This window comes from Cololabis saira, chromosome 24 (assembly GCF_033807715.1).
Source record: "Cololabis saira isolate AMF1-May2022 chromosome 24, fColSai1.1, whole genome shotgun sequence".
NCBI classification, from domain to species: domain Eukaryota; kingdom Metazoa; phylum Chordata; class Actinopteri; order Beloniformes; family Belonidae; genus Cololabis; species Cololabis saira.
Window position 1 is genome coordinate 22007315 of NC_084610.1, and position 144179 is coordinate 22151493.

Genomic DNA, 144179 nt, shown 5'->3' on the forward strand with positions numbered 1-144179 from the left:
AAACAAACACAGACAGAGACACAAAAAGCACAAGAGTGAGAGGAAGAGGAGGAACCACGAGAGGGAGAGCAGCTCAGACTCTGGACCAGAACTGCAGCCGGAAAGGAAACATCAGTCGGGGTAAAACTTTTCATTAAACAAAGAATAAGAAATAAAGATACAGATACCAGGGTAATTTCCCTTCAGGGGTGTAATTTGATGGAACAATCATTGCTGTCCATAGTCGACTCCTATTGTTTTCATTTGAAATGCATGTTCACATTTATTGATGAACGGCATAAAGGACTCAGACTACTCTTCCTGCATCAGATAAAATGTGCATACTAGAAATGGGTGATATTTTACCGTTCATGATATACTGTCAAAAAAATTCCCCAAGATAAGAATTTGTATCTCGTGGTAAAAACGATAAATTCCTGTTGATGATGTTTTTGTGTAAAGATGATTCATAGTTCTGCGTTAAATCCACACACAACGTACGGGAAGGAAGGAAGGAAGGAAGGAAGGAAGGAAGGAAGGAAGGAAGGAAGGAAGGAAGGAAGGAAGGAAGGAAGGAAGATAGGAAGGAAGGAAGGAAGGAAGGAAGGAAGGAAGGAAGGATATGAGCCATAAAGAAAGAAAGAAAGAAAGAAAAAAAGAAAGAAATGAGCCAGAAAGAAAGAAAGAAAGAAAGAAAGAAAGAAATGAGCCAGAAAGAAAGAAAGAAAGAAAGAAATGAGCCAGAAAGAAAGAAAGAAAGAAAGAAAGAAAGAAATGAGCTTGAAAGAAAGAAAGAAAGAAAGAAATGAGCCAGAAAGAAAGAAAGAAAGAAATGAGCCAGAAAGAAAGAAAGAAAGAAAGAAATGAGCTTGAAAGAAAGAAAGAAAGAAAGAAAGAAATGAGCCTGAAAGAAAGAAAGAAATGAGCCTGAAAGAAAGAAAGAAAGAAAGAAAGAAAGAAAGAAAGAAAGAAAGAAAGAAAGAAAGAAAGAAAGAAAGAAAGAAAGAAAGAAAGAAATGAGCTTGCAAGAAAGAAAGAAAGAAATGAGCCAGAAAAAAAGAAAGAAAGAAAGAAAGAAAGAAAGAAAGAAATGAGCCAGAAAGAAAGAAAGAAAGAAAGAAATGAGCCAGAAAGAAAGAAAGAAAGGCGTATCTGAGAGTGAGGAGCTTGAGTCATTCCAGTTTTGCAGAACAGGTGGACTCATTTAATTGGTTTTTATCAATTTAATTGGTGTAGTTTAGTATTTAGTATCTTTTAGAGCAGTGATTTGGCTCCAAAGACTGAATGTGGTGACAGATTTATAGTTACAAAGGTGGAGTTGAATTGGTATTTTTTTTATCGTCATTTTTATCGTTATCTGGATAAATGCCAGAAATTATCGTGATAAATGTTTTAGTCCATACCGCCCATCCCTAGTTTATACCGTAAATGAGCCTTTTTTGGGGGGGCAGGGGGGTGAGCAGTCACTGGCATGTGGAGAGTCTGCAGTTTGACTGTAGACCGACACAATCAGCCAAAGTGATTATAGACTCATCCACCTGATCAGTGTTTATTTGGAAAAGATGAGCCTTCATGTGATATACAGGACTGTCTCAGAAAATTATAATATTGAGATTTTCTGTAATGCAATTACAAAAACAAAAATGTCATACATTCTGGATTCATTACAAATCAACTGAAATATTGCAAGCCTTTTATTATTTTAATATTGCTGATCATGGCTTACAGCTTAAGAAAACTCAAATATCCTATCTCAAAAAATTAGAATATTCTGGGAATCTTAATCTTAAACTGTAAGCCATAATCAGCAATATTAAAATAATAAAAGGCTTGCAATATTTCAGTTGATTTGTAATGAATCCAGAATGTATGACATTTTTGTTTTTTTAATTGCATTACAGAAAATAAAGAACTTTATCACAATATTCTAATTTTCTGAGACAGTCCTGTAATGAATCTAATGAATTGATCATTTATGTCAGAATGTTGTTTTCATTTTCTTGGAGTTTTCTTCTTTTAATTGACCAGAAAGTCCTTCCCTAACAAATGTTTTGTGCTTCCCTTGTAGAAGAACTCCGACGTCAGATAAAAGGGAGCAAGGTAGGCCTTTTTAATGATCTCATGCAGCACCTACGAGTCTCTACTATTAACCGATGGACGCGTCCTAACTCCAGTGTAGGAAGTCACACAACTCTCACGTGTCCATTTGTGTGCAGGTGCCAGTTAACGTTGGTGTGAAAAATCAGCAAATGTCTGTGTGAACAGTCTTAAATTCCATTTTCCTAAAATAAGCCCTCTAAATGTCTTAATTTGTCTCAAATCTCAATTCAAAGCTCTTAATTTTAGAGGGAATGTATCCATTCATCATTAAAAAGTTTATTTCATTGTTTTGAGGAGAATCTCCTGCGGAGGTTCTAACTCTGCGTTGCCAGGTTGAGCAGGTTTCAGCCTAATTGGGCTGAAAAATATAGGACTGGCTGGTTGATAAAATCTGGGCTGCTTTTCCTGGTTTTTACTAAATATTTAGGAGAAATTATTAACAAAAAAGTTTCCATTATGGCAGAGAAAAGTAGAAACTTACACAATAAACTCACTGATATTTTATTTGCTTTAATCTGCTCAATTTAATTGTAGTCTTTGTTTGGAGCATGAACTTATTTTAATGCTATTTAGTGGTGTTGTGAAGCTGGAAATTTGACCTCAGCGCTGGATTTCTTAGTCGGCGTAGTTTCGAGACAAGGCAAGCAAACGCGGGTAAATGTAAATTTGGGTTCAGATTGTGTGACTGTCTTTTTGGCCTTAAATTCTGTTGAAAATGGTTTTTAAAAGTCTTAAATTTAACTTGGTCAAACCTGTAGACACCCGGCACCATTGTAATCATGCATCACCTGCAGCCGGGACCTGTAGTGCAGGAGATAACCAAAACAATCGTTCAGTTTGTGATACAAACATGAAATTTGGTACACACATTAGCCAAAGGCATTCCAAAAATAATTGGACGTGGAGCCATTGTGAATTTTCAACATGGCGCCCATGGCTCTTTTTTTTCTCTTTTTTCCTCTTTTTTCCATATTTTTTTCCTATTTTTTTCTCTTTTTTCTCCTTTTTCATCTTTTTTCATCTTTTTTTCCCTCTTTTTTTCCTCTTCTTCCTTGGCTCCACATCCATATCTTTTGGAGATAGAGAAAAAAAGATGAAAAAAAAGAGAGAAAGAGGAGAAAAAGATGAAAAAAATATGGAAAAATAGGAAAAAAGAGAAAGAAAAAGATGAAAAAAACAGTAAAAAAAGATGAAAAAAATGAAAAAAATATGGCAAAAGGAGAAAAAGATGAAAAAAATATGGGAAAATAGGAAAAAAGAGAAAGAAAAAGATGAAAAAAGGGAAGATGAAAAAAACAGTAAAAAAAGATGAAAAAATAGGAAAAAAATATTGCAAAAAGAGGAAAAAAAGGAGAAAAAGATGAAAAAAAGAGAAGATGAAAAAAATAAAAAAAGAGGAGTGTAGACTCATTAGAAAACAGTTGTGTCCATGTTGAAAATTCACGATGGCTCCACGTCCATATCTTTTGGGGAAACCTTTGGCTATTTGTACCAAATTTCATGCTTGTATCACAAACTGAACGATTCCTATACATTTTATAGCTAAACAGCTGGACTACTGTAGCATCCCAGCTTTCAAAGCCTGCTAATGTCCGGAGGTGTTTTCTTTCACTCTCCAAATACTGGTGGACCTGTCTGAATGCAGCATTTCTCGTTTGACCAACGTGCACTGATGTGAAACTGTCACAAAGCTGAGCTCTTTTTCCAGGTGAAGATTGTGTGTCCATGTGCCACGAGCAGCACTCGACGGGGAAGAGGAAGAAGAAGAAGAAAAAGAAGAAGAAGAAGAAGAGAAAGAAAAGTGGAGATAGCACCTCGGATTCCAACTCAGAATTTGTGGCAAGCCAAAGGGATGCGGGATATGATCAAACGCTGTTACCAAGGAGACAGGAGGAGCTTCCTGATATAATCCCTAAACAGGTGAGGAGGAGGAGAAGCAGCCAGACGTGGGCTGTATTCGATTTCCTACGAATAACTTTGGAGAATTTTTACCTCTGCAACTGTAATGAAACAAAAAACAGAAAGAATATGATCTACTTAAAATATATATATAAAAAACTACTTAAAATATTAAAAGAAAACAAAAAAAACTACTTAAAATATTTAAAAAAAACTACTTAAAATATAAAAAAACTAAAAAAAAACTACTTCAAATATAAAAAGATAAAACTAAAAAAAACTACTTAAAATATAAAAAAACTACTTAAAATATATTAAAAGAAAAATAATTAAAAAAAACGACTTAAAATATATATAAAAAACTTTAAAAAAAACTACTTAAAATATTTAAAAAAAACTACTTAAAATATAAAAAAACTACTTAAAATATATTAAAAGAAAAATAATTAAAAAAAACGACTTAAAATATATATAAAAAACTTAAAAAAAACTACTTAAAATATTTAAAAAAACTACTTAAAATATAAAAAAACTACTTAAAATATATAAAAAAAAAAACTACTTAAAATATTTAAAAAAAACTACTAAAAATATTTAAAAAAAAACTACTTAAAATATTTAAAAAAAACTACTAAAAATATTAAAAAAAAAAACTACTTAAAATATATATAAAAAATACTTAAAATATTAAACAAAACCTACTTAAAATATAAAAAAAACTACTTAAAATATATTTAAAAAACTTTAAAAAAAAACGACTTAAAATATATTTAAAAAAACTACTTAAAATATATATATATATATATATATATATATATATATATATATATATATATATATATATATATAAAAACAGGTAAAACAGGTAACGCTGCCCAAACCGTTTTGATGCTAGAAGTTATAAAATAGTGCAGTCACCTCAAGTAAAACATTTACTCCGAAGCCCACTGAAGTATGTAGATGTGGCTTATGAAGGCTAAAACTCCTAACAGGACACTGTTCCTGACATTAGTCGCTTAGTTTTCTTCTCTTAAATGTAGAGGTGGCAGCTCGGCCTTTTAGCGGGCCGCTGCACTAGCTGCACTAGCTCTCTTTTCTAGCTTTTTGTACAACAAATTTACAAACGTCACGCAAATTATATTTTGACTCATGTATTGAGAAAATCGTTGTACACAGACAGGGAGTAACTTTAATTTAGCTTTATACATTATTTGCATTATTTTATAATAAACCAAATCATGAAATTTCATAACATGGGATTTTATAAACAATGGATTTGTATGTTCATAATATCCCACCCTATTAATAACACGTATGGCTGGTTTTTGTAAGAGGACTAAATCATTTACTTTTGTCTTATACGTTGAGCCCCAAACTCCAACACAATACCATATATAAGGTATTAGTGAAAAATAAATTAAATGTAGTGCTTTATGATTTAATATATTTCTGGACTTATACAGGATTGCTATTGACTTTGCAATCTTTCCTTTTATGTATCTAATATGTTGTTTCCATGGTAATTTACAATCAATAACAACCCCTAAGAATTTTATTTCAGATACTCTTTCAATTTCAGAATCACATATTTTTAATGTACAGTAATATCTCCATAAATTTCTTTTCGGTTTCCAAAAACCATAAATTTAGTTTTTTTAATGTTAAGTGACAACCTATTGACGTCAAACCAAGTTTTAAGAATTTTTAATTCCCTTTCTTTTTTTTCTTTTTTTTTATATCTTTTTATTGGTATTTTTGGGCAATAACAAAATGGTAAAAACACAGATATCAAAACCAACTCTATCAAGTATGCCATTTTTTTAAAACCCCAACCCACCCACAATTGCATGGCTGTACAAAATAATATATAGATGTGCAGAGAGGAAAAAAAAAAAACTTTAATTCCCTTTCAATTGAGGACAGAAGTTCCTTTAAATTTTTCCCAGAACAGTACATATTTGTATCATCTGCAAAAATGTTCATTTTCATCAGACAATAGTGCATGATTTCCTTCCTCCGATTCATATCCACACAGATATCCAGCGGGGATTTTTTCCTCTTATAAAGTATAAAAGAACGGTGGATATTCTGTTTATCACGGTTATTACGATCTATTTCCAACCCTCAGTCCAGCTCGGCCGGGCCCCGGTGGGACCTAAGGGTGGTTAGAATAACGAAAAGAGGTTTTTATTTCCTTCCTACTCGCAGGACAACTACAATAAAGGGAAAGGAGCTGAGGCGAGACCTGGCGGGAGAAAGAGCTGTTCCCCGCTGCATTCCCAGTCCCATCCCTGCTCAGGGAAGACCAGCTCCCACTCCCGGTCCAGAGACCGGTGCCGGAGATCAAGGACTCGCTCCTCATCCCCAACACGGGGCCGCAGGACCCGCTCCCGGTGCGTATAAGAGCTGCCTCCTCCTGCCTTTCTTGTGTTGATCTGTTAACGGCGCCCCAGTTATTAATGTTTCATTAATAGCTTAGTATTTTCTTGCCGGATCCTGCGTATTCTCTGTCGTGGGAAAACAGATCCTCCAGACTAACTAGGGAGTAAGGACTCGACCCAGGATCACATTTAATCAGGTTTTTTTCAGGAAAAAAACAACGATACGTGCTCTTAAGTCTTAAAGGTTCGACGTTCCTATTTCTGAAAAAGACAGCAAGGATGTAGCAATAAGTGAATGATGCACAACCTGACCTCTGCTCCTCTCTCAGTCCTATTCTTGGTGACTTAGATGCACCCAGTTTCAGTCCTGATATTCACCTGGTGGGAAAAACATACTAAAGACTGTTTAACAGGTTTTTCCACAACAGCAACTGCAACATAGTCGAATCGGCTGTGAATTCAACGGCCAGATGGAGACGGAGTGGTGAGCGTCTGTTAAACGTGCAGCAGCCTGCAGGCGTGAGAGGAAACCCGTTCTCAGCAAGAGGACATGTCATGTACAACAGTGGTCTCCAACCCCTGGGCCGCGGCCCGCTACCGGGCCGTGGGTCATTTGGTACCGGGCCGCACAGAAAGAAAAAATAATTTCTGTAGAATCCGCGACTGATGATGGTTGACTCTCAAACTGATGGTTCACAATGTTTTTATTCCTTGGATGTAAATACACTGCAAACACACCGTAAGAGCTGTAAAGGAATAAAATAAAATAAACTAGAGTTAGTCTTTCTACATTCATATAAGTTTCATTTAACTTAAACAGACCAACGCAGCTGCTGCTCGGTCGGTCGGTAATAAAGCTCCCGTTAACCACAATACATGAGTAACCATGGCAACCAAACTCAAGATGGACATAAATACGGCATAACATTTGCAAAGAAAACAAATCCTTAACAGCAGGTGCTTTTTGTGTCAGTTAGGCTCCACTTTAGCATTCCTGACACTAGTTTAGTCTTTCCACTTTCTACTGCCGTTAAACTTTTACCTCGAAAGTCCGAAGCGCTGGATGTTTACAAGGTCTCGGCGAGACGCCTTCAAAATAAAAGCACTAAATATCGGTCTCCTTAATATATAACAAATAAAATAAAAGCCTGGCTTTAAATAACGTTAATGAGACATAAAAAAACATTTATAGAAATACTCATATTAAAAGTAATTTACAATTTCCATTATTAAATTTTTTCGAAAATTATGTTTTATTATTATTATTATTATTTTTACTAATTATTATTATTATTATTATTATTATTATTATTACTATAGAGAGAATACCACAGTTTTTAATGCCGATCTTGTCATTTTATTTAGTTTTTATCAACTATACCTTTAGATTGGGCCGTGAAAATATTGTCAGACATTAAACCGGTTCGTGGTTCAGAAAAGGTTGGGGACAACTGATGTACGAGACATTTCAAAGTGCTGCACATTAAAACATTTTAAAGAGTTAAAGACAGGCATAATTTAAAAAGAATTAAAAAAATGAGATGCAACAAATAAAAGGTAGCAGATTATTGTGGGAGATTACTGAAATGCTGCATAAATAAAAAGGTTTTCAACCTTGACTTAAAGGAGCATGAGGCTCCTTTTAAGAAATGAGACTCTCTAGCGCCACCCTTCGCCACGACGGCCGTTGGGGGTACTGCAGCCAACAGTGAAGCCGGCACGGGAGAACGGGGAAAACGTGCATGCAGCGTCATGTGACGTCACATCTGCAGGACAGGGCGGGAAATTTGGGCCCGAATTGCAGCAGATTTTGCAGCACACAGCCTGTTCAAGTCAACGGAGAGATACACTAGAGGGCTCATTCTTTTGGGTTTGGAACGCTTCATCTGACATTATTACTAGAAAACTTAAAACGTATACAAATTTTTTTCATAAATCCTGCCTCATGCTCCTTTAAAGCAGCTGAGAGTTTCACCAGCCCTGATGCATTCTGGGAGTTTGTTCCACAGGTGAGGAGCATAAAAGCTGAACGCCGCCTCACCGTGTACAGGAAGTAGTCGTGGCCCTGACGACCCGAGGGTTCTGGTCCAACGATCTGGGCATGACTCTTCAGGCGACTCGGACAGATGTTGTTGAAATGAAGTGAAGTTTATGAACCTCTGCTGTTTTTGACGATGTGTTATTCTCTGTTGTGGTTGCGGTGGCTGCCGTTAGCTCGACTGACAAGAGGGAAGAATTGGATGCACCCATAAAGTGCACTCAATGTCACTCAAAATGTCTTCAGCTCCCCCTGCACACCTCCGTTCAGGCGGAAGAGAGTTCCGGGACGGCGGGCCCGAACGCCCCCGTCGCCTCCGGAGGGCCAGCGGCGCCGAAGGGAGAGAACCCGGACAAACAAGGTGACCCGTTTGCAGAGGTGTCTTCAGTATTCACATTCATTACTCGGGTAGAAGTATAGATACTAGAGTTTAAAAATACTCCTGTAGAAGTTGAAGTTTCAACTCAAGTTTTTTACTCAAGTAAAAGTATAAAAGTACTGGTTTCAAAACTACTTAAAGTATAAAAGTAAAAGTAATGTAAGGGGGAAAAAAGCCATTAAGGACAAAAGCCATTGAAAATGAATGCATGTTAGTATAATGCAAATATATTAAAGAAGCATATATGTGTACTATTGAGCATTAACATGTGTTTCAGAGAGCAGCAGATATGATGACTAGTTGCCTATAAGTATTGTAATGGTGCAAAAAGTCAAACTTCAGAGGCATGTTATCATTTATCCTAACCTTTATTGGAATGTACGTCCAAGTTTAGTTGCAGGAATCTGAGGGAACGGATGTAAGAACAAAACTGGACAAGAACATCTGAAACAACCACAACCAAATTCACTCTATCCGGATGGAGCAATTTAACTGGATAGTTTTTATTAAAAGCTGAAATGAAATAGAGTAACGAGGCTGTTTTTAAAATGTAAGGAGTAAAAAGTACAGATAATTGTGTGAAAATGTAAGGAGTAAAAGTAAAAAGTCGTCTGAAAAATAATTACTCCAGTGAAGTATAGATAACCAAAATTTCTACTTAAAGGAAGGAAGGAAGGAAGGAAGGAAGGAAGGAAGGAAGGAAGGAAGGAAGGAAGGAAGGAAGGAAGGAAGGAAGGAAGGAAGGAAGGAAGGAAGGAAGGAAGGAAGGAAGGAAGGAAGGAAGGAAGGAAGGGAAAAAAGAGGAAGGAAAGGAAGGAAGGAAGGGAGAAAAGAGGAAGGGAAGAAGGAAGGAAGGAAGGAAGGAAGGAAGGAAGGAAGGAAGGAAGGAAGGGAAAAAAGAAGAAGGAAGGAAGGAAGGAAGGAAGGAAGGAAGGGAAAAAAGAAGAAGGAAGGAAGGAAGGAAGGAAGGAAGGAGTAAAAAGTACAGATAATTGCTGAAAATGTAAGGAGTAAAAGTAAAAAGTCGTCTGAAAAATAATTACTCCAGTGAAGTATAGATAACCAAAATTTCTACTTAAGTAAGGTAACAAAGTATTTGTACTTTGTTACTTGACACCTCTGGCCGTTTGTGGGAAAAGGTTCCACTTTTCAATAACATGCATCTGCTGCTCGCCTCGCAGGCTGTTTTCACCTCATTCCTGTTTAATTTAGTTTTGCACTGTTTTAAAGGTATACAAGAAAATATCAAAGATAAATACTATATGGTGCAGGAAGAGGCAAAAAAGCCAATGGGCTTATTTGAAGCCTCCACCGAAGTTATTAAAATTTCACATGTTATAAAGAACACAAGATTAACATACGAAAACAAAAAGTATAGCTACACAAAAGTGATGGCAAACTAATAATGCAATATATGAATAATAATAATAAAGACAAAAATAAGTGTGTGTGTGTGTGAGTGTGCATGGGATATTGTTTTTACGACTTGTATTGACTCCTGAGCAAATAAGACTAATGGTAGAAATGATCATGTCAATATGAGTGAACCACAAAAAAAACTAATCATGGAACATGTACTACAATACATTGGGAAAACAGTTACAAAACAGCAGTCAAGTTCCTTCAAACGTCTTTTATAACATTTCAAAGAGGAAGAGTCTTTGCCAGGTGGGAAAAATCATTCCACAATTTAGTCCCTAAATGGCATCGAAAATTGACCCTGTGAATTTGATTTAAAGTAAGTATTTAACTGTCCAGGAAAAATATTGATATCATAAATAGTAAGAATCTGGAGTTTCTGAAATAAAGGAGTAGATGAAGTGTGTGACTCTGATTGAGTTGCTAATCCTGACAAAACGTTTCTGTAGGACCAGAATTTTGTGAAGAGTTGTAGGAAAAGTATTTGCCCAAACTATATTACAATATGAGAGATAAGGATAAATTAAACTATAATAAATTGTAAGGAGACAACTCGTTGTGTCAAGATGACGAACACGCCTTATAATGCCATTTGTTCTCTCCAACTCAAACTCTCATCAATAATTCCCAGGAATCTTGTACTTGACACCTGAGGCAGATTAACAGACTCAATAGTAACTTTACATGAATCCTTAGGGTATTATTTTTTTTGCCACTAAAAATTATGAAATTAGATTTCTTTATATTCTTTTTTTTTTTTTTTTTTTTTTTTTTTTTACCTTGTCTGCACACATATTATTGATTGATACCATGACGGTAGAAACCAAAAGTGTATATATGTGCATTATTACTATATGTAATATATACATATATATACGCACACATATGCGTACACATACATAAATATACACATACAAACCCAGTGTTTTTTTTTTTTTTTTTTTTTTTTTTTTTGGGGGGGGGGGGAGGGGGTGGGGGGGGGTGGTGACGACATCCACTGCCAATCCAGGAAGCAGGAACACACGGAGACACACGTCAAGCACTGGAAATCTGCAACAAAAAAACCACAAACAAAGCACGAAACCGGCACGGAGCCATCCAAAACACGAACAGCAATCGACCTAAATCTTGAGATCTGATCGCAGTCTGAGCTAAGCTATCGCTACCGCTACCTAAACCCAAAAACTAAAGAGCCAGCATGCAGGTGAACAAGCCAGTGTGTATGTCTATGTGTGTGTGTGTGTGTGTGTATGTATATGATCATGCATGTGTGTGTGTGTGTGTGTGTGTGTGTGTGTGTGTTGTGTGTGTGTGTATGCGTGTGACTAAATTACTATATGTGTGTGTGTGTGTGTGTGTGTGTGTGTGTGTGTGTGTGTGTGTGTGTGTGTGTGTGTGTGTGTGTGTGTGTGTGTGTGTGTGTGTGTGTGTGTAATAAACCAAACAAAGCTCCACCTGAAGTGTATCTATAGTGGGGGAGGGGGGGGAGCAACCCCGCCACCCGTGAGACCAGAGGCCGACAAGGAAGAGCCCGGAACCCAGGCCACCGGCATCCCCACAGAGGGGAGAAGTAGGAGGGAGGCAACCCACCGCCTGCGAGGCCCCCCCCCCCACCCGGCGGCGGCCGAGGGGGCCCGCGGGCAGGGCCCCCACGGCGCGGAAAGAAGCAGCCAGGGACCCCGCGGCGGCGGACCGCGACCCAGGCAATCCCCGGCCACCCGGTCCGGGCCGGACACGCGGCCAGGAGGCCCTCACCCTTCAGGCCAGCGACCCCCACCCGGCAGGGGGCCAGCCCGCCCGGAGAGACAGAGCCGCCCCGGCCGCCGACGCGGGCAGGCGCACCCGTCCCCCACGAAAGTGGCCCTCCAAGACCAGAGGGGCGCCCCGCCGTAGAGGCAGCGGGGGGGACCGGAGACGGGCCCGGAGAGAGGGAACCCCCCAACAAGGCGACACCCGCGCAGGCCCGACAACGGAGGGCCCCAGACCCAGGCATCCCATTCATTCATCCATTCACCTATCCGATACCTATACTAATAATAATATAATATACTATACATAATAATAATAATAATACTAATAATAATACTAATAATAATACTAATAATAATAATAATAGATTTCTTTATATTCAAGGATAGTAAAATCATAAAGAAACGTTAGATGACGTATGAAACTATCTTTATTTTAAAGGTTTTTGTTGCTGTCTTTGTTCACTAAAGCTGCAGATGGCGGTGGTTCCGGCGGACCCCACCCCAGCCCGAGACCCGAAAAGCCGGCGAAGCCCAGCCGTCTTCAGGGCGACGCCCCGGACAAGCCCCGGTCCTCCTCTAACGCGGAGTCGCCGGACCGGAAGAAGAAGAAACGGTCCACGTCTCCAAAGAGGGACAGAGAACGAAAGTCCTCCAAAAAACGGAAGAAATCCAAGTCGCCGAGCCGGAGGAGCAGGAGGAGGTCCAGATCCAGGAGCCCCGCGGGGAAGAAAAGAGCGTGGTCAAGGTGGAGTTGCCGACTTTTAACGTTGGTCCAAGTGCTTAAGAAGCTGCTGCTACATGCTGCCCTAAAGTATATGGTTGTGACATTGTCAGGTTCAAACAACCTAGATCAGGGGTTGGCAACCCAAAATGTTGAAAAAGTCGAGAAAACTATTATTCTCGAATTGGACCAAAAACCCAAAAAACAAATATGTCTGGAGCCGCAAAAAATTAAAAGTCTTGTATAAGCCTTAGAATGAAGGAACACATGCTGCATGTATCTATATTAGTTATAACTGGGGGAAGATTTTTTTTTTCATTATGCACTTCGAGAAAAAAGTCGAAATGTCGACATTAATGTTGAAGTACAGTTTATAGAAAAAAAGTCGAAATGTTGAGAAAAAAGTCGAAATATTGAGAAAAAAGTCGAAATGTTGAGAAAAAAGTTGAAATGTCAAGAAAAAAGTCGAAATGTCGAAAAAAAAGTCGAAATGTCAAGAAAAAAGTAAAAATGGCGAGAAAAAAGTTGAAATGTTGAGGAAAAAAAAGATATACAAGCCGCACCTGCATACAAACTGCATCCGGTCTATTTAAAAAAAAAAAGAAGATATGCAAGCCGCAGATATTTCTGTTGTTAGATTAGATATTTACTACATGTACAGAAGGATTTTGAACTGTAAATGATGTACATGTTTGTACCTAAATAGATCTTTCCTAACAGTGTCTTTTAACACGGCAGCAACTTTGCTGATTAAAACGGGACAGAACCAAGAGAAAATAACCAGTATTTATTTATCTATTTATCTGTTTGAAATCTGCTTCTACTTCTATCTGCTAAAGAAGAAGTAGTGTATTCTTCTTTGCATTTATTTTGTCTTAGTTTTGATTCTAATTCCGGTTAGAGCGCCCCGAGCGGTGGAAGAAAAATCCACAGAATAGCTGCACCTTTGTATAAGCCGCATGGAAAAAAGTAGCGGCTTATAGTCCAGAAAATACGGTATACGACGGTCCAGACGGGTGTACAGCTGCATGGCTCCATCAGCGGTAACTGACTCTAGCTGTCTTCTGTCCAGGTCCTCGGACCGCAGGTCCCGGAGGTCACGCTCCAGCAGCCGGAGGAGGGCCGTGTACAGCCAGAGGGACCGCTGGAAACGGGAGCCCAGCCACTCCCCCGTTCTCATCCTCCGCAAGAACAGATCTCCCTCACGGAAGGAGAGAAGCGCCAGCCCGCAGCGCATCAGCGAGCTAGGTCAGGCTGGCTGCTGCGGCGCCTCTTCTGCTCTCAGTCGCTCGTGTCGAAGTCGGCTTTATTGCCATGAAGTCCCTAAGGCCCAATCCCAATACACCCCCTACTTTTCTTCACTAGCCCTACTTTCTTTCACTCGCCCTTCTTTTCTTCACTACCCCTAAAAAAGAAGGGACAGATTTTAGGGGCACTTGAAATCTTCCCAGGGTTCTGTCCCAATACTCCCACTACCCCTCGTTTTCATCCCTACTCATAATCAGGAAGCTGAGAGTCAAAAGCTGTTTTAATTTCAGCTGTAGCACTGTTAATATGCCACTTTATTAAGTTTTAATATTTTTTCAGGTGTAAAAGTAACCGTTAAGATCCCCAACCTGGGCTCAGTTTATCCAAATAACGCCTGTTAAGAAATTTGCTCCGAAAATTTCAGGATTCCTGCCTGCCTGCCGGCTCCGGAGCTGATTTATGGTTCCGCGTTAAATCGACGCGTAACCTACGCCGTAGGGTCTGCGTTGGTGTAACACGGAACCATAAATCAGCCTTTATTCTGGCGAGGTTTGAAAAAGACTTTGCAACAACGGGCAAACGAGTGATTATGTACATTCACTGAGTGAATATTATGATAGTAAAATATATATTTCTCGCTAGAAATGTGATCAAAACGCATTTTTATGCAGAAACTAACTCAAAATATTGATTTTATTCACTAAAAAATAAGAAATATCCGCCATGTTTTTTTTTTTTTGATTCAGTCTGCAAATAAAGCATTCTGGGAAATTTTTCTAGCCCTCGGTCAGCTAGGGTGCATCTGAAAACCCTCGCTCTGAAGGGCCAGATTCATAAGCACTACCCCTAAATAAGCCCACTCCCCCTAGGTGAAAAGAGAAATTGGAAAAAAAAAAAAGAGGAATTGGGACACCACTACCCTCACGGGAACACGGAAAATTTAGGGGTAGGGCTGAAAAGTAGGGGTAGTGGGGGGATTGGGACAGGGCCCTAACCCTAGACACGCTTTCAGGAGGTCTTCGCTTCAAATCAGATGATTTACACCGGATTTATGCATTTCTTTTTCATTTTCTCAATACAACCACTTAAAAATGGTGATAATAACGTTGCTAGGGGTTGCTAGGCCAGTCGTTGCCCACTTTGTTGATTATTCTTTCTCGTTTCCCCAGATAAGTTCCAGTTGTTGGAGATTGCGAAGGCCAATGCGGCTGCGATGTGTGTGAAGGCCGGTATGCCGGTCCCCGACAGCCTCAGGTCCACCATGCTCCCCCTGGTTCTGCCCAACATGGCCATGAACGCCGCCATGGCCAGCATGACTGCTGGTAAGAGTCTGACGCACGTCAACCCTGCACGACACTCCGCCGCCGTTACTGACTTTGTGACATCCGTTAAAGCAGTTTAACCACCCGCTTTGGAGCGGCGGGCGCCACATGTCCACCTAGACTTGTAGTTCTGCAGACCAGTCTTTGATTTGATTTGATTTTTATTTCGTACGTGTAAAAGAAAACAATTAAAGAGAAGATAAGAAAACAAAACAAAGCAAACAAAAAAAAACAACAAAACAAATAATTTAATACTTTAATATCTTAATTACAGTAGTAGGAAGTAGGAAGAAGTGTAAACTTATTTAATCCTCCCCCCATTCACTGATCATTTATTAACACGTATTTATAATAACTAACTATACTATAATTACACTCACACACTTACCTATACATATATAAACATAGATGAGTATTTCTATATATTTGTACACACATGTCCATATAAATATTTATATAAATATACTTATTTACACCGTACTATCTCTATATTAACTCCATCTGCTCTATATCTATATACAGGACTGTTTCAGAAAATTACAATATTGTGATAAAGTTCTTTATTTTCTGTAATGCAATTAAAAAAACAAAAATGTCATACATTCTGGATTCATTACAAATCAACTGAAATATTACAAGCCTTTTATTATTTTAATATTGCTGATTATGGCTTACAGTTTAAGATTAAGATTCCCTGAATTTTCTAATTTTTTGAGATAGGATATTTGAGTTTTCTTAAGCTGTAAGCCATGATCAGCAATATTAAAATAATAAAAGGCTTGCAATATTTCAGTTGATTTGTAACGAATCCAGAATGTATGACATTTTTGCATTACAGAAAATAAAAGACTTTATCACAATATTCTAATTTTCTGAGACAGTCCTGTATATGTACACATGCATACATACACATAATTCTTCAGTTCTACGGTTCTTCCTCTTGTTAATGTAAAGTTTTGTAAACTGTTTGTATTTTGCATCTGATTTAAAGTTTTGGTGCATCTGCATGTGTCTGTATTTAATTACAGTTTTGTGTTTATCAGAATCAGCTTTATTGGCCAAGTATGAACATGCCAGACAGGGATTTCACTCTGGTTGTTTCGCTCTCTGTAGCCAGATTTAAATAGTCGCAAACAGTAAATAGACAAATGGCTCTTATTAAAATATATACAATTTAAAAAAGTGAAAGGTGCAGCAGTATGAGGTAGTCATGGTTATTGAAAGGTGCATTGTCACAGCATATGATTGTGGTTATTATTATTATTATTATTATTATTATTATTATTGTTGCACAGTGATTGATTACTTTTATTATATTCATACTTACTATGAGAGTTCATCAGAGCAACAGTTTGGGGGAAGAAACTGTCTCCGAGTTTGGATGTTTTGGCGTACAGTGCCAAAACCTCCAAACCGACATGTTTAAATAAATATATGAATAATATTTGCATATCGTTGTGATTGATTAAGCATCAGGTCCATTTCAGTGATGCTGATATACGGTGTAATCTGATTACTATAATGGTAAATAATGTAATTTCAATCTTTAATATCTAAAATTCAGGTTTCATCTCCAAATTCAGTCCAATTTAAATCAGTAACATTTCCTATTCCTGACTTTTCTGAGGTGGAGGGTGTTGGAGCTGGTTATTCTGCTAGAGGACTTTGGGACTAGTTAGTAGTCGTGTCAATCCTTAAAAGCACTGGAGTCAATCCTCCAATAGTGTAGAAATAGCGGTAGTGCAGTCGCCACACATATCTGATCTCAGCTGATGGATGGAAACATTTATAGTGAGTTCAACATCATCATCCACTTCTCTGTGTTATTGAGCTGCAGTTGAATACAAGCTCATATGGAAACTAGCTGAACCAGAATGATGTTCTACAATCACGCAGGATCAGGAAATAACCCGGTTTCTCCGTCTCTTGTAGCCACGGTGACGGCGGCCTTGTCCAGCATGGGCACCGTTTCCTCACTGCTCCCGTCGTCCTCCAAGCCCACGTCTCTCCTCGGCCAGTCCAACGCCGTTCTGGAGGAGGCCAAGAAGAAAGTGTTGAAGCAGGCGAACAGCATCAGCATCAAGGAGTTCACCGATGTAAGAGTCCAGACGGGGCATATTCTTTATAAATTAATTAAATCAAAGCGTGAATAAGTAACACTGACCTGAATTATACAGAAGAGAAAAATAGAAATAATATTTTAGAGGAAGATTTTTTTTTTATTGTGCACTTCGAGAAAAAAGTCAAAATGTTGAGAAAAAAGTCTAAATGTCGAGAAAAAAGTCGAAAAGTCGAAATGTCGAGATTAATGTTGAAGTACAATTTCGAGAAAAAAGTCAAAATGTTGAGAAAAAAGTCGAAATGTCGAGTTTAATGTTGAAGAACAATTTCGAGAAAAAAGTCAAAATGTTGAGAAAAAAGTCGAAATGTTGAGAAAAAAGTCGAAAGGTTGAGAAAAAAGTCGAAATGTGGAGATTAATGTTGAAGTACAATGTTGAGAAAAAAGTCGAAATGTTGAGAAAAAAGTCGAAATGTCGAGAAAAAAGGCGAAATGTCGAGATTAATGTTGAAGAACAATTTCGAGAAAAAAGTCAAAATGTTGAGAAAAAAGTCGAAATGTTGAGAAAAAAGTCGAAATGTCGAGATTAATGTTGAAGTACAATGTTGAGAAAAAAGTCGAAATGTCAAGAAAAAAGGCGAAATGTCGGGATCAATGTTGAAGTACAATTTCGAGAAAAAAGTCGCAATGTCGAGAAAAAAGTTGAAATGTCGAGATTAATGTTGAAATACAATTTTGAGAAAAAAGTCAAAATGTTGAGAAAAAAGTCGAAATGTCGAGATTAATGTTGAAGTACAATTTCGAGAAAAAAGTCGAAATGTCGAGATTAATGTTGAAGTACAATGTCGAGAAAAAAGTCGAAGTGTTGAGAAAAAAGTCGAAATGTTGAGAAAAAAGTCGAAATGTTGAGAAAAAAGTCGAAATGTCGAGAAAAAAGTCGAAATGACGAGAATAATGTTGAAGTACAATTTCGAGAAAAAAGTCGAAATGTTGAGAAAAAAGTCAAAATTTTGTACGATATTGATTTGAAATATATATATATATATATACGATATTGATTATCACACATATGCAGTTGCATAACTTTAGAAATGTCCCCTTAACGTTACACTCCAAGGATGTAAGTTAGTTAGTTAGTTACGGCTGCTGCTGCATAGCTGTCAGTCGCTCTCTTAACTGGATTTGATGGGCCAGGAGACATTTCCACTTTATTCACGAAATTGTATTTCAACATTATTCTCGACATTTCGACTTTTTTCTCGAAGTGCACAATAAAAAAAAAAATCTTCCCCTCTCAAATATTCTTTCTCCTTCCTAGCCCTAATACTCTTCCGTAGAATTATAATTCAAAGAGGCCTTGGAAGAAAGTGCATCTTTTGATTCTTGATTCTTTGATTTAAAATGATTATTATTTGTGTAAAAAGTACTTTGTTAGGTGATGATGAGGTCTCTGACTGCGTTTGCAGAAGTGCAAGATGATCGTGGCCAGCACCACGGAGCTGCAGGTGGCCGTGCCTCATGTTTCCGACGACGAAGACGACGACGGCAAACCCTTCGGAGGAGGCGGGCCGGCCGTGCGGGAGCAGAAAGTCATCAACTTCAACATCGCTGTAAGAACTCAGATACACGAGTGTAGGGCTGGGGATCGATTCAAATGTCAAGAATCAATTCCGATTCTTAAGATTCAGAATCGATTATCAAGATTTGATTCGATCCGATTCGATTCTGATATTGATTTGGGTTAGTGTTATTAAAACTGTTTTTTGAGCTGTTGCATGAATTATATGACTGTAGTTATGCAAAATATTAATACTAGTATTATATTGAGATTCAACAGCAAGTATTGGCAGCTAATGATGCTGTAAGGACCAATCAGCTCCCAGAATGCTGATAGAACTGCTTTCAGAAACATCATGTGGGTCAGAATTACCAAACAGATCCAGGGAGGAAACAGAGACGGATGAAATCGGTTTCATTTTTTCCCACATTCCGTTTTTATTTGTTCCATTTTCGGTCTATTTTGGTTTTTAATTTTTGAGAATTTGGTTTTTAGCATTTTTTGCATTAAATGTAACCCCAAGAGAGTTTATAAAGTAATGAAATATAGACAATTTATGCAATTATAACTGAACACTTTAATGTTTTCATACCTTTTAAACATATTAAAAGGCAAAAACATGGCACCAGTTATTCTCGTGTCCAACAAAACATTACTTTTTTGGGGATAAACAAAAAAATAACCAAAAATTGTAATGTAATAATGAAAAAAATAATAATATATAAATAAATAAAATTTAAAAAAAATAAATAAATAAAAAAAAAATCGATCTTTAGACATATGAATCGATTTTTAGGAATTAATATGAGAATCGATTTAGAATTGGGAAATTGATTTTTTCAACACAGGCCTATCACTAACGAACGCCGTCCTCTCTGCTCCTTCAGAACACGAGCGTTCGTCCGGGGGGACGCAGCGACGTCAGCATGGCCAAGGAGTTCCCCGTGTCGTCGGGATGTCAGCACCGGAAGAAGGTCAGCAGAGATTACGGTGGAGATGGACCCGTGTCTGTGGTTCCTGGTGACGACGTTTGTCCTTGTGTTGTGTCCTGCAGGAGGGGGAGGGGCAGGCCGCGTACGGCGAGTGGGTTCCCGTCGACAGAACCGCGGACAAAGCTGCTGCTGCCGCGGCTGCTGCAGCCGCCGCCGCCCTCAGCAAGTCCCAGGCGGGTGTTTCCACCGTGAAGCCTGCGGCGCCGCCGGCTGAAACGGCAGCAGGCCCGGCCTCCCCGTGTGCTGAGCCGCCGGCGCCGGTGGCAGAGAGTGACAACGTGTTCCCCGAACCGCCACGCCAGGTGAGGAGACGCTGGGGGCACCGTCCGGGTCGCACGCGACAAACATGTCGTACCCCGTACCGGTTCCACCTCGTATGGCGCTTTTCCACTAGCAACTAGCACCCTCAGCGCGACTCGACTTGCCTCGCCCTGGTTTTGCGCTTCTCCACTGCAGGTCAAGGCGGGTGGAGCCGTGCCGAGTAGGTACTTTTTCTGTATCTATTCTGCCGAGGTTCTGAGTCGGCTGTATTTGATGTCATCTCATTACACGTCACCGATTGGTCGGGGGGTTCGAATCAGAATCGGGGGGGGGGGGGGTGAAAAGAGGGGGGGGCGAGGAAGGCGAGGAAGGCGTTTGAACTGAGGGAATTGTGTGTGCTTATCAGTAAGAGTCTCTGTGAAGCGATGAGTCCGTCCGTGAACCTCCGCACAGATCTGCTCTCAGCCAATGTCCTTGATGTTATCAGGCGGCTCGGTACAGTTCTGAGACAGGGATCCGCTGGTGTTCGTGGGGGAGGGGGAGGGTTAGTGGGAGGCAGAGTCATCTTGTTTACATTCCACCAGGAAGATTGTGACCAGGTCAGTCGGCCCAAGACTGCTCTGTCAAGGGCAGATTATAGAATCAGCAATTATTTTGAAAACAGGCAGCCCCAGTAATTTTCCGTCTGCCTTTCAGTCTCTGGTTCATCAGCAGCGACTCCAATCAGGCGAAGTCTGACGTCTGAGTCAGGAAGCGGGAATCAGCGCGAGAGGCTTTTCATTTTATTCAACAGGCAACGGCAGCGCAAAAGTCTGTTTCATGATCCAACTCTGAGGTGCAGATGTTCATAAACCTGGTGCTGAGGGGAGAATTAAAAAGGGATCTAGACGGCCGATAAGGAACGACCAGATCTACCAGGAGCTCTGTCTCTTCATAGCTGCTCGCGGCTCCAGCTGACTTTTCAGCAGCGCCGAGACAAACTAAAAGAAATTAAAAAGCGTTGCCGCTTGAAGCTTCTCTCTCTCATTTTTTAACTTGATATGGAACACAAGCCACAGATCCAGCAGCACATCTATCATCTCCTCCAGGTTCTACATCTTTAGTGTTGTTGTCTTCTTCCTTTAGATACACAATCAAATACGTCACAGCAGCTTCGGTCCAACCTCCTACTTCTGATCTGGGTGTCTAAAAACAAACGGGGGCGAGTCGAGTCACGCTGAGTAGGTTCTAGTGTAAAAGCGTCAATACTGATACCACCCCATACCGGTACCACCCAGGTACTAGAGCCCTGCTATAGCGGGTAGGGCTGGGGATCGATTCAAATATCAAGAATCGATTTTATTCCGATTCTTAAGATTCAGAATCGATTATCACACTTTGATTCGATCCGATTCGATTCCGATATTGATTGGTTTAGTGTTATTAAAACTGTTTTTTGAGCTGTTGCATGAATTATATGACTGTAGTTCTGCAACATATTAATACTAGTATTATATTGAGATTCAACAGCAAGTATTGCAGCTAATGATGCTGTAAGGACCAATCACCTCCCAGAATGCTGATAGAACTGAAACAGAAACATCGTGGGGCAGAATTATCAATTTATCCCATTTCCCATTGATGAGAATTTGGTTTTTAGCATTTTATACAAATGTAACCCCAAGACAGTATATAAAGCAAAGAAATATAGACAATTTATGCAATTATAACTGAAACTTTAATGTTTTCATACTTTTCTACATATCTAAAAGACAAAAACATGGCACTAGTTATTCGCGTGTCCAACAAAACAATCCTTTTTTCGGCATAAACAAAAAAATACCAAAAGTTGTAATGATGGGAAAAAAATCTAAAATTAAAAAAAAAAAAAAAAAAGTTGTAGAATTGGAAAATCGATCTTTTAAACACAGGCCTAATAGCGGGACTGTTTTCTTCATCCCGCTCCCGCTGAATTTCTGACCATTACCACCCGCAACCGCAGTGTTTATCTCCCCTCTCGCAAAACTCTGAGAATTCATGCCGCACAATAATAGAGATGCTTTGATTTGTCTTCTCCCGTCCCAGACAAATCTATCTGATTTAATGTTAACATGATCATTGTGGAGCTTGATGGATGATTGACAGTTCATAGGTCACCTGACCAAAGTTAGATGCAAATCCATCATTGTCATCATCACACAAGCTATTTCACCTTTCGCACACGCATCAATTATGTGATTGATCTCTTTTCTAAGAGAGACCTGAATAAGAAACATGATAATATTAACACAGATAAACAACACAATACATTTAAATATGACTTAGTTTTATCAAAAACATTGCACCATCACACGGCACATACAAATAGAATAGAAGTGCTTTACATTGACATTAAAAGCAGCAAGACATAATTAGACAGTAAGTAACAAATAAGATTGAATAAAATTATGAATAAGATGATAAGAAAAGAAGTAAAATAATAAAAAGCACAAGCTGTTAAAAATAGGGGCAGTAGAGTACAGCAGGTAAGTATTTAATTTAAGAGTACGCTTGAGTAAACAGTAATGGTTTTAGGCCTGATTTAAAGGATCTACAGTTGGAGCAGACCTCAGGTCTACAGGACATTTGTTCCACCGGTGAGGAGCAGAATAACTGAACGCTGCCTCACCTTGCTTGCTTTAAAATTATTAGCCAGATGTTGCAGGTATTCTGTTTGGAAAAATAAAAATAATAATGAAAACATTCAATAACACCCGCAACCGCAAGGCGTCATCACGCTTCTTTAGGACATAATTAACAAATAGCAACGAGATAAGGCTGTGAGTGGCTCAAATAATACTACCGTAATAAATATAAAATTATTAATTAATTTAACAAATGAATCACTTCGCCATTACCGGTACATTGCTGTGGAGGAAGAGAATGCTGCTGACCGACTGAGGTCCCAATCCCTCGTCTCTCTTCCAAGATGCTCCACAGACACTAAACGCAGTTTCTCCAAATATCTGACCTGCATTGCTTCGTCTTTGTTTTGTAAAGACCTTGTTTCAGGTTGTTTTCCACCTCATTGATGTCCATCTTGTCGCTAGGCTACATCCAGAGCCTGCAGGGGTACTTGACCGTTCTAACCCCCTCCTCTCTCTCTCCCCCCCACGCCTCCTCCAGCCAGTAGACATCACCCAAGCCGTGACGGAGAGGATCAACGCTCAGAAGCGATTGGCCGAGAACCCCAACGACATCACCGCCCTCTGCATGCTCACCCGGGCTCAAGAGCAGGTAACGTGTGTTTGGTGGAAGGGTCAAAGGTCAGCACCAGAGGGCCTGGGGTAAATTAACAACGGGGTGAACTCTGATCCGGAGTTTCACTCCAAGGTCTCAGTTTGAATGCTTGAGCCGAGGGGTGAAACAATACACTAATGTCACGATACGCTACGATACACGATATTGAGATACGATATTATAGCCAGTACTGGAGTTGAGGGGGGATGAGGGGGGATGGTATCCACCCCTGAAATAAAAACAGTCAAAATCATCCCCCCCTGTAAAACTGCCATCCCCCCTTTCCATCCCTTATGTCATTTCATCAATGAATGTGGTTTTACTGCTATTTCAACATTTAGAGTCATCACCAGAAAAATAACTTATTTGACAATTTTCACCAGTTGCAATAAGTTGGCAATTTGCTCATCCTTGAAATTTGGATTATTGTGATAAAGTCCTTTATTTTCTGTAATGCAAAAATGTCATACATTCTGGATTCATTACAAATCAACTGAAATATTGCAAGCCTTTTATTATTTTAATATTACTGATCATGGCTTACAGCTTAAGAAAACTCAAATATCCTATCTAAAAAAAATTAGAATATTCTGGGAATCTTAATCTTAAACTGTAAACCATAATCAGCAATATTAAAATAATAAAAGGCTTGCAATATTTCAGTTGATTTGTAATGAATCCATAATACATGATACCCCCACAGGTGCATCAGGCGGTTCTGATGATTGCAGCCACATCTCACTCAGACCAGTAAAGGTACGACTTCCTGCCCGGGGCCTCATTTATCAACCGTGCGTACGCACAGATGTGTGTGTAAGAACATTCCCACGCAAAGTGTGGAATTTATCAACTTGTACTTGTGCGTAGGAACTAGGGATGGGTGGTATGGACTAAAAAATGTATCACGATATTTTTTTTTTTTTTTTTCCAATATCTTTTTATTTCACAAAAGAAAGGCAATCACAAACATCCTAAATAACAGTAGGTCTTACAATTTTCTTTTGTGCACACAAGCCAAATCTCGCCTACAACCCACCCCTCCCACCACCCCCCCCCCAAAAAAAACACAAAAACATACACACGAAATAAATAAAAAATAAATAAACTGTAAAAAAAAAAAAAAAAAGTAACAGTAGGGGCATCAAAACTCAAATACCTACAGATACATAGGTTACATAAAGTAAATGACAACAATAAAACAGCAATCAGCGTACGATGAAGTTTACAATGAATGAAGCTCTAAGCCAGAAAATAATGGGAACCAAGATTCTTGAAAAAGTTGGCCACGGTTATATTTTTCTAATGTTAGCTTTTCTAATGGTAGAAATGCTGTGATTTGGTCTATGCAAGTCTTAAAAGATGGAGGGGAATCGTTCTTCCAAAATAAAAGTATAAATTTTTTTGCAAAGTAAGTTATCAAAATTAATATCCTGCATTTTTTGTTATGTAGTTGTAAATTATATGTGTCATTTAATAAATATAAACTGCTGCTTAAATCAAATGTTTTGTCCAGGATTAGTTGTGTTAAGGAGTGAATTGATTTCCAATAATTTTGTAAGCGGTCACATTCCCAGAACATATGCAGGAATCACGATATTTTCTATCATTTATCCCGATAACGATAAAAAAAATACCAATACAAAAACGTCATCAACGGGAATCTCAAATTCAAATTTTTTTTTTCAAATTCAAATTGGCTTTATTGGCATGAATGATAGTAATCATTGTTGCCGAAAGCATACATACAATAAATCACGAGACAATCAACATACGAAACACCAATAGAATTACAACAAATACCTAACACCTGCATACAATATATTTACATACACACACACATATGTATACATATATATACATAACACATATATAGAGAACTATTTTACATTAATAGGCAGGGAGACTAAGGATAAGGAGACTGAGTTGTCTGGTTGTGTTTCTCTCCATCTATGACATGCGCTCAATCTCTCAATCTCTTCGTACGTTGTGCGTGGATTTAACGCAGAACCATAAATCATTCGCCAACCCCACCCAGGGTGTGGGCACTGAAGTCATGGACACGCACTTCAGCGCCCACAGCGTCCCCGGCGGGAATCGAACCCAGGACCTTCTTGCTGTGAGACGCCTGCACTACCTGCTGCGCCACCGTGCCCCTCTGAATTTAGTTCTTAGAATTTAGTACCTTTTCTACGCACGGTTGATAAGTGAGGCCCCTAGGGATGGGTATCGTTTGCATTTTCATCGAGTCCGATTCCTATTTCGAATCCTCATTTCGATTCCGATTCTTGTCGAATACCGATTCCGATACCAATATTAATTAGAAAGTAAATAAATAGAATATATCAAGAATAGAAATGTTTTTATTGTTGACATTTTAACACTAACACTTCATTATTTTCCTTGACACATACATATCACTCTCTCATCACTCAAACTGTGTTCAGAACAATAATAATTTAAGGAGGACTTCCTTTTTTTAACTTCAACAATTCCTGCAGTAAATAACAGAAACAAATAACAAAAACATAAAAAAAAACTAAATAAAAAGAGAGAGGTCTGATCATAGTGCTATATGAAGTCAGCAGTTTTTGAAAAGGAAAATCAACATGTCCAGGGCCTGGACTTTGGGATTTAACACAGATGTGTTCCGGCAGGTTGATGCGTGGGCTCAGTCCAGCAACGTTCCCGGTCTCTTCACCGGTTCCACCGGGGCTCAGGTCCTGAGCTCCGAGGAGCTGTCCACCAGCGGCCCTCAGGCCTGGCTCAAGAAGGTAGGAACCCCAGAACGCATGTACCTTTCCTTTGGTTTCATTGCAAAAGCACCATTTCCTCTAAAAGAAGAGATGATATTATCAGCAGGTAATATTATAGAAAACCTGAAATAATTAAAGCTGCAAGCAGCGACGAACGGGCCCTCGCGCGTTAGTTAATAGGTTAATAAATGATTAGTGAATGTGGGTAGGATTAAAGAAGTTTTTTCATTTAATTTCATTTATTCCATTCATGGTATATATTCTTAATAATGTTGTACAAAATTCCATGAAGTACACATTATCACCATGAAAGAAAAGGAGCAGGAAGAAGAAAACTTATGATACCTGCCCCTCTCTGTTAATACAATTACATTGACTTACTGAACACCAATCTATCTATACACATATTTATAACAAGAAAACAAACAAAAATACCACTCTTTTATCTATTTTTTTCTCTTTCTCCTTCTTCTTTTTTGTAGGCACTTATCTTTTCTTTTTTAAACATTTTCTTAAGCTGATACAAACTTGTGCAACTTTTCAGTTCCTTGCTTTGTCCATGCCATAATTTTACACCTGTAACAGAAATACACATTTGTTTTATGTTTTGGCCTTGCAAAAGTATGTTTGAAATCAAGTTTAAGTCTGTTGTCCTCATCCTCCAATCTGAACAAATTTTGTAACTGTTCTAGTAACGATCTATTTTTTGCTTTAAACATTATTTTTGAAGTTCAACTATATCCGCCATTTTCAACAAACCTGCCGAAATAAGTAATTAAAGTTTAAACTTCTTCCTACTCCTTTTTGCACATGCAAATCAAGATATTAAGTGTTAAAGTATGAAATTCTTTGTTTTGTTGTTTTTGTTTGATTTTGAAAATAAAAATCAAATCATGTTTGAGTCTAACTTGCACCAGGAACCAGTTTGATCGTTTCCCCCTTTGTGTGTTTGTGTTTGTGTTTGTCAGGACCAGTTCCTGCGAGCGGCGCCGGTGTCGGGGGGCGTCGGGGAGTTCCTGATGAGGAAGATGGGCTGGAGGACGGGCGAGGGCCTGGGCAGGAACCGCGAGGGCACGGTGGAGCCCATCATCATAGACTTCAAGGTCGACCGGAAAGGTCAGAGGCCGCGGCCACACAGACGTCTGAGAGACGTTCACACCTTTAAAAGCATGAAACAAACCTGCTGATGTCTTCTCTCAGGTTTAGTGGCTGAAGGAGAAAAGCACCAGAAGCAGACGGGAGGACTGGTCGTAACCAAGGACCTGATGGGTAACAGACCTGTTTTCAGATCAGACTCTTTCTAAAAGTGTCTGTTGATTCTTTACCCCTTGTGCTGTGTTCGGGTCAAGGAACGAGGAAGGGAAGAAGGGATGAAAGAAGGAAGGGAGAAAAGAAAGGAAGAAAGAAAAGAAGGAAGGAAGGAAGGAAGGGAGAAAGAAGGAAGGAAGGAAGGGAGATAGATAGAAAAGAAGGAAGGAAGGGAGAAAGAAAAGAAGGAAGGAAGGGAGAAAGAAAAGAAGGAAGGAAGGGAGAAAAGAAGGAAGGAAGGGAGAAAGGAAATAAGGAAGGGAGGAAAGAAGGAAGGAAATAAGGAAGGGAAAAAAGAAGGAAGGAAGGGGAAAAAAGAAGGAAGGGAGGAAAGAAGGAAGGAAGGGAGAAAAGAAGGAAGGAAATAAGGGAGGAAGGGAGAAAAGAAGGAAGGAAGGGGAAAAAAGAAGGAAGGGAGGAAAGAAGGAAGGAAGGGAGAAAAGAAGGAAGGAAGAGAAAAAAGAAGGAAGGAAGGGAGGAAATAAGGAAGGGAAAAAAGAAGGAAGGAAGGAAGGGAGAAAGGAAGGAAGGAAGGAAGGGAGAAAAGAAGGGAGGAGGGAAAAAAGAAGGAAGGAAGGGAGGAAAGAAGGGAAAAAAGGAAGAAAGGGAAGAAAGAAGGAAGGAAAGGAGAAAAGAAGGAAGGGAGAAAATAAGGAAGGAAGGAAGGGAGGAAAGAAGGAAGGAAGGGAAAAAAGAAGGAAGGGAGGAAGGAAGGGAGGAAGGAAGGAAGGAAGGAAGGGAAAAAAGAAGGAAGGAAAGGAGGAAAGAAGGAAGGAAAGGAGAAAGGAAGGAAGGAAGGAAGGAAGGAAGGAAGGAAGGAAGGAAGGAAGGGAAAAAAGAATGGAGGAAGGGAGGAAGGAAGGGAGAAAAGAAGGAAGGAAATAAGGAAGGAAGGGAAAAGGGAAGGAAGGAAGGAAGGAAGGAAGGAAGGAAGGAAGGAAGGAAGGAAGGAAGGGAGGAAAGAAGGAAGGATGGGGGAAAAAGAACGAAGGAAGGAAGGGGAGAAAAGGAGGAAGGGAGGAAGGAAGGAAGGAAGGAAGGAAAGAAGGAAGGAAGGAAGGAAGGAAAGGAGAAAACAAAGAAAGAATGTACAAGGGGAGAAAAGAAGGGGGGAAGGGAGGAAAGAAGGAAGGAAGGGAGGAAGGAAGGAAGGAGCGAGCCTGAAAGAAAGAAAGAAATGTCATTTTGACCCAAAGACAGTACTGGTTAATTGAGAACGTTTCTGGTTCCACAGGGAAACACCCGGTCTCTGCTCTCATCGAGTTGTGTAACAAGAGGCGGATAATGCAGCCAGACTTCGTCATGGTTCATCACAGCGGCCCGGACCACCGCAAGAACTTCCTCTTCAAGGTGGGTGCTGCTGGTTTCCCCGCTGCGGCGGCACGGAGGCGTTGCAGGGGGGGTGTCTGTGCTCCGGGGGGGCTGAAGGCGTTCAACATCTCCCTGATGTCGTCCTCAGGTGACGGTGGACGGAGTGGACTACCAGCCGCAGACGGCGAGCCCCAACAAGAAACACGCCAAGGCGATGGCGGCGACGGTCGCCCTGCAGGCTCTGGGGGAGGTAACACCGGCTTTATTTAAAATAAACACTCAAATCCAAGTGAATATACCTCATTGGCCACGGTTACTAGGGATGGGCGGTATGGACTAAAAAATGTATCACGATCATTTCTGGCATTTATCCCAATAACGATAAAAATGACGATAAAGAAATGAGCCAGAAAGAAAGAAAGAAAGAAAGAAAGAAAGATATGAGCCTGAAAGAAAAAGAAAGAAAGAAAGAAAGATAGAAAGATATGAGCCTGAAAGAAAGAAAGAAAGATATGAGCCAGAAAGAAAGAAAGAAAGAAAGAAAGAAAGAAAGAAAGAAAGAAAGAAAGAAAGAAAGAAAGAAAGAAAGAAAGAAAGAAAGAAAGAAAGAAAGAAAGAAAGAAAGAAAGAAAGAAAGAAAGAAAGAAAGAAAGAAAGAAAGAAAGAAAGAAAGAAAGATTCCCATTGATGATGTTTAGTAGTATTTAGTATCTTTTAGAGCAGTGATTTGGCTCCAAAGACTGAATGTGGTGATAGATTTATAGTTACAAAGGTGGAGTTGAATTGGTATTTTTTTTATTGTCATTTTTATCGTTATCGGGATAAATAATAGAAATTATCGTGATACATTTTTTAGTCCATACGGCCCATCCCTACTGACCACTAGGGGGCTCACGGCTCTGCAGCGATGCCTGCTGGTACCGAGGTTCAGAAATAAACTCTAAATAAAGACTTAATTACTGTGTACTGGTATAAATGAATAGCAGCAGAAAAACACATATCTGTAAATAAAAGATGCATTTATACACACATTAACAGTTTCTCTTCCTCACACTCCAAACAAACTAAAAACTAAGCCCACAAAACCCGAACGTCAGCTTAAACAAGGCTAATTCACAGTTGTGCCTAAAAACCGACATTTTCACCGAGAAGTTAAAGTAAACCTCGAAAGAGGAAAAGGAGCCACATAAAACCCCTTTCAAAATAAAATGTATTTAAAAATAAGTGCATCATGGACACTTGTCATTTTCATTGGAAGCATTCGTAACAATAAGTGAAAAAAAAACAACTTTAACAAGGTAGACCAGGGGTGTCAAACTCATTTTGCTTGCAGGGCCGGATTTGACCAATTATTTTCTCGCGGGCCGCACGCTCAAAATAACAAAAACGGTGTGGAAATGTTTTTTTCTAATTCTTTTTTTTTTACTTTTGTTATCTAATCCAATATCATTTTAGTTAATTTTAAAGGAAATATGCACTTTGTTTACACTCTAATCATGTAAAATATATTTCTTCAGGATCTTTTCTTGACATTTCTCGTTTTTTTTTTCAAATTATGTAAGATACTTTTAATATCATTTTACAAAGATAAACAGAAACAAGTATGTTTTTTTTTTTATATTTCGCTTTTTAATAGGAAATTTAATTAAAAGCAAAATCTTTCTTATTACATCCGAGAGTGTTTCTTTGTGATTTAGAGATTTTTCCAGTACAATTAAGTGTATTTATTTTTAAAAATTGGCGCGGATATTTACGCCATATTTACGTATTTACGTGTGCCGAAAAAGTCAGCACTTCTTTTTAAACTGTTTTACTTTGTCACTATCCTTGTATTCAAAACTGAAATTCTCCGAATAAATATCTTCTATCATCTTTTTTAACAGTGATATTTTTCCTGCGAAAATATATAATAGTAGTCAGTTAATAAAAATAAACGACCGTCTACAAAGAAATAAAATCGGCAAATGCATTCTAGAAAACAAAAAAAAAATGTCAAACTGCTCTCTTTGTGGAATAACGATTGATTTGTAGAAGAAATATATTATCGGATATGCTGCGATTCATGGCAATTATTAATGTCTTCCTTTTTAGTAAATTAACATTTCGATTTTTTGCGTTGGAAACTTCTCGCGGGCCGCATGAAAATCTCTTTCGGGCCGCATGAGGTAGACAATGGTGTTGATGATCCAAACACAGTGTTGAAAGTTGTATTGAAATGTTTTGTGGTCCAAAGGTTCCTGCAGACGGACCCGGACTCTACATGGGGCCCGTCTTCACCGCTGCGTCGACTGGCCCTCTCTTCTCAACATGAGCAATACATACTGTATCATACTGGGACTTTCAAATCCACCTTTTTTTACTGCAGACAACTTTATTCAAACTCCACCACGAGCATGATCCCTTCTGTTTCACCAGAACTGAGCCATTGTTAAATTCTACCTGTTTTTTTTTTTTTTATTTTAATTGAGGGAGGAGGTGGGCATGAACAACAGACTAGTCAAAATGTACCCTAGCATTAGAACTATTTTATTACCAATTTTAAACCAATATGTTTGATGGTCATGATTGTTAAAGCGTCTAATAACCCTTGGTGAAGTATGCAAGTAGTCTATGTTCACACGTTATGTATATATGTATAATGTATTTACTAGTTGGACTAATAGATAACGGAGTCTTAATCCAGATAGACTCTTTTTTTTTCTGTGTAATTGTTGGTCAGAACTGAGTGAAGAGCGATAGTTGTAAATGATTGTGCTTATTTTGATTCACTTCTCTATTGTTCTTGGAAGTACCGTTGTGGTTTAATTTCTAACAATGTTTCTTCTTGAAAGGCTGTAAAATTCTCAGTAGAGCCTTATGCAAAGGAAAATAAAGATTATTTTGCCCTGAAAGGCTAAATAAATTTAATGTATTATTCTTGTTATTGTCTTCATTATTATTATTAGTAGTAGTAGTAGTAGTATTAGTATTATTATTAGTAGAAGTAGTAGTATTAATATTATTATTATTAGTAGTATTATCATAATTATTAGTATTCGTATTAGTATTATTAGTATCATTGTTAGTATTAGTTTAGTATTATTAGTATTATTATTAGCATTATTATTATAAGTATTATTATTAGTATTATTATCATCATTATTATCATTATTATTAGATCTTCACTGTTCCTCCCCGACTAACCTGAAGCCGTAGAAGATTATCATTAGTATTATTGGTATTATCATTATTAGTATTATTAGTAGAAGTAGTAGTATTAATATTATCATTGTTAGTATTATTATTATTAGTAGTATTGTATTATTATCATTATTATTGTCATAATTATTATAAGTATTATCATCGTCATTATTAGTATTATTATCATTTTTAGTATTATCATTATCATTATTATTATTATTATTATTAGATCATCACTGTTCCTCCCCGACTAACCTGAGTTTGTCCGCGCGGTGGCAGCAGTGAGACGCTGCAGTAAAACCCAGAATAACCTGATCCGTAGAAGAAGAACCTTCGTCCTGAAACCGTAGAAGAAGAACCTTCGTCCTGAAACCGTAGAAGAAGAACCTTCGTCACCATAACATAAGCGTAGACATCTGTACATATACGTGTACATGTTTACACGTTTACATGTGTATTTGTTTCTGATCAGCAGTTAAACAGTCGCCATGCTTGCAGGCTGGTTCCTGCTGGCTGCTGTCGTCCTCGTCCTGGTTCTGGTTCTGGTTCTGCAGATCCAGCGGAGAACCAGCCATGGTACGTATGTAACATCAGCCCAGGTGTATGATATAGATACAGCATACAGAAAATGGTGTAAAAGATCATTTATTTCAATAATTCAACTAGAATATTGTGTAAAAGTTAATTTATTTCAATAATTCAACTAGAATATGGTGTAAAAGTTAATTTATTTCAATAATTCAACTAGAATATGGTGTAAAAGTTAATTTATTTCAATAATTCAACTAGAATGTGGTGTAAAAGTTCATTTATTTCAATAATTCAACTAGAAAATGGTGTAAAAGTTCATTTATTTCAATAATTCAACTAGAATATGGTGTAAAAGTTAATTTATTTCAATAATTCAACTAGAATATGGTGTGAACGTTAATTTATTTCAATAATTCAACTTAAAAGGTGAAACTAATATTACCTAGTCTTATTACATGCAAAGCAAGATTTGTTAAACCTTTTATTTGTTATAATTTTGATGATGGAATTGTTTATTGATTTCATAAAATATTCTCTAATTTATTTTTTATTTGGGGTTTTCATAAACTGAGCCATAATCACCAAAATCATTACAAATAAAGGCTTGAAATATCTCACTTTGAATGTAGTGGGGAAATAATATATTTGTTTCTCCTTTAGTTAAATTTACTACGAATGACGTTTTGCAATGTATTCAAATTTTCCGACCTTCACCTGTATATTATTACATAAATAAATAAGAGCTAAATATATGTCCGTATTAGTTCAATACGGGACGCAAATATTTTTTCTCAAATAAAGGACAATTCCGTATTTTACGGGACGGGTGGCGACCCTAGTGCCATAAAGTAAAGTTCCAACCATCACTAAAGCAGCTCCCCTGCAGGGAGATGGCAGGTTGTTAGTGAAAACATCTGTTTTAAATGTACTGGCTGATCCAGAAACATGGCAGTGTTTTTCAGGGTTCTACGGGTGCTTGAAATCCTTGAAAGTGCTTGAATTTCAATGTTGTGTTTTCAAGGCCTGAAAAGTGCTTGAATTTTAGTTTACGTGCTTGAAATTATAACTGAGTCTTTCACAAAATTGGGATCAGACTGTATAGTTTAGTTATTACAAGGAGAAATAAAATCAGTAAGATTAAACATAACTAGATGTTTACAGCATGATACAATGTACATAATTGTGATAAAAAGCAGAAAAAATAATTATGAGTGTATATATATTCCTGTAGATATTTTTTATGCCAGCGATAAGGTGCTTGAAGATTTTGAAAATGACCCTTGAAAGTGCTTGAATTTGACCTTGAAATATGTGTAGGAACCCTCGTTTTTACTTTATGGCCCCTGGATTGATTGGTTGTTGTTGTGGGGCTGGTGTTGATACTCGTGTGTTGTTCCTCCAGCTGACCAGGAGCCCCGCAGGGACGCCGCCCCCCTCCGGCTCGCCGAGCCGGCCCCCCGGGCCGCCGGCGCCCCCCGCCGGAGACGGAACCTGGCGGCCGTGATGGCGACTCGCCGGAGAGAAGAGCCCGGTACCTGCAGCCCAAACTCCCCCACAAATATGACCCGCTGTTAGACACCAAACTACCAAGTCTAACAATTACAAACTACCAAAACAAATAATTACAAACACCAAACTACCAAAACAAACAATTACAAACACCAAACACATTAATTTTTAGTCAAAAAATTTCATTACACTTAAAACAAGAGTCATTACCAGAAAAAATAACCTATTTGACAATTTTTTCAGATTCAGTAAATTTTCACTTGAAATAAGTAGAAAAATCTGCCAGATTTATCTTCTCATTACAAGCATAAAAAATCTTGTCCCACTGGCAGATTTTTCTACTTATTTCAAGTGAAAATCTACTTGAAACAGGTGAAAATTGTCAAATAACAAGTTATTTTTCCAGTGATGAGTCTTGTTTTAAGTGTAATGACATTTTTTTTGACTAAAAATGAGACATTTTAACTAGAAATAAGACAAATATTGTTAAGATTCTGAGTTTTTGCAGTGTGAATTTTCCATCTCACAACACGACATATAGAAGGATTTGTGTTGCTGAATGAACGCCGGTTAGGACCCTCAGGATTTAATACGTGTTTTACTACGAGGTGGCCGCAGGAACAAATCTGCCCTCCGTCACATGCAGACATTTAAGTGTTTTTCAGGGTTAAAATCTTTTATCCCCTCAGAACATGAAGCCCTGAGAGTTTGAGCACTAGAAACAACTAATGACCAGATGTAGCAGAGCCAGCTTGTAATTACTGCTAACTTCCTGCACAAACACCATCAGAAGTGAATGAAGAAGTATTTTATTTTGATTTCAGAAGACGAGCTCGAGGAGGAAGAGGAGGAAGAGCAGCAGAACTTCCAGCCAACGGCGAAGATCGGAGCCAAGAAGCAGAAGAAGTTGGAGGAGAAACAGGCCAAGAAAGCCCAGCGTGAGGTGAGACTCGCAGCACATCCAGGCTCAATGTTGCCTGTGTTGAAAAAAAATAAATTTTCCGATTCTAAATTGATTCTCATATTAATTCCTAAAAATCGATTTGTATGTCTAATGATGGTTTTTTTTTTTTTTTTTTTTTATTTATTTATTTATTTTTTTCTCCCAATCATTACATTACCACTTTTGGTATTTTATTGTTTATTCCCAAAAAAGGAATGTTTTGTTGGACACAAACATAACTAGTACCATGTTTTTGCCTTTTAATCTGATTAAAAGGTATGAAAACGTTAAAGTTTTCAGTTATAATTGCATAAACTGTCTATATTTCTTTGCTTTATATACAGTACTGTCTCAGAAAATTAGAATATTGTGATAAAGTCCTTTATTTTCTGTAATGCAAAAATGTCATACATTCTGGATTCTCTACAAATCAACTGAAATATTGCAAGCCTTTTATTATTTTAATATTGCTGATTATGGCTTACAGCTAAAGAAAACTCAAATATCCTATGAAATTTTTGTTTTTTTAATTGCAATACAGAAAATAAAGAACTTTATCACAATATTCTAATTTTCTGAGACAGTCCTGTGCTGTCTTGGGGTCACATTTGCATAAAATGCTAAAAACCATATTCTCAAAAATGGGAAAATTCAAACCGATTTCATCCGTCTCTGTTTGCTGCTGGATCTGTTTTGATAATTCTGACACATGATGTTTCTGAAAGCAGTTCTATCAGCATTCTGGGAGGTGATTGGTCATTACAGCATCATTAGCTGCCAATACTTGCTGTTTAATCTCAATATAATACTAGTAGTAATATGTTACAGAACTATAGTCATATCATTCATGCAACAGCTGAAAAAACTGTTTTAATAACACTAACCCAAATCGATATCGGAATCGAATCGAATCAAAGAGTGATAATCGATTCTGAATCTTAAGAATCGGAATCGAGTCGATTCTTGATATTTGAATGGATCCCCAGCTGGTCCTGAGCTCCACGTGTCCTTGTACTTCCAGGCAGAGATGGAGGAGAGAGAGGAGAGGAAGAGGATGCAGGAGCTCCGGGAGCAGGAGAGGCGGCAGGAGGACGAGAAGGAGCGGCTGCTGGAGCAGAGACAGGTGTTGTACTCGGCCGCCGCCCCCGGCGTCTCCTTCCCCCTGGCGTCGGAGCGAGGAGACGCTGACATTCTGCTGATGTTCTACTGCTGTGTCATCAGGAGGAGGCGGAGCTCCGAGCCAAGGAGGAGCAGGAGCGGCGGGAGGAGGAGGAGTATCTCCGGCTCAAAGCCTCTTTCGTGGTAGAGGAGCAGGGAGAGGAGGAGCAGCTCTCCGAGGATCAGGTCAGCAGCTTCACCACTAGGGTGTAACCATACACTAATCTCACGATAACGATACGATATTATAGCAGTATTTTTTTAACAACCTTGAATGAGGAACATATGACTGGAAAAATTGTCTTTTATTTGAAAGACACAAAATACAAAACAATGCTGTGCGTTTGGCCTATTTTTACAGTTTGTAATGCTTTATAACTGTTTAAGTCAGGGATCAGCAAACCGCAGCTCTAGCGCCGCCCTAGTGGCTCCTGGAGCTTTTTCAAAAATGTTTGACCTTTTTTTTTCTTTTTTCCTTTTTTTTCTTTTTTTCCTTTTTTCCTTCTTTTTTCCTTCTTTTTCCTTCTTTTTTCCTTCTTTTTTCCTTTTTTTTTCTTCCTTTTTCCTTTCCTTTTTAATCTCGACATTTCGACTTTTTTCTCAACATTTTAACTTTTTCACGAAATTTCGACTATTTCCTCGATATTTCGACTTTTTTCTCGAAATTTTGACTTTTTTCCCGAAATTTCGACTTTTTTCTCGGCATTTCGACTTTTTTCTCGGCATTTCGACCTTTTTCTCAACATTTCGACTTTTTTCCCGACATTTCGACTTTTTTCTTTTCCAGAAATTGAACAACTAAAATTAAATAAATAAATAAAAGTAAATAAATAAACTATGAAAAGTCCTTTCAATAAGGTTTTGGTCTGCGGGTCGAGGTCGTCACGTGATCCCGCCGCACCAATAGGATGTTACTAGTAAACACAATATATTCATATTAATAACCCTCAATGACACGTATCGTGATGTTTTTGTATTTTGTAATTTCATGGCCCGATATATTGTTCCACCCCTAATCACCACCTTCTCCTGCAGCTTCTCCAGCTTGTTATTAACGTTTAAACATGTTCTGCTCTCAGTCCCGCAACTTGCTGCAGGATTTCATCGACTACATCGAGGTGAGTCACTAGTGGTCCAGCTTGAGTGTCGGCTCTGAGCCGGTTTTAACAGGTTTTAACGGGTTTTAACGCCCCTCCCCCCTCGTCTGCAGAGCTCCAAGGTCGTCCTCCTGGAGGACCTGGCCTCTCAGTTCGGGATGAGGACCCAGGACGCCATCAGCCGGCTGCAGGACCTGCTGGCTGACGGCTCGCTGACGGGTGAGTGGCTGGTGAGCTGGAAGACGGGACGGGATCTAGAACATGATCCAGTCCAGAAATAAAATGATACGCTGACGAGATAAAAGAAGATTTAGTCCCAATACTCCCACTACCCCCACTTTTCAGCCCTACCCCTAAATTTTGCGCGTTCCCGCGAGGGTAGTGGTGTCCCAATTCCTCATTGCATGTAGGGCTAGTGTGGATATCGAGGGCTAGTGGATATGAATCTAGCCCTTCACAGCGAGGCATTTCAGATGCTGACTTCACGACCGAGAGCCTGAGAAAATTTCCCAGAATGCTTTACGTCATCATTTTCTGAATTTTAAAAAAAACATGGCGGACATTTCTTATTTTTTAGTGAATAAAATCAATATTTTGAGTTAGTTTCTGCATAAAAACGAGTCTTGATTACATTTCTAGCGAGAAATATATATTTTACTTTCATAATATTCACTCAGTGAATGAACATAATCACTCGCTTGCCTGTTGTTGCGTTGTATCTTCAGATTTCGCCAGAATAAAGGCGGATTTATGGTTCCGCGTTACACCAACGCAGAGCCTACGCCGTAGGTTACGCGGCGACGCGCGCCATATGGTGCGCGTCGGCGCGTAACATACGCCGTAGGCTCTGCGTCTATTTAACGCGGGATCGCCGCAACTCTTCTCATCCCCGAAAACATCAGATCAAATTTCTTAACAGGCGTTATTTGGATAAACTGAGCCCAGGTTGGGGATCTTAACGGTTACTTTTATGCCTGAAAAAATATTAAAACTTAATAAAGTGGCATATTAACAGCGCTACAGCGGAAATTAAAACAGCTTGTAGCTCTGGACTTCCTGATATGGTGTGACGTATGTGCAAACGTAACTACGCAGTCGCTTACGTACCCGAACGTAAACCACGCAGTGACGTAGCAAGTGGTGTCTCAATCCCTAGGGAACATTAAAAGGGCCTACTCATTTTTAGGGCTAGTGGTAGAAAGTAGGGGGGGATTGGGATTGGCCCTTACCAGAGGTGTCTTCAGTATTCACATTCATTACTCAGGTAGAAGTATAGATACTAGAGTTTAAAAATACTCCTGTAGAAGTTGAAGTATCAACTCAAGTTTTTTACTCACGTAAAAGTATAAAAGTACTGGTTTCAAAACTACTTAAAGTATAAAAGTAAAAGTAATGTAAGGGGAAAAAAGCCATTAAGGACAAAAGCCATTGAAAATGAATGTATCTTAGTATAATGGAAATATATTAAAGAAGCATATATGTGTACTATTGAGCATTAACATGTGTTTCAGAGAGCAGCAGATATGATGACTAGTTGCCTATAAGTATTGTAATGGTGCAAAAAGTCAAACTTCAGAGGCATGTTATCATTTATCCTAACCTTTATTGGAATGTACATCCAAGTTTAGTTGCAGGAATCTGAGGGAACGGATGTAAGAACAAAACTGGACAAGAACATCTGAAACAACCACAACCAAATTCACTCTATCCGGATGGAGCAATTTAACTGGATAGTTTTTATTTAAATAACGAAATGAAATGGAGTAACGAGGCTGTTTTTAAAATGTAAGGAGTAAAAAGTACAGATAATTGCGTGAAAATGTAAGGAGTAAAAGTAAAAAGTCGTCTGAAAAATAATTACTCCAGTGAAGTATAGATAACCAAAATTTCTACTTAAGTAAGGTAACAAAGTATTTGTACTTCGTTACTTGACACCTCTGGCCCTTACTCATTTGCTCCGAGTTACTCCAGAGCAGCATGAAATGCTGCTTAGTCTGACCACTAGATGGAGCCAGATACAAGACGGACCAGCTTCATTCCACTGATTGATTGATTGGACTAGGCCTGTGTTGAAAAAATCAATTTTCCAATTCTAAATCGATTCTCATATTAATTCCTAAAAATTCCTTTTTTTTTTTCTTCATCATCACATTACTTTTGGTATTTCTTTGTTTATGCCCAAAAAAGGAAAGTTTTGTTGGACACAAGAATAACTGGTGCCATGTTTTTGCCTTTAAATATGTTTAAAGGTGTGAAAACATTAAAGTTTTCAGTTATAATTGACGTGTCTGCTCTGCTGCAGGTGTGATTGACGACAGAGGGAAGTTCATCTCCATCACCCCCCAAGAGCTGGACTCTGTGGCTCAGTTCATCAGACAGAGAGGCCGAGTCTCCATCACAGAACTGGCTCAGGCCAGCAACTCCCTCATCAACCTGACCCCGGAGAGCCGGGGGGCCTGACGGAGGCCCCGCCTGACGGAGGCCCCGCCTGACGGAGGCCCCGCCTGACGGAGGCCCCGCCTGACGGAGGCCCCGCCTGACGGAGGCCCCGCCTGACGGGGGGGGGAGCCTGACGGAGGCACCGCCCCGTCCAGCCTCGAACATGAACTGAAACCAGGTCTTATGTAAAGGAACAACTGGACCGTCATCTGAAAGTTTCTATCAAGATTTATTTAAAAAGAGTTTGAGAAAAATAAAAAACTATGAACTTGCATTATTGTGTCTGAGGAACATTTATTTAGATTAGATTAGATTATTTATTTATTGTACCCTTGGGTAAATTTGGTTTACAGTGAGTGATTCATCTCGTATTAAAACCAGACACTCAACAACACAGGACAAGATAAAGTGACGAGAGCTTTGGCTAAAAGAACAAAAAGGACGGCCCCAAGATAAGAATCAAGATAAGTTAAAACATCAGTAGATAAAAAAAAAAAAAAACACTAAAATATTCAAACCAAGCCAAAGGATAAAAAATGTGCCTTTTCATAAAAACAAGATAAAGGAAACGATACCAAACATAAATACAAGGTTATGTTGCAGTTTCTCTCACTTGTTAATAGCATTGATGGCTGCTGGTACAAAGCTGTTTTTGTAACGTTTGGTTTTGCAACCAGGTACCATGAATAAATATCAGCAGAAAAACACATATCTGTAAATAAAAGATGCATTTATACACACATTAACAGTTTATCTTGTATCTTCATCACACTCCATACTAAAAACCGACATTTTAAAGAGTGTAAATGCATCATTATCATCATTTATTTAACACACGACCATGATCACATGGTACGGAGCACAAGTTTACAAACGATTGTAGATTTATAGCAAGTGGCCGGCTGTACATGTTCAATTAAAATACTCTTATTTGGCAAAATAAACATCATTTGAACAGAGGAACGACATTCTTCAAAAAGGCGCCTAATTTATAAATAACATTTAACTTAGATTGTAGTAACAAAATCAATTTAAACATACATGGTTGGTTTGTATAATACTTTGGTAAGTATTTTTGTCTGAGATTCGTTATATTTACATTTTTACATTTGAACAAAATATGAAACTCATCTCCAATATAGTTGACATTATAGAATCTCTGCTTCTATCTAGACCTTTATAATAATGATAATAATAATAACCTTTATACCTTCCAGTGACTTTTGGGATTCTGGTGTTATTCATCCTAAAATTACAAATGGCCTGACTATATTTTTGATTTTGACACAATAAGTTCTGTTCTAGCTTAAACTCTACATAAATATCACATGATGTCATCCTATAGAGTTCACTTTGCCATTTTTGCAGAAATTGATCTTTCAACCTTTTTGCTCAACAGTTAGTTTAAAGCATTACATGTTATTCCATGTTTGAGAGCCAGAGGTGAAATAAACCACAGTCTTCCAGTATCAGCTTTACTGGCAGAATCCATGGTGACTGAAATACATCTGCTTTGTACAGTCTAATTAAACAATCATACTTTATTCTGCTTAATTTACTTTCTTTACCTTCTACCAACCTCCCCCAAAAGCAGAGCAGACAGTATTGTCACTCATGATGAGGCTGACGTCTCCCTCATCTCATACATGTTGGATGCAGCCAGGCGTGGAGCCAAAACTGTCCGCATTCTCAGCGATGACACTGATGTGTTTGTGCTCATGGTCTATTGGTGTTGGAAGGTGGGTATCACATGTCACCTGCAGATGGAGAGATGGGATGGCACTGTTCTCAATATCAATTCGACAGTAGAGAATCTGGGTGAACAGTGTCGCTCCATCCTGGCTATACATGCTCTCTCCGGGTGTGACACCACCTCCTATCCCACCGGGAAAGGGAAGGTGTCTGCGCTCAAGGCCATGAGACCTGGTGACCTGCTTCACTTTATTGGAGAGGAGGGAGCTACTGATTTGCAGATCACAGAGGCAGTGAGGGGTTTCTTCCTGGCTCTGTACAACCAGAGGAAGTCGGCATCTCTGAACGTCGCCAGATATGACATCTACCGAAAGCGTAAAAACCCCCCAGCACTGAAGACACTGCCTCTTACAGAGCGAAATGCGCACCTTCATGGACGACGTGCCCATCTACAGGTGCTGCTTTGGAAAGCAGGTGACCGCCCTGATCCACCAGCTGTGGACATCACAAAGTTTGGATGGGACAAGAAAGAAGGTGAGAAGGAAGGAGAGGAAGTCATCATGCCCGTCCTGGATGCAAGCCCCATTGCTCCTCCTGCCCTGTTGGACATTATCAGCTGTAGCTGCAAAACTGGGTTAAAGCCATGTACAACAGCAAAGTGCAGCTGCAGGCCTGGCCTGTACAAGCTACTGCTTCTGCAAAGGCTATGATGGTAGATGTTGCAACACGTACACACACTCACAGCAAGAAGAGCAAGACAACAAGAATGTAGAGTCTGGAGAAGAAGATGATGACAGAGCAGACGACGAGGATGAGGTTGAGATTGATTATGAGGATATGATTTATAACAGTGCAGAGTAGTAGAAGTGCAAGGCGCTCTTGCTTGATGAAAGTTTTCCAGTTGTAATGCATTGTGTAACTAGTTCACATAGAGTTTTCTGCTTTGATAATTTTGGGTATATTTGTGTTTTAAAACCTGTGTGTAAACTCATGTATTCTACCTGTTGAACATTTTTTACTTGTATTATAGTCCCTTCTCTATTTTTTGAGGATATTATTCAGCCATAGTCATATTATTAGGGCCTGAGCACTGTAGGAATTATTCTTTCTTTATTCTTTCTTCTGACGAAATGAGGGCCTTTTTCCCCCCTAAACATCCCCCAAAAGTCACCAAATTTTACACGCAAGCCAGGCCTGGCGAAAAATGTGATATTTAATGGTTTGCATTAATGGGCGTGGCAAAATGGCTCAACAGCGCCCCCTAGAAAACTTTGTGCCTCAAGCCCCACAATACGGTTTGACGTACATGCATGAAAATCGGTACACACCTGTATCATGTCGCAACTTAAAGAAAAGTCTCTTGGCGCAATGGCCGAAACCGAACAGGAAGTCGGCCATTTTGAATTAATCGTGTAATTTTGGCGAAATTTATGCCATTTCTTCAGCAGTTAATATGGCCCGAACCGTAACGTGCACCCAGGTGTGTTATACATAAAAATGTGCGTCTCCATCCTGCCACTAAGTGCATTACTTTTCTCAGTCTGGACATGTTAATCTTGTGGCACATAGTTGGTTTGATGGGTTGCTGTAAAGCTCAGGAGGTAGAGAATGTGTTTGAGATGTTGCAGGACTGAGTTCAATTCTATGCAAAACTATCAGAAAATGACGCCAAGGAATGCTCTGTCAAATATTAAATGTGAGAACTAGTCAGTTTTTTTTTATTTAAATAGGAGTACCTGCTTGTGTTGAGGTTCAGTGCCCTCTTCAACATGTTCTTTAACATGTAGAACATTTTGAAAGCTTGAAACAAAGGACAAAAGATAAACAGTTTTCAGTGCAGTTAAACTTGTGTCCTGGTGTAGCTCATCTTGGAACAAAGAGGCTTTTAATGCAGAGGTTATTGGACCAAACCTTTTACCTGAACCACTTTTAAAATTACGTCCTTCTACTGACGATTGAAAACTGGATACTGGTGGTGTGGAGGGTTTGCTCAGGGCTTTAAGGTGCCCATGAAATGGTGGTCCATGCTGGTTCAAACCCGCAGTATCTGGAGAGGTAGAGGCATCAGACCTTATACCTGGACCACTTTTAAAATGACGTCCTTCTACTGACGATTGAAAACTGGCCAGGAAGCCTGTGAAAGAGGTGAGTACTGTATGTGGCGCATCATGGTAGAGAGCTGCACATTGTTAAAGAGACTGAGAGTTCAATTCCCGCCAGAGGTCTTCAGCCCATTGACTTTAAGTAGCACAAATCCACTTTTAGAGTTCAATGCTAAAAATGAAAAGATAAATGCACTAAGAGAGATGTCTTCCCCCAAGGATACTGGTGGTGTGGATGGTTTGCTCATGGCTATAAGGCGCCAATGAAATGGTGGTCCATGCTGGTTCAAACCCGCACTATCTGGAGAGGTAGAGGCATCAGACCTTATACCTGAACCACTTTTAAAATGACGTCCTTCTACTGACGATTGAAAACTGGCCAGGAAGCCTGGGAAAGAGGCAATAATGTGGCGCCTCATGGTAAAGAGCTGTACATTGTTAAAGAGACTGAGAGTTCAATTCCCACCAGAGGTCTTCAGCCCGTTGACTTTAAGTAGCACAAAATCCACTTTTAGAGTTCAACGCTAAAAATGAAAAGATAAATGCACTAAGAGAGATGTCTTCCCCCCAAGGATACTGGTGGTGTGGAGGGTTTGCTCATGGCTTTAAGGCGCCAATGAAAGGTTGGTGCATGCTGGTTCAAACCCTCCCCATCCTCACAATCTGGTGAGGTAGAGGCATCAGACCTTATACCTGGACCACTTTTAAAATGACGTCCTTCTACTGATGATTGAAAACTGGCCAGGAAGCCTGGGAAAGAGGCAAGAATGTGGTGCATCATGGTAAAGAGCTGTACATTGTTAAAGAGACTGTGAGTTCAATTCCCGCCAGAGTTCTTCAGCCCGTTGACTTTAAGTAGCACCAATCCACTTTTAGAGTTCAACGCTAAAAATGAAAAGATAAATGCACTATGAGAGATGTCTTCCCCCCAAGGATACTGGTGGTGTGGAGGGTTTGCTCATGGCTATAAGGTGCCAATGAAAGGGTGGTGCATGCTTGTTCAAACCCTCCCCATCCTCAGTATCTGGAGGGGTAGAGGGATCAGGGAGGATGAGGAGGGCTAAGGGGGTCAGGTAGGATGAGGAGGGCTTGGAGGGGTCAGGTAGGATGAGGAGGGGTCAGGGAGGATGAGGAGGGCTAGGGGGGTCAGGTAGGATGAGGAGGGGTCAGGTAGGATGAGGAGGGCAGGAGATGAGAAAGGCAAGAGGGGATCAGGGTGTAAGAGCTTGGGGGGGTCAGGAAAGTTGAGGTAGGAGGTAGGAGATGTCTTCCCCCAAGGATACTGGTGGTGTGGAGGGTTTGCTCATGGCTATAAGGTGCCAATGAAAGTGTGGTGCATGCTGGTTCAAACCCTCCCCATCATCAGTATCTGAAGGGGTAGAGGGAGGATGAGAGGTTAGGAGCGCTAAGGGGGTCGGGTAGGATGAGGAGGGGGGTCGGGTAGGATGAGGAGGGGGGTCGGGTAGGATGAGGAGGGCAGGAGGACTAGACTAGAAAGGCAAGGGGGATCAGGGTGTAAGAGCTGGTGGGGTCAGGAAAGTTGAGGCAGGAGACTTCAGGTTAGAAAGTAACTACCCTTTTCAAAGCTTTGATTTGTAAAAGGCCCTATCACCTGATCCACCTAGCCCTCCCCCCATTTCCTCTTACCTGATCCTCCGAGCACTCCTACCTAGCCTCCCTTCTTGCCTCATGCCCCCTCTTACACCTCATCCTTCCTGACACCACCAAGCCCTCCTCTTCCTACCTCATACCCCTCAGCTGTCCTCTTACCCCCTACCCCCAGATACTGATGATGGGGAGGGTTTGAACCAGCATGCACCACCCTTTCATTGGCACCTTAAAGCCATGAGCAAACCCTCCACACCACCAGTATCCTTGGGGGGAAGACATCCCCTGGGCACTCCTACCTCAACCTTCCTGACCCCTCCAAGCTGTCTTTCCTCGTGTCCCTAGCCCACCTCTTACACCCTGCCTTTCTCCTCTAGTCCTCCTGCCTTCCTCATCCTACCTGAACCCCCTACCCCCCCTCATCCTACCTGACCCCCCTAGCCCTCCTCATCCTACCTGACCCCCCTAGCCCTCCTAACCTCTCATCCTCCCTGATCCCTCTACCCCTCCAGATACTGAGGATGGAGAGGGTTTGAACCAGCATGCACCACACTTTCGTTGGCACCTTAAAGCCATGAGCAAACCCTCCACACCACCAGTATCCTGGGGGGAAGATATCTCTCTTAGTGCATTTATCTTTTCATTTTACCGTTGAACTCTAAAAGTGGATTTTGTGCTACTTAAAGTCAACAGGCTGAAGACCTCTGGTGGGAATTGAACTCTCAGTCTCTTTAACAATGTACAGCTCTTTACCATGAGGCGCCACATTCTTGCCTATTTCCCAGGATTCCTGGTCAGTTTTCAATCGTCAGTAGAAGGACGTATTTTAAAAGTGGTCCAGGTATAAGGTCTGATGCCTCTACCTCACCAGATTGTGAGGATGGGGAGGGTTTGAACCAGCATTCACCACTCTTTCATTGGCGCCTTAGAGCCCTGAGCAATCCCTCCACACCACCAGTATCCTTGGGGGAAGACATCTCTCATAGTGCATTTATCTTTTCATTTTGAGCGTTGAACTCTAAAAGTGGATTTTGTGCTGCTGAAAGTCAACGGGCTGAAGACCTCTGGCGGGAATTGAACTCTCAGTCTCTTTAACAATGTTCAGCTCTTTACCATGAGGCGCCACATTCTTGCCTATTTCCCAGGCTTCCTGGCCAGTTTTCAATCGTCAATAGAAGGACGTCATTTTAAAAGTGGTTCAGGTATAAGGTCTGATGCCTCTACCTCACCAGAGGTGAGGATGGGGAGGGTTTGAACCAGCATGCACCACCATTTCATTGGCACCTTAGAGCCCTGAGCAAACCCTCCACACCACCAGTATCCTTGGGGGAAGACATCTCTCATAGTGCATTTATCTTTTCATTTTGAGTGTTGAACTCTAAAGGTGGACTTTGATCTACTTAAAGACAACTGGATGAAGAACTTTGGCGGGAATTGAACTCACAGTCTGTTTAACAATGTGCAGCACTCTTCCATGATGCGCCACATACAATACTCACCTCTTTCACAGGCTTCCTGGCCAGTTTTCAATCCTCAGTAGGACATTATTTTAAAAGTGGTTCAGGTATAAGGTTTGCTCCAATAACCTCTGCATTTGAAACCCTCTTTGTTCCAAGATGAGCTACACCAGGACACAAGTTCAGCTGCACTGAAAATTGCAATCCCTCCAAACCACCTCTTCAGTCATGTCTCATAGCGCATTTAACTTTTCATTTTGAATGTTGAACTTTAAAATTGACAGGTTTGTCTTCTTTAGACCATGCACCTCCATAACATCTGAGTTTTTAGTCCTCAGTAGAAGGAAATGGCTTTAAAAGTGGTCCCAGGATAAGGTTTGAACACCAGCTCTGCAGTGGAAAGCCTCTTTTCATTCAGTTGAGCTACTGAAGAGTACTTTGATATGAGGTTTCAAAATAGTCTATCACAGGGCTCTTCAAGTCCGGTCCTCGAGGGATCAGGTAGGATGAGAGGGCAGGAGGGGTAGAGGGATCAGAAGGGTCCTGCATGGTTTAGGTGTTATCTTGCATCAAAACACCTGATTCTAATCAATGGTCATCACCAGAAGTGTCAAGTAACGAAGTACAAATACAAATGGTGCGCGTCGCCGCGTACCCTACACCGTACGCTCTGCGTTGGTGTGACGCGGAACCATAAATCAGCCCTGAGCAGCTCTGAGGGGAGGAGGGGGAGCGGGGCTCCGCTCCCGTCTTCGCATCGCTTTCGCACAGACAGTCTTGAGGATTTGCAATCACAGGCTGAGCCTACCGTTAGTTTTTAAACTGTAAAGTGGGGGGGACAAATACATGATTTTGAAAAGTGTGTGTGTGTGTGTGGGGAAGGGGGGGCATGTCCCCCCTGTCCCCAATGGTAATTGTGTTGTGGCACTAACGGGCAGCAACGGCGTGCTGCCACTCAATCGCTTTATTTTATTGTATACTATTTATATACTTATTCTAACTTTTACTGTGACCACCAAATAATGTGGTTTTCCTGTCCTCCACATCATCTACAACATCTAGATCTAAGTCTCCGTGAAAGTCAGTCTCACGGTGGCTGGTCACCCTCTCATTCATTCTGACGCCAAACAGGCTGCAGGAAGCCACTGCGCATGCTCAGTCGGCTCATTCATATGCATTTATGGTAAAAAGTGGGCGTGTAGAGGGCGGGATATGAGGCGGATTCAGCTGCGCAGCCTTCCAGCTGGACTGTGATTCATAAAGCAAACATTGCGTGCAGGTGTGCGTGCACACGGTTTTATTGATCCGGATTTTTTTTTGCGCCCGGCATTTTCGCCTTTTGGGTGTATATGCACTTTTAGTATGAATCCTACACAGTCCATTTTAAATGAGGCCCCAGGTCTGAAGAATCTACATGCAAGTCATACAAGCTTCCACTGCAGCCTGAACGTGCACAAGGGTGTGAGGGCCCGTTCATCGTTGCTTGCAGCTTTAATTCTAGTTTGGTATGCTACCTGCCTTTGTTACCTCCAATACCCAATTGTGAGTCACCTCAGAGTGTAATGTGAATTAAAATGTACATGTTCTGCACTGTTTGGATAATTGTGTTCATAAATATCCTACAATTTATAACCGAGTTGTTTCAATTATTTCAAATACATAAGTTATCTGTCCAATCCAATCGATTCAGCATCTTCTAAAACTTCTAAACTGACTGAAACTTCATCAAAATCGGCCCACCAGGAGTTGAAATATGGCCACTTCTGGTTGAAACGGGCATTTTGAATTCTGAAAATGTCAGAAATGGATTCAGCATCCTCAAACCCCCAAAACCACTCCAATATTGTCCAAATTGGCCAAACAATTGCTGAAATATTGTCCATAGATGTGAGTATGCTAATTTATGCTAATTATGCTAATTATGCTAATTGCCCAACATATGTAAGTTAGCATGCAGCAGTTTCTAAATGCTGGGGACCTATACTGTACATTTCTAACATAAAACTTTGGGATACCCAACATTTCCGGGTTCACATTGCTGGCAAGTAGACTATACCGGAGTTGAGGGGGGATGAGGGGGGATGGCATCCCCCTGAAATAAAAACGGTCCAAATCATCCCCCCTGTAAAACTGCCATCCCCCCTTTCCATCCCTTATGTCATTTCATCAATGAATGTGGTTTTACTGCTATTTCAACATTTAGAGTCATCACCAGAAAAATAACACCAGAAAAATAACTTATTTGACAATTTTCACCTGTTTCAAGTAAATTTTCACTTGAAAGAAGTAGAAAAATCTGCCAGTGGGACAAGATTTATCTTCTCATTACGAGCAAAAAAATCTTGTTCCACTGGCAGATTTTTCTACTTATTTTAAGTGAAAATCTACTTGAAACAGGTGAAAATTGTTGTTTTTTCAAGTGTAATGAGATTTTTTTTACTAAAATGAGACATTTTAACTAGAAATAAGACAAATATTCTTGTTAAGATTTTGAGTTTTTGCAGTGATCCATTTTACTTATCCTGTGAAGGACAGAGTCATATTGATAAGTTCAGAAAACTGTTTTTTATTGTTGTGTTTTGATGTATTTGATGTTAGCCCAGTGGATATTTAAAGCTTACAGAAGGCTGCATTTAACTGCTGCTATGTCATTCCTGCAGTATTTCTGCAGGTGTTTTGGTCACTGCTATTATTTGTAATATATTATATTATTTGTAATCAGCACAAATTATCTGTCCCCATATGATAAAATCCACCATCCCCCCTGATTTTTTTTTACAACTCAAGTACATACTGTATCATACTGGGACTTTCAAATCCACATTTTTTTTTTACTGCAGACAATTTTATTCAAACTCCACCACGAGCATGATCCATTCTGTTTCACCAGAACTGAGCCATTGTTAACCTGTCGACGGTGGGACACAAAAGACCAGGGATAATTAGTTCACTTTTGTCCACCCTGTTATGCCAACACCCTCATCCTCAGGTTTTACTAAATAAACCAATTATTGTCACAAGTTAGACAAATCTTGTGTGTTTTGTTTTTAATACTCAAATAAGGACCAAATATTTTTGGTTGAAAGGTTGTCTGAATATATTTGCAGTCAGGTTTTAATACCAAAAAGGGTGCAACAATCACGTGTTTCTAAGGGAAACAAATATTTCGAGGTAATTTTATCATCATTGAAAGACTGTTCCCATTAAATGTACAGTCGACGTACAGTGTACGATGTACAGTTGACGAGGAGAGGTCAAGGATGGGGAGCAGGAGAAAAATGTCAAGCTAATCAAATAAATAGTGTTTTTCACCTTTTTTTTATTGACAGATATGTACAGAAAAGGTACAAAACTTCAGGATTAAATGCAGTTACAAATTAAGGACAGTAAATTATATATCAAAATAAAATAGAAGGCTTGAGGTTTAAGGAGGAAAAAATACATTTAAAAAAATCAGGAAATATCATACTTTTCACATAGGCTTCTCTTTTTAACCGCTTTGGGGTTTATGCTCTGTTTACGACTGTCTGAATACGATATTAATTTACCTTTGAGAACAATTATATTTGGACGTTGCAAATTTAGTACAGTGAATATGATATTTGGCAATAATTAAGAGAAGGTTGATTAAATATACTTTGTCTGGGCTTGTCATATAATTTTTTTTATACACCAAATAGTACATGTTGAGTGCTCAATTTAAAGGAAGAATCAACTTTATTAAGTTCAATCCAGAGAATATGAGTATAATGTGCAATTCAAGAATAAGTGAGATATTGTTTCATCCACATTATCACAAAAAGAACAGAGTGTTTCCATGTTTATCTTATATTTAATGAGGTTGGTCTTGACTAAATAGCATCTATGAGCCTTTTTCCTGTTTTTCCAATCTATCTCATTATACAAGTTATTCCAATAGAAAACTGCTGCAGGTTTAGAAACGATGTCTCTCTGTATGACATATCTAATACAATGATTCGTAGCTTTATCACTTAGTAAAGGGCAAACATTACCAACATACCGTATTGGCCTGAATATAAGACGGTGTTTTTTGCATTGAAATAAGACAAGACAAGAAAAAGTGGGGGTCGTCTTACATTCGGGGTTTAGACGTTATACCCATTCACAACGCTAGATGGCGCCAGATATCTTTAAAGTGAATGCTGAACTTAACTCCCCAGGCCAAAGCGAACCCCTGTCACGAAGAAGAAAAATAAAAAATAGCGCTAAGAAAGAAAAGAGAAGAAAATAAGAGAAGAGATAACAGAAAGTGGAGAAACGAGAAAAGTGGGTGGAAGATCGGCAGGTTAACCTGCAGCTGAGGAGAAGTTATGATGCAAACTTCAAGATGATGATTTGAATGAGGCTAAATAACATGCTTTTTCTCTCGAATATATTGTTATAATCATTTGTTTCAGATGTACTGTAATTATTTTCTGTATGAAAATCGAATTTGGTGTTCAAAAAGTTTTTTTCTCAGCTTTTTTCAAACTTGAGTCATGAAAAAGAGGGGGTCGTCTTATAATCAGGGTCGTCTTATATTTGGGCCAATACGGTATATGTCATCAGGATTCAACCTTGGAATATTACAATTTTTACCTTTAGGAGCAAAACACAGTAACTTTCTAGCACCATCTGGTTTTGCATCAAACACAGTTGAATATTCTCTAGCAGTAACAGGAAAACCCTAGATTGAAAGAAATTCTTCATAAGTGAATAATTGACCATTGTCATTCAATAGTTGACTAACCAGTAAAATATTATTATCATCTCTTAATATATAAAGATTTGTTTTTGAATCTAATATCTTGATTGTTCCAAATGAAATATTTGTGGGGAGAGAAATTGTGTGTGTACATCATGGACCAGGATAATAGAAGTTGGCTGAGAAAGTTAGATAGTTTCAGAGGTAATCTGGAAATATTGTAGTTACATCTGAGCAGAAAATTTAGTCCTCCTAATAAATTAAACACATGGGCAGTAATAAAGTTCCAAATTGAGTTGGAATTTTTCAAGAAAAGTTTGATCCATTTGACCTTGAAGGAAGCATTTAAGGAAGTGAAATCTAAGACATTAAGGCCGCCAGAGTATAACTTTTTTATCATCACATCTTTCTTAATGTAATTGTTGAGTTAATCTGTCTTACCTGCCGATGCTGAACGTGACGTCAGCATCACGGCCAACGCGTCACAGTGACACCTCGCACTTCCTCACATCATGTTTCACTTCAATTATATTATAAATTAAATTATAAATTACTCTGGGGTGATTTAAATCTAACTGCTATGATTCACAAGAGAATAATCTTTATTGATATACAATATGAATAATAGTTTAATAAAAAAATCAAGGATCCAGTGTTTCATTATTAACAATCTATCTCTGTTCATGCGTGTGTTTGTGTGACGTCATATGAAGTGCATAAAAATGATAAATTTAATGATAAATTTTAAAATGTTTTTAGAAATCTGGGCTGCTTTTCCTGGTTTTTACAAAATTAGGAGAAATTATGAACAAAAAGGTTTTCATTATGATAGAGAAAAGTAGAAACTTACAAAATGAACTCTGATATTTTATTTGCTTTAATCTATTCAATTAAATTGTAGTCTTTGTTTGGATCCTGAACTTATTTTAATGCTGTTAAATGGTGTTGTGAAGCTTGAAATTTATTATGCATTTAATAATTGACTGTTTTAACAAAGAGAATGTATGATTTCAGCGGGTTTTTCATTATTTCGGTGGGTTTTACATCATGTTTGGGCTGGAATCTGTCAGATCTGGCAACCTCGACCTCAGCCTGGATTTCTTAGTATTAAAAAGTCTTAAATTTACCTGTTTAAACCTGTTGACGCCCTGTTTGCAGATTGGCAGCCGATTTTCTGAAGACTTAAAGGTTGGTTGTGTCCCTTTAAATTTTGTATCTCTAATAAGATCAGAGAAATTCATTTAAAAATTTTACACAATATCTATCCTTGTAACAAGTTAATATCCAAATTTGTTGATGTTGATGTTGATTGGACCTTTTCTAAGATTGAGCCTGAAACTCCTATACATTTGTTTTATCACGGCTCACTCTCATCTGCGTTTTGGACTGATTTTGAGAATTTTATACATAATAAAACTAACTTTTCTATAACAATTATGGCTAAAAATGTTATCACTCAGTTTGAATCTGACAATAAACCATTAAGTTACATAGTAAATCTTATGATAGCAATTGGTACATTTCATATACAAAGGGCAAAATTATCAAAATCACTCCCAAATTTCAATGCTTTCCTTGGAGATTTTGATTGATTGATTGATTGATTGATTGATTGATTGATTGAATTGTTTATTTCGAACACAAAAGGGAAAAGTATAACATTTTAAACAAATTCAAAACATACAGAAAAAAACAGCAACAACAAAAACGTAATACAAACAGGGAAAAAAAACAGTGTGTGAAAAGGAGCTTTGTTACCTCTATTATAAATTAAACATAAATATTAATAATAAATAGCGTATAGCATATTTTAATTTATATATAGACTCCCTTAAACTTATGTCAAACCAAAAGATCGAACACACATTATTGTCATATTATAAACCTTTTTTCTGTCTTGCTTGATTAAGCTAAATTAATGATATTTTTATATTTTATAGATATTTTTATTTTATTCATTTATACATAATATATAATTTTATATTGTATACTGTATTACACAAGTGTTTGTGTATTGCTTAAGTTTTTCGTATAATTGTTTGGCTCAATGTCTGTATGTTCTAAATCTCTAAAATGCTCAATAAAAAAAAACCCATCATGTTTCACTTAAATTATATCATAAATGAAATGATAAGTTATAAGTATACTCTGGGGATTCATAAAAAACTTCATCCATTAGATTTAAATCTAACTGCTTTGATTCACAAGAGAGAATAATATTTATTGATATACAATATGACTAATAGTTTAATAAAAAATCAATCAATTATTTACAATCTATCTCTGTTCATGCGTGTGTTTGTGTGACGTCATATGAAGTGTATAAAATGATAAATGTAATGATAAAATATAATAAAATCTATGTTGGTGTACTTTAAAAACACACTCAATTTAGAAATCAGAGGATTGGCTGAAGAAAGAAGAAAAATTACATCATCTCTCTTTCTCTCCCCATCCTTTCTGTGTGTGTGTGTGTGTGTGTGTGCGTGCGTGTGTGTGTGTGTGTGTGTGCGTGCGTGCGTGCGTGTGTGTGTGAGTGTGTGTGTGCGTGTGTGTGTGTGTGTGTGTGTGTGTGTGTGTGTGTGTGTGTGTGTGTGTGTGTGTGTGTGTGTGTGTGTGTGTGTGTGCGCGTGCGTGTGCGTGCGTGTCTCTCATCCCTCTGGTTCTCGCTCTTGTTAGAGACGCGTTGATTCCGCGCGGTGCGCCACAACCTTTTTGGGCACAATTTCATTTTTTAGAAAGAAAAATCGATGCGCTAAAAGCACAAGCGGCTGTTATTTTGTTTTTTGTTTCCCTTAACGCGTATTATTTCCATCATTCTCACGCATGAACATGACCAACTGTGTGACTGAAGCCTCCTCTTCTGCCGGGGAAACACACACGCGTCTCAGCGTCGGTTAGTCTCGCAGCGCAGCCGGAGCGGGAGGACCTGAAAAAATCCCTGAAATCCCTGAAACCCCCCGCGCATCCAGAAGGAAGTACAGCAGAGAATAAAAGCTCAGATCCAGCTCGAAACGGAGCCACAGTCCGCGGAAAAACTTCGGATTCCCTATTGCCACAAACATGAGTGATGACAGTAACGGAATTGGGGGGTTCCAACCTCTCTGGAACTTCAGCGGTGAGTGGAAACATCACATACACGCACCTGCTGTCATTTCAACGCCAATTATGGCCTGGGATAAGTTTAAAAAAGAAGTCAGATTCCGTCAGACACTTGACAGGGCTCATGTCTTCCTAGAAATAGATGTTGAGGAGGATTTTGCTCCGTCCCTGCTGCGCTCATTAGGATGAAACCTGCGTAAAAGCCAACAGGTCACTCAGATTCAGACAGATGTGGAGATTAAAGTCAACCCACTTACACAGATACACGAAAACAACAAGAAGACATGAACATTTGATCCTGGAAGCTTGTAAATTGAAAAAGTCTGAAGTGTTACTTCATGAAATAACAAGTGACCATTCTTTGGAATTAGGGTTTATTTAGGATTTATTTTGCTTAAGAAAAAATACCTCATACCTTAGTCTGTAATCATACATATATGTATAAATATATGACACTCTTGCTTTAGCAGAGATAATTTGAGGATTATAACCAAAAGAATCGTTTTCGTGAGCATATGTACATTTATGTGGGTGGGAAATGTGAGGGTTCGGAAAAATATGCGCATTCAGATTTTCCCCTGGGTAGGAGAGATAAATGTGATGCGTTAGGGCAACAAGAAGTAGATAAAACAGAGAAAAAGAAGGGTTAAGATTCATTAATGTAAAAGAGATACAGTATATGGTTCTTTACACCCTGATTTTTCAGTTATTTCTCATTTTTCTAATGTTTTTCCTTCTCCCTTAAGAATGCTCAACATCAGAAAGGAGTTTGAAACATGAGAGACGATGGTCTTAACTGTAGAAATTGACCTTCCAACACATCTTTATGTATGAAATCCTGTCCATCCCAGAACCTACAGTTCAATAAGAAATGATATGGGCAGGTACTGTATATACACAGTTCTCAAATCTCATCTCTCCATCATTAAAACAAGATATGGGTGAAAACAATGAAAGATAAAGGAATAAAATCAAACGAATGCAGCTGTTGGCACCAATTAACATTGAGAGATTGCATAAGCGTGTTGGACGGTTCTGCAGTGAACGGCTGCCGTAATCACTGCTAAAAAATGACCTCACCGAATCACACTTCCTGAGATTCTTACTGGCCGTTATTCTTTTCTGCAAACACACACTCAGAGATGTTGACCCTTGGCTATGGAGAGACTTATCCCCTTTCAGTGGAGGGACGACCTACTCCCGTCACTGAGCTCCGGCTGCAGAGCAGAGCTGGGGAAGAGCTGCTTGTCTGTCTGGCGGCTCGGTGTGAACGACACCGTAGCCTGGTTTCACTTCAACTTAAGAGTGTACTGCATCTGAAATGTTGTAGCTGCACTCTTGAGATTAAAACATCAGAGCGTTTCTCAGTTGCAGTGAGCTTGTCGTCTCCATGACACCCAGGTGACGGGTGTCCCATCACTCCGGCTCTAAGTTTGGTCCTAAAAGGTCTCTGCAGTTTCAATGCCAGTTTTCCCTCACCATTAATCGTAAGTGCGTTTTTGTCCAGTGTCCTGCTTCCGGGTTGGGGCTCACGCCAAAATAGAGGGAATGCACATGACGTCACAGATGAGACTTCACAGCGGGTTTCCCCCACTGAGTGTCAGAAAGACTGAGTGTCAGAAAGACTGAGTGTCAGAAAGACTTTGTGTCAGAAAGACTGAGTGGCAGCGTAAACTTTCAGTTTGAGCAACTGGAAAACATCTAAAATGGGAAAGCGCTGTTGTGCGATCGACTGTACTCATAGATTTAGCAAGAAATCGGAGTTATCGTTTTACAGACTGCCGAAAAATAAGCTTAAGAGAGACAAATGGATCGCTGCAATTTGCAGAAACAACTGGATTCCAGGCACCAAAACGTGGATTTGTGGTTCCCATTTTGTATCAGGTATTGTTGGATTTTTGGGTAGCTAACGTTAAACGGTTCAAATCATAAAGTTCGGTGTCCTCATTACTTTAATTTCTCCAACAAATCCTGCCTTGAAGTCGGACCAAGCGTCAAGACTTTTGTCTACCTTCAAGCTTTGCTTCGTGTATTTCCCCGGCGTAGAAATTAAGTACATATAAATATCAGGAAACTGGATTTGTGGACAAACATTAATGTCCATGGACCACTGGTTCTTGGTAACTGTACCAAATATTAATGTCCATGGACCACTGGTTCTTGGTAACTGTACCAAATATTAATGTCCATGGACCACTGGTTCTTGGTAACTGTACCAAATATTAATGTCCATGGACCACTGGTTCTTGGGGTAACTGTACCAAATATTAATGTCCATGGACCACTGGTTCTTGGTAACTGTACCAAATATTAATGTCCATGGACCACTGGTTCTTGGTAACTGTACTGGTACCGATAATCGGCTGTTATCCCGTCTTCTCCACTAGTTGCAGCCATTTTTGCTACTCAGTGTGAGTAATGGGGCTGGTCCAGTGGGGAAGTGAAATCAATGCAGACCCTCTATAAGAGCCGTTGCAGTTCCTCGACTGGCCACTAGAGGGCTCCTTTGAGTCCTAGCTAAAATGTCCAACTTTGTAGTTGTAGTAATAAAATATGTTTATAGCCTGGTTCAAAAAACAATGTTGGTCTCAATTGGGATTAATATTTTTGTACTATGCCAGGAAGATTTATATAAAAGCAATATATGTATTTCCTGTAAAAAATAAAATCTGCCAGCATATGTTTATTTGTTTATTTATTAGGATCCCCATTAGCCATCACTTGGAGTAATGGCTATTCTTCCTGGGGTCCTCACACAGGACACAATTATATACATAATAAAAACATACAGAATGACAATAAAGTATAGATTTATACATGGTAGTAACACGGAAAAAACTACAACACTAAAATAATTTACCACAGTGTCGGCTACTAATTGCAATTGGAAAAGGATGTTAAAACCTGTTTTCACACCAACTCAATACCTAGGCTTATGAAACAAAAATACAACAAAAACAAAAGATTACCGAGAAACCAAGAAGTCAGATATTAGTCAGATATTATACACACACCTTTCTAAAATCATCTTTTTCAGTTTGTTTTTAAAACTACTTGTGTATTAGTGGTTAGAACCATGATTTGGTAAAAACCTTTATCCATAACATGTATATATGCACTTCAATCTTGCAGCAGATGTGAGTTTTCTGAAAGTGCGTGAATGCGTGTGAGTGTCCTTCACCGTTCCCTTCGACAGTCTCGTCCGACATATTTTATTAACGTTTGGATCCCGTATTCTGACAGAGAGGACTGAAATCACCAAAGTGAAACAAGACTGCTGGAAAGACAAGACAGTGATGGGTGCAGTGGGTGAAGTGCGGTGACTGCTGGGATGTCTGTGTGATGTGTCTTGGTGGGGAAGTGTGTCGCAGTAAAAAAACACAACAAAAAAAGACAGACAGACATAAAAGAAAAGGATGAATAGAAAAGTGTGTGTGATAGAGAGATGGATGCAGGTCTATAAAAGGTCTGTAAGTAGGTTTGCATGTCTGTTACATACATGCAAATTTAAACATGCAAGCATGCACTTATACATGTAAGAACACACACACACACACACGGCAGGCAGTAGGTGTATTCCCGTTGGCTTCTCGAGCAGCTTAGCTGCACCCTGTAGGAAGAAAAAACAAACCAGGGGTCTTGTGACCTGATGCTTTGGCCATTGCGGTATAAAGGGCCAATCCCAATACACCCCCTACTTTCTACCACTACCCCTAAAAAAGAAGGGACAGATTTTATGGCACTTGAAATCTTCCCAGGGTCCTGTCCCAATACTCCCCCTACTCCTACTTTCAGCACCATCCCTAAAATCAGGAAGCTGAGAGCCAAAAGCTGTTTTAATTTCAGCTGTAGCGCTGTTAATATGCCACTTTATTAAGTTTTAATATTTTTTCAGGCGTAAAAGTAACCGTTAAGATCCCCAACCTGGGCTTAGTTTATCCAAATAACGCCTGTTAAGAAATTTGATCTGATGTTTTCGGAGATAAGAGCCGCCGGCTCAGAGCAGCAGCATCTCACGTGATCGCCAGGTCAACCTGTACCGTCGTCCCGGGGAGAAACCTGCAGCTCTGTGGAGAATTACCTCTGGCTGAAATAAATCATTTAGGAAGATACATTTTGGTTTAATAGATCTAACAGTTGTAGCTACGCCTGTTAAGAAATTTGCTCCGAAAATTTCGGGATTTCTACGGCGTACGATGCGCGTCGCCGCGTAACCTACGCCGTAGGCTCTGCGTTGGTGTAACGCGGAACCATAAATCAGCCTTTATTCTGGCGAGGTTTGAAAAAGACTTCGCAACAACGGGCAAACGAGTGATTATGTACATTCACTGAGTGAATATTATGAAAGTAAAATATATATTTCTCGCTAGAAATGTAATCAAAACGCATTTTTATGCAGAAACTAACTCAAAATATTGATTTTATTCACTAAAAAATAAGAAATGTCCGCCATGTTTTATTTTTTGATTCAGTCCGCAGATGATGACGAAAAGCATTCTGGGAAATTTTTCTGGCCCTAGATCAACTAGTGAGCATCGGAAATCCCTCGATCCGTAGGGACAGATTCATAGCCACTACACTAGTTTTCTTCACTACCCTTAGGTGGAAAGAGGAATTGGGACACCACTACCCTCACGGGAACGCGCAAAATTTAGTGGTAGGGCTGAAAAGTAGGGGTAGGGGGAGTATTGGGACAGGGCCAAAGTCTATGTTTCCGTTAGCGGGAGTTCGGAGAAGATTTTTTTTCAGGTCTTGTTGACATATTTTGCCAGTGTAGATGTCTATCAGGGGGTTTTCTTTTAATCTCAATCTGAATCCCCGCTAATAACCAGCCAGAGGGAAACCTCCAACAGGAATCAATTCCTTCAACTCCTCCGTAAAAGAGCCGTGGACTGAACAAATGACACAGCTGACCACAAGGTGGCGGTAATGCTCACTTCCTGCTGTTCACAAACAGCCAGGGCCATAAAAAGAGATGAAAAAGATACCGAATACTGAAAATCGATGCTTCTGTATGCTCTAAAATTGATTCTGAAATGAATAAAATATATATACTTTTGATACTTCAATCATTTGTGGTAATGTAAATAATTAACAGGAATACGGTGGAAAGTTACTAAACTATTCAGGTCCTGTCTAAATGACACGCTGCTTTTATAGTAGTTAATCTCTTATTTATTTTAATGGTTTTATTATTTTACTTAGGATCTTTTTGTAGTGATGGAAACCCCTTTTTCAAAAAACTTTTTTCCGTTGTTGTAATACCTTGATTATATGGTGAATGAGGCCGCTACCTCACTATAATAAAAATAATCAATTTTATTTATAAAGCGCTTTTAAAAGATCTCAGACACTTTACAGATATAAAAGATAAAACATCGAGATAAAAAAAAAACAAGATAAAAAGATAGGATAAAGGAAATCACACATTAAAAGCTGTTCTGAAGAGGTTTTGAGATGACATTTGTATGTACTTGAGGGGATATTTGCCTCATTCGCTCAACTGGTTGATAAATTTGGTTTACCACGGATGCATCTCTTCCGTTTTTTTCAGATCTGGGACTTTGTACCAAAAGGTTACCATCCCTTTCCCGAATTACCCCTAGAGACACCCCCCAGATACTCTTCTGGCCACAAGGTTCAATCGTAGAGGCGTCATCTCAAGTATACTACTGACTTTAAAATAAATAGATAAATAAATAAGTGACTCTGATATCTTGTATTCTTAAAGTATCTAAAATACACCAATTTTTTTAGATTTATCGGGCACATTAGGTGTATTTGCACAATGTATTGGCCTGAATTTTACTCAATATCGGATCGGAAAGGAAATTGATGGTATCCAACATCACTATAATGCAGCAAAAGAAAGAAGAAGCAAGTAAATAATTAAAAATACCGTATTTTCTGGACTATAAGCCGCACCTGTATATAAGCCGCATCCGCTCTATTTAAAAAAAAAAAGATATGCAAGCCGCAGATATTTATGTTGTTAGATTAGATATTTACTACATGTACAGAAGGATTTTGAACTGTAAATGATGTACATGTTTGTACCTAAATAGATCCTTTCCTAACAGTGTCTTTTAACACGGCAGCAACTTTGCTGATTAAAACGGGACAGAACCAAGAGAAAATAACCGGTATTTATTTATCTATTTATCTGTTTGAAATCTGCTTCTACCTACTTCTATCTGCTAAAGAAGAAGTAGCGTATTTTTCTTTGCATTTATTTTGTCTTAGTTTTGATTCTAATTCCGGTTAGAGCGCCCCCTAGCGGTGGAAGAAAAATCCACAGAATAGCCGCACCTTTGTATAAGCTGCACGGTTGAAAACCTATGAAAAAAGTAGCGGCTTATAGTCCAGAAAATACGGTACATGTGTTTTTGTTTGCTTTTTTAAAACATGCTCCGTGCAGATCATCACAAGTTTAGTTGTTGTTAGTCTCTTGTAGGTCACATCCTTTACCAACTGAAGCCTGTGAATGAGGTGCTTCCTATCAGGTCACATGACTCGAGGGATAGGTGGTATTGGAGCCTGGGTGAACACCGAGGTATCTGATATATTCAGCTTGTCCTGACTGTTTTTCCCTTGTTATTTTTTTTGGTTTGTTTTGCAGAGCCCCTTCCCCCCCTGCTGGGGGAGGCTGTTCCTGCAAAGCTGTGATTAGACTGCTGTGTTTGGCTGTGTTTGGTCTGCAGCTGCAGCAGTAACAACCACGTGAACCACAGGATGCAGACTGTTACAGTATGATGAAATGAGCAGTGTTACTGTCTCTAACCGACCCGTGCTCAGATCATTACGGCCAGTACTGGAGTTGAGGGGGATGAGGGGGGGGTGGCATCCCCCCCTGAAATAAAAACGGTCCAAATCATCCCCCCTGTAAAACTGCCATCCCTCCTTTCCATCCCTTATTTCATTTCATCAATGAATGTGGTTTTACTGCTATTTCAACATTTAGAGTCATCACCAGAAAAATAACACCAGAAAAATAACTTATTTGACAATTTTCACCTGTTTTAAGTACCATATTTTCTGGACTATAAGCCACTACTTTTTTCATAGGTTTTGAACCATGCAGCTTATACAAAGGTGCAGCTATTCTGTGGATTTTTCTTCCACCGCTCGGGGCGCTCTAACCGGAATTAGAATCAAAACTAAGACAAAATAAATGCAAAGATAGAAGTAGGTAGAAGCAGATTTCAAACAGATAAACAGATAAATAAATACTGGTTATTTTCTCTTGGTTCTGTCCCGTTTTAATCAGCAAAGTTGCTGCCGTGTTACAAGACACTGTTAGGAAAGGATGTGTTTAGGTACAAACATGTACATCATTTACAGTTCAAAATCCTTCTGTACATGTAGTAAATATCTAATCTAACAACATAAATATCTGCGGCTTAAATATCTTTTTTTTTTTTAAATAGAGCGGGTGCGGCTTGTATATCTTTTTTTAATAATTTTTTTTAAATAGAACGGATGCGACTTATATGCAGGTGCGGTTTATAGTCCAGAAAATACGGTAAATTTTCACTTGAAATAAGTAGAAAAATCTGCCAGATGATGTATCTTCTCATTACAAGCAAAAAAATCTTGTTCCACTGGCAGATTTTTCTACTTATTTCAAGTGAAAATCTACTTGAAACAGGTGAAAATTGTTGTTTTTTCCAGTGATGAGTCTTGTTTTAAGTGTAATGAGATTCTTTTTACTAAAATGAGACATTTTAACTAGAAATAAGACAAATATTCTTGTTAAGATTGTGAGTTTTTGCAGTGATCCATATTACTTATCCTGTGAAGGACAGAGTCATATTGATAAGTTCAGAAAAGTGTTTTTTATTGTTGTGTTTTGATGTATTTGATGTAAGCCCAGTGGATATTTAAAGCTTACAGAAGGCTGCATTTAACTGCTGCTATGTCATTCCTGCAGTATTTCTGCAGCTGTTTTGGTCACTGCTATTATTTGTAATATATTATATTATTTGTAATCAGCACAAATTATCTGTCCCCATATGATACAATCCACCATCCCCCCTGATTATTTTTTACAACTCGAGTACTGATTACGGCTGATTGGTGTATGTGATGGATCTGTCAGCTTCTTGAAGAGGTTGCTCCAGGAAAAGACCTCAGCAGAGTCCGTTCAGAGTGTTTCCTTGTCAAAAACCTTCTCTGATACGGCTACTGCGATCGTCTTTGCTGCCGTATCTGCTCCATCTGTTTCCTAATGGTCTCTTTTTCCTTCTCTATTATTAGTCACGCCAGACGTTCTGAGAGGCAATAGGACATACAAGCCAGTAAACTGACGTGAATGCCAGTCTCCTCTTGTTTATAGTTTAGATGTAATTACTTCCCAACAGCTTGTTGTCAGAAATACACATCGTGTTTTTGAGCACAACCTGAACTATGTTTACAGTTGATTTACTTTCTGCATTTGACACGAGGGAAAACAAAGTGTGTATGTGGAAATACAACAAGAGTAAAGTGAATATTTGGAATCATTTAGCTCAGGGGTCGGCAACCCGCGGCTCCAGAGCCACATGCAGCTCTTTAGCGTCGCCCTAGTGGCTCCTGGAGCTTTTTCAAAAACATTTTTTTTTCCTTTTTCTCTTTTTTTCCTTTTTTTCTCTTATTTTTTATTTTTAATTTTTTCCTTTTTTTCTATTTTTTTCTTCCTTTTTGCTTTCCTTTTTAATCTCGACATTTCAACTTTTTTCTTGACATTTCGACTTTTTTCTCAACATTTGGACTTTTTTCTCGAAATTTCGACTTTTTTCTCGACATTTCGACTTTTTTCTTTTTTCCCCAGTTCTAACTAATATAGATTTCATTATGCACTTCGAGAAAAAAGTCAAAATGTCGAGAAAATAGTCGAAATGTCGAGATTAATGTTGAAATACAATTTCAAGAATAAAGTCGAAACTGTGCCTTTTTTCTCGACATTTAGACTCTTTTCTTGAGATTTAGACTTTTTTCTTGACATTTTGACTTTTTTCTCAACATTTCAACTTTCTCCTCGACATTTCGACTTTTTTCAAAAAATTGACTTGTTTCTTGACATTTTGACTTTTTTCTCGAAGTGCATAATGAAAAAAAAAAATCTTCCTCCGCTGAAATATTATTTTGATTTTTCTCCTGCCGTGGAAAGACATTAACATGCTACATTTGCAGCCGAGTAGCAAGTTCTAACTAATATAGAAACATACAGCATGTGTTGTCTTCATTCTAAGGCTTATACATACAAGACTTTTCATTGTTTCGGCTCCAGACATATTTGTTTTTTGTGTTTTTGGTCCAATATGGCTCTAAAACATTTTGGGTTGCCGACCCCTGATTTAGACTTTGGTCATATTAATATACCTCTGATTATTTTAAGTTAAACTAACAGAGAGATGAATTAGCTATTTGCCTGGATGAGATATTTGCTTTTTATTGAATTAGAAAGGACATTGAGGGATTTATTTCCTCATATCCTGGAGACGTGTGCCAAGCATGCTGCCGAGGTGTAAAAGGATGGAAAATATTTCTCTGCATGTTTTATTGCTGCATTACTTGTGAAGGTTCATTTGCTCCGATGTAATGTTTCTTTATGTACTTGATGTTTTATTTAGTTTCAAGACATCATTTCCACCGTCACAACCACTTACAGCTCAGTGAATCTTGATATACGGATAATTTGTTGTTGTGCAACAAAACAATTATACAAAATGATTTCAAATCTAATTTTACTTCAGTTTATAGAGCCTTAACTGATGTATCTGAGGCCACCGCAGACAATTGTCTCTGGTGTTTAGGCAAGGCAAGTTTGTTTGTATATAAACTTTGTATATTAAAAGCTGCAAGACACAATTAAAACATAAATAACAAATAAAATTAAATAAAATGAGAAGAGGTAAAATAATAAAAAGCACAAGTTGTTAAAGAGTAAGGGCAGTAGATACAGCAGGTACATCTATTCTTACAATGGCAAGAATTACGTTTCTATACGGTCAAAACGTACAAAGACCGGGTCAAATACAGTATTACAAAAGTAATCTGTAACAATTCGTACGGTGAATTAAACCAATTTGACAATTCTATGGCACAATGCCTGTTTCCAGGTCTTATTTCACACAAGTGACGAGAATTACGTTTCTATACGGTCAAAACGTACAAAGACCGGGTCAAATACAGTTTTACAAAAGTAATCTGTGCCGATTCGTGCAGGTGAATCAAACCAATTTGACAGTTCTATGTCACAATACCTGCATTCAGGCTTTATCCATAACTTTGCGTGGTATTCAAAAAGTATTTAATTTAAGAGTACGCTTAAATAACAAATAAAATTAAAAATAAAGTGATAAAAAAAGAGGTAAAATAATAAAAAGCACATGTTGTTAAAAAATAAGGGCAGTAGAGTACAGGAAAGAAGGAAGGAAGGAAGGAAGGAAGGAAGGAAGGAAGGAAGGAAGGAAGGAAGGAAGGAAGGAAGGAAGGAAGGAAGAAAACAAGGAAAGAAGGAAGGAAGGAAGGAAGGAAGAGAGAAAACAAGGAAAGAAGGAAGGAAGGAAGGGAGAAAACAAGGAAAGAAGGAAGGAAGGAAGGAAGGAAGGGAGAAAACAAGGAAAGAAGGAAGGAAGGAAGGGAGAAAACAAGGAAAGAAGGAAGGAAGGAAGGAAGGAAAGGGGAGAAGGAAGGGAGAAAACAAGGAAGGGAGAAAAGAGGAAGGGAAGAAGGAAGGAGAGCAGGAGGAAGGAAGGAAGGAAGGAAGGAAGGAAGGAAGGAAGGAAGGAAGGAAGAAAGAAAGAAAGAAAGAAAGAAAGAAAGAAAGAAAGAAAGAAAGAAAGAAAGAAAGAAAGAAAGAAAGAAAGAAAGAAAGAAAGAAAGAAAGAAAGAAAGAAAGAAAGAAAGAAAGAAAGAAAGAAATGAGCCAGAAAGAAAGAAAGAAAAAAGGAAATTCCCGTTGATGAGGTTTTTGTGTAACAAACATGGTGGATCTGAGAGTGAGATAGATTTATAGTTACAAAGGTGGAGTTGAATTGGTATTTTTTTTGTCGCCATTTTTATCGTTATCGCAATAAATGCCAGAAATTATCGTGATACATTTTTTAGTCCACACCGCCCATCCCTAGTAAACAGTAATGTTTTTAGCCCTGATTTACAGGAGCTGACAAGTTTTGTTCTCTCCATTGATCCCTGAGTTTTCCTGAAGTAGGAGTGTTGGTGCAGGGAAACGTCTAAAACATGTAGGACAGTCGACTGCGTTAAGAACCCTGCTCTAGAGAGCCTTCAGGTTGGGTCTAGCCTGGCTCTGTAGTCCATGTTGGATCTCCAGTTGCCTTCTGGAGCTCCTGACGTATCGTCCACATCACCAGCCCTGTACATATATGTCTACTCTAAGTTATATGTCTAAGTTGTTTCTGTTGAGAGTCTTACTGAGAGACAGACTCCCGGTCCGTGGACTCCAGACAGTCCAGCAGGATTGTACCTTTTAACTGTGGTCCTGATTAGCTTGTTAAGGTTGTCTGTGTCGGTGATCTGAGAGACTGAGGTCACGTTTACACGTAGCCGGGTATTTACAAAAACGGACATTTCCCCCTCTACGTTTGAAAAATACCATCATTTACACGAACCCGCATAAATACGCTGTTAAGGGGCTATGAGCAGCCAAACCTACAGGGGGCAGTGTAACGAGAAGATAAAGTCATGCTAGCCAATCAGAATCCTGGAAAAAAATTGATTTTATTATTTTATTTTATTCTTTATTTCATTCAAAAAATAAAACAAACAATTCAATACAAATACAAATACAAATGTTCATAAATTGTGAATGAAAGGGAGCAGAAAGAAGAAGAATCTTATCTAATCTGCCCATTTTTCCAAAAGTAAATTCACAAATAACATAAATTAAAAATTTTAAAAACAACAACTAAGTAAATAAAAAACTAAAATAAAATAAAATTACCGCCGTCTATGGGTATGTCAAACTTAACTAAAATATGTCATTATATTTACTTAACATACAGGCTTTAATTGTACTTTTGAATGTAATGTTTGATTTGGATTCTTTGTTTTCTTTATTCAGATTGTTCCATAAACCGATTCCTTTCACAGAAACACAACGTTCCATCAATTTAGTCCTGAATCTTGTTTTTTTTTTTAAATCTCTGTTCCTTTTAAGTTATACTTGCTTTCTCTTTTTTCAAATCTTTTCTGAATGTTGATTGGTAAAAACATCAGTTACTTCCAAGATGAACGAGAGTCTTTCGTTTGGAGTGACAGAGAAGTGGAGTTACTTTTAAGTGTGACGTTAGAATATAAAACAAGTAAAATACAAGAAAATATTGACGGTGGCTTAACAAATTGTAAACACAGGTCGCACACATGACTCTGGTGACGTTTCTGTCTTATAATGTGACGTTCTGAAGCCTAAATGTCCGTTTCTCTCCGTTTACAAGCAAACGTGAAGACGGAGTTTTTGCAAATCTCCACTTTGGCCGGAGTTTTCAGAAATGATCGTTTTTGGTGATTTTGAGCTTCGTTTTCGTGTAAACGAACGGCCAAAACGCATGAAAACACCACCGTTTTTGCTCCGTGTAAAACGAGGCCTGAGGCATGCAAAAGGGACGGGGAGGTATGCAGGTTCAAATAGTGGAAGATGAAGATGAAGCGGCTGTTTCAGATTTGAAGGGTTTCTTCACCAGACTGCAAGTTTCAGCTCTCCCCACAGATTTAGATCAAATCTCACAGGTCAATTCAGAATAGTTCAGTATTTTGTTTCTTGACCATTCTTGGGTGTTTTTAGCCGTCTGTTTTGGCTCATTATCCTGTTGGAGAACTGTTGTTTCACAGAGTGTACAGTGTTTTCTTTGAATGTTTCATTTTGACATCTGTTTTGCTAAAAAGCTCCAGGTTTGGCTCATCTGTCAAAAAGGACATACTCCCAGAAGGTTTTTTTGCCCATCAATATGCATTTCGACCAAGTCAAGTCTGTTTTTTTATGATTTACTTTGACTGCGTAGTCTTCCTCGGCTGTCGACTGATGGATGGTGCCAAAAGGCAGTGACGTATCATGATCCTGGAGATCATCTTTAATCTCTTTGGAAGTTGCTTTGGGCTTACCATTTACAGCACTGTCTCAGAAAATGAGAATATTGTGATTTTCTGTAATGCAATTAAAAAAACTAAAATGTCAGACATTCTAGATTCATTACAAATCAACTGAAATATTGCAAGCCTTTTATTATTTTAATATTGCTGATCATGGCTTACAGCTTAAGAAAACTCAAATATCATATCTAAAAAAATTAGAATATTCTGGGAATCTTAATCTTAAACTGTAAGCCATAATAAGCAATATTAAAATAATAAAAGGCTTGCAATATTTCAGTTGATTTGTAATGAATCCAGAATGTATGACATTTTTGTTTTTTTAATGGCATTACAGAAAATAAAGAACTTTATCACAATATTCTAATTTTCTGAGACAGTCCTGTATATCTCTTCACCAATTTTCCTCTCTGTCAAAAAGGTTGAGGATAATTTTTTAATAGCACATTTAAAAACAAATTTGGCCAAAGTTCTTACAGTCAAACCAAAATTTGAATTAAAAAAAAAAAGGCCGGAAGATATATTAAGAAGCATTTAAGGAAAAATAAAATCTACTCAGAACTGAAAGCCAAAGAGAAGAAATATGTTTTTAACATTGACTTGAACATAAATAAAGTCTAAGCAGTGGAAATATGAAAAGGGAAGCCATTCCACAACTTTGGGGCCAGCACTGCAAAAGCTTCATCACCTTTTTGCTTTAAACTTAATCAAGGAACATCTAAAAGCAACTGGTTCATTGACCGCAGACCCCTGGTGGTGAATGGATGTCCTGGAGTTCTGACAATCCATTTAAAACTTTAAAGGTCAACAATAAAATATTAAAATCAATTTGGAATCAGACGGGGAGCCGATGGAGGGATGATAAGACCGGAGTGATATGATCACACTTCTTGGTGCCAGTTAAAAGTGGAGCTGCTGCGTTCTGGTTCAGCTGCAGACGTCACAGAAAAGATTGATCTAAACCAACATGCAGCTCGCTGCACTAAACGTGAGGTAATAAAAGCATGAATGACTTTTACTAGGTCTTTGCAGGGATATAGGGCTTCGCCCTAGCAACGACTCGTAGGTGGCATAAATCCGTTTGTCCAACTTAAGAGGGCTGTCAAAGATCACACCCAGATTTGTGACAGCAGACCGACTACATGACGCCAAAGGGCCAAGAACAACAGTCAAACTGCTGAGCACATCTGATTTTACAAACCAGATGACCTCTGTCTTGTTTTATTGAAGGTTCGGAAAGTTTTAAGACATATACAATGGAAAACGGCCTGGGGCACAAAATAGAGCCTTGAGGAACCCCTTAAGTCAAGAGAGCTTAAGAAGAAAAGCATTCACCTACACTAGATCAGGGGTCGGCAACCCAAAATGTTGAAAGAGCCGTATTGGAACAAAAACACAAAAAACAAATATGTCTGGAGCCACAAAAAATGAAACGTCTTGTATCAGCCTTAGAATGAAGACAACACATGCTGCATGTTTCTATATTAGTTATAACTGGGGGAAGATTTTTTTTTTCATTTGCACTCGGAGAAAAAAGTCGAAATGTCGAGAAAAAAGTCGAAATGTCGAGAAAAAAGTCGAAATGTCGAGAAAAAAGTCGAGATGTTGAAAAAAAAGTAGAGAAAAAAGTCGAAATGTTGAGAAAAAAGTCGAAATGTCGAGATTAATGTTGAAGTACAATCTCGAGAAAAAAGTCGAAATGTTGAGAAAAAATCGAGAAAAAAATCAAGATTTCGAGAAAAAAGTTGAAATGTCGAGATTAAAAAGGAAAGGAAAAAGAAGAAAAAAAGAGGAAATAGGAAAAAAACAAGAAAAAGGAAAAAAAAGAAGAAAAAAGATTAAAAAAAGGAAAAAGAGGAAAAAAAGAAGAAAAAAAGGAAAAAAGAAAAAAAAGGGAAAAAAAGGAAAAAAAAGGTCAAACATTTTTGAAAAAGTTTCAGGGAGCCACTAAGGCAGCGCTAAAGAGCCGCATGCGGCTCTAAAGCCGCGGGTTGCCGACCCCCGACCTAGGTGAAGTGGAAAGTTCCTCTCTGACAGGACCAAATCCACTTTAAAACTGTACCTTTGATACAAACCCATTGTTTGGAGTCTTGATCTCAAAATATTCTGATTGAATGTTTCAAACACTGCTAACAGGTTAAAAAGAAGGTTGTCAACAACTGTTAAGAGCAGTTTTTTGTGCTATGATGTGATCTGAAACCAGAATTAAACTCTTCAGTTGGGTCAAGATTTGGCTCTGTTCTGAGCGGCTGCACGACAGCACGTTTGAAACGTCAGCTGGAACACACCCTCATCTTCAGGGCTTAATAATAAAAATGAGAATACATGAACTCAGTGTCTGAAAAACCTCTCCAAGGAGACATGAAGGGAGGTTGTCTAAAGGAGAAGTGCAGGGCCGTAACTGATGTACCTCAGGCTCAACCTATTTGAGGACATCGTTTTGGACAGATGTAACAGCTTCTTGGTACTTGGACAGACAATAGTGAAGAGTGTCCAGGAAGATGTGGAGCTTGCCTTTCTTCCACTTTCTCTCAGCACTCCTGTCTGAGTACACAGCTACCGTCATTTAACCCGGGCTTAGAAGAAGACCTGGGGTCCGTTTCACAAAGCAGGTTCAACAAACTCTGAGACTAATCCTGAACTCTTAGTTGATCTACTCTGAGATCAGAAACTCTTGAGTTTTCGGTTCCAGAACAGCGGTTTAGAGTTAATTTACTCAACTCTAAGTAGTTTCATCTGGAGTTAAGTGCGTGCGCCACAACTATAAAAAGCCAGTATCAATTGAGCCCCGATTCGACGAGTCACCATGGCAACCTGCGATGACAAAAGATCCACATACATTTTTTTAAACTTTATTTAACATTTCAATTTACAAAATCCCTTTGAGGAAACATTAGTTTGCATCTGAAGATCCACATACTTCACGCCACTGGCATTTGTCAGATACGCTTTTTCCGCTCTCTAACTCTGCCGCTTACTGTCCGTGGTGCAGAAAACGGATGCGTATTGCGTAAAGGCCCATTGGCTGAATTGACGCCACTGAGGGAGGAGACAGAGAGAAACTCAGGGTTTATTGAAGAAAACCTGGTCCCGACCAGGTTAGGTTCAGAGCGTCTGTTACTACGGTAACTGACCGAGAGCTTAAGTTACCTCTCTTTGTGAATTCGTCTAGAGTTACCTCTCTTTCTCTGGTTTGAGTTACCTCCCTTTGTGAAACTGAAAACTCAGAGTTTCCCTCATTTCAGGGTTAACAGACTCAGAGTTTTCACTAAACCTGCTTTGTGAAACGGACCCCTGGTCCATTTTGTCTTTGATGGCGCCAGAGAAACCAGAATGTCATTGCAGGTGGAGCTAAACTAGTTGATGAGCTCGTAAACGTTTATTTTGGTGCAGAACTACAGATCAGCAGTGGAAAACTGTGTTGCAGTTGGATTATTCACGTGCATATTCCTCTCTCGCACTGGGTACCATAGTGGTGAATAAATCTGGGAAATGACCCGGTAGACGTGTATCACAGATTTGAACCTCACTCACGTTCAGGCCATAGGACAGCGCAAGGTCAACCAAGGCCTTTTATCATCTGTGCAGCATTTGACAAGCTGTGTGAAATTAAAGGAATCAATAAGACTTAGTGGTCCTCTTTCACAACACAGGTAAATATTAAAAATCACCAACAATCGCATAAGCCCTGCCAGCAGATCAGAGAAGTAATTGATAAAATCCTTGGTGCACTTAGGCGGTGTACCGCGGCACAGAGTGAAGGAGGGGAACGGTCTATCTCCATTAACTGCAGCTCAAAGCTGCAGTTAAAATCTGATTCAATCTGCCAACAGTTCAATTAAGATTTAAAAGCCGACACCAGACCTCCACCTCTGCCAGTGGTCCAGGGAGAATTGAAATATTTGCAGCCTGGAGGAAGAAGCTCAGAAAATGAGAGTCACCGGGGCAGAGCCAGGTCTCAGTCAACATCATAAATAAGGATGCACGTTGCAAGAGGCGAAGATGATAAATGCAGCGGTATTAGATCGGAAGTGAAGGCTTGGAAACTGTAAAATTCACCATGTGGAAAGTCATGACGCGACAAGCGTGATGACTTCAGGTAAGTCCTTAACCGCACCAGTACACCAGCACGCCTTCCCAGTCTTCATTAGCGGTTCCTTTGCTGAAAAGTGTAGGGCCAGCGCAGCAGGGAGCCGGTTGTTTAATTAATACTGACGTTGTTTGTTGGTTTAATAAATCGAAGGCTGAGGAGTGTTTGATTAATGAGTCGGGGTTCCCATCTCTGAACATATGAACTGCAATCGAGGGGGGGAGAAAGTCAAAATGAGTCACGGAACAGAAAGCTGTACGGTGCAGGATTTTGCTTATTATCCTAGAGCCCAAAAGTGTCTAAAGAGGAAACCTGATATCATTAAGGCTGAACTCTAGTTAGAGTAGAGGGAATGTGCATGGCGTCACAGATGCGACTTCACTGCGGGTTTCGCCCACTGAGTGGCAGAAAGACTGAGTGGCAGAAAGACTGAGTGGCAGAAAGACTGAGTGGCAGAAAGACTGAGTGTCAGAAAGACTGAGTGGCAGAAAGACTGAGTGGCAGCGTGAACTTTCAGTTTGAGCAACTGGAAAACATCTAAAATGGGAAAGAGCTGTTGTGCGATCGACTGTACTCATAGATTTAGCAAGAAATCTGAGTTATCGTTTTACAGACTGCCGAAAAATAAGCTTAAGAGAGACAAATGGATCGCTGCAATTCACAGAAACAACTGGATTCCAGGCACCGAAACGTGGATTTGTGGTTCTCATTTTGTATCAGGTAATGTTGGATTTTTGGGCAGCTAAAGTTAAACGGTCAAATCATAAAGTTCAGTGTCCTCATCACTTTAATTTCGCCCAAAAAACCTGCCTTGAAGTCGGACCAAGCGTCAAGACTTTTGTAAACCTTCAAGCTTTGCTTCGTGTATTTCCCCGGTGTAGAAATTAAGTACATATAAATATCAGGAAACTGGATTCGTGGCCAAATATTAATGTCCATGGACCACTGGTTCTTGGTAACTGTACCAAATATTAATGTCCATGGACCACTGGTTCTTGGTAACTGTACCAAATATTAATGTCCATGGACCACTGGTTCTTGGTAACTGTACCAAATATTAATGTCCATGGACCACTGGTTCTTGGTAACTGTACCAAATATTAATGTCCATGGACCACTGGTTCTTGGGGTACTGTAACTGTACGGATCACTGTCAAGTCCAACTGCCTTTAATTTAAGCCCATAATCGACTCTTATACCGTCTTCGCCACTATTTGCAGCCATTTTTGCTGATGTTTTACCACTCAGTGTGAGTAAGGGGGCTGGTCCTGTAGGGAAATGACGTCAATGCATACCCTCTATAGGTACACTTCAGCCAGGGAATACTGGGGTATACCAAAGTATACCATCAAAAGTTTAAGAAAAGGCTCAAGATAAGGGATCTGCTCATAAATGTACAGATGTTATTACCATCATACCCAGCTGCTGTCTACCATGTGCCTGATACAGGGTGCCCACATTCCTTGTTGAGCCAAACTGAACGGTCCAAGTTGGGTCATGAGGGTGAGCAGGTGAAGCCAGACTTTTATCTTTGCAGATGGGAAGACTTGATGTGTTTTTGGGAAGGTGCTTGTGCTTTACAGCTGTTAAAGTCGATAAACACCTGGCATTCCCCATTTTATTAGGTTTAGATTTATTTTTGAGCAACACTTCCACCATTTTTTAACTTGGTAAAATAAGCCAAGAAGGCTTTCTCTTTACGTGGCTGTAAAGCTGGGGCTATAAAACCATAGTTTTGCATTTTGCTCAGGTAAACTGGAAGATAGTCAAATGTTTTACACAGATGAGGTGTCTGTTCATTGGAAGGGATACCACATTTCATCATACAAATGACAGATTAAAGCTAAGCACATGGCACAGAGGCTCAGGGTTGGTATTATTGAGGCATTGCCTCGATAATACCATATGGTCTTACTAGGCATCATGCTAATCCTCTGCCACTCATACATGATCTACTGGAGTCCATGCACCTCAGTAATCACACCACTGGGCTGAAATCAATTCGAGTGCATGCCACTTGGGTTGAAACGGGCTGTAGCTAAGTTCTCCTCGATGGGAGGGCTAAGGGTGCAATCTGTAGTTTTTATATCGACAATATCGTTGAACAGTACTAGGCTGGTACCCCAAAGTTATTCCTTATTTCGCAGACATGGCTGCCCTGCTGAATTGCTTGAGAAGGAATGACCTGGACTGGACCTGGTCAAATAAATGCCACAAGAGTTTTGATCATCTGAAGCTTGTCTGGGTTAATGCTTCCATTATGGTACAGTCTCAACCCATTAACTTTCTTCTGAATTACACAGAGATGCCCACAATGTTGGGATGGGTGCAGCACTTGCTCATCAGACAGACAACCATCCTAGACCTGGCTGCTGTGGGTTATACTCGTCCATACAGGTCACATTAGCATTTATTATTTTTTAAAGTACAGTGAGTGGTACAACCCAGCTCTGCCAGGGTCGGGGAGCGGCAACAAGTCGTCAAATGTGAATCACAGGAGTTTATTGTAAAACCAGAGAAAAAGGCTCATATTGGATTATGTATTTAAACAGAGTTGGGGGGTAGAGAAGCCAGTTACTCATTGACTACGTTTCCATGCAGTCAAAATTCAGGTTAAGGTCAATATTCCGGTTACTGAAGCATTCGGAATCATCTGTTTCCATGCGTGAGCAAACAGGGTTATCCCTGTTTACATGGTAATTAATCATTTGGGATCTCGATCAAACCAGAGACGCACGGAGAACGCCATGACGCAATTTCCGTCATTTCTGCTTCTTCTTCCTGTATCCAAATCCAAAACAATAACAACAGCAGCACGGCGGATAATCGGACCCGCTGGTGCCGTTTTGTTTCTCGGCCCTGTAGTTCACCTCTTCCAGCGGAGCTTGATCTGGTCTGGCGTTCGCACAAACCCTGCTTCGCGCAACTTTTCGCTCACCTTTTTGTAAATCTCACTATCCCGGTACTTTGACAAAATGTTCATATCTTTCATTACATTTATGAAGTGATTAGTCTCGTCCTGGTCTTGCGTTTCTCCATGTTTATAAGAACTTCCTGGACTCAAAAGACCAAGATTCCTTGCGAAAAGAACATGCGCCAAAAAAAAATTCCTGTTCCTTTTGATGGGGATATTCTGTTAGGCGTTTACGTGACCAAATATTCAGGTTAGAAAAGGAGTAACCCAGGGGTCATATTCAGGTTTTTAAAAACCAGAATATGAGCAAATTCGGTTATTCAAAGGGGTTATTGGTGTTTACATGGCCGTGCGCAACCGGGTTATTGCTAATATTCCTGTTAGAAAAGGGTTATTGACTGCATGGACACATAGTCAATGATCCTGAAGTGACAGAACATTTGTCTTGGAATACAAAAAAATAAATACAAGGGAACATCCAAAAGGGGTTCACCATTTACCCAAAACAAACTATCCCAACTCCAGGCTAAGAGCTATCAAACTAGCTTAACAAAAGGCAAAGCCAAAGGGGGCTGTTAACCAAAAAAAAACCCAAAGTACTATTATCACAAATAAAACAGAAGTTAAAGCTATAGACAAAGTTATATCTAATACATCTATCTACTAATGCAAATACCACACAGTCAAAAGTCTTATCAGGTCACAAGATTGAGGCAGGCTGTAGCTGAGCAAGCAGTCACCTCCCAAATGAGGGTTGACGGGAGCGTTTTATGACCCTGGTCTATGATTCTGGAGCCGTGATTGGATGGGCTGCAACCAATGGGGAGGGCAGAGATGAAGGTGTGGAGACCTGGGCCAATCCGCTCCAAGCAGCGGCAATGAGGGCGTCATCGAGGGAAACAAGAGACAGCTGGTGTTAATAGAGGCAGAGTAATAGGAAAAAGGGCGGCAACCTTTTAATGATCCACTTTCCTTAAAACACATGAAAGATTTTGAGTTTTAATTTAAAAACATTTTTAGGTAATAAATGTCTGACATTGAACCGAAAAAGTATTTGTCATTAAGTCCTCCAAAAACATACTTTGACTGCTGCGTAACATGAGCCACGCCTCCATTTACACTCTCAGCTCGTGTCTTTTTAAGCGTCTCCCAATACAAAAGCAGCAACTCCTGGATGGATTGTTGATAAAGTTGACAAAATTGTGGATGTCAGCATCTCTGTTGGACGTTAGCTTGTCCCTCATGGACTTTTTTAATCAGCCACTCGGTCATGTGGTACGACCCTTGTCTTCAGGTCAACTGGTCAACTAGTCCTGTCTTCATGGCCTCTGAAAGCTTGTAGAGGAGTCCCACCTCAGACGCCATGCCGGTGCTATGGTGGCCCACTGTGCTCGTTAAAGTGTCTTCAAACTAAAAAGTTGTGAACAATGCTGTGATGAAGGTTGTCTGCCATGCTTTGGTGGCCTCAAGTGTAAATAAAAACAGAATGCATGATTCAAAAGTCTCATAAATTCATTATTTTATTTGCAACAGAATATAAACAACATATAAAATGTTGAGGAATCTGGGAAGTGAGGAGAACAGCTGCTAGAGTTTTAGGAGAGGAGGGTTTTCCAATTCCTGTCTTACGCAAGATTCTAGCTGCCTAACAGTCCTGGCCCTTCGTGGCCGGATTCTTTATTTCATGATGCACCAAACCTTTTCTTTCGGTTAAAAAGGTCAGGACTGCAGACAGGCCAGATCAAGACTCTTGCAAGGATGCAATATGTGCTGTATCCTGGTCTTGCTGAAATATATAAGGCCTGCCCTGAAGAGACATTGTTTGGATGGGAGCAAATGTTGCTCAAAATGTATTCTTCAGCATGGATGGTGCCTTGCAGATATGCAAGCTACCCACGCCAAAGGCACATACGCAACCCCATACCGTCAGAGCTAAGTGCCAATAACAACCTGGAAGGTGACTCTTCTGCTCTCTGCAGGATATGGCCTCCGTGGTTTCTAAAAATCCGACCACAGAACAGTTTCTATTTTACCTAAGACCAATTTAACTGGGCTTTTGCCCGGAGGGAACAGTGATATGTCTGCATCGTGTTCACATCCGGCTTCTTAGTTGCATTTGTGGATTGCACCTAAAACTGTTTACAGAGTGTCACTGGAAGCGTTCCTGAGTCCATGCAATGATTTTCAATGGAGAATCTTGCCTGTTTTTAATCGCACGAGGGCACAAAGATCACAAGCACCCAGTTTTGACCTTTGGCCTTGTCTCCTGAGTCTTTTGATGATGTTATACACTGTAGATGGTAGGATCTCCTAAGTCTTCGAATGTTGCGTTGAGGAACATTTTCCTGAAATTGCAGTGGTGAAACGTTGCCCATCATCATGGATGCTCTGCCTTTCTGAATTGCTCCTTTTATACCCATGTTTATACTGATATATTATACTGATGTTATATTCCAAGATAGCGCCTCCTATGGTCGCCACGGTGTTTCACTATCTGATTTTTTTCAGCTTTATGTTTATTTTTCCTGTTTTCTGCGGCCCTCCACGGGTCACCTTCAGCAGAGAGCAATTGCTTAACATTGGGAAGTCTTCTCCCGGTACTTTTTACCCAGTTTTCACCGATCCGGACAGTTTTAAAGAGATTCTGGTCGGAGCAGCAGCAGCTGTCTACCGGCTCTTCAGGAGACGCAGACAGGGGGAAGCGCGCAGGAGCTCTCGTGCGGCTGAGAGAAAGAGGATGCCGAACCCCGCTCCCCTCCATACACCTGGGGAACGTCCACTCTCTCGCGAATAAAATGGATGAATTACTTCTACTCATCACAAAGAACTGGGATTTTAGCAGATCTGCCGCCGTTTGCTTCACTGAAACCTGGCTCAGTGATCTCGTCCCGGACAGTGCGGTGCGGCTGCCGGGATTCCAGCTCATTTGAGCGGATCGCAGCAGGGAACTTTCAGGCAAGACAAAGGGAGGTGGAATCTTTTATATAAACGAAGGCTGGTGTACGGATGTCACAGTGCTGAAAGACTCTTGCAGCCCTCACTTAGAGACACTTTTTGTGAAATGCAGACCTTTTTATTCACCGCAGGAGTTTTCATCCTTTGTTCTGGTCGCCTTTTACATCCCGCCCACGTGTGTGTGACTGAAGCCACGCAGCTGCTGGCCGACCAGATAAGACTTGGAGAAAAAACTCCCGAACTCACTCTTCATTGTTTTGGGGGATTTCAAAAGAGCAAACCTCACTCACGAACTTCCGAAATACAGGCAACATGTTACGTGTCTGCTCTGTTCCCCGCGCAGCTTTGGGACACTCTGACCACTGTCTGCTTCATCTGATCCCTACCTACAGACAGAAACTAAAAACCTCTAAGCCTGTAGTGAGGACTGTGAAGAAGTGGACAGAGGAGTCAAAGCTGAAGCTTCAGGCCTGCTTCGAATGCACGGAGTGGAGTGTTTCAGAAGCTGCGGCCTCAGATCTGCACGAACTAACAGACACTGTGACATCCTACGTCAGCTTTTGTGAGGACATGTGTGTGCAGACTAAGACCTTCTGCACATACAACAACGACAAGCCCTGGTTCACACCGAACCTCAAGAAGCTGCGCCGAGACAAGGAGGAAGCCTACAGGAGCGGTGATCAAGCCCTGTTCAAGCAGGCCAAGAACACGTTGACGAGGGAGATCAGGAAAGCTTCTGTGTGGAGAGGCCTGCAGAACATCACTGGGTTCAAAAGACCAGCTCCACGCCCTGCAGGCAACCTCAGGCTCGTGAATCAGCTCAACAGTTTCTACTGCCTGTTCGACGACGATCAGGCCAGCAGCACACCACCATCACCCCCCCAGCTTCTCCACCATCACCATCACCCCCCTCCCCCCCAGATGCCTGCATATTCACACCTCACCACAGCCACCCCACTGCCCCCACCTGACACCCTGCCTGCACTTCAGATCTGTGAGGAGGAGGTGTGTCGGCTGTTCCAGAGGCAGAAGGTCAGGAAGGCTCCAGGCCCAGATGGCGTGTCCCCCTCCTGCATGAGAGCCGACGCCGAACAGCTGGCTCCCACCTTCGCACGGATCTTCAACCGGTCCCTGGAGCTGTGTGAGGTGCCCTCATGCCTCAAACGCTCCACCATCATCCCCGTCCCCAAGAAACCCACCATCACTGGTCTAAATGACTACAGGCCTGTCGCCCTGACGTCTGTGGTCATGAAGACCTTTGAGCGGCTGGTGTTGAGCCACCTGAAGGACATCAGAGGCTCCCTGCTCAACACCCTGCAGTTTGCCTACCGGGCAAACAGGTCGGTGGATGACGCAGTCAACATCAGACTGTACCACATCCTGCGTCACCTCGACACCCCAGGGACACCATCACTCCTGAAATCCTCCACCAGAAGCTCACCCAGCTCACCGTGCCTGCCCCCACCTGTCAGTGGATCACCAGCTTCCTGAGTGACAGGAGGCAGCAGGTGAGGCTGGGGAGCATCACATCCAGCACCCGGACCATCAGCACTGGCGCCCCCCAGGGGTGCGTCCTCTCGCCACTGCTCTTCTCCCTCTACACCAACGACTGCACCTCAGGGGACACGTCTGTGAAGCTCCTGAAGTACGCGGACAACACCACCGTCATCGGCCTGATCCGGGAGGGTGACGAGTCCGCGTACAGACAGGAGGTGGAACAGCTGGTCCACTGGTGCAGGAACCACCTGGAGCTGAACCCACTTAAGACTGTGGAGATGACAATGGACTTTAGGAACTCCCCCCTCACCATCCTCAACAGCACTGTCTCCACCACAGACTCCTTCAGGTTCCTGGGGTCCACCATCTCCCAGGACCTGAAGTGGACCTGAAGTGGACCACCCACATCAACTCTGTCTGGAAGAAGCTCAGCAGAGGTTGTACTTCCTGCATCAGCTCAGGATGTTTAACCTGCCGCAGCAACTGCTGATCACCTTCTACTCTGCCATCATCCAGTCTGTTCTCTGCTCGTACATCACTGTCTGGTTCGGATCAGCCACCAAACTAGACAGGCACAGACTGCAACGGACAATCAGGTCTGCAGAGAGGATAATTGGGACTAATCTCCCATCTATCGACGTGTACCGGTCCAGGACCAGGTAACGGGCAGGTAGCATCTCTGCAGACCCCTCACACCCAGGACACAGTCTGTTCCAACTCCTCCCCTCTGGACGGCGCTACAGAGCTCTGGACGCTAAAACCTCCAGACACAAGGACAGTTTCTTCCCCCAAGCTGTTCTCACAATTAATAGAGTCTCAGAGATCACCAATCACGTGCAATAACAATAATAGCAGTTACATGCTGTAACAATGCACCTTCCGGCAATAATCATGTCTGCTTCGCTCTGCTGCACCTCTCACTTTTTTGTATAATTGTATATATGTTATTTTATTCAGAGCCGTCATTTTTTTCTACCTCATACTGCTGCACCTTCAGTTCTTTAATTGTATATACCGTATTTTCGCGACCATTACGATTTTCAAAAGAAAAACTTTGCCTAAAGAGACTTTTCCAGCCGGAGTCATTATAAAGGCAAATGAAAAGATGGATGAAGGGATGATGATCGAGTGGCTGAGGCAGGTCTATGCGCGGCGACCCGGTGTTTTTTTTCACACATCATGCGTGGGCTAACGTGTCTGCTGGGACTGTTGTTCGGGCATTTGCAAAAGCCGGCATTTCCGAGGCGCCGCGCGGCATGGAAAGTGACTCTGACAGCGAGGAAATTCGTACTGGCACAGCTGAATTAGCGGAGCTCTTTAATGCAGAAACAGAGGATGAGGACTTTGAAGGGTTTGATTAATGTAAAAACTGAAATAAAATACAATCAAACTAAGTTTTGCTCTCGCTCTATTTTTAAATAAGCACACTTGTGTGCTTGTGTGTGTGTTCTGCAGCACGCGTCTGTGTTTTGCGGCGCGTGTGTGTGTGTTTTGCGCCGTGCGTGTGTGCGCATTCCGTGTCTGTAGACGGCGCCTTTTGGGACGGTGCGTCGTATGTGTGTTTTAAATCCAAAAATTACACACAAAACTGAGGTTGCGCCTTTACGGTATGTCAATAAGTGCCACATTTGTTTATTTACTGTTTGATATTCTAAATCTAAAGAGCGAAATAACCAAATTCCTTGTTGGACAATGTTCGAACCTGGCCAATAAAGATGATTCTGATTCTGATGTTACTTAATTTAGTTGTCACATGCACCTCAAGTTGTTTTTCATTTGTGCCATCTACTTTTCCAGCCTTTTGTTGCGCCTGTTCCAGTGTTTTTGAGACATTTTGCTGCTGTCAAATTCAGAATGAGCCATTTCCCATGAATTGGCAACATGTCTAATATATGTTGTGTATATTGGGAATCAAATATGGGTGCGTTGGATTTGCAAATCATTGCATTCTGTTTTTATTTACATTTTACATAACATCTCAACTGTATTGGAAGTGGGGTTGTATGCCAGAAGGGTCCAATAACAAGGGAACACAGAACAAACTCAATCTCAATATCTCAAGACTGTGGCACCGTCCTCCTATTATCTTATAAGGGAAAGTAATTATAGAAAATTCATGGATGGATAGGTAATAATTTATGCTTTGCATACAGAGGGTAACCTAACACCTAGGATAGTGTGCATGGGAGCTCTGTGATACGGCAGCACCACAGTTTTGCTCCATCCTCAGATTGCAAATGTTTGGTTGGATTTGAGATAAATAAACCTGAAAGTTTCAATCTTATAAGAGAAGCACACAGTAACCTGCTTGTTCAGACATATCTCTCACCATGTATTGTCCCCTTTTCTACCAGCATTACAAAAAGGGTCAGTGACGTCAAATACAAAGTGCTTCTTGACTTTAAAATGAACCTCTTCTCTACTCTGCTGGTTTACATAATATTCATGTACAAGTCCATCTGTGGTACTTTATGTTGAATTTAGACCAAATTTCCAGTATATGATGTCCTGCCAACTTGGTTCAGCTGTGTCTGTAAGCCCAAACAGACGTGATCCTCAGCTATTCTTTTAAGCAGTTGTCAGGCCATCAACCTAATTTACATGATTTGTTTTTGAAACTATTGGAAGAGAAATAATCAATTTTGTTTTATTATGTATTTATTTTGATTATGGGTTAATGGCCCGACAGAATTGGGAATAATCAGTCGCAATGAAGTGTTGTTCACATCTTCAAGGACATGTTGGGTTTCAGTCAGATATCATCTTGGTAATTTTCCAGTCTTGCCTTGTTAGTCCAGAGGACACGTTTCCAAAACAACTGCATTATGTTCATGTGAGGTTCGTTTGTTCGTTCGGTTTTATTTATTTCGAACATGTATAAAAAAAAAACAAGAAGAAAAGATAAGAGAAACAAATACAGGTGGACATTCCACCACATAAAGAGAAAAAAAAAACATATCAAAAAACATATTTCAGTTACATGTTCGAAAAGGAGTGGGAGGAAGTATAAACTTATTTAATCCCACCCCCTTTCCACAACTAAACATAAATTATATGCCTGTATTTACGCTTTATACTCTACACTAATTTGTATAAATAAATAAATATATATAATTTTTACAAAAATAACCTGTTTAATACCAAATGTAAACTCTATCATTAAAATAATATTATTATGATATAAATATAATATGACTACGATATAAATATAACTATGATATAAATATAATACGTATATATCTATACAAACATAAAAAGACAACATGACGAAATAGCAAAACACTTCACTTTTATACCTCAAATAAACCATTTCTTTATATTTTTTCTTAAATTGTTTTATGTTTGTACATTCTTTTAACTCCAAATTCAAATCATTCCACAGTTTGATTCCACAAACTGATACACAAAAACTTCTTTTTGTTGTACGCACAAATAAAGATTTGAAGTTTAGGTTTCCCCTTAAATTACAACCCCCTTCCATCCCAATGAATCATTTCTGAATGTTATCCGGTAGCAAATGATTTTTTGCTTTAAAAAGAGGTTCTTATCTTTTCTTGTAAGGTACCTTGAACATTTTGTTAACTCTATGCTACTACATGTATGTTCCAGTGACCGTCAACGCTCCACTTTCCCAAAAATATTTCATGATCTTGATTTTCCAGCATAATCTAGTCCACAGTTGAATCACTATGTCAGTTTATAGAATTTGAAACCATCAAATGTTTCTCTCAAAGTTATTTTTCTTTTAAAAAAGCTCAACAAAGATAAGCATTCTTTATTGGTTAAAACTGCAGCCTCACCATGTTACATGTCAGTTCTCATCATTTCTTTTTGTGTCTTTCTCTTTTCTCAGGGTCGCTGGTCAACCAGTCAGCTGACCTGTTCTCCAATAGCTCATGTAACGGATCCACCACCAACTCAACGTCCTGCTCTCTTACTGACAGTGAGGTGTTGGCAGGAAATCCATACAAAGCCCTGGAAATGTTTCTTATTGCTTTGGTGACAGGATCTCTTAGCTTTGTGACTGTTACAGGAAATATTTTAGTTATGCTGTCTATCAAAGTAAACCGCCACTTGCAGACTGTCAATAACTATTTCTTATTTTCATTGGCATGTGCTGACTTGATAATAGGTGCTTTTAGCATGAACTTGTACACGGTCTACATCATTGTTGGCTACTGGCCACTTGGGCCAGTGGTGTGTGACCTGTGGTTAGCGTTAGATTACGTAGTCTCAAATGCTTCTGTGATGAATTTATTAATCATTAGCTTTGATCGCTACTTCTGCGTAACAAAACCCCTCACATATCCAACCAGAAGGACAACTAAGATGGCAGGATTAATGATTGCAGCAGCGTGGATCTTGTCATTCATCTTGTGGGCTCCCGCCATCTTGTTCTGGCAGTTCATTGTTGGACAGCGGACGGTACCACCGGGGGAATGCTATATTCAGGTAAATGCAAACCTTTCTTTCATCCTTAAGTAGAAATACCATGTAGATCAGGGGTCGGCAACCTAAAATGTTGAAAGAGCCATATTGGAACAAAAACACAAAAAACAAATAAGTCTGGACCCGCAAAAAATGAAAGGTCTTGTATCAGCCTTAGAATGAAGGCAACACATGCTGCATGTTTCTATATTAGTTATAACTGGGGGAAGATTTTCTTTTTCATCATGAACTTCGAGAAAAAGTCGAAATGTCGAGAAAAAAGTTGAAATTTCGAGAAAAAAGTAAAAATCTTGAAAAAAAGTTGAAATGTCGAGAAAAAAATCTAAATGTCGAGAAAAAGGTCAAAATGTCGTGAAAAAAGTCGAAATTTTGAGAAAAAAGTCGAAATGTCGAGATTAAAAAGGAAAGGACAAAGGAAAATAAAAAGAAAAAAAAGAGAAAAAAGGAAAAAAGAGGAAAAAAGAGAAAAAAAGAAAAAAAGGAAGGAAAAAAAACTAGGAAAAAAAAGGTCAAACTTTTTTGAAAAAGCTCCAGGGAGCCACTAGGGCGGCGCTAAAGAGCCCCCTGATGTAGAGTAAAGGCTGGATTATGGTTCTGCGCTACACCAACGCAGAGCAAACGGAGTTGCCGTAATGCCATCGTGAACCTTCGGACTTCTCCAACACTCCATTTGGCCGCGGTGCAGTACCCCCCGCGAGCACTAAGGGGGTGCGATCTTTTCCTGAATGGTTTATCTGACTTTTCCGGTCACAGTGAATATAAGAGATAAGGACAACTATTGTGCAAAAAACAAAACAAAAAAAATCACACATACACGAAGAAAAGAGCGCTGAAAGTTCACGACTGCTTTACAAACCGGAACCGGAAATGCATTGCTACCAAACGAACCAATCACAGCCCTCTTGGTCTGCGACCTCTTGACGCGTAGTTACAATTTGTGGGAGGTGCACGTCAGGCACGGCGCGTCACAACCAGTGGCGAACGCTCAGCTTCAATTTGTTGCAGAACCATAATCCAGCCTTAAGTAGCTTCACTGACCACGTTTCCATGCATCAATAACCCTTTTCTAACCAGAATATTAGCAATAACCCGGTTTTGCACGGCCATGTAAACACCAATAACCCCTTTGAATAACCAGAATTTGCTCATATTCTGGTTTTCAAAAACCTGAAAATGATCCCTGGGTTACTCCTTTTCTAACCCGAATATTGGGTCATGTAAACGCGAAACGGAATATCCCGATCAAACGGAACAGGAATTTGTTTTCTGCACATGTTCTGTTCACAAGGAATTCTGGTCTTTTGAGTCCAGGAAGTTCTTATAAACACGGAGAAACCAAGACCAGGAGGAGACTAATCACTTCATAAATGTAATGAAGGATATGAACATTTCTGCATTTGTAGACGGTAGAAAGTACCGGGATAGCCAGATTTAAAAGAAGGTGAGAGAAAAGCAGGATTTGTATGATCGCCAGACCAGATCAAGCTCCGCTGGAAGACGCTGGAAAAGGCGAACTACAGGACAGAGAAACAAAACGACTTCTACTGTGTTGTTCAGCTATTGTTGTTGTTTTGGATTTGGATACAGGAAGAAGAAGCGGAAATGGCGGGAATTGCGTCATGACGTTCTCCGTGCGTCGCTGGTTTGATCCAGATATCCCAAATGATTAATCACCATGTAAACAGGGATAACCCTGTTTGCTCACACATGGAAACAGATTATTCTGAATGTTTCAGTAACCGGAATATTGACCTTAACCCCAATTTTGACTGAATGTAAACGTAGTCACTGTCTACCAAGTTAGTTAAGAACATATTCCTATTTATCATTTATTTCCTAAATGTTAACCATGTTAAACCTTATGCATAAGAAACAGACAATGGTACCGCAGGGGAGGTAAGATGATGCGGAGATTGGATGCAAATATGCTACTGAGGTGATAAGATAAGATAAGAGAAGTGGGATATCTTTGGGGGGTAGAAACTGCTAACTGCAGGGAGACTAAAAAAGAAAGAACACTTAACCAAAACCAAGGGCAGTGGCAGCCCCTACTTCTGAAACTGGTTTATCTTATGAACAAATAACTTTGGGCTGGCTGAAGTGTTCCCAGATTTCACTTGCAGAGACTCTGCTGTTCTAGTGTGACATCAAATTGTGTTTTAGGGGGTTATATAAAGCTTTTAAGTAAAATATAAACACAAGAGAGTCCTTAGACTAAGAGTGTTTCCTGTAAAAATTACTTTTAAATAGCGTTTTTTTTTTTGAATAATTAAATTAAAAGTACTACTTGTCTTCATATTAACCAAAGTTTTTGCGTTTTTTATAGCTATTTGTCACTTTATCATTTAGCGAATGAACCTTATTGGTTGTCACACCAACTAACTACATATCATCTTTCAACACACCAAGAAATCTCTTCCTCGGTCTTCCTCTCTTTCCTCTACCTGGTGGCTCCATCTCCAGCATCCTTACTTTACACATTTCACCCAGGGCTGGGGATCGATTCAAATGTCAAGAATCGATTTGATTCCGGTTCTTAAGATTCAGAATTGATTATCAAGATTTGATTCGATCCGATTCGATTCCGATATTGATTTGGGTTAGTGTTATTAAAACTGTTTTTTGAGCTGTTGCATGGATCATATGACAGTAGTTATGCAACATATTAATAGTATTATATTGAGATTCAACAGCAAGTATTGCAGATAATGATGCTGTAAGGACCAATCAGCTCCCAGAATGCTGATAGAACTGCTTTCAGAAACATCGTGGGTCAGAATTATCAAACACATCCAGGGAGGAAACAGAGACGGATGAAATCGGTTTTAGTTTTTCCCACATTCCGTTTTTATTTTTTTCCATTTTCGGTCTTTTTCGGTTTTTGATTTTTGAGAATTTGGTTTTTAGCATTTTATGTAAATGTAACCCCAAGACAGTATATAAAGTAATGAAATATAGACAATGTATGCAATTATAACTGAAAACTTTAATGTTTTCATACCTATAAACATATTTAAAGGCAAAAAAATGGCAGTAGTTATTCTCGTGTCCAACAAAACATTCCTTTTTTGGGCATAAAAAAAAAATACCAAAAGTTGAAAAAAAATCGATCTTTAGACATACAAATCAATTTTTAGGAATTAATATGAGAATCGATTTAGAAAAAATCGATTTTTTCAACACAGGCCTAATTTCACCACTATGATGCTCCCATCATGTACGATATGATCTGTACCACTTCAGGATACCTGTCAGCCGCTCCAGACATTCTCGTTTAACTCTCTCCATGCATCTACAGAGACACGGCCAACTCTCCTATATTTCTATCAGGATTCCCAAAGCAAACAGCATCTGTGGGGCTTTTTCTGGGCATGAATCCATAATGCTGCTCACAAATCACCTTCCCCGACAAAGCCTCCAGTATCGTCTCCCAGATCTTTCCTGAGTAGCTCATCAGCTTCGTACCTAGTAGATACACAGTCCTGGACATCACTTCCAACAGCCTTTCCATTCTTCATTCCTCTTCAAAGCTGCTCTCAATTAGGCATTACTTTTCTTATTTATGGGAACTGCCCTCCAGCGTTCTCTCCAGCTGATTCTCTTTATCAATTCTTCAAAGTAATCTCATTCTATCTTGGCCTTACACTGCTCGTTTGTAAGAACATCTTTGTCCTTAATCACCCAAACCTGCTGCAGCTCTTTTCGATCTTAATCTCTCAGTCTCGGTATAAATCCTTCTCTGCATCCTTAAGGTTCAGCATATCCTCCCGTTTAGCCGTATCACTCTCTTCTCACTTATTATCTCTTTGTACTTCTCAGCACTTTTGTACATTCTTTTGCAATCCTACTACTTCTCTTCTAATCTTTTCCTATGTACTTTCTCCAGAACCTCGTCATTCCACCACCATTTCCATCCTTTTTGCAAACTCTACCTCCATCTGTCTTTCCACCTCCCGGACCTTAACAGCACAGCTACCCATCACCTCTTTATCTTCTCCCACAGTTCATCCAACTGAACTTTCTTTGGCTGTTGAGTGTACGCACTGACAACAGTTATCAGATTTGTATTTTCATGGTTATATCCCTGTCTGACCCTAACCCTACCCCTGCCTTCAGAATCAACCCTGTACCAGTTCTCCTCTCTCTACTCCATGTAAAACAGTTTCCATCCTCTTCCAGTGCTTCTGTCCTTGCTGCCTTTCCACTAGAGATGCACCAATCGATCGGCAACCGATCGGTATCAGACGATAATGCCCCTATCGGTTTTGATCGGCGTTCAAATCAGGCCGATCCGATCACATTTACAACAACAACCCACCGCCCGCGGGTGCGTTCCCACATGTCCCAAGGGGGCCTCGCCCGTATGGGAGTTTTACAATGTCCGAAAAGGACAACACATTTGCAGTTTGCAAGCTGTGTGCAAAGGAAATACCCAGAGGATTAATGTTATAAAAGAATTTCAACACAACGAAGCTGATAAGACATTTGAAAGTTTCTCAAGTCAAGGACTACATAAAGAACAGGAGCGTGCAGCAACGCCGCTAACTCACCTGTAACAGACCTATAAACGACAGCAGAAACGGCAAGAAAAATAAAGAACTACATCATAATGTAATGAATTCATAAGCCTTGATCATCAGCCGTTTGTCGTAGCGGACATCGGGTTTAGCCGCGTCGTTAGCAGCTTGGATCCGCGGTTCGCGCTGCTGCGTCGTAATTATTTAACTGATGAATGACCGCCGGAGTTATACCAGAATATATACAGTCACATCCAACCCTAACCCTCACTAACCCTCACTAACCCTCATGCAGGACGACAGCCGGTCAGTCGGCTTCACGAGTGACATTTGGAGTTCTAGTGTGAAGTTTTGCTTCACTCACAACAGTTTCCTGGGTCACATGCAGCGGGTGCTATTGCTAAAGCTTTAGCAAACCTTAAAGGAGCATGAGGCTCCTTTTAAGAAATAAGACTCTATAGCGCCACCCTTCACCACGACGGCCGTCGGGGGTACTGCAGCCAACAGTGAAGCCGGAGAACGGGGAGAACACGCATGCAGCGTCATGTGACGTCACATCCGCAGGACAGCGCGGGAAATTCGGTCCCGGAATTGCAGCACATTTTGCAGCACACAGCCTGTTCAAGGCAACGGAGAGATACACTAGAGGAATCATTCGTTTTGGTTTGGAACGCTTCATCTGACATTATTACTAGAAAACTTAAAACGTTTACGAATTTTTTTTATAAATCCTGCCTCAATCCTGCCTCATGCTCCTTTAATAATTAGGGCCCGAGCACTGACAGTGCGAAGGCCCTATTGTATCTGTAGGAATTGTTATTTTCCAACTGACGAAATGAGGGCCTTTTTTCCCCCTAAACGTGCCCCAAAAGTCACCAAATTTTGCACGCAAGCCAGGCCTGGTGAAAAATTTGATATTTAATGGTTTGCATTAATGGGCGTGGCCTAATGGCTCAACAGCGCCCCCTAGAAAACTTTGTGCATCAAGCCCCACAATACGGTTTGACGTACATGCACAAAAATCGGTACACACCTGTATCATGTCGCAACTTAAACAAAAGTCTCTTGGCGCCATGGCTGAAACCGAACAGGAAGTCGGCCATTTTGAACATTTTGAATTAATCGCGTAATTTTGGCACAATTTATGCCATTCCTTCGGCAGTTAATACGGCCCGAACCGTAACGTGCATCCAGGTGTGTTATACATCAAAATGTGCGTCTTCATCCTGTGATGACGCGCATTACTTTTCTCAGTCAAAAGCGTTACCATGGCGACGATAGCAAAAAGCGCGCCCCGCCTTCATCTGGTTGGTCCATATTTGAAAGTTCCTACTTTCTGCCATAACTTTTGAAACGATTTGACATAAAGACTCGTGGGTGGTGTCATCAGACTCGGTATTGAGTACTTGACCTTCATTGGCATTAATTAGCCCCGCCCCTTCTGTCTGGTTGGTCGATATTTTATAATCCCTATTTTCTGCCATTGATTTTTTAAGATTTTCTTCCTTTTTCCTCAGGAAAACTAAGGTTTATAGTTTACAACTTGTATCAACTCTAAGAGAGTGACATGGCTGCTGTTGTCTGTGTTGGTGTACTGCACAGTGTGTTGTACACAGATCTATTACCACAGGAAAGCTTAATTTAATAAGCTACATGAGTCTAAATCATCTCTAAGAGTCTCTAGAGGGTGAAATATTGCACTCAGCCTCAGCCTGGAATAAAACAGTGGTCAATTCATGATACATTTTCATCTCAGTGTCATGTACATGAGACGACAATATTGAAAAATTTATGGATTTCACGCTGTGATCGTTGATCAGCCCTCAAAATCCTGATCGGTGCATCTCTACTTTCCACCGGGTTTTTAAAAATGAAAGTAATAAGAAACAACTGCACATGAAAAGAAAAGAGAATGTTTAAGTCAGGCACACCTTTTAATTTATAGCTTGAGTGGCCCTACCTTCTTGATATTGCTGTATGAATCTTCTGGATGCAATCAGACTGGCATGAGCCAAAGTACACCAGAATTGGCCGGTGTGCCACTGGCGCCCAGTGCTTAGCTTCATCCTGAATGCATTTGACAGACATGTAAGGGTCTGAAGGAGCCGTGGAGAGCATTATGGCTGTGACGTTGTTCACGTTGACCAGTTTGGAGGTGGTTTAGTGATGGTGTGGGGAGGTGTTCCCATGGAGGCTGCACAGACCTCTGCAGGCTCCACAATGACTACGTTTACATGCAGTCAAAACTGGGGTTAAGGTCAATATTCCGGTTACTGAAACATTCGGAATATTCCGTTTACATGCGTGAGCAAACAGGGTTATCCCTGTATACATGGTGATTAATCATTTGGGATATCTGGATCAAACCAGCGATGAGAACGTCATGACGTAAATCCCGTCATTTCCGCTTCGTCTTCCTGTATCCAAATCCATGTTTATAAGAACTTCCTGGACTCAAAAGACCAGGATTCCTTGCGAGAAGAACATGTGCAAAAAACAAATTCCTGTTCCTTTTGATGGGGAAATCCCATTAGGCGAAACATGACCAAATATTCAGGTTAGAAAAGGAGTAACCCAGAGGTCATATTCTCATATTCCGGTTTTTAAAAACCGGAATATGAGCAAATTCCGATTATTCAAAGGGGTTATTGGTGTTTACATGGCCGTGCGCAACTGGGATATTGCTAATATTCCGGGTAGAAAAGGGTTATTGACTGCATGGAAACGTAGTCTATGAAACCCAGACTGCCATTAGGTGTCGGGATGAAATCCTTGGACCCGCTGACAGACGTTTGTGGGTCCTGGGTTACTAATGATGCCCAACAAAAAAGTATGTAAGCAGTTCCAGGAGGATAAAATAATTGATATCACTGACGGGCTACTACTAATTAACTACTAATTAGAGTTGCTGCTATGAAATTTCAGCAAAATGGCCGAGCCCGTCACGATGATCCTCTTTAGTTTGATCATTTATCTATATCAGTATAGGTGTCCACCATAGGGATGGGCGGTATGGACTAAAACATTTATCACCATAATTTCTGGCATTTATCCCGATAACGATAAAAATGACGATAAAAAAATACAAATTCAACTCCACATTTTTAAATATAAATCTATCACCACATTCAGTCTTTGGAGCCAAAACACTGCTGTAAAAGATACTAAATACTACTAAACTCATCAATGGGAATCTTTCTTTCTTTCTTTCTTTCTTTCTTTCTTTCTTTCTTTCTCATATCTTCCTTCCTTCCTTCCTTCCTTCCTTCCTTCCTTCCTTCCTTCCTTCCTTCCTTCCTTCCTTCCTTCCTTCCTTCCTTCCTTCCTTCCTTCCTTCCTTCCTTCCTTCCTTCCTTCCTTCCTTCCTTCCTTCCTTCACGTACGTTGTGTGTGGATTTAACACAGAACCATAAATCAGTTTTACACAAAAATGTCATCAACGGGAATTTATTATTTTTACCGTGAGATACAAATTCTTACCGTGAGGAATTTTTTTGACGGTTTATCGTGAACGGTAAAATATTGCCCATTCCTAGTCCACCATGATTTCTTTTACCCATTGGTATCTGGTGTCAAATTGTTGTTTTAACACACGTATATATGCACATTGATTAGTTATCTTAATATTGTTCTTTTCTCTTTTCCAGTTCCTATCTAATCCCGTGGTAACATTCGGGACAGCGATAGCGGCGTTCTATCTCCCCGTCATTATCATGACAGTCCTGTACATCCACATCTCGTTAGCCTCCAGGAGCAGGGTCTCTAAACAAAAACCCGAGAAGAAAGAGAAGAAGGGGATAAAGTAAGTAAATTATTCATTTTCACATGCACCTTTTATGTAATGTCTCTCTGTCGGTGTTACACAAAAAGGTTTTCCAGTTGCTCTGTTGGAAACAGTCTAAAGAAGAAAAAAAGCTGACCATTTTATTTACTATTTCAGGGAAGCATCTGTAGTGCAGGAGATAACCAAAACAATCGTTCAGTTTGTGATACAAGCATGACATTTGGTACACACATTAGTCAAAGGCATTCCAAAAATAATTGGAAGTGGAGCCATCGTGAATTTTCAACATGGTGCCCATGGCAGCCATTTTTCAAAATGGCCGCCAGAAACAAGTGTTTTCTAATGAGTGATTAGTTGAAATGAGTTGCCAGTTTGCCCTGGCTCTTTTTTTCTCTTTTTTTCCTCTTTTTTCCATATTTTTTCCCTCTTTTTTTCCTCTTCTTCTTTTTCCTCTTTTTTTCTCTTTTCTCCTTTTTCATCTTTTCATCTTTCATCTTTTTTCATCTTTTCTTTCCCTCTTTTTTTCCTCTTTTTCCTTGGCTCCACGTCCATATCTTTTGGGGATAGAGAAAAAAAAGATGAAAAAAATATGGAAAAATAGGAAAAAAGAGAAAGAAAGAGGAGAAAAAGATGAAAAAAGAGAAGATGAAAAAACAGGAAAAAAAGAGGAAACAATAGGAAAAAAATATGGCAAAAAGAGGAAAAAAAGAGAAGATTAAAAAAAAGAGAAAAAAGAGGAAAAAAAGAGGAGTTTAGACTCATTAGAAAACAGTTGTGTCCATGTTGAAAATTCACGATGGCTCCACGTCCATATCTTTTGGGGAAACCTTTGGCTATTTGTACCAAACTTCATGCTTGTATCACAAACTGAACGATTCCTATACATTTTATAGCTAAACAGCTGGACTCCTGTGTTTTGTCCTCATGGATCAACTTTTCTATGATATAAAGAAGTTAAATCACTCCTTAAACCTCATTGCACTGCTGGCTGTGATTTCATCTGCAACTTAAGTTTAACTTGATCGCTGTTCAAATGTCACACCAACCACGAGGGGTTTATTTGCGTACAGATTTGTTTAAGCTGAATTCAGGTACATTTTTAAAGCAATTACTTTAACAGAAAAAGCCCCTTAAGGGTTCTTAAAAATATCCCATTTGTTCATGACACCATCACAGATCTTGAGGGACGAGTTATCACAGCAAATATGAGAATAAACATCAGCAATGATTCTCTTTTCATACCTTTTTTCCGCCATTTAGCAAATAAGCAGGCAGAGATTTTAATACTTGGATTGTTTCTCAGATAAAACAATCTTCAGAAAACCAATTAAATGCAGCATGATTAGTCAACTAAAGGATTTGCATAGATTTCTTCACCAGAGGAAATATATATGTTACAAATAAACTCTCTGCATTATTTTCCAGGGCTCACTGCCTAATAAAGAGTCACCTGTTAAAGCAGAACAATAACAACGAGACGAGTCCTCAGGCCAGTCCCAGATCTACTCCTAAACTCAGTTTGGACTCGACCACCACGGCGTTAGAGGTCACGAAGAACGGAAAGCTGGAGGAGCAGAAACCTGTGAAGCCTGAGCCTTCAGGACATCCTAGTCCCAGACTCGCTCAGGTACAGACGGCTGACCCGGCACCAAAGTATCACTGCAAACACACGATTGTCAGTTATGTATTCCCATATCCATGCACAGGTAACTAGGATGTCTACATTTTCATATGAATTAAACAGTTTTAGCAGTTTCAACAGAAGACGTTAAAGTAGTATCATGAATAGTTATCCTATCCAGATTCCAGACTGAATAAGCTGCTGAATCATTTTATTTTCAAGAATGCACATTTCTTATTGTTCACTTGAAATATGGCAGATATGTTTACACTAAGTTCATATCTGGTTTACTTGAATTAATTAGCTCATTAAATCCAGGGCTTGACCGTTTTCAGTGTTTTCCGCCAATAGAGGGCGCTCTCATGCAAGTGCAGCTTTCCCTGGTCAAAGTTAAGGAAGTCAAAGAGCAAATGTTTACATAGTCATAAAATAAATTATTTTGTGTCTTTGAAAAATACATGTCAAATGTTCAAAAAACCTTGTTATTTACTTAATGAGTGTTGTTAGAGGAACTGAGTTAATTGATTGGCTAGCTATTTATAAATGTAGCCAGAGATGAAGACAAAATCAATCTTGTATGGAAAAAAGCATTAAAAATCACAATAATCGAAGAATCGTGGCACCAATAATCGAATCGAATTGACAATCGTTATAATCGAAGAATCGAAGAATCGAAGCTCCAATAATCGAAATCGAATCGAATCGTGAGGTACCCTTGTTTGCACACCCCTAATATATATATATATAAATATATGTACAGCATTTGGGCAGACCTCACGGATCCACCAACATGTTCCAAATGGAGTAGTCCTACCCCTGAATCTTACATACATTCTTACCGTACATATAACCAGAGTTTCAATAAACGTACTTATAAAAAACTAGGGCTGTCCAAGTTATCGCGTTAACGACGCGTTAACTTAACGTCCTCTTAACGCCGACAATTTTTTTAACGCACGATTAAAAAAAAAAAAAAAGGCGCAACATTTCTGGCGCTCGTCGGCACCCGTAGCCTGAGGAAACGTATGGTGGATTGAAAGATGGAGAATGAAAAGGGACTTTTGAACGGTTAGTTCACTTTCAAAAAGATTCAGATGGTTTGCTGGACAAGACTGAAGTTATTTGCATGTCGATTTGAAATGAACTACCATCGAAGTACGTCGAGTCTCAAATACACTTGCAGCCAAACACATGAACCCCTCGTCAAAATCAGACAACGCTGGATAACGCGAGTCAAATCAAATCAAACTTTATTTGTTAAGCGCTTTTTTTACAAAATAAAAAATGCAACGCAAAGCGCTTTACATAAAACATAAAACTCAATAATGCCCCCCTGCACACACACACGCACAGACGGGCGCACACACACTGCGATTCGCACGAGTTTATGGCTGAGCACTGAGGATCAGGTGAGGAAACGGCTGCACATTATAGGTGGAGTTACTCCCTGCTGTTACATGTGCACTTTATTTGTAATTTAGTTTTTGTATCCCCCTGTTTTGATCCCGCTTAGGAGAAGGGGATATTTTTTGAGCCTATTATTTTCCTCCATATGTTTATAAATGCATATGGTTCATTGTTTTACATTGAGCTGCTTAAAAAAACAAGGAATCCTACGTTAGTCTTTACAAGTGTAAAGTTGGGAGTACATTGTGTTTCTATTTATGAAGGAATGTTACATTCAGGTCAAAAGCTTTTTTTGTGGAAAGTTGAATAAACATTGGCATAAAGCAGCATATTTGCCCTTTCTCATGTTGTTAACAGTATTAAAAACATTAAAAAAAAATACCTTGAGGTAATTTAGAACAGCACAAAATGTGTGAATAAATTAATCGCAATTAATCGCCTAGTTAATTACAGAAATCATGGATTAATTAAGATTACAAATTTTAATTGTTGGCCAGCACTATAAAAAACACATATCTACTTTAATAACTGTTCAATATAGTGACATAATACTCAATTATATGTATATATAAATATAGTCAAAAACAAAACAGAAAACGAAACAAACGCCCATCATTTAGTTGTGCTACTATGTATGTTTGTACTAATAGAAGTAATTATAATGTATATTATTACATTATCATTACTTTACTATAATACTACAATATAATAGAGAACAATAGACAGCAATGATATAACAATATACTTGAATAACTATATAAGAGTAGATATGCTATATATACTGGTTCATATATTTACCTCCAATTATATACATAAAAATTACTATAAATCTATATATCGACATATCTAAATATAACTATAAATCAATATATATTAATAGAGATATAGATATATAAATACTGTACGTATAATAACTCAATATATCTATGTACATACTTACATATAACATATCTATATCCATAATATAAATAATATACATCTATATATCTACAAATATTAATAAAAGTACATATCTACATGTTTATTTGCATCTGTATTTTGAATAAAATGTTTCTTTGTATCTTTTTTTAAATTGTGATATGTTTTGACTTTGTTTTAACTCATTTATCAATCCCGTTAAATGGGATTAAAGCTTTGATTTGAAGCCATTGACATCCAAATGAAAGGAAAGGTTTACAAGTTACAGATGTAGAATCGTCATTTTTCCGGGGCTGCAAAGTCCAGATCTCTGCCTGATCTCTTAAACTCAGAAAACTCAATCAACCACCGAGAGCGAGGTCTCGTTCACGTGCGCTCCAGATGCTTTGACTACACACTCTGGGTTGTAAACAGAGGATTTCAAACGCAAAGTTTAAAGAATCAACCCCAGACATCTTTACCTGTTAAATTATTCAATAGATATTAAATGAATACCACACAGCTTTTTTAATTCTGGATTCAATTTGTCCTTTTACCCACATGCCCTTGCGTAAGAGCCCCACAGGGCCGTAAGTGCCACATCCAGCAATTTGCATTTGAGTGCACTTAATTTAAAGTTAAGAGTCTGTAAGTTATGTATTGAATTCAGCCCTCTGTAGTCGACTCTGTGATGATGAAACTGTTCAATACAGCTATTTTTTTTGTGCTTAAGTGCATCGTCTTTTTCATCTAGGAGGAAAAAGAGAGTTCAAACGATTCGTCCACAGCGTTTATTCCTCCTGCTGAACCGACGGCCAAGAACGAAACGGCATCTGAGGTATGTGTCCGCAATCTGTGCTAAATGTTTTCACACGCAGGGCTCTACTCCTAACACGTTATAAGTTAGTTAATAAGTTAGTACCCCCCTTCACCATGCAGAGAGACGCTTTCTGAACATTTTTAATGCAAATTTAAAAAAAGAAAACCTTTCAAGAGAGTTTTAAGGTGTGTTACGGGTCTTCTTCCTACGGTGGCCGAGACCCGCCATTGCTGAAAATAAAAGTAACGCTGCAAACAGAAACAAACGCTGCTGCAAATAAAATAAACGCTGCAAACAAAAAGAAACGCCGCTGCAAATAAAAGAAACGCTGACAATATAAAGAAATCCCGCTGCAAATAAAATAAAAAAAAAAAAAAAATAGATAAAAAAAACACGTAAATAAAAAAGCCACAGCGGAAGTGAATTACCGGGGACTGTTTTTGCCGATGCACCGATGTGTTTTTATGTGAGAGGAGATCCATGATCCATCCATGGATGGAAGGGAAGAAGGGAGGAAAGAAGGAAGGAAGAAAAGAAGGAAGGAGGAAGGGAACAAGGGAGGAAAGATGAAGGAAGAAAATAAGTAAGTGATGAAGGGAAAAAAGAAGGAAGGAAGGGAGAAAAGAAGGGAGGAAAGAAGGAAGGGAGGAAAGAAGGGAGGAAGGAAGGGAGGAAGGAAGGAAGGAAAGAAGGGAGGAAAGAAGGGAGGAAAGAAGGAAGGAAGGAAGGAAGGAAGGAAAGAAGGGAGGAAAGAAGGGAGGAAAGAAGGAAGGAAGGAAGGAAGGAAGGAAAGAAGGAAGGGAGAAAAGAAGGAAGGAAAGAAGGAAGGAAGGAAAGAAGGAAGGAAAGGAGAAAAGAAGGAATGAAGGGAAAAAAGAAGGAAGGAAGGAAAGAAGGAAGGAAAGGAGAAAAGAAGGAATGAAGGGAAAAAAGAAGGAAGGAAGGAAAGAAGGAAGGAAGGGAGAAAAAAGGAAGGAAGGGAAAAAAGAAGGAAGGAAGGAAAGAAGGAAGGAAGGAAGGAAGGAAGGGAGAAAAGAAGGGAGGAATGGAGAAAAGAAGGAAGGAAAGAAAGGAGAAAACAACGAAAGGATGTACGAGGGGAGGAAAGAAGGAAGGAAGGGAGAAAAGAAGGAAGGGAGAAGGAAGGAGAGAGCAGGAGGAAAGAAGGATAGAAGAATTGGGTCATTTTGACCCAAAAGGAGAAGAAGAAGATGAAAAAAATTACACGTAGCGACGTTGAACACTAACCTTTTCACTTATTTTCTCGTTCGTTGTTCTTCTTATTCCTCGCTCTTCTTATTTATTCCTTTTCACTTACGTCCTCTTCGTCTTCTTCTTCTCCTCTCACTTAAAAAACACCGGTGCATCAGCAAAAATAGTCCCCGGTAATTCACTTCCGTTGTGGCTTTTTTATTTGCGTCGTTTTTTTTAGTTTGCAGCGGCGTTTATTATTTTATTTGCAGCGGGGTTTCTTTATATTCGTAGCGTTTCTTTTATATGCAGCAGTGTTTATTTTTATTTGCAGCGTTTCTTTAATTTGCAGCAGCGTTTGTTTCTGTTTGCAGCGTTTCTTTTATTTTCAGCAATGGCGGGTCTCGGCCACCGTAAATTCCAAACAGTGTAACACAAAATAACTCAAATAGCATGAATAAAGGTTAGGATATGTTTGATTAAGAAATGTTATATTGCACAAATATAAAGCTGCAACATATTTGAACTAAACACCATTCAAGGTCAGCGGGCTTCTTTTCTGCTAAATATAAAGGAACATTCTGTAAATACGAACACTGAACAGCAGCGTTTGTGTTGCTGCCTGCAGCGATCCAACTCTCACACATCAGAGGTGCTGTGTGCAAGGCTCCACTTTGTCTGACTTCGTCGTACATTTGTAACAGATTTGTGGAGGTAACCCATAACATCCTTCAAGTGACTTTACAGTAGGGAAAAGCCGTTTTCAGAACACAATAAACGCCCACACACGGTTGCACGGTAATGACATCTGTAACATTGATCCCCCGCCGATCTTTTCTGTCATACGGAAATATATCAGTCTGCTGTTGGTGCAGCACTACTTCTTTCCTTTCCGCTTGACTGTCTTTTTCGGCTTTCAGCGTTTTCCAAACCGTTTCGTTTTGGTTCTGAGGTGATGAAACATATAACTTTTTTTTTTTTTTCCACAATTCTTTATTTTAAATTCTCAACAATACATTGTAAAACAATAGTCAGAGACAGAAATTATAGATCAGTTAAAAAAACATGTTATACATGTTACATAACTTAGTGGTTTGGATGGCTTTTCTATTTTTAGAATATTGGATTGTTGCAATGTATTGTTTGAATTCATTTTCAAAGGCCGGGAAAGATGGTATGTGAGAGAGAATTTAGATTTGTGAATATGAAATTTTGCAAGTAACACAATTAAATTGATGATGTAAAACTGATTTGCTTTGCTAGAGGTGTAAGAAAGGAATCCAAACAATGCATTTCCATATGAAAGGGAGAAATCAGAGTCAATATGTTGTGAAATTAGTTAATAGATATCTTGCCAAAAAATACATGAGATGGGACAAGACCAAACTAAATGACATAAGTCTTCTGCAGACAGTTGATGAAACATATTACTCGTAGTCCCTCTCTGCAGCTTGATGACATAATTACCACACGTGAGGCTGGTATAATAAAAGTCTCCACCATTGGCTACATTTATACAGTTTCTACTGTTTCATTACATTTTATTGTCTTTGGCAACAGTTAGTTTATTATTAATAAGTCTGTTATTTGAATTCTACTCTTGAATGAACTATTGTGCTTCAAAGAAAACACAATCAATGTATTTCTCTCTTAGATAACGTGCAAAAATATCACTCGAGAACAAATCAGTGAAATGGTAAAATTATGAGTCTGAAGCACATCGAATAAAGTAATTATACAGTATCAGTTTCACTGTTAAAAGACTAATCACACTCATGTAACAAATGACTCGGTGCATTTTCAAATGAAATGTACTAATGTGAAAGATGACTGGAGCGTTATTATCTACCTGGATATTGTCTGCCAGACTGAAAGGCCTCAGCGACCTTTTCCTCTGGGGCTGATAGGGCCGGAGGGGTGGGGGGGGGGTCTCTCCTCTCTGATTCTTCATATCAACATAAATTGTGTTACAGCCTTTTTACAAATGGCACAGCCTGCTGTTGTTTCACCGTCGGCATGAAAGCAAAGCCACATGGCACTCCTCCTCTTCCTCCTCTTCCTTCACTGACCCTGCTCTCCTGTTTGCCTGTTTTCCTGGCGCAGCTAAGTCACATGGCTGTATGAAATCGAAAACACAAGAGGGAGGGGGACGTGGAGAAAAAGTGTTTTTATTCTCCGCAGCGATAGGAGGGACATGAAAGCAGCCCGGTCGCCTCTTTGAACAGACCACAGCAGTGCAGCCAGAAGAGAAACCATCTTTTTACACTAGTTTCACACTGATTGATATCAGTATCAGTGGTGGTATCAATATAATCGATATTTAGATCGATCTACCCACCTCTAATGGAGGACGGAGTGAACATGTCGAGAGAAGTCATAAGAACGGGAAAAAATAAAGGACGAGCAAATGAGAAATCCTGTAAAAGTTATTACCTGAAGCAAAATAGTCTTATTTGGAGGAGATGGGGGTTTGGAATGGTTATAAATAACAATTGGCAGAGAAGATTAATAAGTTATTCGATTTATTTATTCACGTATTGATATTCATCAACGGGAATTTATCCTTCTTTCTTTCTTTCTTTCTTTCTTCCTTTCTTTCTTTCAGGCTCATTTCCTTCCTTCCTTCCGTCCGTCCGTCCGTCCGTTCGTCCTTCCTTCCTTTCTTCCCTTCCTCTTCTCCCCCTTCCTTCCTTCCTTCCTTCCTTTCTTCCTTCCCTTCCTTCCTTCCTCCTCCTCTCTCCTTCCTTCTTCCCTTCCTCTTTTCTCCCTTCCTTCCTCCTTTCCTTGTTTTCTCCCTTCCTTCCTTCCTTCCTTCCTTCCTTCCTTCCTTCCTTCCTTCCTTCCTTCCTTCCTTCCTTCCTTCCTCCCTCCCTTCCTTCCTCCTCCCTCCTTCCTTCTTCCCTTCCTCTTTTCTCCCTTCCTTCCTCCTTTCTTTGTTTCCTTCCTTCCTTCCTTCCTTCCTTCCTTCCTTCCTTCCTTCCTTCCTTCCTTCCTTCCTTCCTTCCTTCCTTCCTTCCTTCCTTCCTTCCTTCCTTCCTTCCTTCCTTCCTTCCTCCTCCTCTCTCCTTCCTTCCTTCCTTCACGTACGTTGTGCGTGGATTTAACACAGAACCATAAATCATCTTTACACAAAAACGTCATCAATGGGAATTTATTGTTTTTAACGCGAGATGACAAATTCTTACCGTGGGGAATTTTTTTGATGGTTTATCGTGAACGGTAAAATATCACCCATTCCTAGTGTTGGTTGGTGCTGGTTGGTGTTGGTTGGTGTTGGTTGGTGTTGGTGATGGTTGGTGATGGTTGGTGTTAGTTGGTGTTGGTTGGTGCTGGTTGGTGTTGGTTGGTGCTGGTTGGTGTTGGTTGGTGTTGGTTGGTGCTGGTTGGTGTTGGTTGGTGTTGGTTGGTGTTGGTGATGGTTGGTGATGGTTGGTGTTAGTTGGTGTTGGTTGGTGCTGGTTGGTGTTGGTTGGTGCTGGTTGGTGCTGGTTGGTGTTGGTTGGTGCTGGTTGGTGTTGGTTGGTGTTGGTTGGTGTTGGTGATGGTTGGTGATGGTTGGTGTTAGTTGGTGTTGGTTGGTGCTGGTTGGTGTTGGTTGGTGCTGGTTGGTGTTGGTTGGTGTTGGTTGGTGCTGGTTGGTGCTGGTTGGTGCTGGTTGGTGCTGGTTGGTGTTGGTTGGTGCTGGTTGGTGTTGGTTGGTGCTGGTTGGTGTTGGTTGGTGTTGGTTGGTGCTGGTTGGTGCTGGTTGGTGTTGGTTGGTGCTGGTTGGTGCTGGTTGGTGCTGGTTGGTGCTGGTTGGTGTTGGTTGGTGCTGGTTGGTGCTGGTTGGTGCTGGTTGGTGCTGGTTGGTGTTGGTTGGTGCTGGTTGGTGTTGGTTGGTGTTGGTTGGTGCTGGTTGGTACTGGTTGGTGTTGGTTGGTGTTGGTTGGTGTTGGTTGGTGTTGGTTGGTGTTGGTTGGTGCTGGTTGGTGCTGGTTGGTGTTGGTTGGTGTTGGTTGGTGCTGGTTGGTGTTGGTTGGTGTTGGTTGGTGCTGGTTGGTGTTGGTTGGTGTTGGTTGGTGTTGGTTGGTGCTGGTTGGTGTTGGTTGGTGCTGGTTGGTGTTAGTTGGTGTTGGTTGGTGTTGGTTGGTGTTGGTTGGTGCTGGTTGGTGTTGGTTGGTGCTGGTTGGTGTTGGTTGGTGTTGGTTGGTGTTGGTTGGTGCTGGTTGGTGCTGGTTGGTGTTGGTTGGTGTTGGTTGGTGTTGGTTGGTGCTGGTTGGTGCTGGTTGGTGTTGGTTGGTGCTGGTTGGTGTTGGTTGGTGTTGGTTGGTGCTGGTTGGTGTTGGTTGGTGTTGGTTGGTGCTGGTTGGTGCTGGTTCTGCTGGTTGCATCAGGGCATGTGGCACCAAATCTAATTAGGAGCTGCTTGGCTCCACTGTGTCAACACCTCAGGAGAGAAAGACCAAGTCCAAATGTGGACCATTTATTTATCTATTTAACTAATTACTTATAGATTTCTGTATTCATTTACTCATTTACTTATTTATTAATGACCCCGCCAGAGTAGTTTGCAAGCTTGAAGGTTTGTAGGTCCAGCACGCATGTTTGTAAATTGAAGACATGTGCACATGTGACCCAAGAACTGATCAACTCTTTATACAACTATTTATACATGCTCTCACGGTAAAACAGACGGGGTTTCTCAGTGGAGTTAGTAGGTGGGATCTGCATTGCACTTCCAACACCACGCCACAAAACTGTCCTCCAGTTCTTTGTCCTCTCTGGTCTCTGGTGCATCACTGATAATTGTTTTAATTGTTTAATTAGGATCCCCATCATGACTGCAGCTATTCTTCCTGGGGTCCGCCAACATTTTAAAATAATACAGTACTAAAAGATAACATAATAAAAGCAAACCAAATAAATTTCCACTAGATAAAGAGAATATCAAATTAAAAATACTCATACGCAAAAAAGCAGACATTCCACAAAATGAAGATAGTGAAATGAGAATATAACACAAAACAAAAACACTGCACAGTTAAAGGTGCTTGAGGCAGGATTGAGGCAGGATTTATGAAAATAATTCGTAAATGTTTTAAGTTTTCTACGAATAAGGTCAGATGAAGCGTTCCAAACCAAAAAGAATGATCCTCTAGCGTATCTCTCCTTTGCCTTGAACAGGCTGTGTGCTGCAAAATGTGCTGCAATTCCGAGCCGGAATTTCCCGGGCTGTCCTGTGGATGTGACGTCACATGACGCTGCATGCACGTTCTCCCCGTTCTCCCGTGCCGGCTTCACTGTTGGCTGCAGTACCCCCAACGGCCGTCGTGGTGAAGGGTGGCGCTAGAGAGTCTCATTTCTTAAAAGGAGCCTCATGCCCCTTTAAGAGTTCATCTGAGGTCATCAAAAAGTCTGAAAAGCAGTCCGCAATTTCATTTCATTTGCAGTCTAGAACTTCACAATTGATCTAATACAGAAAAAAGAAAGAAAAAATACATTCAACAACAATCATAACCAACTATGATTCCATTTCCAGCATGCCAGACAATCAGTCTCAGCAGCTGCTTGTTTAAGTGATCTCTATTTCAATGTTCTATAATTTTACTTATACTGATTCAAAAGATGTTGCTTAACTAATAATTTGAATGTTCTTGTGCTGTTTGTTTGTGTGATGTGTTTGGGAAATGAATTCCACTCATACATGGCCCTGTACACAACAGTCCTTTTACCAGCATTAGAATCACATTTGGCAGCGGAATATCCTCACAATCCTTGCATGTCTGGTGATATATTTATGATAGTCAGAGCTGTAACATCCTGGTATAATACCCGAGGAGTCTTTGTTATGGACATATTTCTAATAAATGATAATGAGTAAAGTAATCTGTCACTAACCATTAACCAACCATGATTCTTATGCATTTTAATAACGCTTGCCGTCCAGTTACAACTAAGAACAATGCTTGCAGCCCTGTTTTGTATTTTTTATAGTTTTGCAATCATATCTGCAGTTGCATTTGACCAAACTGCCGGGAAATAGTCAAGATTTGATATAATTAAGGCCTGAATTACTAGTTTAGTTGCTTTTAGAGTTAAACATTTTTTATGTCTCCTTATGACAGAAATACCATTTCCCATTTTATTAACTATCTTGTTTATATGTTATTTCCATGACAATTTTTCATCAATGACTATTCCCAGCAGCTTGGTCTCCTGCACCTGCTTGATACAGCCCTGTTTTATTTTTACATTAAGTTGTAGCTGAGGGTTATTCCTAATGCCAAAGTATGAACCCAATATAATACAATTGGTCTTTGATACATTCAAAACCAGTTTGTTACAGTTTACCCAGTCTTCCACTGCACTTAACTCCTCCTTTAAACATGATTTAACTCATAACTCACTGCTAGACCCCACAACTGCAGAGTAATCTGAGTACTTCTGCAGGTAACAAGAGTCCCACTTGTACTGGAAGTCTGAGGTGTACAGCGTGAAGAGAAGTGGAGTACAGTGCCCTGTGGTGCTCCTGACCACCTGTTCAGACAACCATTCAGTCAGTAATCCAGGTGATTGTGGAGGCGTCCACCTGTGTTTCTGGAGTTTCCTACATGCAGGCTGGATGGTGCTAAATGCACCGGACCGTCACTGGGCATGTGGGGTTTACACCAAATGCCTAGCGTGGCAACATACTAGTGCGACAACAACAAGTGTGACTCTACAAACAAATAACAATGGAGGTAATCCAGCACGTCGTTTTTGTTCTGCTTGGGTATCGGTTCTTTGTATGTACGATACTGTCAGGACTGGTGTGGTGAGGACCCAGATGCAGGAGAGCGAGGCAGGAGTTCGCAACAAAAAAGGGTTTATTCCAAAGAAAAGGCAAGGACCAAAAACCAAAGCGCTGCTTGGCAGGATCAAAACACAAAAACAGGGATCAGAAAACTGGAGCAAAAACAGGCATGGAAAACACAGTACGGAACCACAAGGAGCAAGGGTATGACATGACCAGATATACACAGGTGCAGACAATCAGGGCAGATGGGACACAGGCTGGGCAAAACACAAACACAAACTGGGGGGAAATGTCAACCACTGACAGATACATGTCACATCGTATTAGAGAAGGTTGCAGGGGGGGGGAAGAGAAACAACACTGAAAAGAGAAGAAAGCTTTTTGTTGTGGGAAGTGTATCGTGTGACGCCAGTAGCTCTGCCTTAGCTGTATCATTACCATTTTCTTATGGACCTACAACTGAAGGGGGCCCCGAAATGGTGCAGTTTGGTTCTGTTGCTTGGGACCCTTTTATAAGGGCATTTTTCAGGGAATATTCAGGATCTTGTGGTTGACACTATCTGGACATTTGTTGAGGGTGGGAGGTCTGTTTCGGTGGGCAGGAGAGGAAGATGCTGAGCTTGTTTCAGAAGAACACAGACTTCCAACCAACTGATCCTCCCTCGGTTTGAAGTCTGTCTTCTTTTTCATCCTTGGCCACACATTTCTCACATTGTTCTGTTAGAGCTTGCTCTTCAGTGTTTTCTTATACACTTCCTTGAAGTCTCTAATCTTAACTTCAAAGTCTCCCTTCCTGAAGTTTATCTTTTTCCTCATTCACTGGCTCACAGGGTTCATAAATAGAAGCCCCTGTGGTGTGAATGGTGTTCCCCACATATAGGTTGATATAGCCAGTAACACACTCAGTCATGGCATCAATGTCATCCCCACGTGGCGTCCCAGTTCGTAGCCTTCCTGAGACCTCCTTAGTTCCTTTGATCACAAGCTGCCTCTGAACAATGGATTTATAGGTAGAGGAAAGACCAGATTGGGATCTACCTTTAATCCCTAAATTCCCCCACCCTTACTTTTTACGCTCCTCTTCAGATCTCCGTCAGCTGGTAGCAACTGAAAGTTGGGCAGAGAGATGTTGGAACCAGGAATATCCTCCTGCAGCCACATCTTGGTGAAACACGAAATACTATATTCCAAGAGTGGTGACGAACTTCCAAGTACTGACGGTTAACCAACTGGACGTTGTGGTGGTCGACTAAGTCTAGAAGAGAGTAGTGATAGATATTTTAAAGTGGCAGTACAGGCACAATCTCAGCCTTCCTGCCACAAGCATGAACATGTGAAACTGCCCATATCCACCGTTCCGCCATACTTAATGTCTCCGTGCATCATACACACTTAAATGTAGTATTACTAATTACAGAATATTCTCTATATTTGTGCCGCCATGTCACACATAATCCACTTCCATATCCTCATGTGTAGTATCGCATGTAGTTCCTGATGACGACTCATGGATTACTGTGACTGTATTCATATCAATTTTTCACCAAGCCAGGCCTGGCGAAAAATGTGATATTTCATGGTTTGCATTAATGGGCGTGGCCTAACGGCTCAACAGCGCCCCCTAGAAAACTTTGTGCCTCAAGCCCCATAATACGGTTTGACGTACATGCACGAAAATCGGTACACACCTGTATCATGTCACAACTTAAAGAAAAGTCTCTTGGCGCCATGGCCGAAACCCAACAGGAAGTCGGCCATTTTGAAAATGTTGAATGAATCGCGTAATTTTGGCGCAATTTATGCCATTCCTTCGGCAGTTAATACGGCCCGAACCGTAACGTGCACCCAGATGTGTTATACATCAAAATGTGAGTCTCCATCCTGCGACGACGTGCATTACTTTTCTCTTTCAAAAGCGTTACCGTGGCGACGCTAGACGCCAAAAAGTGCGCCCCCCCTTCACCTGATTGGTCCATATTTGATAGTTCCCCAAAAGTCACCAAATTTTGCACGCAAGCCAGGCCTGGTGATAAATTTGATATTTAATGATTTGCATTAATGGGCGTGGCAAGATGGCTCAACAGCGCCCCCTAGAAAACTTTTCTCTGCCATAATTTTTGAATGGTTTGACATAGAAAGTTGTGGGTGGTGTCATTTCTGATATGCTTATGGGGGGCGGTGGCCGTGAGTGCGAGGGCCCGTTCATCGCTGCTTGCAGCTTTAATTCATTATAGGAACGGATATGTCTTGGCCGTTTAGCCCTAGCCCGGTTCTGGTTCTTGAGCGTCCAAATCTTGGCCCTGACTCCCCTCATCCTGGATGAGTCCCTCGGCCTGAGGTTCTACTCTGGATTGGGTCTCAGCACTATACTTGAAGACTGGGGCATGTGGATTAAGGCGAGGGTTCTGCTGCAAGCATTGATAGCGGTGGTGAAACGAAGGCCCATGAATCACCGAAGCTTTCCAGCCCATTGCGTCGCCAAATGGTTCACCACTCAATGCCTCATTAAAACAGTGAATTCTGCCATCTGTTGTGCAAATTAGCATATGACAAGCAATGCCACATTCCCTTAATCTGTGCTGAAACTCATGAATAACAGTTTGCAGTGACTATAACAAAACCCACAGAAACATATGACTGTTTTTAATTAAACTTGCAGGAAAAAACAGTAAGCGTTTGTATCTGTATATAACTACCCGCAGGCAAGTGCAGTATATACACCAGTCTATTCTCTCAGGCTATTCTTTTACATTTTTTCTCTTCAGCTAACTGATACCTACAAACGCCACGTGCACTGGAGCCTCGGTGTTTTTGTCCCATCACCACCCATAGAACATACACCTCATCACTTGAACATTCACATTCTTCAGGGTTAACTTGAACCTTGATTCCCTGTCTTTGTGTTTCTCTCTCTAACGACCTTTATTCATTTTTTCTTGGATGTTTGAGGTTCTGTTCAACCCGGTGTGGGCGCGTTCCTCTCGACTTTCTCCATCCGGAGGCTTTAGGATGTACGCCAGGCCATTTGTTCCCCTTCTTTCCCTGACTACATGCACTCTCTTTCCCCGGTGAGAGTGTATCTTTCCTGGTCCCTTTAGTTCAGGTTTCAAGAACAGAACTCTTTTCGACTGCAATGCTTTTTACCTCTTTCTCACGCTTTTCTTGTGTTCTCCAGTGCAATAATATGCTTTCAGCATCAAATCTCTCCATTTCTCAGAATGTCCTGCACAAGACTGTGGACTTCCTGGCTCTCTTGGAAACATGAGCTCAGTGAGCAAAGTCAGTCCTCTATGGGGCTAGAACAGTCTCATAATTCACAAATGCACATGACAAAATTCACAAATGCACAGAACAATTCACACGTGCGTAGGCCAGATATACAAATGTATTTTTGATGCACACACAAATATAACCTGATTTTTTTTGTCTGTGAGCTGCGCTGGATTTGTGTTTGACTTTTGAGACTCCCCTGACGTGACTCAATCCACAAATGCGTTTTTTTTAACATGGAAAGATCTGCAACCAATCAGATATCTTCCTTTGTTCCAGCCAATCATATGAGCGCACCTCACGTGGGGGACGATTTACTCGTAAACCAATCAGATTAAAGAAGCAGATACACCTGCTGGTTGAGCTGTGTTAGCGCCGTTCGCTTAGAAAAGTGATTCAATATTTTGAGTTGGTGGAGTAAAGATAGATAAACAAGACAGCAACACGGGATAGAGAGGATATAACTGCTCTGCTTTTCTTGTGATCTCTGTAAAGAAAACAGCGCGATCGGAGATGGTTTGTCGGGCTGTTCAACCAGAGCCGTCAACCAGGAAGATATCTGATACACAAATCCAGCGCAGCTCACAGACAAAACACCGTTTGTAAAGGTTATATTTGTTTGTGCATCAAAAATAAATTTGTGTATCTTGTCCTACGCACGTGTTCTGTGCCTTTGTGGATCGGTCTGTGCATTTGTGAATTATGAGACTGTTCTAGCCCAGGGGTCGGCAACCCAACATGTGGAAAGAGCCATATTGGACCAAAAACACAAAAAACAAATATGTCTGGAGCCGCAAAAAAGGAAAAGTCTTGTATGTATAAGCCTTAGAATGAAGGCAACACATGCTGCATGTATCTATATTAGCTACTGGGGGAAGATTCTTTTTATGAGAAAAAAATCGAAATGTCGAGGAAAAAAGTCAAAATTTTGAGAAAAAAGTCAAAATTTTGAGAAAAAAGTCGAAATGTTGAGAAAGAAGTCGAAATGTCGAGGAAATAGTCAAAATTTCGTGAAAAAAGTCGAAATGTCGAGAAAAAGTCGACATTTCGTGAAAAAAGTCGAAATGTTGAGAAAAAAGTCAAAATTTCGAGAAAAAGGTTGAAATGTCGAGATTAAAAAGGAAAGGAAAAAGGAAGAAAAAAAGAAGGAAAAAAGAAAGAAAAGGAAAAAAAGAAGAAAAAAAGAAAAAAAAAAAAGGTCAAGCATTTTTGAAAAGGCTCCAGGGAGCCACTAGGGCGGCGCTAAAGAGCTGCATGCGGCTCCAGAGCCGCGGGTTGCCGACCCCTGTTCTAGCAGGAAAAAAAGGAGAAAATCCTGTCGACTCCTGAACAGTGGAAGTATATACATGAACCACTTCGTTCAAATAGTCTTTCCAATCAGATTTTAGCATACAGTACTTAGTGTCCTGATATACCTTTCAGCTGGTTTGACTGTCGATGATACGGTATTGTTCTGAAATTCTGTATCCCACGGTAATGTTGTCGTTTCTTGAACAACTTATTTTTAAATTTCCTTCCTTGGTCATAGTGGATTTTTGCCAGGAATCTCAGAATAAAGTCATCCATAATCTTGCGTGCAGCTGTCTTGTCTGACATGTTGGATGTTGTGAAGCCTCTGCAGATTTTGAAAAGTGATCGATTATCACTTGAATGTATTTAACCCCCACCCCGCCCCCGAGGGCCCGAGCACTGACAGTGCAAATTCCCTATTGTATCTGTAGGAATTGTTCTCGTTTTTCATCGACGAAAGGAGGGCCTTTTTTCCCCCTAAACGTTCCCCAAAAGTCACCAAATTTTGCACCAAGCCAGGCCTGGCGAAAAATTTGATATTTAATGGTTTGCATTAATGGGCGTGGCCTAATGGCTCAACAGCGCCCCCTAGAAAACTTTGTGCCTCAAGCGCCACAATACAGTTCTGATGTACATGCACAAAAATCGGTACACACCTGCATCATGTCGCAAAATAAAGAAAAGTCTCTTGGCGCCATGGCCGAAACCCAACAGGAAGTCGGCCATTTTGAATTAATCGTGTAATTTTGGCGCAATTTATGCCATTTCTTCGGCCGCTTCTTCGCCCGAACCGTAACGTGCACCCAGGTGTGTTATACATCAAAATGTGCGTCTCCATCCTGCAATGACGAGCATTACTTTTCTCAGTCAAAAGCGTTACCATGGCGACGATAGACACCAAAAAGCACACCCACCCTTCATCTGATTGGTCGATTTTTACTTTCTGCCATAACTTTTGAATGGTTTGACATAAAGACTCATGGGTGGTGTCATCGGACTCAATATTAATTACTTGACCTTCATTGGCCTGAATTAGCTGCGCCCCTTCTTCTGATTGGTCGATATTTGATAATCCCTATTTTCTGCTATAACTTTTGAATGGTTTGATATAGAGAGTTGTGGCTGGTGCCATTTCTTCGGCCGTTAATGCGGCTCGAACCGTAACGTTTACCCAGGTGTGTTATACATCAAAATGTGCGTCTCCATCCTGCGACGATGCGCATTACTTTTCTCAGTCAAAAGCGTTACCGTGGCGACGATAGACTCCAAATAGCACGCCCCGCCTTGATCTGGTTGGTCCATATTTGATAGTTCCTACTTTCTGCCATAACTTTTGAATGGTTTGATATAGAGAGTCGTGGCTGGTTTCATCCGCTAAATGTCCAGGCCTGAAGAATCTGCTGAAGGAGCTGAAAGAAAATTAACTGTAAAAGGTGCATATTTTCAGGCATCCTCAAACGTATGTTCCTCACTAAATCTTTTGGTTTCATTACAGGTCGTATCAAATCCAAGTCCTCTCGTCACAACCACAACCAACTCCGACGTTCCCAAGATGCCTATTTCCTCCAGGTGGTCCAAGATAAAGATTGTGACGAAGCAAGCTGGAGATGAGTGTATAACAGCTATAGAGATCGTCCCACCTGTGGAAGGAGCTCAGACACATTCAATCCCCATCAGCCGTCCCAGGACCGTGGCAAGAAAGTTTGCAAGCATTGCAAGAAGCCAAGTAAAGAGGAAAAGACAGATGGCTGCCAGAGAAAAGAAAGTACGTCAATCCACTGAAACATCATTTGGTGGAAATGGATACATATATATATGTATATATATATATATATATATGTATGTATATATATATATATATATATATATATATATATATATGGGTCAATGACGTGACGCCTATATTTTCTGAAAAACAGATTTATTTTCAATTAAAAAAAGGTTTAAATGGATAAAGAAATACCATATATGACCTACCTGTCCCACATATGGACTCACTTGAATTTTAAAAAAAAATACTAGTTATTTGGGATTTTGTTGTTGTTTTAAGCGTCAAAATGTCATGTGGTGCGACCGTCCGACCATGACTCTTGTTTTGAAATGTTTTTGAAATCACTAATTGTATTTAAATCAATCTTCTGCCTTATCTGGCATGATTTCTGAAGTGTCTTGTAGTCTATAAGATTGCAACACATTTGTATTTATATTTCCATCATAATATACACTGACTGATGACGTCCATTTTATGAAATATCATGTGGCGCGAACATTATAAAAACAACCATTTCTGTATAATACTGAAAACTTGTAAAAAAAAGATGTCAAGATTTTAAGGAAATTAATTTATTTTAATATGAATCATGGTTGCACCACATTTTTTTAAGGCTATTAATATATCTTTATTTAAACTCGAAAAATCATTGAGGGCGAGCCCTCATTTACAATGACGTCGAGCAATACAAAAGTAAAAAAACAAAAGACAGGGACAAAAATAGAACAACAAAAGAGCAGTCAATTAAACAAATATGAAGTTACAATTAATAAAATAATGTAACAATAAAATCAATTAAAACAGATACAAGCAGTGCTTAAAAGATTTAAGATCAGGGATTTAAAATGACCAAAAGACACTAGTGAAGTGTTTTGTAATGAGTTCCCATTACAAAACTATTGCCACTATTGGTATTGCCAATTCATCTTGACAAAAAATTCTGAAATCACTTAATTTAAAATGTTTATATGAATTTATGTGTACACAACATTCTTAAAGAGCATATTGCAGGTTGGAGACCCCTGTGAATCAATGTGTAGGAAAATAATGTAGGAACTGAATTTTCATTGAAATACGCGTAAATATATACTACAATGACCTCCAGAGTTGTTTTTGTGAGAGTATTTTACTTCCGCATCTGAAAAAGCTGAACCGGGAGTGACGTCACACTGGGGAGCGCGGTGAATTCAACAATAGGAAAAATAGTGGATCTTAATGTTAGTTGTGACACTGAAGAGGTTGTGAATGTGTATTCACACCAATATGACTAAGAACCCGTTAGTCCCCCCACGTTCTTTTGATTGACAGCTGAAACTCGCTTTTTAAAAGGCTGATTTATGGGTCCGCGTTACACCAACGCAGACCCTACGGCGTAGGTTACGCGGCGACGCACCGAACGCTGCGTGCGCCGCGTACCCTACACCGTAGGCTACGCCGTCGATTTTACGCGGAACCATAAATCAGCCTTTATTCACTGCAGCACCGCCCGTGCTCCTGAAAGAAACTCCGAAAATAACTCCTTAAAAACGGGTGAGTACTTGTAATCTGTCTACGTTTGTACTTTATAAACAGAAAACAGGCTTATTATCTTCTCTTTTTTTTTAAAAGCATCCGAAATAGCCGGGTATTTTTTAAAACCGAATACTTCCCCACCTTCGTTTATAAAATAATTTGTATCCACATTACATCGTTGTTAAAAAAAAATAAAACCTTCCACACAGAACCGAAGATCTGCGTTTTCGACCACATTCATAAGCATTCCAAACCTGTAGATCATCTGGTCTTCCGGACTCCGGGCCACCTCCGCGGCGCAGTTACCCCGGGATCTGCGCCTCCTCCTCGGGCAACGAGCTCGAGTTCCCCCCGGTGTCCACCGCGGAGCTGCCGCGTTAATCGACGCAGTCCTGCTGCGCAGCTTTCCCGGGTCCGGGAGCCGTGTCTCATTCTCGGGAAACGAGCTCGACTCCCCCCGTGTCAGATCCATGGTCCCACCGCGGAGCTGCTGCGTTAAACCGACGCAGCCGGGCTGCAGCTGCTGCGCGTCGCCGCATACCCTACGGCGTAGGCTCCGCGTCGGTGTAACGGTGTCAAGAGCAGAGACCATTTATTTAATAAATAGCTTGGAGGACAGATGGTGGATCATCTGTAGAACTCTAGTAAACAAAGGTTGCACGTTAGACGTCAGAATCAGAGCAGATTTGTTGTCGTTTTGGAGCATAATGTGACGTTCGAAAACGCAAAACTCCGGTTGTCTCTGTTTACACCAGGTCTACACGCATCTACATAAACGGAGTTTTCAAAAATCTTCCCTTTGCCCGGAGTTTTTTTAAACATTCGTTTATTTGTGTTTTCATGTGGATGACAGGTCCAAACGTAGGAAAATATCTTGGGTTTAGCAGATACCCGGCTACGTGTGTACGGGGTCTGGGCATACAGATGGGGCAGAGCTGTGGAGATGCTCCCTGGCGTGACGTCATATGACGCGGTGGTCGAAAAAAAGAGCGTTTGTACGAGCTTGGCTAAAATCAGCCACTTTTTCCTCTGAATAAGTGCCCTTATGTCTTGTAAAACATATTAAATCCTACATTAACTTCTCACATAGTCATTTTCACATAAGGTCAGGTATCATTTTTGAAAAAATTCTAACCTGCAATATGCTCTTTAATGTTTGAACTACTGCAATAGATATTCTTTTTTTATTATTTTAAAATTGACCTGTTGAAAATCCTTATTCGTCATTGACCCATATATATATTTAATGACAAGATTATATGCTTTTATGGTTTGGCTCAATTGAAGGGATAAATCCTTCTATATTGAGATTTTAATTAATTGGCCTGTTTAAATGACAGTTTATAAAAGCACGGCAGATTGAGCACAGATGCTCAATGAGCACGGATGCCACAAATATTATTCAAGCCATTTTTAAACGTGCAAAGCATGGCACAATAAACATACAGTGCAGTGAAGGGGTACATAGATGTAAACAAACCCAAAGCAATGAATATTCCTCTTAAGAAACCTTTCCATGAACTCTCTGTTTCGCTACAGGAAAATCAGTTTTAGCACAAGAAAAGGTGAAAAGCCACAGACTGGCATTTTAAAGTTGTCCCCACATGAAGGAGATATGCACTCTAAAAGGTACTATTTTGTCAGAGGAACTATAAACTTATTTATTTATGATGTTTTCCATTTTTCATTCATTTTGGTCTGGTTTGGCCACCAATTATGACCGAATACACACAAGCAGCACACCGAACGTGTAGGAAGAACCTTAAGCTTCGTGCCCATAAAGACCATTTTCCTCCTGAATGAATCAGCATTCCAACTAAAGTTGCTTTCGTCAACGAAAATGATAAAAACTAAAATGTAGATTACAAAATAAAAACTCTTGCTAAAATGTGTCTTTATTTTCGTTGACCAAAACCAGACGAAATGTTTTACCAAAGATCCTTAATGTCCATGTTTTCAGTAGTTTCTCTGGTTTAATGTCCATGTTTTCAGTAGTTTCTCTGGCTTAAAGTCCATGTTTTCAGTAGTTTCTCTGGTTTAATGTCCATGTTTTCAGTAGTTTCTCTGGTTTAATGTCCATGTTTTCAGTAGTTTCTCTGGTTTAATGTCCATGTTTTCAGTAGTTTCTCTGGTTTAATGTCCATGTTTTCAGTAGTTTCTCTGGTTTAATGTCCATGTTTCCAGTAGTTTCTCTGGTTTAGTTCTGCTGGGTGACGTTAGTCCTCAATCCCAGTCGCTGCAGCGGGGAATCAGATCCAGAAGATGCAGCTGCAGAGTTAGAGGCTGATGCCGTTAACGCAGAGCTCTAGGTTCACCTCAATTAAAAACAAAGTTACATAGAGAAACGCAGGGATCTGCTCTGGGACTGGCGAAGAAGAAGATCCATCTTTGGAAAGACTTTCCTACATAGACGTGGAAAAGAAAACCCAATGTGTCGTGAAAAAGAAAAAGATGGGGAGAAATGCAGAAAAATAAATATGTTGTAAACTCAAATTAGAGTCTTCTGTATCTAGAATGAATGTATTTGTCAGAAAGGTTTTAGTGAGGACCCAGATGCAGGAGAGCAGGAGGCAGGAGTCCAAACTGAGATTTATTGCTCAAAAACAAAACAAAAACGCTGCTGAGCAGGATCAGAAAACAGAACATGAACATGAAACAGAAAACTTGGAAAACCGGATGAGGAGAACATGGAGGGAGCAAACAGTACAGACCAGCGAGGAGCAGGGGAAAGACAAGACTAGATATACACAAAGGTTAATGAGACACAGGTGCAGACGATCAGGGCAGATGGAAACAGGAAGGCCAAGACAGAACTCCAACGCCAAAACATGGGCTTTCAAAATAAACAGGAAAATGTCAAATCCTGACAGTATTCTTGAGTCTAAGGTAACATAACATAACATAATATAATAATAAGATAACCTTGTTTATGAAGCCAACTGGCTTCTCGGAAATCAGAGAAGCCAGTTGTGTTAGTGGTAGTGTACCGGCCCCCTGCTGGTGCGTATCTGGAGTTTTTGTCTGAATTTTCAGATTTCCTTTCTGGATTATTGATCAGCACAGATAAATTCATCATAGTGGGTGATTTTAACATTCATATGGATGTTGAAAGCGATAATCTTAAATTAGCCTTCGATTCTCTTCTAGAATCAATGGGTATCTCACAAAAAGTGGATAAACCGACGCACTGTTTTAATCATACTCTCGATCTCGTTCTCACCTACGGTGTTGAAACTGATGGTCTGTTGGTGTCACCTGTAAACTCCCTTTTATCCGACCATTACTTAATAACGTTTGAATTTAATTTTGTTGATGTTAAAGTGCAAAATAGGAGGTATTATTTTAGCAGATGTTTGTCTGATGAAGTTATTGTTAAATTTAGGGAGGCCATTGCTTATCTTACGACAGTGCGAAATAGTGATGTAGTCGAGGCCAGTGACCTGGGTTCTACCTCTGCAGATGTTGATTTCCTTGCTAGTAACACTGCTGATTTGTTGCATTCAGCTTTAGATGAAGTTGCTCCTTTGAAAAGGAGGGTTTCTAGCCACAGGAGCTTAACTCCCTGGTATAATTCAGATATCCGCATGTTGAAACAAAACGTGCGTAAAATGGAAAGGAAGTGGTACTCTTGTAGGTCTGTAGACTCTCATCGTGAATGGAAAGATATTCTAATAGTATATAAAAAAGCCATTCGCAAAGCCAGAACAGCTTATTATTCAACGTTGATAGAGGATAACAAAAGTAACCCACGTTTTCTGTTCAGCACTGTAGCCAGGCTGACAAAGAGTCACAACTCTGTTGAGCCGTGCATTCCTGCAGCTCTCAGTAGTGAGGACTTTATGGGCTTCTTCAACAGTAAAATCGCGAGAATTAGAGAAGAAATCAACCAGCCGGTTGTAGGTGTTTCTTCAGCTTTAGCGACTTCCCTAGGCTCTGACTTGTCTCTAGACTGTTTTGATCCTATAGACCTCCCTGAGCTGACTTCACTCGTTAATAGAGCTAAGTCAACCACATGTATGTCAGACCCCATCCCGACTCGTCTATTCAAACACATTTTTTCTCTTATTGGTACGACAATACTGGACCAAATTAACCTATCCCTAAGTTTAGGATATGTACCACAGGTTTTCAAAGTCGCAGTAATTAAACCTTTACTTAAAAAACCTTCTCTTGACCCAGACACCTTAGCTAATTATAGACCAATTTCCAACCTTCCATTTGTGTCTAAAATTCTGGAAAAGGCAGTTTCAAGCCAGTTATGTGACTATTTGTATAGAAATGATCTGTTTGAAGTCTTTCAGTCAGGGTTCAGAATGCATCATAGCACAGAGACAGCACTTGTTCGAGTCACGAATGACCTCCTTATGGCCTCAGATAAGGGATTAGTGTCCATACTGGTTCTACTGGACCTCAGTGCTGCTTTTGACACTATAGATCATGGCATTTTACTGCACAGGTTAGAGCATGTTGTTGGGATTAAAGGGACAGCTCTATGTTGGTTTAAATCATACCTATCTGACAGGTTCCAGTTTGTTCATGTACATGAGGTTTCTTCAGAACAGTCAAGGGTCTGTTATGGTGTTCCGCAGGGTTCAGTGCTAGGGCCAATCTTGTTCAGTTTATACATGCAGCCGTTGGGAAGTATAATCCAGAATCACGGCATACACTTTCATTGTTATGCTGATGATACGCAGCTCTATTTGTCTATGAAGCCGGATGAAACAGAACCGTTAGTTAAACTTCAGGCATGTCTTAGGGACATCAAGGACTGGATGTCCAGAAATTTCCTGCTTCTAAATTCAGATAAAACAGAGGTTATCATTCTTGGTCCAGAGCATCTTAGGAAGGGATTAGATGGTGTTGCGATGGCTTCCAGTGCAACTGTGAGAAATCTTGGTGTTATTTTCGATCAGGATTTGTCGTTTAAACCATATGTCAATCAGGTTTGTAAAATAGCCTTTTTCCATCTCCGTAATATTGCAAAGATTAGGAAAATCCTCTCACAGAGTGATGCAGAAAAACTAGTTCATGCGTTTGTATCTTCTAGACTAGATTACTGTAATGTGTTGTTAGCAGGATGTCCAAGTAATTTGCTGAATAGGCTCCAGCTGATCCAAAATGCAGCAGCACGAGTACTGACAGGAATTAGCAGGAGAGACCACGTCTCTCCAGTGTTAGCGTCGCTCCATTGGTTACCCGTAAAATTCAGAATCCAATTTAAAATTGTATTACTTGCGTATAAAGCCCAAAACGGCTTAGCTCCGCATTATTTGCAAGACCTGATAGTGCCTTATGTTCCTGTCAGAGCTCTCCGTTCTCAGAGTGCAGGTTTACTTGTAGTTCCTAGAGTATCTAAATGTAGATTTGGAGGGCGGGCGTTCTGCTATCAGGCGCCATTACTATGGAACCAACTTCCAATCTGGGTTAAGGGGGCTGACACCACCTCCACATTTAAAACTAAACTTAAAACATTTCTGTTTAGTAAAGCCTATAGTTAGTGTTTAGTAAACCTCTAGCTGGTGTTGGTAAATCTCTAGGTAGTGTAAACTTTAGTGTGTCAGAGTCGCTCCTGTGGTTTCTTGTGCTGGCCCCCCCCTTCTCCTCCCTTTTCTCTCTTTTGTCCATGTTGCAGCATCCTTTGCCGGACACCGGAACCTGCAGGTGGTCGTGGGTGGCTTGTAGCTTGCATTACGGAGCACAAGTCTTTCCCCGACCCTGCACCCCAACCTGGGACTTGCTGATTGGGCCGGAGCTTCGGGAGCTGCGTGCTGGCCTGCGGTCCCCACCCCTGGTCATCCCGTTGCTGCCCCCCCCTTCTCCTCCCTTTTCTCTCTTTTGTCCTGCAGGTGGCCATGGGTGGCTTGTAGCTTGCATTACGGAGCACAAGTCTTTTCCTGACCCTGCACCCCAACCTGGGACTTGCTGATTGGGCCGGAGCTTCGGGAGCTGCGTGCTGGCCTGCGGTCCCCACCCCCGGTCATCCCGTTGCTGCTTCCACCTGCCTGCTGTGCTGTTGCCGTCCCTGACCCACCAGTCTGGCCCTCGGCAGGAGGGTCCCCCCTGATGAGCCTGGTCCTGCTCAAGGTTTCTTCCCTCCTAAAGGGGAGTTTTTCCTTGCCACTGTTTGGCTTAAGGTTTTTCTCCCACTAGGGGAGTTTTTACCTGCCATTGTTTATGTAATAACTGCTCGGGGGTCATGTTCTGGGTATGGGTCTCTGTAAAGCGTCTAGAGACAACTCTGTTGTATTAGACGCTATATAAATAAAATTGAATTGAATTGAATTGAATTGTTTGAATTGTAAAATGGGTTTGGCTAAATACAATATTTGACTAAAACAAGACTAAAATGTTTCTGGATAATTCTGACTAAAATAAGACTAAAATGCTCAGACTTTTAGTCGACTGAAACTTGACACGACTAAAAGGAGAATGAACGTGACTAAAACTAATAAAAACTAAAGCTTGATCCAAAGACTAGACTAAAACTAACATTGAAACAGGCTGACAAAAACAACACTTATTCCAACAACAAGCAGCTACAGCAAGTAAACTCATAATTGAAAAGCATAAATATAACAAAAAAGAAAAAGACCGGGTGCTGCAAGTGCTGCAGATCCTGCAGGTGCTGCAATTGCTGCAGGTGTTGCAGGTGTTGCAGGTGCAGCAGGTGCAGCAGGTGCTGCAGGTGCTGCAGGTGTTGCAGGTGTTGCAGGTGCTGCAGGTGCTGCAAACTCAAAAGCAAAGACTCCACAGATTGCAACAATTTAATCCTTGTTAAGACCCCTCTTTTGTTTTGTTTTGATTATTTTTTATAGGTAACCAAGACGATATTTGCAATCCTCCTGACTTTCATCATCACATGGACGCCGTACAACGTCATGGTGCTGATATCGACCTTCTGCCAGTCCTGCGTGCCGGACACGGTGTGGGCCATCGGCTACTGGCTGTGTTACGTCAACTCCACCATCAACCCGGCCTGTTACGCACTGTGCAACGCCACGTTCAAAAAGACCTTCAGAAATCTCCTGCTGTGCCAGTATAAAAACATAGGTACAAGATGAGATGACGGTTTAAACCACGTGGAGAGCGGAGAACAACGCAGGGTGAAAGGAAATATTGGTCAAAAGGTGAGTTTAAAAAAGCAAACGAAAAGAAAGTGAGGGATTAATTAACGGTTTTCCTTCTGACGAGACCAGACGCTTGAAGTAGATGATTGAATGATTGTCCTGTAATTGAATATAAATCGTCCCTTACTCTGAATGTAAGCCATAGATGTTTTAAACACCCAACTTCCACTAAAATGAAACCAATTAAAATGTGCAACCACCAGAACATTTGCTGTACTGTTTAAATTTGGATTAATTCTAGCTGAAATGTTATGAGTAATTATAAACGGTGGAGACGGCAGGCTGAGGCTGAGCCTTGGACTAAAGCTAATATAAACCTGCACTAGAACAGCAACGCTGCAACTGCAAAGCTGAGTTGGATGGATGGTAAAACCTACGAATGCATTTTCTTGCTTCCCTTAATCGAATAATCCTCATCAGGCCAAATATGTGAGTTCCAATTTAACGAGGGATCTAGTATCAACATTTTGACTGCTCCATTAAGCCAAACGTGTTACAAAATATGCATCTTCATTCAAAAGATCTTTGAATGTCCTGCTCTGGATCCAAAATAATAACGGTTAGTGAAGAGTTCATGTGAGAAAATACAGGATTTCAGTATCAGGAAGCCTTTTTTTAAAAAAAGGGGGGGACACATCAACATCAACCCGAGGAACAACAGTTTATTAAACGTGTTAAAATAATGAGAATAGTATTTAGACTGTTAAACAGCTGCTCATTGATTTTTCTATTCAGGATTGTTAGAGCAGGTCTGGCTCCGTGATGTGAAGCGAGCTAAAGCCGGCCCTGCATTTGCATCACAATGATCCATGTAGCTGTCAGGGATGCAGTGGATAGGACCCAAATGCAGGAGAGTGGGGAAAAAAGCTGATTTATTAAGTAAAAACAAACCAAAAGCGCTGCAGAGCAGGTTGACAAAAAAAACCAACACACAAGCCAAAATCCAAAAACTTGACAGGACACACGGAGGGAGGAAACAGTACGGACCAGCAGGGAGGGAAAGACAAGACCAGATATACAGAAGGGTTGATGAGACACAGGTGCAGATGGGAGAGAGGGAAGTCAAGACAAAACTGAACCACTAAAGTCACGTTTCCACATAGCCGGGTATTTACAAAAATGGATATTTCCTCCTCTACGTTTTGAAAAAAACCATCATTTACACAAACCTGCATAAATATCTGTTAAGGTGCTATGAGCAGCCAAACCTGTAGGGGGCAGTGTAACGAGAAGATAAAGTCATGCTAGCCAATCAGAATCCGGGAAAAAAACATCAACAAATGACACGAGTCTTCCAAGATGAACGAGAGTATTTCGTTTGGAGTGACAGAGAAGTGGAGTTACTTTTCAACATTTCGACTTTTCTCATCATTTTTTCCTGACTTTTTTCTCAAAATTTGACTTTTTTCCTCAAAATTTCGACTTTCTTCTCAAAATTTCGACTCTTTTCTCAAAATTTCAACTCTTTTCTCAAAATTTCAACTCTTTTCTCAACTTCTCGAAATTTAGACTTTTTTCCAAAATTTCGTCCTTTTTCTCAAAATTTCGTCTTTTTTCTCAAAATTTCTGAAAATTTCTCAAACAACGGATAATTCGATAATAACGAGAAGATAAAGTCATGCTAGCCAATCAGAATCCTGGAAAAAAACATCAACAAATGACACGAGTAACTTCCAGTTACTTCCAAGATGAACAAGCGTCTTTCGTTTGGAGTGACAGAGAAGTGGAGTTACTTTTAAGTGTGACTTTAGAATATAAAACAGGTAAAATACAAGAAAATATTGACGGTGGCCAAACAAATTGTAAACACAGGTCGCACTCATGACGCTGGTGACGTTTCTGTCTCATAATGTGACGTTCTGAAGCCTAAATGTCCATTTCCCGCTGTTTACAAGCAAACGTAAAGACGGGGTTTTTTGCAAATCTCCACTTTGGCCTGAGTTTTCAGAAATTATCGTTTTTGGTGACTTTGAGCTTAGTTTTCATGTAAACGAACGGCCAAAACGCATGAAGACGCCACCGTTTTTGCTCCGTGTAAACGGGGCCGAAATCAAGCTATTAGCAGTAATCGAGCTAAGGAGGAGTCTAGAAATCCAGGCATACATGCACGGGAAGAGAATTTAATCATTGAGTGAGTTGTGTTCGACTCTGCAACGCTAGGTGGCGCTACACGCCCTTTCGCAAAAACAATTAGTAGATTTGACATTTCGTACACACCCAGTCTGATCGCGTTCTTCTTCTTCTTTGTTGTTCCTTGTCCCTTGTCGTCTTCTTCTTCTGCTATTAAAGGCTGAATTATGGTTCTGCGTTAAATCAACGCAGAGCCTACGCCGTACAGTACGCGGCTACGTGGGAGTCTCTCTGTACCCTACGGCGTAGCCTGACGTGCTCCTCCTAAAAAATTTAACTACGCGTCGCAGCGACGCAGACCCAACGCAGACCGAGAGGGCTGTGATTGGTTTGCTTGGTAGCAACGCATTTCCGGTTCCAGTTCGTGAAGCAGTCGTGAACTTTCAGCGATCTTTTCTATGTGTGTGTGTGATTTTTTTTTTGGGGGGGTTGTTTTGTTTTTTTGCACAATAGTTGTCCTTATCCCTTTGATTCACTGTGACCGGAAAAACCGTAAGCTAAACAAAGTATCAACTAGCGCTCTGGGGGGGTACTGAACCGCAGAGAAATGGAGTAACGGAGAAGTCCGAAGGGTTTACGACGGCGTCATGGCAACGGCGTCATCATCATCTGCACGCATGTTGTAACCTGGAGCTGACGGTGTGTTCTCAACAGAAACAACAATCTACCGCTCTTTTCCTGCGTATTTGTGTGAAATGGATCCAGGCATTTTCTTAAAGGGGACCTATTATGGCATCTAATACCTATTTTAAACAGGCCTTGAATGTCTTAAAAACAAGCTTTTGATTGTTTTTGCTAAATAAATTAGAAATTCAGCCTCTGAGCCATGTCTTTATCTTCCCATTGTCTAACCTCATTATCTATGCAGGATTCTGAGTGGGCGGGGCTATGATAATGAGGCTCTGTGCTGATTGGCTGCCTGAATGACGCGATACACCGCTAAGAAAAAATGGAGGAAGCTCCGGCCGGCGGAGTTAGTTGTGGGCGTGGTTTCACGCATCGGAGGCAAACCTGTGTAAATCGCATTTTGGTTACGTAACGAAAGGGAGCAGAATCTTATTGGCTCGTAGATCCACATCACACTGGACGGCTCATCCGGGCGGCTGTACAGACACTGCAGAATTTGGTTGCTTTCCTCCTTCTCTGAGTTGGCAGGCTGAGGGGAGACCACTTTATATATGTTAAAGCAAGAGAAAACCTGTTTTTCATAATAGGTCCCCTTTAACAGAGGTCTAAGTTTTTATTTTTGAATATAAGGAGGCATGAATCTGAACCTTTTTATTAACATTTACTCTCATAGCAGAGGTGCCGCTGCTGGCTCTTGTGAAACTGCAGTTTAATGTTTCACGGTACATTCAAACGTTACTCCATCACATGAAAACGTATCAAAATATTATTCACAATATATCACCAGCAACATTTTGATTTCATCCAAAGCTTAAAATCCCCCAAACCCGAGCCCCTGTCCGGCACCATGGCGCTGAAGTTATACGTCTTGTAGCTGTATACACACCTGCCAGACGTGGTGCAGGTGGAGCAAAGTGCCAGTCACAAGAAGCGTTGACGTACTGTGAGCCTGACACTCCAGCGGTGATGTGTTTTACTTTAATTGGCATTCATTCAGCGCTGACTGAGTAAAGCAGCTAGTGACCAGAGACGTTGGGGACTTGTTACCGACTCGGGCCGGAGGAACAGAGGGAAGGGACGTCTTCAGATGGCAGGATTGTGAAAACCGACACGGTGGAGGGAACATTGCATTCCACAGAATCATAGTGAATGCACAGCGAGGGAGGTGGACTAGATCTGCACAGTCTGTGTGTGAAAGTGACGGCTCACTGGTTCATACCATATCCTTTCAGTATGAGAACTAAAACGTGTAAATACTGAGTTACTGACGCTGTGCAATGAGTGACAAATCTACAGCTTTATCAGACAAAGGATGCTGTGTTGTGCTTTGTGCTGGTCAATGACACATGTAGAGAAAAGTGCCTGTTTCTACTGTTCTTGAAGATTTAGCAGTTGATGATGAATTTCTTCACCGCTTTTACGATGCATATCTCAAAGTTTCTTCTGAGCTCCCCAGAAAACTCTGCTGGGGGCCACTTTGTGACCCTGCGGGATGCCGGAAAGCTCGCTTAGATATAGATATAGATATGTGTTTATTGTCCCTGTGGGGAAATTTGTTTGCAGCAAAAGACACACATGGCAATTTGAAAAACAAAGCATAAAAACAGGGACACAGGACATTTCCTAGCAATATTTAAATGTTTAATGGCTTGGGGTATAAAGGACTTGTTTGACCTGTTTTTTATTGAACAAGGGGGGGCAAGGGGGGCTCTTACACCCGGTTAGTACTTCAAAAAATGAATGAATGAAGATAGAAACGTTGAAATTGGAGGACTGGATAACTTTTATTTTACCTTCCCCCAGCGGTTTCACATGTCGTGAAAACCCACAATTTTGGGCTTCAGTGGAAATTAAAGTGGATTACAAGGACGTGTGGACGTTTGCACTTAAAGGAGAACAAAGGACAGTTGTTCACGTAAAAAAGCAGGAGTATTTGCGTCCGTCTATGAAGCATCGTCTAACTCGGGGGTCAGCAACCCATGGCTCTTTAGTGGCTCCCTGGAGACCTTTTTTTTTCTCTTTTTTTTCCTTTTTTTCTTCTTTTTTTCCTTTCGTTTTTAATCTCAACATTTCGACTTTTTTCTCGACATTTCGACTTTTTTCTCAACATTTCGACTTTTTTATCAACATTGTACTTCAACATTAATCTTGACATTTCCACTTTTTTCTTGAAATTTTGACATTTTTCTCGACATTTTGACTTTTTTCTCAAAGTGCATAATGAAAAAAAAAATCTTCCCCCAGTTATAACTAATATAGAAACATGCAGCATGTGTTCCCTTCATTCTAAGGCTTATACAAGACTTTTAATTTTTTGCGGCTTCAGACATATTAGTTTTTTGTGTTTTTGGTCCAATATGGCTCTTTCAACATTTTGGGTTGCCGACCCCTGGTCTAGCTGTAACTGCCATCAGCTGTCCCGGTTCCACAGCCGTCCGTCACGTCTGGTCCTACATCGTACATCAACAACGATGAATATAGCGCGGGACTACGAAGCTGATCAAGAAAGCGTGGCAGAAGAGGAAACGAAAGACAAAACTGCAAAAGCAGCTTATCTTCCACTGCTTGTTGGGGGGCCAAGAGCTCTCAAAACCGGGCCCCACTGCGGCGTATCTAATGATGGATCAATGTCCCATTTTCCTCGGCAGTAAAATACGATTTGAAAGAGTTTCCAGATCAAACAACTTGGTCTTAACTATATTTAAGTGTGTTGAAAATGACTTGTATTTCCTTCTTGAGTGACCCTCTACCTGGAGTGGTCAGTTCTGCTTCTGGCTCACCCTGAGTTGCACATGAAAACACACCAGGAGGGTCCCAGGATATTCTGGACCCTCGTCTCCTTTGACCCTCATCAAAAAAGGGGGAAATCTAAAACCAGGATTTTATTTTTCATAGGTAGAAAAATACAGCGTGTGTCCTAGTGTGCTACTCGAAAGACCAGTTAATATATGCTAACCACTTTTGGGGAAAGGTTTTTGGTTGCCTAGCAACTCGCACCCTACACGGATGCAATTTGTGCATGAGAGCCCTAGCCTGCGCGGAGAGAGCAGCTCACGCCAAACATCATTTTTGTCTGTGGTTCCTCTGGAGTAGCTGTTCACCCGGCGAACCTGTAATCATCTCGGAGCAGCAGAACTCCAGGCGGAGGCAGGGAGGAGAGAGGAGCCCATTTGGACTCCTGGACGCTTGTCAAGGAGCAGGGCTTAATGGATCAGAAAAAGACACATCTACTTTTGCCCGTCAGACACATGGTTTCAAAATGTCAACACATTATCAAAGCTTTTATTTTAACTTTCTTCCACGCACTTGAGCCTGGACTGGATTCAGGATTTGAACAAACATTAGAGCCGAACCGCTTCCTTCAGCAAACATATATACACATACATATATATATATACCGTAGATGACCATTTAGTAGCCCAGGCGTTTAATATGCTAAATCCACTTGGACCCCAGGCGTTTATAAGAACCAGGCGGGTATTTGCACCAGGCTACAATTTATTTTTGCAATGAGCAGCACCAGACCATTACTTACAAAGAACATATGAGATCACCATAGTACCACTGGAACTAAAATTGTACACACTGTACACAACACCTCACGACGAGCTCCCGATCACAAACCGTGAGCTCGCAAGAAAATCAAGCGTGTTTGAAATCCTGGTCGCTCCTCATGAAGGAATCACAGTTGAAGCAGCTGCGACCCGACTGGACTCATCCTTTCACAGAGAGCATGCACAATCTCTGATGTCACGTCAAAAACTATTATTTGTAGTTTAAGTTTTGCAAATTCACATTACAAATCATGTTTTAATAGCAAAAAAAAGAGCGCATTTCCACGTACGGTGCGTGTCGCCGCGTACCCTACGCCGTAGGCTCTGCGTTGTTGTAACGCGGAACCATAAATCAGCCTTACGGCGTACCCTATGCCGTAGGCTCTGCGTTGGTGTAACGCGGAACCATAAATCAGCCTTACGGCGTACCCTATGCCGTAGGCTCTGCGTTGGTGTAACGCGGAACCATAAATCAGCCTTCAGTGTGTGCGCTGTCTGCTGAACTCTTTTTTCTCTTCTCACTTTGCTGGGACGTCCGGTGCCGAGACACAACTTTTGCGGTATGCGTTCTTTGTTGTGTCTAAAAATGATTCGCAGTGCACACACCCAATCAGAAACGGTACAGATATTTTGGGATTTTAATATAGCCTATAAAAAAATTAAATTATAAATAATAAAGAAGGCGGAGCAGAGCGGTGACAACCTTTGTGAGCGAGGAGCGGAAATCCTTGCCGCTTCACTCCGCTCACATGCTCTGATATACAAAGACAGTTTGTCTGTGTAACGGCGACACACGGAGCTGATCAGAGCAGTATGAACGATACTGTACACAATACAATGCAAATACACTGTTATTACCAGGTTATTACCGGTAGTCGCCCGGGCGTTTAATTGAACCGGCGTTTATTATGCCAAATGGGCTCGGACCCCCGGCGGCTATTAGAGCACAGGCGCGTATTTGCGCGCGGGCGACTATTTGGTCATCTACGGTATACACACATATATATATATATATATATATATATATATATATATATATATATATATATATATGCACACATATATATATACATATGCACACATATATATACATATATATATATATATATATATATATATATATATATATATATATATATATATATATATATATATATATATATACACATACATACATATATACACACACGCACATACAGGATTGTCTCAGAAAATTTGAATATTGTGATAAAGTTCGTTATTTTCTGTAATGCAATTAAAAAAACAAAAATGTCATACATTCTGGATTCATTACAAATAAACTAAAATATGGCAAGCCTTTTATTATTTTAATATTGCTGATTATAGCTTACAGTTTAAGAAAACTCAAATATCCTATCTAAAAAAATGTGAATATTCTGGGAATCTTAATCTTAAAATGATTCCCAGAATATTCAATTTTTTTTAGATAGGATATTTGAGTTTTCTTAAACTGTAAGCCATGATCAGAAATATTAAAATAATAAAATAATAAGCCTTGCAATATTTCAGTTGATTTTTAATGAATCCAGAATGTATGACATTTTTGCATTTCAGAAAATAAAGTACTTTATCACAATATTCTAATTTTCTGAGACAGTCCTGTGTGTGTGTGTATATATATATATATATATATATATATATATATATATATATATATATATATATATATATATATACACACACACATACATACTGTATATACATGCATGTATATGGGAGGGCTATAAAAAGCCAAGTGAGTCAGAACAGAACGGTGTGAATGTTTTTTTCTTCAATGAGATGAATTAAAATGATTTAGTTCTTCTTGCTGAAAGGTCTTACAATGACAAAAGTATAAAAACCGTGAGCCTCTGACATTGAAACATAATGAGCATATTTTACCCATCTTTCAGACAATACAATACAGACAGAGTGTGGTACTGTACACAGACAAGAGTGTTATTTTAGTAACACCCCCCCCCCCCCCCAGTGCATTCCTGGTGATCTCTGGAGATTTCAGCAGCATCTGTCTCTCTCTTCTACACTTCCCATGTTTCAACGGTTTGTCGACTGCTCCGCTAGAGAAGTTAAAACGTTGGATTTATTATATGCAAACATCAGAGCTACTGCATACTTCTCTGCATTTATTTATACAGCGTCTATTAGAACAGAAGTTGTCTTTTCTTGCCAAGGAAGGTCATACTCTGATCTTTCTCTCTTCCACCTATCAGTGGGAACTCGTGACCAGAACAAGAGCGAGGTGACGCATGCTGAAGAAACCTTTGCAGGGTGTTTGAGGCTACTAACTGGGCTTTGATTGTAAGCCATATTGATAATACATCAAGGCCGTGACGGTGGGTTACTGACAATACACACCTTTGTGTGTACAACACCTTGCCCACCAGAACAGAAAATCGCTTCCCCAATGCTAAACCCTACACAGGGTAGGAATGGGCGATATTTTACCGTTCACGATAAACCGTCATCTCGCTGTAAAAACAATAAATTCCCGTTGATGACGTTTTTGTGTAAAGCTGATTTATGAAGGAAGGAAGGAAGGAAGGAAGGAAGGAAGGAAGGAAGGAAGGAAGGAAGGAAGGAAGGAAGGAAGGAAGGAAGGAAGGAAGGAAGGAAGGAAGGAAGGAAGGAAGGAAGGAAGGAAGGAAGATATGAGGCTGAAAGAAAGAAAGAAAGAAAGAAAGAAAGAAAGAAAGAAAGACAGAAAGACAGAAAGAAAGAAAGAAAGACAGAAAGAAAGACAGAAAGAAAGAAAGAAAGAAAAGAGCCGGAAGGAAGGAAGGAAGGAAGGAAGATATGAGGCTGAAAGAAAGAAAGAAAGAAAGAAAGAAAGAAAGAAAGAAAGAAAGAAAGAAAGAAAGAAAGAAAGAAAGAAAGAAAGAAAGAAAGAAAGAAAGAAAGAAAGAAAGAAAGAAAGAAAGAAAAGAGCCGGAAGGAAGGAAGGAAGGAAGGAAGACATGAGAAAGAAAGAAAGAAAGAAAGAAAGAAAGAAAGAAAGAAAGAAAGAAAGAAAGAAAGAAAGAAAGAAAGAAAGAAAGAAAGAAAGAAAGAAAAGAAAAGAAAAGAGCCGGAAGGAAGGAAGGAAGGAAGGAAGGAAGGAAGGAAGGAAGGAAGATATGAGAAAGAAAGAAAGAAAGAAAGAAAGAAAGAAAGAAAGAAAGAAAGAAAGAAAGAAAGAAAGAAAGAAAGAAAGAAAAATTCCGGTTGATGAGGTTTTTGTGTAACAAACATGGCGGATCTGATAGATTTATAGTTGAAAAGGTGGAGTTGAATTGGTATTTTTTTTATCGTCATTTTTATTGTTATCGGGATAAATGCCAGAAATTATCGTGATAAATCTTTTAGTCCATACCACCCATCCCTACTGACAATACACACCTTTGTGTGTACAACACCTTGCCCACCAGAACAGGAAATTGCTAAACCCTGCATCACCAGTGACTTGAATGAACTTCTCCACCAAAGAAGAGCTTTCGGGAGTGAGACAGGGAAGTACAAAGACAACATAATGTCAAGATTAGAGAGAAAAAGGTCTTTAGAAAAAAGATCAAGAGCAAGCCAATGAACTGAAGATGGTCTCATTCTCTGATGCAACCAATCAAACAGACCTCTCACCTTCCTTGACCTGTATCTTTGTATGACATATCTCTTCCACCTCGGTCACGGGTCTTGATTCTGCTCCATCCTGTCTCCAGCAGTCAGTTAAAGAGCCAGCTGAATGAGAACAAGGCTGCAGGTCCAGATGATGGTTTTTTCGGACCACCCGAGTAAGCAAACACGCACTTTTCAGATCCCATCATTGTGTCGTTGGAGTTTAAGACGGCATCATACCCCTGTCTCAATAAACCCACTGCCATCGAGAGAGTCTGGCACTGCAGGATCTGAGTCCCTGGCGGAGTATTTGTTACTGATGGTACCTTTGTTACTTTGGTCCCAGCTCTCTGCAGGTCATTCACCAGATCCCCCCCGTGTGGTTCTGGGATCTTTACTCACCGTTCTTGTGATCATTTTTACCCCACGGGGTGAGATTTTGGAGTAGAGATTATCAGTGTTCTTGTATGTCTTCCATTTTCTAATAATTGCTCCCACAGTTGATTTCTTCACACCAAGCTGTTACCTATTGCATATTCAGTCTTCCCAGCCTGGTGCAGGTCTACAATTCTGTTCTCAAGTCCTTTGACAGCTCTTTGGTCTTGGCCATAGTGGAGTTTGGAGCGTGACTGTTTGAGGTTGTGGACAGGTGTCTTTTACACTGATAACCAGTTAAAACAGCTGCATTAATACAGGCAACGAGTGGAGGACAGAGGAGCCTCTTAAAGAAGAAGTTACAAGTCTGTGAAAGACAGAAATCTTGCTTGTTTGTTGGTGACCAAATACGTATTTTACGCAGGAATTTACCAATTCATTCAGTAAAAATTTTACAATGTGATTTCCTGGATTCTTTCCCCCATTCTGTCTCTCATAGTTGAGGTTACCTATGATGAAAATGACAGGCCTCTCTCATCTTTTTAAGTGGAGAATTTTCACAATTGGTGGCTGACTGAATACTTTTTTGCCCCACTGTATATATACAGTATGTACGCATATAGTGTGCTGGGATAGGCTCCAGCAGGCCCCCGTGACCCAATTAAGCGGGTAAGAAAATGGATGGATGGATTACTTCTCCAGTGTATTTAACACAATTCAGCCTCCAATTATTATTACTCCAGAAGACAAAAGGTGGATGTCCCCACAATCATCTGGATTACCTGCCTACCTCACAAAGAGACCACAGTTCATGAGACTGGAGGGTTGTGTGTCTGAGCAGGTGGTCAGGGGCACCACAGGGCACTGTCCTCTCACCACTCCTCTTCACGCTGTACATCTCAGACTTCCAGTACAAGTCGGGGTCCTGTCACCTGCAGAAATACAGATTCAGAGAAACCTTATTCATCCCAATTCAGGGGCAATTCAGGACAACTAAGCAGCAATACAAGTACAGTAAATCCGCTCAGCTGCCGGCCGGTCGACCACAACAAGCAGCGACCCGAAATCGGAACAAAGCAGAGAAAGGGTGACATTGGGGGTGGGGGAGGGAGGGAGGGAGGAGGGAAAAAAAGGCATCTTCACACTGTGTATAGTACACAGTGAGAAAGTGCAAAAAAACACCTCAGCACAGAAAGCACATGACAAATTTACATCAACATCACAAGACTTATAGCCAGGAAGGCATTGAGATTGAGGGAGGTGTGGTTATCAGCAAGTGTGTGTGTATGCGGTAAGTCCGTGAACTTTGCTCAGAGCTGCTCCTCAGCCAACGTCCTTGGTGTTATCAGACGGCTCGGTCAGTTCTGAAAACAGTCCACAGATGTTCCTGAGAGGGGAGGGTTAGTGGGGGCAGAGTCACCTTGTTTACATACCACCAGGAAGATTGTGACTACAGCGATCAGCCAAACCGCTCTGTCAAGGTCAGATTATAGAATCAACAATTGTATTGAAAAGAAAACAGAGAGACTCAGTAATTTTCCGTCTGCCTTTAGTCTCTGGTTCATTAATGGCGACTCCAAACAGACGAATTTGTGATCACTTCCCACCAAGCCGAGCTTCCAACTTCTCCAAGGTATTCTCCATCTTGCCAATGAGCTCAAAGACCGCCGCCAGCCTGCGATTCTGTTCAAGAATCGCATCCAGCTTGCGGCTTTGCTGAGTGTTAGTCGCAGAGCTTATCCCTTCAGCCACGTCCGGCAGCTCGGAGAGGGCCAAAACAGCTGTCGACAACTTACGCGTTTGTCGATATACTAGGAATCCCCCCACTCCAATTAGCAGAAATCCTGCTATCATAAATCCAATTATGAAGGCATCTTCAACGTCCTCGACAGAGAGTATCGCCAGGCACAACGGTTTCCAATGTTTCCAGGAATCCATTGTCTATCCCGCAAAAAATGTCCCATCGGGGCAAGAGGGCTCCCTTACCCCTGACTTCTCGTCGCAAAAATTTGGTCAATTGTGCTGAGAGACCAGTTAATCAATTCATGATTGTAGAGTGAAAAGGAGAGACTCTGAAGAAGAGACAAGACAAAAAGCAGTAGCAGGCAGATAGATAGGGGAGAGGAGCAGAAAAGCGTCCGCCTTTGCCGAGAGCCGGAAGAGAAAACTACTACGATGATTCTGTGTGGTGGGGATGCATTTCACATGCATGTATTCTACAAGTCTTCTACATGTATTCACCTCACTCTCCGCTGTTCTGCTAGCAGTAGTGTTGAGTGGATGCATGCTGCATCGTCCTGGATAAAAGTTGACCAAAAGCTGGCGTGTAGCCTGGTAACATTTTTGTTCAACATCTGGAATATTGGTAAACCTATCAATTTGTCATCACATCTAAAACCCAGCAATACTCAACATTGCTATGCAACCAGATCTGCTTCTGGTGTTCACTTTCCTCTCCCTCTACCAAGAACCACTGCACTAAAGAGGGCTATGATGTTTAGAGCAGTAACATACTGGAATAAGCTTCCACCACATTTAACCATGATAAACAATAAAGCTAGATTCAAAAATAAATTAAGAAAAGCAGTACTTAGCAAGGAAGTCAGTTTTAGTTAGTTGGTTTATTCTGAAATTCTTGGTTTATTCTGAAATTCTGAGTGTGTAAAAATGGAATATTTTTTGTTGTTTGGTTCTGGCTGGTTTCAACAATATAAGGGTTGAATTCCATCACATCTCAGATCATTTTTGTTTAGATTTAGTTATGTTTTAATTGTAAGGATTGTATTTTATTGCTTTATGTGTGCAGTGTTGGACCCCAGGAAGAATAGTCTTCACTGCAGTGAGGACTAATGGGGATCCATAATAAATAAATAAAGTCTACAGTGCGGAAAGCGATCTCATCCGCAGTCTAATATTGGGATAGCAGCAACAGAGCAAATTGCTAAGAAAAAAAAATGAATCAAACTGATGAAGAGGGCTGGTTCTTTCCTGGGGACTCAAGCTTCTAGTGTTTCACCAAGAGGGATGCTTCATAAAATGTAAAACATAATGATAACGGTGAGCAACCTCTACACGACACAGTAATTAAACAACAGCCTCTTAAGTCTTCTTCAGATCCGCTGCGACACTGCTACAGGAGATCATAACCGTAGAACGAAGGGACTGAAATACTCACAAGAGACTTCTGTAGTGTGCATAATAGATTTTCACCTCAGTGGCTTCCGTATGGATTTCATTCTCAGCTTGGTCATGCAAATAACGTTCTGCTGTGAGACCATGGTTTCCTGCGTTGCCTTTTACATCGTCTCCCCGCGTGTCAAACTTATCAACTGCAAGTTGGGAGGTTTCATCTTGGGGCCAATCCCAGTGTTCACCATACCCACTACCACTAGCCCTAAAAATGAAGCCACAAACTTTAGGGCCCTTGTAATCTTCCCTATTTTTTCAGGCGTAAAAGTAACTGTTAAGATCCCCAACCTGGGCTCAGTTTATCCAAATAACGCCTGTTAGGAAATTTGCTCCGACATGATCGCCGGGTCAACCTGCCACATTAGTTTGTCTGAATATAAAGTGAAGCAATAAAAAATATAATATAATATATTATAAAGTCATAATAATATAAAGTGAATATAAAGTGAAATTTTCTCTGGCCCTTCAGAAGTTGCGAAGTTTTTTCAGATCTCGCCAGAATAAAGGCTGATTTATGGTTCTGCGTTAAATCGACGCAGAGGCTACGGCGTACGGAGCGCGTCGCCGCGTAACCTACGCCGTAGGCTCTGCGTTGGTGTAACGCGGAACCAAAAAATCAGCCTTTATTCTGGCGAGATCTGAAAAAACAACGCAACAACGAGCAAGTGAGTAATTATGTACATTCAGTGAGTGAATATTATGAAAGTAAAATATATATTTCTCGCTAGAAATGTAATCAAAATGCATTTTTATGCAGAAACTAACTCAAGATATTGATTTTATTCACTAAAAATGAGAAATGTCCGCCATGTTTTTTTGTTTGATTCAGTCTGCAAATGATGACGTAAAGCATTCTGGGAAATTTTCTCTGGCCCTCCATCAGCGACGTCAGCATCTGAAATCCCTAGCTTTTAAGGGCTAGATTGATACACACTAGCCCTCGTTATGTCCACTCCCCCTACATGCAAAGAGGAATTGGGACACCACTACCCTCACGGGAACGCGCAAAATTTAGGGGTAGGGCTGAAAAGTAGGGGTAGTGGGAGTATTGGGACTGGACCTTGGTCTCAAGACCGGTCTCCAAACCACTTTTTTGTGGTCTTGGTCTTGTCTCGGGTCTCTCGGTCTCGCCAGGTCTCGGACTCGGATAATTGAGATACAGAATCTGGTATCAGGAGTTCTTCCTCTTATTAATGTACAGTTTTGTAAACTATTTGTATTTTGCATCTGATTTAATGTTTTGGTGCATCTGCATGTGTGTCTGTATTTAATTACAGTTTTGTGTTTATAACGGCCTTGTTTGAATAAATATATGAATAATATTTGCATATCGTTGTGATTGACCTAGCATCAGGTCCATTTCAGATAAATGACAGTGTAATCTGGCTATTATAATTAGAAATAATGCAGTTTGAAGTCAGTAATTGTGTATCTTTAATCTTTAAAATTCAGGTGTTATCCCCAAATTCAGTCCAATTTAAATCAATAACATTTACTATTCATGACTTTTCTGAGGTGGAGGGGGGTGTTGGAGCTGGTTATTCTGCTAGAGGACTTTGGGACTAGTTAGTAGTCGTGTCAATCCTTAAAAGCACTGGAGTCAATCCTCCAATAGTGTAGAAATAGCGGTAGTGCAGTCGCCACACAGATCTGATCTCAGCTGATGGATGGAAACATTTATAGTGAGTTCAACATCATCATCCACTTCTCTGTGTTATTGTGCTGCAGTTGAATACAAGCTCATATGGAAACTAGCTGAACCAGGATGGAGCTGATGTTCTACAATCACGCAGGATCAGGACATTACTAGGTTTCTTTTTGGTCTTGGTCTTGGTCTTGAGCTGAACTAGTCTGGTCTTGACTTGGTCTTGATACTCTCTGGTCTTGGTCTCGGTTTAGGTTTTGTCTACAAATCTAACATACAGAAAGACTGTGAGGCAACAGTGACGAGCACTAAGCCACCGTGCTGCCTGCAGAGCATATTTTGGTGTATAAAAACGGGTTTCACAACTTTATTGTTGGGCACTGAAGTGTCAACTGACTAAATTTGTGTGGCACGTTTTCACGCTTGGTTGGAAATGTGCGTGGGGGGAACGCACAAATTTAGTTGATCTTTGAACATCCCGACGTGTGTGTGGAAAATGGCCTGCACACCCCTGGTGTCTTGGCTTGCACTGGTTCCTGATCACACCGTTATAGACCTCGTCTTTGTTCAAGCCTAACCACCTCCTCGGAAACCTTGACATGGTACATGTTTCCATATTTCCATTAACTACATCTCCTTACTCTTAAAGATCTACTTACATTTGTGTTTACTTTTCTTTGGTCTTGTCCGTCAGAACTTCACTATTGTGTGGGCTCACATGTTTTAATACCCAATGAAACGCCTTGTTTGCACCAGGAATCTAATTGGCCTCTCCCTTGTTTTTGAGCAAAACACAATCTTGCCTGTGAAAAGCTTGAAATGCTTTTTCATCGAACGTCTGCTGTATTTTGGAGCTAGAACAGTCTCATAATTCTCAAATGCACACACCGTTTCACAAATGCACAGGACAAAATTCAAAAATGCACAGACCGATCCGCAAATGCACATACCGTTTCACAAATGCACACACCGATTTGCAAATGCACACACCGATTTGCAAATGCACACACCGATTCGCAAATGCACACACCGATTTGCAAATGCACACACCGTTTCACAAATGCACAGGACAAGTTTCACAAATGCACAGAACAATTCACACGTGCGTAGGACAAGATATACAAATGTATTTTTGATGCACACACAAATATAACCTGATTTACAAACGTTTTTTGTCTATGAGCTGCGCTGGATTTGCGTGTGACTTTTGAGACTCCCCTGACGTGACTCGATCCACAAATTATGAGACGGTTCTAGCTCCATACTGTATCACCTGTTCCCGTCACAAGCCGGTGTCGACTTCGCTGTGTTTCAGTTCTGATCTGGTAGCAAGGATCTTTTTGTGTTGAGTGTTCTTCAGCGTCCCTCTCTGCTGGGCCGTTTTGGCGAGTTAAGCACAACGAACTCAACGCTGTTATCAGAACAGATGCACTTGACTTCTCCATTAGATGATTTGTCCACTACAAACCTTTTTGTGGCTGGCGCTTTGTCACTCTTGGACCTCAGAAAATATGTTAACACGGTACCTGAGTGGTCATCTCTGAAAGCCATGCATCTCTTGATATTTGTACCAGGGTGTAAATAGCCTAGGCATTTTTTTAAATCAATCCCAAGGACCAGACCAGAATGTCATACCAGGTTTGAGTCGCACACTTGACACCGGTCAATACCTTCCTTGATAGTTGTTCAGCAGTAAAAGGTTGCGCTCTCATTAAAGTCGAGCCTACTGCGACCCTCGGTAACCAGGCGTTGGTTCCTCGCCTCAGAGAAGATGTCATGAGGGTAAGAGAGGGTGGACTGTGTCCCATAACCGTTCTCTAACAAGCATTGTCAAGACGGCGTTTTACTGCCAGTCCTCCTCGTCCTGCTGTTTCGCTGGACTTTGTTCAGCTGGCTAATTCCCCTGCGTGGGCTCCGGGCTGAAATGAGCTGTCGAAGCTTTTGAACCATATAATGTTATTCACAGTGTGGGATGTTGCTCCCACATCTACCATGATGTCTTTTATCTGTTCTCTGTCTAGTTGCTCTTCCAAATTTGTTCATATACTGTTCTCAGCCGCCAATTTCACACATTTCCGTGCACAAAGATTTAACATGTTGTTTTTTTTCTTTTCACAGCATTTGTGGCACGGTTCTGTTTTTATTTTTTTAATTGCCTCGTGTTTTTCCACACTCGTCTTCACCTATGGTCGTGTGTGACTCGCTGGGGCATCACTGTCTTCTATGTCCTTATTACGCTGGTTTTAGATGTCTTTATTTCTTCAACCTCTGCATGAATCAATCTTTTTTTTTAACCCTTGTACTTTCTTCGGGTCAAAATTACCTAATTCTCCTGTTCCTTCTTTTCTCCTGCTCTCTCCTTCCTTCTTCCCTCCCTCCCTCCCTTCCTTCCTTCCTTCCTTCCTTCCTTCCTTCCTTCCTCCTAGTCTCTCCTTCCTTCTTCCCTTCCTCTTTTCTCCCTTCCTTCTTCCTTCCTTCCTTCTTTTTTCCCTTCCTTCCTTCTTTCCTCCTGCTCTCTCCTTTCTTCTTCCCTTCCTTCCTTCATCCCTCCCTCCCTCCCTCCCTCCCTCCCTTCCTTCCTTCCTTCCTTCCTTCCTTCCTTCCTTCCTTCCTTCCTTCCTTCCTTCCTTCCTTCCTTCCTTCCTTCCTTCCTTCCTTCCTTCCTTCCTTCCTTCCAGTCTTCCTTCCTTCCAGTCTTCCTTCCTTCTTTCTTTCCTTCTTTTCAGTCTCCCTCCCTTCCTCCCTTCCTTCCTTCCTTCCTTCCTTCCTTCCTTCCTCCCTCCTAGTCTCTCCTTCCTTCTTCCCTTCCTCTTTTCTCCCTTCCTTCCTTCTTCCCTTGTTTTCTCCCTTCCTTCTTCCTTCCTTCCTTCTTTTTTCCCTTCCTTCTTTCCTCCTGCTCTCTCCTTTCTTCTTCCCTTCCTTCCTTCCTTCCTTCCTTCCTTCCTTCCTTCCTTCCTTCCTTCCTTCCTTCCTTCCTTCCTTCCTTCCTTCCTTCCTTCCTTCCTTCCTTCCTTCCTTCCTTCCTTCCTTCCTTCCTTCCTTCCTTCCTTCCTCCCTCCCTCCCTTCCTTCCTTCCTTCTTCTCTTCCTCCTTCCTTAACCAGAACACAGCACCAGGGTTAATTCTGCATACGTAGCATTATCTTGTTTTGTGTTGGATGGACACATAGACATCTGGCGAGTTTGTTATTCTGCTTAAACTCAAGGATGCACTTGATCCATCCCTCAGGGCCATATTGATGTTCTCTGCACGTAGAAAATAATTACCAACCTTTCTTTCTGTCATTTATTACGGAAGCGTATTGCATTCACTTGAAAAAAAAAAAAAAGCTTTGTTTTTAGGTATAATTTCTTTTTCTGTTTTTCAAGGTAATTTTTCCGCCCATACGCCGCCGAAGGCGATTCCGTCTCCTCAACTGCCGACTGCGTGCATCCAATATTTTCTTCTGATCGTCTCTTGGGCCGCCTCAAAGCCAGCCTGAGTGCATTTCATATGCAATATCTTGTATGGATGGAGCCGTATCTGTCCAACTGCTCCTGGAGAAACATTGTTATGTTGAGCAGATCTGAAGGGGCTTTCCGTCTGAACAACCGTACAGTCCTCAGGTGTCTGCTAAAGTCGATAATGGTAATATCTATATGGCTTAAAGACGGGACTATCTTCTAGTGTCGTAAAACTTCATTAAACTAAACAAGTCGGTCTGGTTTGATTCCATTATATCAAGATCTCAATAAAAAATAATTACACCGAAAAACAGGGCGGAAAAAAAATACCACAAAAAACTGAAAATAATTGCACAGAAGAGTATTAGGGCCATTCAAGAGAAAAAATATTTGAGAGGGGAAGATTTTTTTATTTTATTTTTATTTTTTATTGTGCACTTCGAGAAAAAGTCGAAATGTCGAGATTAATGTTGAAATTCAATTTCAAGAATAAAGCCGAAATTTCATGTATAAAGTCGAAATTTCGTGAATAAAGTCGGAATTTCGAGAATACAGTTGAAAAGCATTTCGACTTTTTCCTCGAAATTATACTTCAACATTAATGTCCACATGCTTTATTTCTTCCTTTTTCCTTTCCTTTTTAATCTCGACATTTCAACTTTTTTCTCGACATTTCGACTTTTTTCTTGAGATTGTTCTTCAACATTAATCTTGACATTTTGACTTTTTTCCTCGACATTTCGACTTTTTCTTGAAATTTTGACTTTTTTCTCGACATTTCGACTTTTTCCTCGACATTTTGACTTTTTTCTCGAAGTGCATAAGGAAAAAAAAATCTTCCTCCTCTAAAATATAATTTTTATTCTTTCCTGCCTGGCCCTAATACTCTTTCGTATAATTGCACCGAAAAACAGTGGAAAAGATTATCACAAAAAATAGAAAAAAAATATAGAAAAAAACAGCTTTTTTATTTTCTCCAAGTGAATGCAATACACTTTTGTAATTTGTAGCTTGATCAACAGCGTGCACATATTTATTATGTGTGGCTTGTTTTTCATGAATAATACTTTTCAAGGACCTTCCTGCCATTATCAAAGCTGCAGGATTTGATCATCCATCACTGTTATTAACTCACTAGTGTTTGCACCAGCGGGTTCATGTGAATTAAGTATCTAAGCAGCTGGAATCATCTTTCCCACAGGTCATGCTTATCTAAGGGTCCATCAAACAAAAAACCCTGATTTTTACTATAGCCTTAGTACTTTTCCTTAAGCATCAATAACTTTATTAGATAATGTGTAGTCTCTTGTGTAAAACTAACTTTTAAATGTGGTTAAATGTTTGCTTCGCTTCAAAAATAGGCCCATAACCCTTGGAGTTTGGTTGTGTCTTATTTCCACGGGTTTAGAAAATAAGCTGATAAACAGATGATATTTTTACTGCATCTTGGTATATAAAGCTTTTGCTACTGAAAGAGGGACGCTTTTTTACATGACTGTAAACATCAAACATTGTATTTAAAAAACCCTTTGCTACACTAGCAAACAGAACCGTGAGCAGTAGTTTTAACTGAACATGAATGTGAAATTCATGCTGTATGTATCCATCCATCCATCCATATGTATCCAAGCCCATGTATCAGGATCTGCTGAAGCAGCTTGCTTCAGGTGAAACCTGGACATTAATCTTTGATTAAAATCACACATGAATAGAGCAGATACAAAGCAGCTTGGTCACTATAATTAGGGCCCGAGCACTGACAGTGCGAAGGCCCTATTGTATCTGTAGGAATTTTTATTTTTCTTCCGACGAAATTAGGGCCTTTTTTTCCCCCTAAACGTGCCCCAAAAGTCACCAAATTTTGCACCAAGCCAGGCCTGGTGAAAAATTTGATATTTCATGGTTTGCATTAATGGGCGTGGCCTAATGGCTCAACAGCGCCCCCTAGAAAACTTTGTGCCTCAAGCCCCACAATACGGTTTGACGTACATGCACGAAAATCGGTACACACCTGTATCATGTCGCAACTTAAAGAAAAGTCTCTTGCTGCCATGGCCGAAACCGAACAGGAAGTCGGCCATTTTGAATTAATCGTGTAATTTTGGCGAAATGTATGCCATTTCTTCGGCAGTTAATACGGCCCGAACCGTATCGTGAACCCAGATGTGTTATACATCAAAATATGCGTCTCCATCCTGCAACAAATCGCATTACTTTTCTCTTTCAAAAGTGTTACCGTGGCGACGATAGACGCCAAAAAGCGCGCCCCCCCTTCATCTGATTGGTCCATATCTGATAGTTCCTACTTTCTGCCATAACTTTTGAATGGTTTGACATAGAGAGTCGTGGGTGGTGTCATCGGACTCGATATTGAGTACTTGACCTTCATTGTCCTGAATTAGCCCCGCCCCTTCTTCTGATTGGTCGATATTTGATAGTCCCTATTTTCTGCTATAACTTTTGAATGGTTTGACATAGCCTACAGAGTCGTGGGTGGTGTCATCAGACTCGGTTTTGACTCCTTCACCTTAATTGGTGCAAATTTGCCCCGCTCCTTCTTCTGATTGGTCGATATTTGATAGTTCCTATTTTCTGCCATAACTTTTGAATGGTTTGACATAGAGAGTCATGGGTGGTGTCATCTGACTCGGTTTTGACTCCTTGACCTTCATTGGTGGAAATTGCACACACGAGGGCACGTTCATCGCTGCTTGCAGCTTTAATAATTATTATTATTGCCTTTATTTAACCAGGTCGGTCCCGTTGAGACACAACAACCTCTTTTCCAAGGGAAGCCTGGCCAAGACAGCAGCATAAAAAAGTTACAGCAATTACAAAACACACAGGAATCACACAGCAACACAGATACAATAATTTACAGAATAAAAACAACAGGACTACGGCTCCGGATTCACATTAAAACAAGATCAAGTTCAGTATGAAGCTGCTCCAATTTCTCTCACGAGGTTGATGAGGTTGATGAGTTTTCTGCAACGCAGTCCAAGCAGCGGGCGCAGCGTACATAAAGCAGCGCTTACCACATTCAGAATTTACTCTGGGCACGTTTAATAAATAAAACTCGTTGGAATGCAAGCGGTAATTGCTTTGTGATTTGGAGAAATACTGACATAAATAGTGGGGGAGCAGACCCAAGATAGCTCTATAGATAGAAATACTCCCATGTATAATGCGGCGTGGTGCCAGAGACGGTCTCTCAACTGGAGCGTATAAGCTGCAGCTTTTTTAGTTTAGTTTATTGGTCCTTTCAATTACCACAACACAAATAACCCAAAGTACAAGTGTAAATCGTCACTGTAATACAAAAAAATATATAATTTTTGGTATATGTATACAATTTTAACTAAAAACCAAGGACCAAAAGGTGTAGACTGAAGCCTAAGCTTATGACGCCGACACTTTTCACAAGAAAAACATGTTAGCTTTTATAAACTAGTGCATTTAGGATTGAGTGAATAAAACAAAATACATAAATAAATCCATATGAGAAGTTGCCCGAGTATAAACAAAATACACAAACATACAGCATATTCCACGTCATTACTAAATATCATTCCATACAGTATATATATAAGAACATACATACACATTCACACACATACAGTATATACATATATATATATATATATATATATATATATATATATATATATATATATATATATATATATATATATATATATATATATATATATATACACACACACACGCACGTGCATAGGTACATGCCTATGTGTATTATACCTTTGTTTTATATGTATTAATCATTTTGTATTCATAGGTTCTTTTGTACGGAAAAGTATTAGGGCCATGCAGGAGAAAAAATATTTTGAGAGGCGAAGATTTTTTTTTTTATTGTGCACTTCGATAAAAAAGTCGAAATTTCGAGATTAATGTTGAAATACAATTTCGAGAAAAAAGTCGAAATTTCGTGAATAAAGTCGAAATTTCGCCTTTTTTCCTCGACATTTCAACTTTTTTCTCGAAATTTATACTTCAACAATATTCTCGACATTTTGACTTTTTTCTTAAAATTTCGACTTTTTTCTCAACATTTCGAATTTTTTCTCGAAATTGTATTTCAACATTAATCTCGGCATTTCGACTTTTTTCTCGACATTTCAACTTTATTCACAAAATTTTGACTTTTTTCTCAACATTTCAACTTTTTTCTCGAAGTGCATAATGAAAAAAAATCTTCCTCCTATAAAATATTATTTTTATTTTTCTCCTGCCTGGCCCTAATACTCTTCCGTACTTTTGAATTGTAATAACGTGCTCCACATTTTCATTTCTGTATCTAAACTGTTCCACGGATTAACTCCTGTCACTGAGATGCATCGTTGTTCAACGTTGGTTCTTTGTTTTCCTGAACATAAATGTTCCTCTTAGTTCGTGGCTAACTCTGCTTTGGAACTTTCAAAGCTGCGTATTAATAAGTCCGTGCAGGGCATCTCCTCGCGTGCACTGCCAACTATCTGATAACAGGTGTCATCTTGACGGGGACGAAGTGTTTCATCCAGACACCTCCCATGTCTCCGGTGACAGTCCAGTGTATTTTGGTCATTGCAATTAAATCCGATGACGGACCTATTTATGGAGGCTCTGGTTCTCCGGCTGTAACGTCTGAGACGCTCAGCTCGTCGTGAGATTAAGAAAATTCCTCTCCGTCACTCAGATATGCTTCATCCACTAGTCCAGGGGTCGGCAAACCAAAATGTTGAAAGAGCCATATTGGACCAAAAAAACTAAAAACTAATATGTCTGCAGCCGCAAAAAATGAAAAGTCTTGTATAAGCCTTATAATGAAGGCAACACATGCTGTATGTATCTATATTAGTTAAATTAGCCTACTATCAAAATGACTAAGTTGGCTACAAATACATAAGAGTTCACATTCCTGCATAAAAGCACAGTCTGCTCAATATCCATCACATCACACGACTCAACACAATAATTGAGTAGCTGGCGCTGAATTTATGTCCTTGATTTGCTGATCGTGATGTTGCTGCCATTTTTATGGCCCTTTCCTTCACTGTCTTAGCGGAGAGAGTCTGTATTATCTCAGTTTTGTTTTTGAATGGTTTTCCACGCTTTATTATCTCCCCGGTTACAACAGAACTTGCAGCAATAGTGGAGTTTAGAGATGCAATCTACTTCTTAAATCTATTTTTGCACTCCTCTAATTTCTCTAGAAGTAATGCAATCGCACTTTTTCTCTCACTTCCAACTGGGAACTCTGCTTTAAATGTAGCATATTCCCTGGAAATGTCTTTCCACATTACTCTTTTTGTTATTGGGCAACTTCTCGCTACAGAGCAAACATTCAGGCAAGGCTTTTTATTTTGTGTAAAAAAAACACAGACATAAAGGCGGAATGCAAAATCCGTATTCTGAAAAAAGGCACAATGGGGCATAGCCTCTCAACAAGCTTCCTCCATTCAGCAGACCCCTTTCTGGTATGCAGCTGCTGTTTATAAACCCAGGCAGGGTGGAGAGGTTGATTGGACACAGGTGTGCCACAATCAGCAGAACCAGGCACACCTGTGTGCTGCTCCCCCGCAGACCACGCCCAATCCTCCACTCTGACACACACATTAAAAATAAGTCCGGTGAGAAGGGGAGGGGTTGCTCACTTTCTCACAGCCAGAAATTATCGTGATACATTTTTTAGTCCATACCGCCCATCCCTAGTTCACATCCCCCTGCATCCAGTAGGCTGCCTAGAGAAATTACCTCCTAACTCCTGGAGAGCAGAGGATGTTGTGAGTAGTAAGAAGCGTGCAAGTGCTCTAATAAACCAAACCGGCACAAATAACCGTCCCTGACAGAAACTCCTCCCGTGTTTCCGTGCACCGCTGCCTTCTGGGGAGCAACAGCTTGACCTCCAACTGCCAACGAGGACATCTTTGAGAAACATATCTGCAGGGAAAAACAGATTAGAAAAGTTTTAGTTCATCGAGGCATGTTCAAGTTTATTTAATCTTTAAAACAAACGCTTTATCTTTTCTTGCAATTAAAGAGCAAACATGAATCCTCTCATCATTGTGAGGCCAAACATCTCGAGGTGGGAAGTGTTATTAGCATGATGCTAAATAATTGCTAATCATCAATTATTGAAGGAAATTCAATAATTGCTCTATAAAACTTTATTTGCTGCAATCAAGGTCTTAATAAAGTCTCAAAGTCTGACTCTGGAGGATTAGTACTTTAATCCCTCCGTGTTTGTTTCACAATAATTAGCATTTTGTACCTTCACAGCGTCCAAGGAGCAGCGGGGTATAAAAGATATTATTTACTCAGAAAAACACAAAGAAAACATAAAAGCAGTTTTGGTTAAAAGGCAGTTTGGT

General features: G+C 40.2%; 3 protein-coding genes across 4 annotated transcripts in view; all 3 read left to right on the plus strand.

Annotated features, from left to right (window-relative positions):
• LOC133425237 (protein SON) overlaps positions 1 to 31648 on the plus strand; it is a 32632-nt gene extending 984 nt beyond the window's left edge. Inside the window, exons 2-20 of the mRNA XM_061715973.1 lie at positions 1 to 120; positions 2048 to 2079; positions 3788 to 3999; positions 6187 to 6371; positions 8574 to 8758; positions 12415 to 12691; positions 13740 to 13915; positions 15085 to 15237; positions 17170 to 17333; positions 18763 to 18906; positions 19742 to 19828; positions 19909 to 20148; positions 23252 to 23362; positions 26020 to 26136; positions 27087 to 27234; positions 27319 to 27387; positions 28661 to 28776; positions 28886 to 28987; positions 30971 to 31648. The exon at positions 1 to 120 is cut by the window's left edge and continues 66 nt beyond it. Coding sequence (XP_061571957.1) covers positions 1 to 120; positions 2048 to 2079; positions 3788 to 3999; positions 6187 to 6371; positions 8574 to 8758; positions 12415 to 12691; positions 13740 to 13915; positions 15085 to 15237; positions 17170 to 17333; positions 18763 to 18906; positions 19742 to 19828; positions 19909 to 20148; positions 23252 to 23362; positions 26020 to 26136; positions 27087 to 27234; positions 27319 to 27387; positions 28661 to 28776; positions 28886 to 28987; positions 30971 to 31048 — 2716 coding nt within the window. The 3' untranslated portion in view covers positions 31049 to 31648. The remainder of the gene's footprint in view (positions 121 to 2047; positions 2080 to 3787; positions 4000 to 6186; positions 6372 to 8573; positions 8759 to 12414; positions 12692 to 13739; positions 13916 to 15084; positions 15238 to 17169; positions 17334 to 18762; positions 18907 to 19741; positions 19829 to 19908; positions 20149 to 23251; positions 23363 to 26019; positions 26137 to 27086; positions 27235 to 27318; positions 27388 to 28660; positions 28777 to 28885; positions 28988 to 30970) is intronic.
• Positions 31649 to 32277: 629 nt separating this feature from the next.
• On the plus strand, positions 32278 to 39868 carry LOC133425267 (DDRGK domain-containing protein 1-like). 2 transcript variants are annotated; one of them, XM_061716021.1, is made up of 8 exons: positions 32278 to 32493; positions 33851 to 33979; positions 34782 to 34900; positions 35922 to 36023; positions 36122 to 36244; positions 37138 to 37176; positions 37269 to 37374; positions 39458 to 39868. In XM_061716021.1, exons 1-8 carry the CDS (start codon positions 32406 to 32408, stop codon positions 39613 to 39615), a joined length of 864 nt encoding a protein of 287 aa, XP_061572005.1. In that variant the 5' UTR covers positions 32278 to 32405; the 3' UTR covers positions 39616 to 39868. The 2 variants fall into 2 exon arrangements, with proteins under 2 accessions (XP_061572005.1, XP_061572007.1); XM_061716023.1 differs by having other exon boundaries at positions 34785 to 34900.
• Positions 39869 to 54179: 14311 nt separating this feature from the next.
• On the plus strand, positions 54180 to 119234 carry chrm4a (cholinergic receptor, muscarinic 4a). The gene is made up of 7 exons (XM_061715992.1): positions 54180 to 54276; positions 82659 to 83257; positions 91419 to 91573; positions 92981 to 93182; positions 96235 to 96318; positions 110322 to 110591; positions 118925 to 119234. Exons 1-7 carry the CDS (start codon positions 54222 to 54224, stop codon positions 119168 to 119170), a joined length of 1611 nt encoding a protein of 536 aa, XP_061571976.1. The 5' UTR covers positions 54180 to 54221; the 3' UTR covers positions 119171 to 119234.
• Positions 119235 to 144179: the final 24945 nt, after the last annotated feature.

Excerpts from the sequence above, each read along its gene's own strand:
- chrm4a (XM_061715992.1), top strand. The coding sequence starts at position 54,222 with ATGAGTGATGACAGTAACGGAATTGGGGGGTTCCAACCTCTCTGGAAC. Across the intron at positions 91,574-92,980 it reads AAAGAGAAGAAGGGGATAAA|GGCTCACTGCCTAATAAAGA; the intron begins GTAAGTAAATTA and ends ATTATTTTCCAG. Across the intron at positions 93,183-96,234 it reads CTAGTCCCAGACTCGCTCAG|GAGGAAAAAGAGAGTTCAAA; the intron begins GTACAGACGGCT and ends TTTTTCATCTAG.
- LOC133425267 (XM_061716021.1), top strand. The coding sequence starts at position 32,406 with ATGCTTGCAGGCTGGTTCCTGCTGGCTGCTGTCGTCCTCGTCCTGGTT. Across the intron at positions 32,494-33,850 it reads CCAGCGGAGAACCAGCCATG|CTGACCAGGAGCCCCGCAGG; the intron begins GTACGTATGTAA and ends TTGTTCCTCCAG. Across the intron at positions 36,024-36,121 it reads GGCTGCTGGAGCAGAGACAG|GAGGAGGCGGAGCTCCGAGC; the intron begins GTGTTGTACTCG and ends CTGTGTCATCAG.